At 38.6% G+C, this 144,179-nt stretch overlaps 10 protein-coding genes across 12 annotated transcripts; 6 read left to right on the top strand and 4 right to left on the bottom strand.

The window, feature by feature from the left end:
* Nucleotides 1–15,515: 15,515 nt before the first annotated feature.
* Nucleotides 15,516–18,080, top strand: LOC122658160 (jacalin-related lectin 3-like; the record flags this gene model as incomplete). The annotated part of the gene is made up of 7 exons (XM_043853066.1): nucleotides 15,516–15,740; nucleotides 15,836–16,106; nucleotides 16,143–16,258; nucleotides 16,486–16,716; nucleotides 16,906–17,190; nucleotides 17,315–17,527; nucleotides 17,768–18,080. Coding segments are annotated over 7 exons (1,638 nt in total), but the record flags the coding sequence as incomplete, so codon positions are not given.
* A 5,545-nt stretch (nucleotides 18,081–23,625) lies between these two features.
* On the bottom strand, nucleotides 23,626–27,331 carry LOC122657476 (cytokinin dehydrogenase 5-like). The gene is made up of 5 exons (XM_043852187.1): nucleotides 26,663–27,331; nucleotides 26,409–26,536; nucleotides 25,629–25,904; nucleotides 24,848–25,110; nucleotides 23,626–24,014 (listed from the first exon to the last, which is right to left on the bottom strand). Exons 1-5 carry the CDS (start codon nucleotides 27,327–27,329, stop codon nucleotides 23,654–23,656), a joined length of 1,695 nt encoding a protein of 564 aa, XP_043708122.1. The 5' UTR covers nucleotides 27,330–27,331; the 3' UTR covers nucleotides 23,626–23,653.
* Nucleotides 27,332–45,456: 18,125 nt separating this feature from the next.
* LOC122657505 (ribosomal RNA small subunit methyltransferase, mitochondrial) lies at nucleotides 45,457–46,815 on the top strand. The gene is made up of 2 exons (XM_043852221.1): nucleotides 45,457–45,931; nucleotides 46,028–46,815. Exons 1-2 carry the CDS (start codon nucleotides 45,521–45,523, stop codon nucleotides 46,784–46,786), a joined length of 1,170 nt encoding a protein of 389 aa, XP_043708156.1. The 5' UTR covers nucleotides 45,457–45,520; the 3' UTR covers nucleotides 46,787–46,815.
* An 845-nt stretch (nucleotides 46,816–47,660) lies between these two features.
* LOC122658440 (RNA-binding protein 28) lies at nucleotides 47,661–80,687 on the bottom strand. 2 transcript variants are annotated; one of them, XM_043853407.1, is made up of 19 exons: nucleotides 80,545–80,687; nucleotides 79,934–80,064; nucleotides 79,714–79,774; nucleotides 78,082–78,118; nucleotides 77,541–77,671; nucleotides 77,156–77,242; nucleotides 76,951–77,029; nucleotides 71,763–71,896; nucleotides 70,771–70,910; nucleotides 68,752–68,802; nucleotides 68,581–68,663; nucleotides 68,405–68,459; nucleotides 68,203–68,317; nucleotides 64,792–65,299; nucleotides 64,503–64,716; nucleotides 64,350–64,420; nucleotides 55,064–55,232; nucleotides 54,838–54,967; nucleotides 47,661–48,477 (listed from the first exon to the last, which is right to left on the bottom strand). In XM_043853407.1, exons 2-19 carry the CDS (start codon nucleotides 80,051–80,053, stop codon nucleotides 47,768–47,770), a joined length of 2,895 nt encoding a protein of 964 aa, XP_043709342.1. In that variant the 5' UTR covers nucleotides 80,054–80,064; nucleotides 80,545–80,687; the 3' UTR covers nucleotides 47,661–47,767. The 2 variants fall into 2 exon arrangements, with proteins under 2 accessions (XP_043709342.1, XP_043709341.1); XM_043853406.1 differs by having other exon boundaries at nucleotides 77,156–77,251; nucleotides 79,934–80,056; nucleotides 80,537–80,686.
* A 362-nt stretch (nucleotides 80,688–81,049) lies between these two features.
* LOC122660054 lies at nucleotides 81,050–85,356 on the top strand. The gene is made up of 3 exons (XM_043855226.1): nucleotides 81,050–81,323; nucleotides 81,695–81,816; nucleotides 85,097–85,356. Exons 1-3 carry the CDS (start codon nucleotides 81,053–81,055, stop codon nucleotides 85,259–85,261), a joined length of 558 nt encoding a protein of 185 aa, XP_043711161.1. The 5' UTR covers nucleotides 81,050–81,052; the 3' UTR covers nucleotides 85,262–85,356.
* Nucleotides 85,357–88,002: 2,646 nt separating this feature from the next.
* Nucleotides 88,003–92,960, bottom strand: LOC122658485 (CDK5RAP1-like protein). The gene is given in 4 exon segments (XM_043853465.1): nucleotides 88,003–88,740; nucleotides 89,289–90,158; nucleotides 90,161–90,351; nucleotides 92,609–92,960. Coding segments are annotated over 4 exon segments (1,872 nt in total). The 5' UTR covers nucleotides 92,911–92,960; the 3' UTR covers nucleotides 88,003–88,231.
* LOC122658486 (probable ubiquitin-conjugating enzyme E2 18) lies at nucleotides 90,700–104,843 on the top strand. Its single transcript, XM_043853466.1, has 7 exons — nucleotides 90,700–90,704; nucleotides 99,763–99,825; nucleotides 99,987–100,090; nucleotides 100,242–100,344; nucleotides 100,436–100,499; nucleotides 104,143–104,231; nucleotides 104,370–104,843. Exons 2-7 carry the CDS (start codon nucleotides 99,796–99,798, stop codon nucleotides 104,463–104,465), a joined length of 486 nt encoding a protein of 161 aa, XP_043709401.1. The 5' UTR covers nucleotides 90,700–90,704; nucleotides 99,763–99,795; the 3' UTR covers nucleotides 104,466–104,843.
* A 4,217-nt stretch (nucleotides 104,844–109,060) lies between these two features.
* On the top strand, nucleotides 109,061–117,077 carry LOC122658354 (BEL1-like homeodomain protein 6). 2 transcript variants are annotated; one of them, XR_006332429.1, is made up of 6 exons: nucleotides 109,061–109,685; nucleotides 110,427–111,662; nucleotides 115,174–115,553; nucleotides 115,665–115,725; nucleotides 116,041–116,855; nucleotides 116,933–117,077. XR_006332429.1 is itself a non-coding variant. In XM_043853275.1 (5 exons), exons 2-5 carry the CDS (start codon nucleotides 110,559–110,561, stop codon nucleotides 116,743–116,745), a joined length of 2,250 nt encoding a protein of 749 aa, XP_043709210.1. In that variant the 5' UTR covers nucleotides 109,061–109,685; nucleotides 110,427–110,558; the 3' UTR covers nucleotides 116,746–117,077. The 2 variants fall into 2 exon arrangements, 1 of the variants encoding a protein (XP_043709210.1); XM_043853275.1 differs by having other exon boundaries at nucleotides 116,041–117,077.
* Nucleotides 117,078–120,091: 3,014 nt separating this feature from the next.
* Nucleotides 120,092–121,744, top strand: LOC122659737 (BEL1-like homeodomain protein 11). The gene is made up of 4 exons (XM_043854850.1): nucleotides 120,092–120,876; nucleotides 120,966–121,312; nucleotides 121,413–121,473; nucleotides 121,612–121,744. The coding sequence occupies exons 1-4, from the start codon at nucleotides 120,142–120,144 to the stop codon at nucleotides 121,735–121,737; spliced, it is 1,269 nt and encodes a 422-aa protein (XP_043710785.1). The 5' UTR covers nucleotides 120,092–120,141; the 3' UTR covers nucleotides 121,738–121,744.
* Nucleotides 121,745–125,608: 3,864 nt separating this feature from the next.
* LOC122659729 (protein CHROMATIN REMODELING 35-like) lies at nucleotides 125,609–140,369 on the bottom strand. Its single transcript, XM_043854841.1, has 5 exons — nucleotides 140,123–140,369; nucleotides 138,978–139,933; nucleotides 137,588–137,857; nucleotides 132,217–132,378; nucleotides 125,609–127,393 (listed from the first exon to the last, which is right to left on the bottom strand). The coding sequence occupies exons 1-5, from the start codon at nucleotides 140,238–140,240 to the stop codon at nucleotides 125,609–125,611; spliced, it is 3,291 nt and encodes a 1,096-aa protein (XP_043710776.1). The 5' UTR covers nucleotides 140,241–140,369.
* Nucleotides 140,370–144,179: the final 3,810 nt, after the last annotated feature.

Genomic DNA, 144,179 nt, shown 5'->3' with positions numbered 1-144,179 from the left:
TGGATGGTAATCAATTTACTTCCCAAGAAAACATGTTAGTAATTAATAATTTCTAACGGTCAGGATCACTGTTTCAAAAATTGGAATCGGATTAGACAAATCAATGGATTTGGATCGGAATCGATTATGAATGTTCTGAAATGATCGATTCTAATCTAGTTTTTTGGGATCGGATTACTGAGCTTTCAGATTAGAGGAGGTGATTATAAGGTTTTTGGGACCTATTCCAACTAAGTCTAATTTGATCCTAATCAAAATTGGCAAGGAATGATTTGACCCTGGATTCCGAGTTTAAAATCTTTGATCAGATCCTTTTAGGCATTTCTCCAACTCTATCTTGACCATCCAAAATGAATCTTCTGCACTCTCTTTTTTTTTTTGTTGGGCGGGGGTGGGGGGTTCCTTTTGTTTATATGAATCTCGGTTATTGGTATCCATTATTGTATCGGTTGAAAAAATAATAAAAAATAAAAATGGGTCTATGTTTTCTCTACGGGTGATCATGCCCCTTATGCGCACGGGGGCTAATGAGAACCCATGCATTGGCATCATAGGGGTGAGATTTTCGCTTTTCATGAGGGATGGGGTGGTCATTCGCCCCCTCTATTTCTAGGTGTGGGTAGTACACTCCCACAAAGAAAGAGAACACCACCTGATCACGCAACGCACGTCATCGGCTCCTACATCCAAACATAAGGGGCACGCAAAATGACTGTTGCACCCCCTTGGAATTCCAAAAATGCTCAAAGGTGCAGCGATCATTTTGCACGTCCTTGTGTCAAGGCACAAGGGTGGCGTGTCTGGTGCAACCGCGTGGCATTCTTTCCTCTTATATAAAAATAATGGGCAGATGTTTTCTGTGCCATGACGTAACCTATGCCCAGACACATGGGTCTACCATTCAAGGGGCAAGATGATCATTTTGCCCAATCCCATGCTTTTGGGCAGAGCCTATGCACTGGCACAGAGAACATTTGACCAAAAATAATCGAAGTGTATAGCGTTCTTTCTCCCATTAATATATTAGTTTCTAAATAGGGTTTGTAAAAGTTAAAAGGGAAGAGTATCTGAAGGGCAATTTGTTATGTTGATGTAGTAATAGAGAATGGGGATAGGGATAGGGAAATGAATACTGGAATAGGAATAAGATGCGGCTGCATTTGCTGCTTTTGTCTCGGGCGATTGATTGCCGGTTATGCCCTTCCTTGCCACCAAGTGGTTGGGTTGGGTTGGGTTGGGTTGAGTTGAGTTGCTTCGGGTTTGTTTCTTTTCCTTATAATAAAAAAATAGAAACAAAAAAACGATGGACAAACCCCATGTGATTTATGAAGCTTTCCATTATTAGCTAAAACCTCCCATGTGAAGCTCCCATGACACACAACCTCCTCCACCTTTTTGGTCTCAAATCCTTGCTTGCCGGTTTCTTCTCAATTCTCAATTCTCTCTACTCTTTGTCGTATGGTTGTGTTGGGTCTGTCTTTCAGTCACCTCTTTTTCTTATTTTGCTACATGCTCAACCCCAATACCAAGAAACTTATGTTTGAACTCACCAACTAATGAAAATGATCTATTAACAATTAAAAGGATTTTTTTTTTTTTTAATATTATCATTTGACCCCTCCAAGGAGTCAAGGGTTGGGTTCAAGGTTTGAAAAATCATATCGAATCGATTCGGGTCATCATTATTCTAGTTAGTTCGGATCAAACTAATCTTGTACGGAAAATTGTATTTAAGCCAATTTTCATCTATTTTTACCCTCATGGAAAGATAAAAATTCATGAAGACAAGATGGTAATTTCACATGGTGTTACATCTGGGTACAGACACCACGCACCATACATGACCAAGTAACATTCTCTTTCTCATAAATCATATATTAAATTTGATAACATATCTCGAATTTTTTTTTATTCATAAGAAAAAATAAATTAAATAAAAGTGTGAGATAAATCTATATTGTTCCCTTGATTTATAAAATTGTCTCTCTATCATGGTACGAAGAGCCAACTTCCTTACCAGGTTAGCAAAATTGAAATCATCATTTAGAGGCCCCCAATAAATACGATCCATGAGAGCCTCTGAAATTCGCAAAAGAAAATGAAGTGAGCTCCTTAGTGCTGCACCAAATTCCTTTATCATATCTCATCAAAAAAAAAAAAAAATTCCTTTGATCTTACTTTTTTTTTTTTTTTTTTTGGGACTGAGAGGACACCTCTAACTTTACTGAATTTTTTTTTAGTCAGGTTCCTTGTCTCGTCTAATTGTCCAGTTCCTCTCATAGAGGGGAGGAAATGACAACTTAATCACACCCGGACAGTGTGTTCAAACAGGGGGTTAGGTAGTCATTTCTGTCCCCCTATGAGAGGAATCGGACAACTATGCCGGACAGGGAACCTGAAAGGATAATGATCCAACTTTACTCCCTCCCTCCCCTGGTCAACCCCTCCCCCCCCCCCCCCCACCACCCAAAAAATGAAAATAAGAACACCTATGACAAACTCATTACAGCAACAGAAAACACTAAACATGCACCCAACACCAAGACGTAACTTCTAATCCATATTGCCTATCAGTCTAAAACTCCTAAGTTCCAAGAGGCCATAGAATGGACTTTCAAATTATACTTCCTTCCTAGGCACATAAACAAATTGCATGTGTGTGGATCTCAAGTTCCTATGCTCACTTGTCAAATTTTAATCCAATCCAAGTATGTCAAGTGGCCAAAGTCATAGGTATCAGTGTTGGAGGCTATATCGGTTTCCAATGATACTGATACCAATATGTTCATATTCGGTCTGATATCAATCTAGTATTAGAAGAAATTTTTTTTTTTTTATAAAAAATTACTTTTTTGGCATATCGATATCGTATTGGTATCGATCTCTAATGATACTGTACCGTATAATTGGCCAGTACTTTCAATCTATGGAATTATATAATTGCAATGCATGGACATACACAAGAAAATATGGTTACATTAATTCCAGATCTAACATATTACAAATCCACATCATTTTTTAAAATCAGAATTTCCAGATCATCTTTTCATGTAGCTAAATAATATAAGTCATGCTGATCCACTTCAAGATGATGAAATGAAGCCACACAGGAATTTATTTATTTACTTTTTAAATAATAAACTTTGCTTTTTATTTCTCATATAAAGAAGAATAGCCTTCAAAGGCAAGAAGGGCGGGAAAGACGAAACCGGAGAAAATGGAATGGAATTGGAACTTTCTCTTTCTCTCTCTCTCTCTCTCTCTTGCTCGCTCTCCAATTTCCCGCCAACCAAAGTGGCCATCAAGTCCTTTTTATTAAAAATTGGAATTTTAGGAACAAAACCAGAAGGAACAGTGCCATTCCACTCCCGCTCCGCATTCCCGCAAATTCTGACAATGAGAATTGAGAAGGAAGAAGATATCCACAAAGCAACCTTTCCCGGATTTCTCGGCTGCCCTGTCCGGTGAGTCAGTGATTCAGTGAGTCAGTGAGTCAGTGACTCGGTGATCGTCTCCTTCTCCATCTTGCTCACTTTACTCACTCACAATCTCACTTTATCACTGCAACTACAACGCCCCACCACTAATCTCAATTTCTCACCTTCTTAGTAGTTAAGTAGTATACTTACTTTTTGAGGTTATTCTCTCTCTCTCTCTCGAAATTGAAGTTGGGTAGGAGTGTAGGACTACCTGTAGTTTAAGGGCACTGAAACCTTTAAAGGCCCAAAGCACTATTTAAGTGTGTGCATTAGTCTATTTAATCCCCCGATAGAAAAGGTGTGTTTTTAGTCTTTGGCCACAACTAATCAAAATCTGCGTTTTAATTAGTAAATTATAAAGGCATTGCCACCTACCACCGTGTATCAATCCTTTTTCATATCCGAATCCTGACTCGATCAACAGTTCAAGTTTGAAACATGGGTCCTACACGCTTGAGTCTTGTAGATGGTCGGTGATTATAATCACTACCCCTTTCCACATGCTCACAACCATTCAATCAAATGACCTTTGGCTCTCACTTGCCCTGTCTGCCCTGTAGTACTTTGACTACAGCTACTTAGAGGTTAATAACTCTGGTTCTCGTACAAGAATCATTTTGTACAGTCTGAGCCATACAGATGGAATCCAAGAGAGGTGGGTTCCATTGTTGGATTCTATCTATGTGCGATTCAAGCCTATTCAAGAACTTGAGCCAGCCTCTGCCCCAACATACAAAGTGAAGATAGGAAAATCAAACCTGTGACCGTCTAAGATTCCTGCACCCCATTGAGAGGTACCAACCATATTCCTCCTTTCTAGTTCAGTCTCAAGTAATTGTAGAATTAATATTGGTACTTTTACATAGCTAAGAATTTCAGTCTCACATACAAGTCTATAAAGTGGGATTTAGTTATGAATGCTTGAAAAGGCATAAGATTCCATTTTATGTTCTCTCTTTCTAATACACAAACCAACAAAAAAATCTTTCTATTAGAGTCATAATAATAAGGAAGAAAGAATGGTGAGTACTTGTGTAAGTAGCGTGGGAAGTGGGAACCCATAAGCTTTTGTTCTTTTGATTGATTGATCCTCCCTCCTCCCTCCTCCCTCCTCCCTCACCACTTAATGGCAGTTGGTGGGCCATCTCGTGGATAAAAACCCTTCTCTTAAATTAATTAGAAGAATCTTATAAGCATCCAATGCACTAATCTTACGTCATTCTTACCCAAAGGGTTCTATTTTTTGTGAGCGGCTAGATCAACATGGATGAGCCTTGGCCGTCCATATGTAGTAGAGTGTAAAACTCAAATCATATATACCAGGTATGTTGTGAGAGAGATGTATCACTACACCTTTTTCCTAATTGCATATTTAAATATAATTTGATTTGTAGACAATTTAAATCTAACGGTTAAATGGTTTAAAAGCAAATCCATCCATATATTAAATGATTGCGTTTTTTCAAAATACAATCAAATCATTTTATTAAATAATCTTACGGTTCTGATTTAAATGAATCGATTCAATTTCGGTAAACGATTTTGAATTACTATTGACACCCTTACCCACAACATTAATATAGATTTTTGGTAAATCACAATTAGTTTAGTGATAAAAGGGGTATTATAGGGATATAAATTTGGCTCTGTCGGCCCGAACAAAGCCTGGGTTTGAATTTTTTAACCATGAGGGTGGGTTAAGGTTGGAATTTTCAAGCCCAGGGTTAGGGTCAGGTTGGGCTAGGTTTGATGCCTCGAACTGAGCCCAGCCCAACCCTATGTTAAGTTATGTTTTACAATTTAGTGTTTACATATTACAATTTTAGTATAGTATCTAATTATCTATTGGTTTACCAAAAAGATTCTAATTATCTATTGAACAGCCAATTGAGTATGAAACAAACCAATACCCAATCCCATGTTTCTCATTTTTTTAATGCATAGGATGATGCAGATGGAGGGGGGGAAAAATGAAGAACAATTAGGATCGTAAAAATAGGGTCAATCAAGGCCAACACGGGCTAGCCCAACCCAATCAGGATCAATCAGGGCCGGGCTGGGTTAGGCCTGGACTAAGATACCTTAACTCGACCTAGGACCAGGTTGAACTTGAGCTGAGCTAAGAGGACTTAGGGTTGGACTGGGGTTTTAAAAAACCAACCCCAACCCAGCCCTGTTTCACCCTAAGGTATTATATTAGACCTAGGCTTTTTATTTAGTCCACACTCCACAGTATTAGTATTAGTATTAGTGAGAAAGACGTATTATTGGTACTACACATTATAAACAAACAAGAGTAGAAGACAGCAAGTGGTACGGAACGGAGGATCCTAAATCCGTGAACTCCAAAACCATAATAAAACGGTAAAACGGTGGCGGTGTTGTCACTTTACTAAAATTGTGGTCGTTGTTTTGGTGGTGGTGGTGGGGACCACCGGAGATGCCGTCGGCGCATACACACACTGTATGATTGAACCCTCTCTCACATTCTCATTTCTCACATAACCCCATGCCATGCCGTGCCATGCCACCCCTCTCGTTCACGCACAAACACAACACAGCACACATGCCGATACTCAAACGCATTAATGAGTCGACCGTTGCATTGCGACGCAGTAAACACGGAGCCAGCTGTGTCGTTCACAGTTCCGTTCACGTCGGTGGAAATCGGCAGCTTACGCACTACGCATCGAGACGGTAGTGATCCCAAAACTCGACTGACTGTTGGTGATTCTCTCGACCCTGCACCAGCACTTCCCCCCATTTGACACAGTCCCGGTACTTCCCTCCCCTCAGATCTTTGTATTGGTATCGTGTGGGTAGATGTGCCGATATGTATGAGAATGGATCATCTCCATGCACGTGCAAGTAAACGTACATCTGAGAGTTAACCAGCTGGTCGAATTGTTTAATAAATACCCCTATTCCTCTTGTAAATGATAAAATTCAGACAAGTGATTACCTCTCACATGGTGCCTTTTTGGTATCAAATGTTGACATCGCTGTATTTTATCCTTAAATTTCAATAAAAAGTGGTTTTATTTATATTTTTATTTTTGGTCAATACCCCTGGATCGGTATCGTATCCATCAATGATCAATATTGATAGAGAGCAATACTGATACGAATCGGCCGATATGACTGATCCGATACTGATTCATCAATCCATGTATAGACCAATCTGTATTGTATCAATATGGACATCAATGTTGAGTAATATTAATACCGATGATACCTAAGGGTGTCAATTTATAAGTGAAACCGACCGTTGAAAATTGAACCTAGCTGAATCAAGATAAATCGGTTCAGTTTTATTTCCAATATATGGAATATTTTCTTGGTTCGATTCGATTTTAAATTTAGGGTTGAAACCGTTGGTTTGAATCGAACCAAACAAGGAAGCAAATAAAATCGTTTTTTGATGTTTGATAATTCTATTTCCTTTTAAAGTCTCAAAAAAGTTTGGTGAATTATGACCTAACAATTAAGGGATTTTTTGTTGGTGAAGATGTTAAAATTTGTCCAAACACCTAAAATAGGGTCCAAAAGGAATCCAAAACTGAAAAGTGAACTGAAAATAAACAGAAATCAAATTGTGCCCGTTCAGGTATGGTTTGGAAAAGAAGCTCCACTACAAGAAAACTCATTTTTGGCAACGGTTTTTTCCCGTTGTTAAAAGCCAAAATCCGTTGCTAAAAATATGGGCGATGGTTTCTTAACCCGTTGGCATAAATGGCGCAGTCGAAAATAGACGACGGTTCTTATAAAACCGTTGACCAAAATAATATCACACAACGATTCACAAATATCCATTGTACTAAATAGATATATGGCTACGCTTAATAATAAACCGTAACCACAAAACACATAGACATTTTACACATTATTTTTTGCTACCGTTTATATTCTACCGTTGCAATAAAACCATTAAACATTTTTTGAAACTTATTATATTATGCGATGGTTTATATTAAACTGTTGCCTTTAATACCATAAGACAAGGGTGTATGTCTAACCGTTGTTATAATGATATTTATGGCAACGGTTTTACTTATACCGCTGTCCTAAATAATATTTAGCGACATTAATATAATTTTCATTGTCCATAATGAGGTTTGGTGATCCTATTTTATACTGTATAGTTATAAATGTATTGAGCTACGACTAATATTATACCGTTGTCCTAAATGATATTCAGCTACAGTTCTTTTTTAACCGTAGCCACAAGTGCTTTTTGTTGTGGTGCTCTGATCTGATTTCTGTTTTGGTTTTCACATAATATATATAATGTACCTAGAACCAAATCAAACCAAAAAGCCTAATCAAATCAATCAACAGTGATACTGGTACCGTGCTCCCCCACTACCACTCAGAAGCCCAAAGTCCTAAATCTTTTCACACAAAGCTCTTCTTGAATCTTGAATTCATTATTCTTTTAACAACGGAGACATATGCAAGATGCAAAACAAAATATGAAACTATTTTTTTTTTTTTAACAAAATTACATTCCCCTCCCCTGTACTTTGCTTGAGTGTCACTCTCCTCTCTTGCATATTGACTATTGACATTTTCCTATCTAAGTTTTAAAGATTCTATCATCCGTACCCATTATTTATAAATATCTATAATTCTATAAGACCTCATTTGTTTAGAGAAGAAGGTGGGGTGGGACTGTTGGGAATATGAGACCCACATGTTGATAGAGTTTTGTTGGGTGAAAATGTTAATGTAAAGTCACTTTTCTCATGAAAAGTAACCAATTAGTGGGATTTTGGATAGGTAAGGATGAGATTTTGAAGTGTCATATTAGCAAACAAAGCATTTTAATGATGTTCCGTGAGCTTTTATAAGTTCATCACCACAGGATAATCAAACAAGATTTGAATGAGATTTTAGAGTGTCACATTAGCATTTCCCAACCCCAATTCGAATCGTTATCACCTCCAATTCCTGCCTGCTCCAATTCCCTCCAATCCTTCACATAGGAGCGAAGATGACCACCTTACCCACTGCCCGAACATACTGTCCAAGGTGAGGTAGTGTGGTCATTTCTACTCCTATGTGAGGGATTGGAGGGAATTGGAGGTGATAAAAATTCCCCCAATTCTCTCACCTCGCCTAAGCCTCCTCTAAAGAAACAGGGCCTCAAGGAAATCAAGATTCAATCTCAAGACCTCTCTACAACCAGCTAAAGTCTTTATCGGCTGCAGACTTACAGTAACTAGTCCTAGACGTCAATGTCTGGCTCAAGCAAACTTTAATTATCAATAATTTGTCAGTAATGAAATTCGAGTATTAGAAAACCCTGAAATCCTTCCTACATAAAATAAGATGGAGAAAAAAATGCTTTCAGACTGTGTAGCGTATGCTAGTGCCTCCTATTTCTCTTCCTTATTATGAGATGATAGATCTGTCTCCTTATAAGGGGGCATTAATTAGAATACACTATGCAGCTATAGAGAACTCAATCCCCAATAAAAAAAATAAAATAAATAAGCCTGTCCAAGATGGGATGAAATGACCGCCCCACCCCTGAAAGACATAAATCCCACTCCTAGTGAATTTTCAGAGTAGATTTTCATTGGCTCCGCATTTATATATATAGGGGCCACACTCTCAGACAGAAAACGCATTGCTTAAATAATAAAAAAAGTTTCCATTATAAGAATAGAACAAGAACATACGAGCTGCTAATAATGGTGCCAATTTTCATGTCTCTTTTACTTTTAACGTCTTTTACCGTCTTATCATGAGATAACAATTGTAAGACCTACTTCCTCCAAATAAAATGACCGTTGCTAGTTAACTGCTCCAACGGTTTTCTTGTTAAGCATGCCTGTGGGGCGGTGATAACATATAATTACGATGAAATGAGCCGTTAAAGTGGCAAGACAAAATGATCTCAAATTTTATTTAATTTTATTTAAAACACACTTTTTTTTATATTTTTATTTAACATCAATATAATTAGCTCCCGACCCTTAGTGTCGAACTTGATTATGAGCAGATGGAGGAGGTAGGCGTGAAGGAGAAAAAGAAGACAACAAGGGCCACGACTCAATTGTGATTCCAAACAAGGTTTTAGGAATATCGGCATTAAATCGGCTTATTTGTATCAACATCGATTAAGATCGTAATGATACCTTATTGATATGGTACAATTTTGATCGAATCAAGCTAATACAATCCGATATGACAGATACAATCCCTCTCTATCTCTTATTCTTTCTCTCTTCAATACCCATGCTTTCTTCTTGGGGCTTTTTTACATAATCATACGGTTTTGCTTTGAAAAGAATTGATTTGATCCCATGAACATGAACAGACAAAGAGTAGAAGACATATAATGATGCTCAACATGCTCTTCATAACTCTATATCCTCATACCTATTTCTTTCTCTTTTTAGGTTTCATTCATCTCTTTTCTTACCATGGCATGTGTGTAGGGTGATTGTTGAGAGGGTGGGACTCATGGGAATCATAGAAGGACAGTTACTTAGGATCGATCTTTGATACAGGCCAAACTCAAAGGGTAAGAAATTATAATTCACTCACCAAAGGGTTTAAGTGATCCTCTCTAACCCAAAAATCAAGAATTGTGATAACAAAATTAGGATAAAAATGATATTCATTTTCTTTTGAACTACATTAGTTTGGGAGTTGTTGCGGATAAAAACTCTACAAAGATCTTAGTCGTTAGGAGATTGAATTTGTATGCACCAAGAAAGGCTCAAAGGCTCACAGTACTCTTAGAGGTGTCAATCTATCAGTGTAATTTATTTTTCGATCAAGGTGAAAGCAGTTTTGATCTGGCAGTTGATCAAATTGAAACCAAGCAGTTAAGACAAAGTTCAATTTTGGTCCAGTTTGATCTTATATTAGGTTGACTTAATAGGCTCTTATTATAGGTCTATTACTGGGTTGTTATAAATTCGGTCTTCAGTTCTTTTTTTTTAATATATTAAAAATAATTGGAAAACATGTTTTCTTTATAATGCGTTCTCAAGTTTTATCCGTTTGTATTGATTTTTTATCCTTTTTTTGTTTTGTTTCAGTTCTGTTTTTTATGTTGATCAGTCCCACTCGATCCGATTTTCTACTGATTTCTTGAAAGCTCAAATTTAAATCAAACCAATAAGAATTCAATTCAATTAAATCCAATTTTTTTTGTATCAGATTTGATCGATTCAAAACAACCAGTTTGAATTGAAAATTGATGATCTCCTCCAGTTCCTTGTCCGGCCCAATTTTTCAGTTCCTCTAATAAAGGGTGGTGGATCCCACCCGGACAGAGTGTCTGGGCAGGGATAGGGTGGTCATTCCAGTCCTCCCTTGTTAAAGGAACTAGGAAACTAAAGGCGATAAAGATCCGAAAATTGACACCCCTAACCTATTTCATAGTCCATGCATTTCCATACCCTTCTTATCCATCCTCTATAAGTCCAAAAAAAAGGAAAAGAATTCCAATCACACTAAATCACATTTAAAGTATAAATCACAACAAGAACCCGGGGAAAATGATGAAACGAGTAAGATATGATTTGTAGACGTAGGCACTGGCATTGATTCAAGCTTCTCAATTCCTCTTATACTCGACAAGACGACAACTCGAGATGCAAACCCCCCCCCCCCCCCCCCCCACCCCACACCACCCCACATACCTCCTCTGATCTCTCACCAACTTATAAGGTAAGGAAGGCCTAACCCACAACTTCAATTTATTATTCATATTTCCATAATCTTTGTAGCCCATGGTGAAACGAATTACTTGTAAACCTAATTTTGTCAGCAGAGCTGATGATAGGGATTCCTATTAAATCGAATTTGAATTTTTTTTTATTCTTAAAAACCTGTTGAATCTTCAAGAACCCTCAAAATCAATGGATATCTATTCGAATCAAATAAATTATGTTTCAAATTATTCAAATTTAGATCTAAATACCCTTTGAATGAATATGAATACCCCTAAAATGGATACAAATGTGAATCAAATCTGAATTTTCCACTATGTCTACGATGACCAATTTCTCTTCTTTCCTCTCTCTATATCTCTTTCTCCTCCTGGTTTCCTCATTCTACTTGATAAATATAGTACGGCACTATGACCTATGAAAAGGACATGAAAATTTTCATACTTTGACACGTGGGGACGACAAGGACCGATACACCAAACCCTTGTTTTGATTTATTTACTTTTTAGCTTTGGATAGTTGGATTAGATAATAAAGTTTTAGAAGTAAAGTTAGCTGGTCCACAGCTAAAAAGGGTATCGGTGATGGGCACAAAATAAACCACAAAATATGGAATAAATACTTGGGGTCCTCTATTTTTGAATTGATCCAAATGCCCTCAAATCATGGTTTTTATTCCATCCAACTACTCGATCAATTGTGTCCACCTCATCATGGTTGTGCCGATCAACGATCCCTTGTCCTAAGTTTGAAGGGCATACTTACTAGACCTCAGCTCAGAAAATCTTTTTACAAATTTAGGGAGAGGGTTCTTTGAGCAAGTGACATAGGGAAGTGCATCAACGAGGAACCACGAGACGATTTAGTTCATAAGAGAGATAGAGAGAAAGAGGATGCTAGTTTACCTAAAATATTCGGGTCGGGAAGCTTTTTCCCAAAAAGTTATTAGGAAGAAGAATGGTTCCCTTCCCTTACCTTCCCTTCCAAGTGGCTTTGTTACTTGGACAAGTTGTCTGTCCCCAAAAATGTAAATTTGAAAATGGAGTCCAAGTCCAAATACAGCCAGTGGGCCTTTTTCATGGGCCCATTGTTACTGAATTAAAGGCTTACGAATTGTATCTAATTATTCCAATAAGGGATCGGCCAAACTTAGATAAGTTTAAAGCTTTAAATAGTACGTTTTGGACTTTACTGCTCAATGGTTTTTCCCTGCTTGACAAGTCAGATGGTCTTTCTTCACTTGCACTTCTTTTACTTGTTCTAGACAACACTACAAAACAATCCCTCAAGCTTTACTTTGCTTTGATCTTGGCACTTTCTCTTTATGGTTTAATGTTCTTGTTTCTTTTTTTATTTTTCTATCTCTTTTTCCTTTTCTTGGGAGAAGTTTTCTGGTTTGACGGTCCACATAACCACCAAGTATGGTGAGGTGTTTATTTCTGTCACATGGTAAATTGGATTAGGCTGACAGTTTGTGGGCTAGGAAAATTATCTCCTCTAGTTTTCTGTCCGGTCCAGTTCCTCAGTTCCTCTTCCTCTAATAGGAGATGGTGGACCCCACTCGGACAGAGTGTTTGGGCAGGGATAGGGTGGTCATTCCAATCCCTCCTTATTAGAGGAACTGGGGAACTGGATCGAGTAGTGAACTGGAGGTGATAAAGATCCTTGTGGATTAAGTACACTCCAAAGTCGCTCATATATGAAGTTTCAGCTCAAACAATGTTGGCCTTGTGTCGAATTACATCATTGAAAAATCTAAGATTTTTTCTTTGGTACAAAAAAATAAAAAAATCTAAGAATTTGACATGTGGTCTATCAAGACCGTCTCCTAAGTATCAAATGATCAAATCTGCTAAATTGTTCTCCACTTGAGGGAATTTTCATATCTTTTATATGGAAGAGGGTTCTCTGAGCAAGCGGCATGCATGAAGGAGTGCACTAATAGAACATAGAACAATTTCGTACATAGGAGAGAGAGAGGTGCTAGCATATCCTCTCCTAACAGCTTAGAGAACATTTTCCCAACCTATAAATTATTCCCTAAGCACTGAGCACTAATGGTCGATGGTCCAACACTCCAACCCAAAATATTCAATGAGAAGGTTTGTGATTGAATTTGATACTAAAATTTTACGGACGAGTAGACGACCAATATTCTAGATCATTTCCACATGACACAGCTAGGTGTATAGTTAAAAGGTTGCCTCGTGAATACATAGTGCAGGAAACTCGTTCCAAGTAAATAATAGTAGGGCAAGGGATCGGTCATGTAGCACCTACATTAACTTGAGGGTTAATGAGAGCACACACTAGGGCATCAATATACATGGATGATTTTTTGTTTTTTTTCAGAAGGGTAGGGTAGTAATTTTGTACACTACTTTATTTGGGCGTAGGATCCACACGACCATGCAGCTTTCTTTTTCCCATAGAAGAAATAATCTTTGGATCAATCCATGGTTGGACCCGCCCAGTTTACATCCTTATGTCAGATTAGGAGCAATATCTAACAATTTTCCGGTTAGGGATATCAATTGGGTCAGGAAAGAAATTCTCTCTAGCGTGCCAGCCCCTCCAGCACACGTCTGTCGGCTGGAGGAACTCGAGGTGTGTGTGCCCAGGTGCCTCCAGCCATTGGATGTGCGTTGGATTCGATCCCGGGTCCATTGGGCCAGGCCAGCCATGGAATCGACCCAATAAGGCTAGCCTGGTGGACCCCAACAGCTTTTGCTTAAGTCAACTCAAGTGAGGGGCACTCCCAGCCTGGGCCGGGACTATTAACTTTTCCTCTCCATCTAGTTGGTCCAGCTTTTGCCTGGGCCGACTCCCAATATTGAGTAGCGAATTGGGGTTAGGGTGCCAAACGGGACGGTTCTAGGTAATCGAAATGATTTCTTATTGGTTCTAGTCCTAAGGAGGGCCAATCCCAGAGTCATACCATTTACTAAATGGTCACAAAAGAATAATCCGGTCACGCTTAATAATAGGATGGTTCGGTTATGGGACGAGTTGATAATGGGTTTGAGTCGGTCAGGAACGTTTCCCAGTTCCGGAGTCAAATTGACAACCTTAGATGGCGATTCAGATAGCCGGTCCGCCCAAACACATCTGTTCAAATGTGTCCAAACAAGGCCCATGACAAATAACAAAAAGGCAGGCAGTTATTGGGCTGAACCTAATTGTTAAATGGGTAGCTTAGGATGGCTTGTAGGCCCAATGGACTATCACACCCCTTAATCCCAGAATCCAAAACCTATTCAACCAATACCCTAGATGGCATCCAAGGCAGACCTTATCTTTTGCAAATTTCATACAAAAGGAGTATATAATATACCTAATAATCCTATCCCCCAAAAAAGAAAAATCCTAATGGTCTCATATCTGTTTCATTATTCTGCCAGATATTATTTTATTTGAGTAAAAGGGAGAAGTTGAGCATCTGTAGGTAAAGATTTTTCGTGGGTGCGGTCCAAATTCGATCATAGAAATCGATTCTTATGCGATTTTCACCTTTTATAACCATCACGTTAAGATCAAATAGATATGAACTTAGGTCGTTAAATGAGTTCAATTAATAGTCCAAAACCGGTCTAGTAAGCTATGGTTGTTCAAATTGAATCGGAACCATCTTTTTATAGCGAACCGAATCGATTCAATTTAAAAAAATGGTTAATTTCTAAATCAATGCCGGCCAATTTTAAGGTGGCAAGAAATGGACCTCCAATAGTTGGAATCTCGGATTCCCTCCTCCTCTATCTTTTGCTTTTTTATGTTTTAGTCTTAAAATGAAAAAAAAAAAATTAATAATAAAAGAAAGAAAGATAATGGGTGGTGGTGGGTCCAGTAATTGGAATTATGTGTTATAGCGTAATTCCTCCAATGGGTAGATGATGTTGTTTCATGCATGCATCCAATTCTCTCTCTTTTATTAGGGTTCTATATATGGAGTCAAGGTGGATCTGAGAATAAGCGTCACTTGCTAATTGCCACACGTATAGCTTAACTTAACTTAGCTTAGCTTTGGTTGGGTAATGGGTAGTATAGATTACTAACACTGTCCCTATAAGAACCTCCCATGAGTCTCACCTTCTCCTCATCAAGGCCTCAATAAATTTCTCTACCTACACAATCCATAACCTTACACCTCCATCTTCTCTCTCTCTCTCTCTCTCTCTCTCTCTGCAAATAACCTTCTTCTATCTTGGTGAAAAAATGGTACTTAATTACATCCTCAAACTTAAAAAAGCCTTTCTGTTTCAGAGAATTTTTTCTTCTTTTTGTGTGGAACTTAACTTGGATTAATAACCATTGGTTTGTGTAACTGTGAGTTTGTAAATCATTGTAACAGAACTTCGAAGGATACGAGAAGAGCCAGAACCAAAACGTATCGGTGGGTCCATGGGGAGGGCAAGAAGGAGCAAGGTGGGACGATGGTGTGTACAACAGTGTAAGACAGATGGTGATAACCCATGGTGCTGCAATTGACTCCATTCAGATTGAGTATGATGAGAAAGGTTGTTCCATCTGGTCAGACAGGCATGGTGGAACTGGTGGCTGGAGAACCGACAAGGTATCTCGATCTTCACCAATCTCTCTCTCTGTCTCTCTCTTTTATTGCTCTCATCTAAATCTAATCTAACTTCTTCAAACTCTCTAAACTTGCAGATCAAGCTTGATTTTCCACAAGAATACCTAGTTTCCATTACTGGTTACTATGGTTGTTTAACACAATGGGGTCCCATTATAATTCGATCACTTTCATTGGAAAGTAATAGGAAAAAATATGGTCCCTTTGGTACCCAAGAAGGAACACAATTCTCTTTCTCTATTACATCCGGTAAGATCATCGCCGGATTTTATGGCCGGTCCAGTTCGTATCTTGACTCAATCGGAGTTTACTTGAAGCCTCTCCACCAACAAAATCCATCCAAACCTCTGTGTCCATCATCCAACATTCTTCGGTGTCCATCACCATTACCATCACCCAACATTGTTGGCTATACAGTAACCCAAGAAAGTACTGTACAGGAAACCTACGACGTAGTGCTTACCAATCAGTTCTTCGGTGGTAACGATTGTAATCTCAAGGTAAGGGATCGATCATCTTCCTAAGGTTTCATTAATTGTGTATTACCCATATATCATGAGGTTTTAATTAGGGACTTAATTGGGTAGAATTGAACTCATCCTTAAAGGTTAGCCGCGTTACAAGTCCTTATAATCCATACCGATGTGGGATAATTGCTTTTGTATAAAACCCATATAGAGGCATCTGAAGAAGAAGAACACTCTAATTAATTATGTATTCTTTGCAGGTGCAAGTCCCTTACTATACTGAGAAAGAATCCTCTAGATGGCCTGTGAAGTGTGGACCTTGGGGAGGTGATGCTGGGATGACCTTCGACGATGGAGTCTATACAGGTGTTCGAGAAGTTCACATAGTGCGTAATGGTGGCATTGTTTACATTAAAGCTTGTTATGATAGAAATGGGCAAGCCATTTGGGGGAATAGAAATGGTGGAAAGACTGGGCTCAGACTTGATAAGGTAAATAATCTTTTAGGCCCACTTAAATCTTTACACTTTAAGACGATTAACTGAAGCTAACTCATTAACCAAATCCCCCAATCAACATTCATCCCTTAATTAATCTCACCCATACAAATATACAATGACTGGATGCTAACCCATATATGATAATGGTTTGTTATTTGGGTTCTTCTTTTTGTGTCTCAGGTAGTATTTGATTATCCTTCAGAAATCTTGACCCACATAAGTGGCTATTACGGGTCGACTATCTTCATGGGACCTACAGTGGTTAAGTCTCTCACATTTCACACAACAAAAAGGAAGTACGGACCATTTGGAGATGAACAAGGGATTTCCTTCTCTTCAGGCTCCAAACAAGGGAAGATCGTGGGGTTCCATGGGAGTAAAGGATGGTTTGTGGACAGCATTGGTGTTCATGTTCTTGAAGGGAATTTTTTGATTCCGCGACCTCTCAGCATTGGTATTCCTAAGGTGATCAACAACTAAAAGCTTGAACTGTTAAGGAAGGGTAGCATCGATATATATACATAAACACACTGTACGTAGCATCTTTAATTTATTGTAATCTTTTTTTATTTTATTTTTATGGGTTCAGGTAGCTGGACAAGGGCCATGCATTGGGGAAGGAAGTAAGCCATGGGGTGGTGATGGAGGTCAGCCATGGGATGATGGAGCTTTTTCTGGTGTAAAGCAGATTTATTTGATAAAAGGCGACGCCATTTGCTCGATACAGATCGAGTATGATTTGAATGGACAATCTATCTGGTCTTCTAGACATGGAGGTGGAGGTGGATACAACACCCACAAAGTAACTACAGTTTTCAATATTGCTAGCTAATTTTTATTAATATGCTTTTAGAAATTTATGTATACGTCAAAAACTCCAGAGCTGATGGAACACGTTAAATCAAGTCTTTTAATCTATCCCATACTTGGCTGGTCTAATCTAACTCCCATACACTAGAGTGGATCCCATTAAACACATAATAATTTATTATAGAAACAAATACTAATTTTCTTCCTAATATATGGTGATTATGTGGTGCAGATGAAATTTGAATACCCACATGAAGTCCTAACTCGCATCGGTGGTTACTATGGACCCAACCCAGTTGATGCGTATACAAAAGTAATAAGGTCACTCACTTTTTATACCACTAGAGCAAGGTATGGTCCCTTTGGGGAGGAGATTGGAACCTTTTTCAGTTCTTCAACAGAAGGAAAAGTGGTTGGATTTCATGGTAGAAGTGGCTGTTACCTAGAAGCAATTGGAGTCCATATGCAACACAGTTCAGTTGATCAACAAGGTCTGGTGAAGGCAGTGTTCAACAAAATCTTTAATTGATCTTCATGAACATGTGCACCTGATGCTCTATATGTTATATAATTATGGAAATGCTATATATATCTTGTGTGATCAATAATTTCCAACCATGTATGAGGTTCTCTTGTCAATCACTGTTGTAATAGTATAGTTCTAGAGCTTAATTAATAAGGATATTGGTTTCAGCTGGTATTTTCATAGTTCTATTGGGAGGTCAGATGGTTGTTATGGTTTACCATTGTTACTGCATCACATGCCACCCAAAAAAGAAGAAATATTATAGATTTGAACATGAAATCTATAATTTAGAAGCTTTGAACATGAAATCTAATTATAGATTTATTTGATGGGACTAGAATCTTCCCATTATATATAACAATGAAGTTCATATTATCTCTTGTTTTGTATTCGATCAGTTAATAAGTTGAAGCACCAACAGCCTAGCTAATAAATTAGGATTATTTTGAGGCATGTTATTTAAGTTAGCATTCCCTAATGAACCTTTAAATTGAGAGTCGAATCTTTAGTAAATAGTAGATGTGACAAGAGGTAACCAATCAAAATTGAAAACTAAAAAAATAAAAGGTTTGACCTTAGCTCTCATTACGTTATCTCTTAAGAATTATATGGGTTAGGATATGTAGATTTATTCCGGTTCTAGATTAATTATATACCCTATCTTTAATGTGGTCAGCTTAAGAATGGATCTCTAAGGACTTACTAATGCTCATCTTAAATTAGTATATGGTGTTTAAAAAATGGAAGATATTTTTAAGAAATCAAATTCCTAAAGGAAAACTTGGGCAGTCTTGGTAGAAAAACAATGCCTAGAATGGCGATTTTGCAGAAGAAAAATGAAGAGAAATAGAAGATAATAACACAAGACAAGAATTTATATGGTTCACCCCCAAGTAGGAAAGCTACATCCACGGTCGAGCAATAGAACGATTTCATTACTTCTTTGAAGGAAAAATTACAAATCCTAAAATCTCACACACTTCTCAACGAGATAAGAACACTTTACAAGAGAACCCTAACCCATAAAAATACAAAACTGCCCTTAGAAGCCCAAGAGACGTTGACCCACCCGATATGGTTCAGACCTAAACCCAACATATGTCGAAATACATATCAATTCGAAGATCTCAACGAGCTCTACAAGGGTTAACATCTACGTATACACTTTTAGGCCATTCGGATGCGTTTCTGAACTGAGATTAGGCTTCACCAATAACATGTGTTTCATATCCATTCTTGGAATAGATTCTAGGTCTAAAACGCATTCTTCTGAAACAAGAAAGAAAGGAATTGGATTGTAAAATGTGTAATAAATTCAGAATCTATTTTGAGAATTGCATATAAAAAAGCACATCAGCTTTTCTGGGTTTAATCATTCGGTGAATGTGTTGGCCAAACACAGCCTTCTTGATTAATTACTCATCTACAAACACAGCCTTCTTAATTGATTACTTCAATCCATGGATATGTACTAGCTATGACGCAGTACGTGTCAACGAATGGAGGGCCCATCTGGGTTTCGATGAGTGACATTGGAGAGGTAAGTGTAGGAGGAAGAGGAAGACATACGGTCCATTTGGTACTGAGCAAGGGGACCCGTACGTCATTTCTCATTTTCATCCCCAATTTTGTCATCAAATTTGTCGTGGGGGGCATTCATCCTTCATGGCATGCAAGAAGTGGTTGCTGTATTGACTTTCTATACCATCGTAGTAGTGGTATGTCTCTCTTTTTCTCTGTGAAGCCTCCTCAGCTCTTCTTCTTCTCTAAAAGATAATTAAAACCATCCAAATTCGAATACATCTTTTTGGTCTCTTCTTCCCAGATCAACTTTGATCGCCTCCAGGCTCCAGTCCATCACTGAAAAGATCTCTCCTCAGCAGCAGCAGCAGCAGCAGCAACTATACGTACCTTTGTCGATCGACCAATTTCCCTTCAATTCTATCAACTCAACTGGATCTCTCAAAGACAGACACCAACGTACAAAAGACCTTCAAATCAAATGCCCACTTGCCCCCATGCCCCATTTAGGGACTGACCTTAATGCCTTGCTGTGTCGTTTGGATATTAATTGGGTCGGTGCCACGGGGGTCAGTAACTCAGACGTCAGTAGTCACTTCTGATAAGCAGCAGAGTCTGTCCTCTTATATACATTATCCATATGGGGAAGCAAGAGTGGTGGACCCATTATATATATTTATAAGATTAGAGATCTGGTTTTCAATTCTATATTATAAATTATTTGGACCCTTATCCGTCTGTTGTAACTGGATCACTGCTGTGCACATCATGCGACGCAACAACAGCAGCGAGGATGTTAAACGTTTTAATCAATCTTTCTTTCTTTCTTTAGCAGACAATCTTAGATTACCTGTACAGAGATACGATTGGAGCTGCCATGATCATAGGACCTACTGTCATCAAATCACCAACGTTTTACACTTCGAAGTTAAGATTTAAGTATAAATATAACGGACTGTTTGGGGATGAACAAGCTAGCTAGGTAGGGACCTTTTTCTCCTCCCAACAAAAATCCTTTAATGTCATAGCTTGCCATGGAGTTGTATTAATTTATTTATTTATACCACCAATTTCTTCAGCTTTGACCCATTCTAGTAGCCACGTACATGACCGGTGCGTGCAGACAATATAATGTGGGCCAAATACCATTTTATGGAATCAAATTGGTCTTATATAGACATATATAGCCCTTATGAAATAGTTGCGGGATATTTTGGAGTCAGAGAGTTTATTGAAGCAAATTAATTGGGTCCTATTCTATATATATATATATATATATATATATATATTCTTGGTTGAGAATTTATTAGGATAGATAATAGTCTTTCAATTTCATGGGCTTTAAATATTAGTGTGACACTTGACCAATTACTCTATTTCTTTAATTAATTAATTAATTAATTTTTTATGGTGTGCAATAATTGTATGCCCATTTTCTTGAAAACTTTTTGACGAGCTTCAAGGTGATGGGCTTTTTTCAGGGTAATAAGTCCAACAACTGCACACCACCTCACCAATGTTTGACTAAACATGAGTGATTTGGCAATTAATGCAGGAGTCGACACCCCACGGATGGTGGGAGATTGACTCTGGTGGTTAAATATCATTGGAGAGGATCTGGATCGATTCTTAACGCGATGTATAATCCTCAATGGTCCATTAACAAACTAGTACAGACAAAACAAGTTCCAAGAGAGGAGGTTCATACATACATACATACATACATACATACATTCATACACGGGAGCATCTAAATGACACCTTTATTGGTGAATGTAGAATTTAAACACTTTCTTTTAATTGCCTCTTGTCTTAAGGTTCCGACTCCTCTACTTCTACTTGCCCAATACTGCCGTGCGCCCCCACACACAAACTCGACGGAAAGTACCGCCTTAGCCCTGCTCGGGCAAGGCACTCAGGCAGGGGTAAGGCGGTACATTTTGCTTTGCTTGTGTGTAGAGCGCACACGACAGTAGGGGCAGGCGAAAGTAGAGGAGTCCGATTACTTGTCTTAATTATTCACCAAAAGCTTTAAATCTAGGGGTATAAAAGGGTTTTCAAAATTAAGTTGAGACTTGAGAGTAACATATCAATTTAATTGGACCGGAGAACTATGGGCCCTATCAGAGAATCAGATTAATATTGGAACGAACCTATTTCACTCCAAACAAGACAGAAGGAAAGGTGGTAGGGTTCCAGGGAAGGACTGTGATGTATTTGGATGCCCTTGGTCATGTCCGTATGCATGCGGCACCAGTTAGGGAAGAGAAGATCCCTTAAAGTATACCCTTTACGCCAAAATCTTTACATCATGAGGATCACTCTTTTATGCTCAAGGCCCATGGGTCACTACCCTCCAAATAAGATTTTCAAACCAATAATGGCTTGAACCCCACCACCTTTCTAGTCTGTTCAATACTCTCTAAGGCTCAAGTTGGAGTTCGACTGGATGCCCAACTCCGGCAACCCCCAAAAGACTGTCCAGCATATCAGTATCAACAGAGATTGATATGGACACCGGCCCATTCAAACTTGGTTCTATAAGTATCAGTATTGTATCGATAATATTGTTGGAATCTGATACCGATATGGATCAGTTGTGTTAGAAAAATAACGCCCATAAATGGGATTTTGCAGAAGAAAATGAAGATAAAGAGAAGAACAAACACACACACACACACAACACCAAGGATTTTACATGGTTCACCCCCAACTAGGTAGGCTACATCCACGGCCGGCAATAGAAAATGGTTTCACTACTTCTCTGAAGCAAAAATTACAAACCCTCAAATCTCTCACATGCCCGCACAAAGAGATTAGAACACTTTGCAAGAGAACCCTAACCCAAAAAAATACAGAAATGCCCCTAGAAGCTCAAAAGACCCACCTGGTTTGGTTCGGACATATGTCGATATTACCCACCCGGCGAGTGCTGACGCATGCACTTTTAGACAATTCTGGTGCGTTTCGAAGGCGAAACAGCCAGCCAAAAATTCACCACAACACTTTCTGGACTGAGATCAAATTTCACCAATAACAATTTGATCATAATATACGTTTGGTCTTAGTCCGGCGACCATCGGGCTATTACCTTACAGTAGGAATGCTTGATTATTATTATTAATCGGCTAATACTTGAGCCCAATTTTTGAAATCAGAACGGGTTAGGGCAATGTCCAAATGCTAAGACTTTTAATATTTTGACTCTACCCACCCATAGATATAAGATATCTATCTATCTTATCAAGGATTGCTATAGCTTTCAACAAAAATTTGGTGCCCTTGCCGACATACTTTGGTTTAGAAATTCGAATGGGTCCAAAACAACCTCAAGTAAGTGGTGAGTTGGCTGGTCTATTTTATCATACAGTTAATATCTCTCTATTCACTCTCGAATATTATTATTATGTCTACATTCTAAGCCCATCTCTCACTGGCCCATTATCCATTGTCAAACAACGACTGAAACCAAGTAGTCTTAATCCAAGCTTGGGCCCTGTGGTGTGGGCCCAACTATCAGTAATTACTATCAGTACAGAATTTGATGTAGAAATATATTTTTAACTTCGGTAAATAATTATAATTTTACATTTCTAAAGTTAAAAATAGACAAATGGAGAGAGAGAGAGAGAGAGAGAGAGAGAAAGATTCTATTTGATTGGAGGAGAGTAAGAATAATATAGTGTGTGTAGTAGAAGAAGGGGGTGAAAAATGAAAATGGAACCAACTGTGGAAGATAATTGAGACAGGATTCGAGGGGTGTGGTCGCCGGTCGGGCGGTCGGGATCACGGGCGCGGCCATAACATGACATGTGCTTGAGTTTGACTCCTGTGGACCACCACACCCAATCATCAATAGTCCACCTCCGCCGTCAGATATCTTTTCCAACTTTTTAAAGGCCCCATCTCCCCAGCTTCCCTTCCCCTTCCTTTTTTTTTTGTTTTTTTGCTTCTTATTTTGTTTGGGAGGGAGGGAGGGAGAGGGAGTTGTCTTCTTCTCTCCAGTGATTAAATTCTTTATACAAGAAAAGATTATACAATTTTGTCGTCATTAATCTTTAACGACGATAACTAGGAAAAAGAAGAGGACGACGACGAGGAGGTTGCAGGAGAAGAAGAAGGGAGGGAAGCGGGGAATATACGCTGGCCAGGGGCTAAAATGCGCTTGGGGTCGAACTGAATCTTGCGGTGGAGGAAGAGATCCCATTTGTCTCCAAAGTGGTCCATCCATTCCTCTTGGGTGTTGTAGTTAGGTAAGTACTGTTTCACTCCGATCCCAGCATCCCTGCAGAAGTCAAGGATCCTACGGTTCTGATCTATCAGGTACTCCAACGTTTGTGTGTCATCCCCAGAATCCAATGCTGATCGAAGAAGGGCTACCAGGTAAAATACTTCCTCGTCTATTGTTACCACCGAGCTCCGATCGTCCCATCTGCATCACACATAAACACACTGAGTCACATCTTTCTTAATTATTGTTATTACTATTATTATTATTATTATTATTATTATTATTATTCACAACTCACCACTATTAATGCATGCAGTAGTAGTAGTAGTACTACTACTTCTCTTTCTCATTCTCTTTTAACGTTTATTGGTTTTTTGGAATTTTCTTCCATCTTAGTTGGAACCGAATTCCATAGCTCTCTCTCCTAAGGTCATGGACATGGAGGAGGAGGGCCCTGTTTTGGTGCATCACTCAATGACAGAGAGACAGAGAGACAGACAGAGAGATAGAGAGGCCCTGTTAGGTCCATTGTTGTTTGGTACGTTCCTAACTCCTCCTATACATTCATCAATAACTACACCAGTTCAGGCCAGGCCGGGCCGGGCCGGGTGGGATATCACTTATTAGTAAGAGCCAAGAGGTGCAGCTCAGATTCTCGTACTGTTTGAGCCACACAGATGGAATCCAATAGAGGTGGGTCCCACTCTTGGATTCCATCTTTATGCGGTTCAGTTCAGGGCCTGTACGAGAAAATGGTGTTCTTGTACTATGTAGAGAACCAGCTGAGAGCCACGCCAGATTATTGGATACCTTCCTCGAGTCCAACTATACATATGAACAGATAACCGATTTTGACCCATAGGAAACGTGTCCATGCATTGCATGGCCTTGGGAGGCCCAATTACCTAAATGATGGATGCATGGGCTATCCCCAAATTTAAATTGGTACGGACCAAAACTGACCGGGCGTCCGCGGCCCCCACGTTAAAGAATGCAGAAAGAAAGAGAGTAGCGAGGGGACGGATCGGACTTACTTGTTTTTATTCATTGGGTAGATGAGGATGGGCCCGCTTGTCTTGTTACCCAATATGCCCTTGAAAACACCCTGGTCAAATTCATCAATCTTTGATTTGGGGACAAAGAGGTTCAACCATGGGTGGGGTACGTCCCACAATCCCTTGGACCGGAGCTTCAATTCAGCCTTATGAACCCGGTCCAAGAAATACACGTAAGGAAGATCAGTTGTGAAGACTGATGCCGGTATGAAACTCAGCTTTTTCAACAAAGCTTCAACTTCCTGCAACAACCCAACCCAACCCAAATAAATTTTGATTTTCTAAATTTCGTAACAATCAAAAGCAATAAAGTAAGAGAGAGAGAGAGAGAGAGAGAGAGAGAGAGAGAGAGTGAGAGGGAGATCCGAGTTTATGGGTAAGAGAGAAAACCTATTCTCTTAAATGAAAGGGGGGATGGGGAACTATATGTGGTTTCCATTAATTAGTGGTAAATCAATTAAAAATAGATTTCCTACCAAACAAAAATAAAATAGAATTTATTCCATCATATAGTGAAGAGGGATAGATCACACAAGATCCTATATGGTGTCATGTGTATGTCGTATTAATATCATATAGTAGCTTAGGACGGTATATATAGAATAATAGGCACTTAGGCATGAAGGCAGTAATAATCTCAAACTTTATATTATCACTTCATGAGTAAAGATAAATATATGTATACCTGTGCATGCATGGTACCTTTCCCCTCCCCCCCCCCCCCCACCACGGCCCACATTATAGAATAATATAGATATACCTGATCAACGGTGTCAGCGGTATATTCATCGTAGTTCTTTGTGATCTCCAAGCAGTAGAGAACGCTTCCATTGGAAGAAAGAGAAGTGATCTTAACGGGGTTACGAGGGGAGAAGAAAGAGGATCTCCAGTTGTTGATGAGTCCTTCATCCACGATAACAAAACCCTCCAAGTAGTCGAACTTCTCGCTGGTGGGTCGTCCATGCAGAGAGATGAGATACTCCTGGTCGTTGGTGAAGGCTGAGAAGTTGGAGTAGAGTACTCGGATCCACCTCACCTATAAGACCCCAATGGCCCAGTTCCGGATACAACAAACCAGAAGGAAAAACGTTAGATTAGAAAGACCGAGAGACAGACACGTCCACAACATTGCCAGCTTTGTCACAGCCGTTTCGAAATTAGGTTTAAATAAATTACATAAAGGAAAAAAAAAAAAAAAAAAACCCTTATAAAACCCCAACCCAACTGGACCCCAACGCTTGAACTTGTTAGGTCATCCTATACGTTTGCTTTTTTAGGTCTGATCAGTATTACCCTTCTTCTAATGGGAAAACAAGAAAAAGAAAGAAAGAAGAGATTTCAACTTGCAATTTTTAACACTTTTATGGATTGGCTCTTCAAACCAGGAACCCAAATTAATAGCAAAAAATTAAAAGACCCGTTTCAAACAAGTAAAAAAATAAGCATTATTAATATGCAATATTATAATAAGATCGATCGAGGACTAGAACGGGGAGAGAGAGAGAGAGAGAGAGAGAGAGAGAGAGAGAGAGAGAGATACCCTTTGTGGAGCTGGTTCAAGGGCAATCCTAGCCCTGGTTATGATCCCAAATTGTCCTAAACCCCCAAGAACAGAATGGAAGAGTTCTGAATTCTGTTCCTCTGAACATGTCAAGAGCTCTCCCTTCCCTGTAAAAAAAAAAATGTAAAGTAAGCCCCACATTCATTATTAATAAAATAAAATTAAGGATGTAGAAATCACATGCAGAAGAAGTGATGTGGTGAAAAGAAGCAGCTAGAAATTAATTAATGAACCTGTAACGACGTCGAGTTCATAGACATTGCTAATCTGAGGGCCGTGATGGAAGGCTTGTCCACTAATGCCAGCGTTTGAAAGAGTTCCACCAACGGAGAGATATAAGTAATCAGTCCATGACTTTGGTGCAAGCCCATACTCAAGCGTCGACGTCAACAACTCAATCCACAGTTCCCCACCCCAAACGTCCACATACTTGCTGTCTTCCGAACCACCAACCCCCAACACCACCGACGATGGCGGACGGGAGGGTCTCATGGCCTTGTCGTCGTTGGCGGACTTTAAGAAGCCGTTGCTCATCTCTATAACTACGCCGTTGTCCGTCTGAGCTTGGCCGTTAATGGAATGGCCGTGTCCTTTAGCCGACACGGTCAAACCATGAGTCGATTCGTAAACCGCACGGACCATTCTGGCCACGTCGTCGGCGGAGGTGGGGTGCAAGACCGCAAAGGGCCTGGCACGGACCATTCCGCCAAAATCGAGAGAAGCCGCCTCCATGTCGGTGGGGTCGATGCTGAGTTTGAGCTGGCTTTCCAAACCCAGTCGAACAAGCTCAACCTTCTCAAGGGGGTCCACCATCTCCATGGTTGATCCGACGGTGGAGATCAATCGGCAGATGACGAAACACAGGAGGAGTAGCAGCTTAGTAGCCATCGACGACGACATCGTTGCTGTTGTTCGTGATGCTGGTGGATTCGTTTTTTTAATTTTTTTTTGTTGTTAGGAGAAGAAGGGAGGACCAAGGCAGCGTGTCTTGCGGTCGCTGTTGGGTATTTATAGGGAAACGAAACCTTGAGTATCGGTAGCAGTGGAGGAGGCAGAAGAAGCGGAGAAAGATTGAAAAAGGGTTAAACTACGCATCCAGGGTGAGGGCAGAGATCTTCTGAAGGTAGAAGAGCAGAGAAATGAAAGTGAAAAACAAAAACAAAAACAAAAAAAAGAAAGAAAGAAAGAAAGAAAGTTCTGGGAGGGAACAAAATCTTGTAGCAGCAGCTTCTGCTTCTGCTTCTCTGCGACTGCAACTGGCGTGGGGAGTCGTGGTGCTAACGTAAGCCTGGATTGCGCTTTAAAGATTTTATACGCAATATGAACAGATTCGCTTCGTCCCCTCGCGCCCCACCTTTCCTTTCCCAGTTCCCCTCACTCCCTCCCTTCGCTTTTTCACGTTACCCTATTACAGAGAAGGCTTATCTATCTTATCTATCCATCTATCTCGCTTTTCTCTATTCTCTGTGACTACTAACTACTAACTCTGTCTATCAATATTAATCTGTGATGACCTCTGCCTCTCTCTCTCTCTCTCGCTCTCTCTATTGTGCTGTCCAGGATAAATGATACAAGTTCTTGATTTATAGGGACCAAGGGAGGTTGGGGGAGGGGAGGGAGAGTGGGTGTGCCACACTGCCACGTCGATAGTTCACGTGTGAGGGATGAGGTGACACGTGTGAAGGAGCACAATAAGAAAAAAAAAAAAAGAAAAGGTGGGCCAGAAGTGAAATGTGTGAGGATACGGAGATTAGGGGCCACTCTTGGATACGGAGGATCCAAGTGGGGACCCGAGCAAGGCAACCTTCACGTGGGATGCAGTGAGAGAAGGCGACTCTGCTCTATCTATTATTAATAAAAACTTATGTAACAATAACCCTGAAACCAATAAAGATTCTCTCTCTCTCTCTCAAGTGAAACGTACAAAGCCTATTCTCATCAATTTACCACGACAAACTTACAATCTAACCGACGCAGAGGCTTGACTGAAATGAAATTTTTATTTTCTTTTTCTCATCTGTTAGCCTCATATGAATGATACCTCTTAGACGACATCTATTGTTTTGATGTACAAATTTTTCCCTACATTAGCAACATGAGAAACCTTTCCCTAAATAGTAGTTTATATATATATATATATATATATATATATATATATATATATATATATATATATATATATATATATATATATATATATATATATCTGTTTCATAGAAAATGGTTTCAACTTTCATTTTTTAAATTAGAATCAGAAGGAATTGGTAGAATTGATCTTGGAACTGGAATTTTCTTTAGTACTAAAGAAAAACAACTTTTTTTCGGTAAAAATAAAAGTGATCAACAACTTGGAACTGGAATTGATAGCGGATTGAGACCTATTTTGTTTAATTGCATCCTATGCTAATTGAGTCCGACCTTAAATAGGCCGGAGGAATCTGATTGATTCTGGGATGATTTGGATGCGATTTGATTGGGACTTCTCTTTTTTAGATAGGCCCAACCTCATGTAGGTTAGATTATATGAAAATTTTACGAGGGATTGATGCCAAGGTCTCTTATTTACATGTCAAGTTTCAATTCAAAATAAATTTAATATTAATAAAATTTAAAAAAAAAAAAAAAAACTTTAAATAGAGTAAATTTCTTTTCCTTAAAAAAAAAAGAAAAACAATTCCAATGGACGTTGCATCAGTTTTCAAATACGGTTGATAATTAATGTAATTTGAATCATATCCAAAACACGTGAGAAATTAATTTTCTATGTCAAAATTTATTGATTATTCTTCCACTTAGAGCCAAAACTGACCCTTCTGTTTTTTACATAGTCAAACATAACCAAATCTATAAACAAAGGGAAAAATTTTCCCATTACGTTATAGTGATATTTTTCTAGGATTTTTTTATTCTCTTTCTCGCTCTGCCCCCATCATTGGTATGATTTGTGAATTCCTCCCCACCACACCGGCATTGTGGAGATACTTTTTCTCTCTTTTTTTCTTTTTTCGGTTTAAGTAATGAGAACACTGGCTAAGTCTTATTTTGTTTGTAAGACTTAGAGGTCTTACTTTAACACATTTGCTAAAAAATATCTTATCATGGATTTTGCAATGTGTCAATGATGAAATTGTTGCTGATATTGTCATATATGTTTGCTTTTTATTATTAGGAGAAAGTTTTTCTCCATCGTGTGCGAAGGCTTCAACCACCATCCTAGGCTTTTAAAAACATCATCAATCTCCTATTAGACGAAGTCGATCTCCAAGTATGGCCCTCGAACCAATGATCATGAAAATCCCAAATTTGCCTACAAATAGCCTCCCCTTATTGTGTGATACTTTTTCCCGTCCATCCGAAAGCCACAGTCAAGGGACTCCCCTTCACCATGGCTTAAGAAAAACTCGATCCTTTTTACTTTTTTTTTTAACCTTTTGATGGTTTAGTGGGATGGGGGGGGGGGAGTTTATGGGGTTGGGCATCTCGGATTCACCAATTCATGACCCGAACTAATTTGTTTGAACCTCATTTTGTTTTTAAGGACAATATTAATTATCAAATTTGACCCAGTTAATATATGCTTTCTAATAGACCTAATATAATTTGAATCATTCATACCGCGTGGAAACTTAATTTTCCATTTCGAGCCAAAACAGGACCTTCTTTCTTTTTAGACTATATAGTCTTACAAACCCTTATAAACCAAGGAAATTTTTTTTCCATGACGTCAGAGTGCAATTTCCCTCGCATATAAGATATTTTTATTCTCTCTATCTCTATGTCTCTATATCTATCTAAATATATGGTTCCATATATATAGTACCTTTTTTAGGATAGCCATTGGTGTGACATGCAAATTCTTCCCCTTACCAATGGCTATCCTTGAGGGCAGTGTGTAGGGTTAAGCAGCTTGGATGCAATAATTCGTGGCCCGAATCGATCTAATCGAACCTCATTCTGCTTTTAGGGATAATATTAGCAATTTTTTTTTGGTAAACATAATATTAGCAAATTTGACCAAGTAAATATATGCTTTCCAATGGACCGCGAGTGGAGTTTAAAATATGGTTGACAATTAATGTAATTTGAATCATATTCAAAATACGTGGAAAATTATTTTTTCCATTTCGAGCCAAATCAGGACCTTCTTTCTTTTCGGATTATAAACTCAAACTGAGCCTTTATAAACAAATGGAAAATTTTTTCCATGATGTCAGAGTGCAATTTCTCTCTTACATAGGATTTTTTAAATTCTCTCTCCTACTTTAAATATACGGGCTCCATATGAATGGTATCTTTTTTTAGGATAGCCATTGGTGTGATGTTGCAAATCCCCCCCAACACCGACGTCGTGGAAAATCCCCTTCCATAAACAAAATAAGACTAAGCGGTCTTTTATTTTTTTTGAGAAAAAGATACAAATGACAGACATAGTGTAGATTCTATCATACACCCTTTCACATAATAAACTGTGGGGTCCACCCTGACATTCTTGGCCCCATCATCGTATGACTTGCCACATAGTGGCGTTGTGGGGATCCCTCTTTTTTTATTTTTTATTATTGAAGTTTTATTTTTTATATAAAGAGTGTTTACTCTAATTTTGTTTATAAGACTAAGCGGTCTCATTATAAACAACTTTGCTAAAATCATTAATCATGCATTTTGCAATGTGCAAATGGTGCAACTGTTGCTGACATTGTCATTTATGTTTGCCGTCTAGTTGTATTTATTTATTTTTCCTTTGATTGGGTTCGTACTTGAGAGGAAAAAAATTCGACTGTCGTTGACAACAATTCATGGCCCAAACCGATCCGCTCGAACCTTATTCTGTTTTATGGATTATATTAGCAATTTTGACTCGGTTAATATATGGGTAATGTTCAGGTTTGGGTCTATCAGTCGCGTCATCCTTGGAACCCAATCTTCCAATATGGGATTGAGTCCCACAGTGTAGTGGGTTGGGGAACAGGGATGAAATTTTTACTTTTCCCATAAACCCTAACCGTAGTTCTTTGTGTTTTGTGAGACTTTGGATAACATAGGGTAGGATATGATTTTCAAATGCCACATCAACGGACAAAACATTTAATGTTATTTTTTGAGCTTTTGCAAGTTCGCCACCCCAGGTTAAACAAACAAAGTTGGAGTAAGATTTTGAAGTGCTACAACAATGCTTTCCCACCCTAATTCTCCCACCCCACCTAGGTTCCCGTCAAACAAACGGGACCATAGTGAAAATTTTTGTTCTAGGAAAAATTTATCTCATCCGCCTTTTTGTGTCAAAATAAACAGAGCCAGGAATCTGCTCAACAAGCCTTCCAAGTTCCATATATCTCAGGCTTCAATGCTATTGTAAGCATGCTAAAGCAAAATAAGTGCACCCCTCATGGGTGATTCACCAAATAATGCCAATGGGGATAAAAGGTATCTAATGGCATTTTTGTAACTACCCCTAACCATTCTATGTATTGTGATTAATATCCTTAAAAGGGAAAATGTTCTTTGAGCCATTGGAGTTGGTATGTGTCCATCTCTTTCCTCTCCACATGAATGACCTCGCTGCCCTCCATTGTACGATACCATTCTACCATACTTCATTGGCGCATTCCTCTATGTTGCTTGCTTAGAGAACCCTCTGCTTATCCTTAGATACCTTTTTCCTTATTTGAATGTGGATCGACGGACCAATCACCATTACATATATAGTACGTACTAAATATTACAATAAAACTCTTAGAATAACTTATTAACTTTTGTTTGATCTTTTGTGAGATCTATCAAATATTTTAGATTCAATTAATAACATGTTTCTAATAAGACGCTTTCACAAATTATGTGTTTAATCCAACATAAAAAAAAAGAGGTTTTTCTCATGCACGTCATAGAGTTGATATGTTTTGTCCAAGCTGCAGTGAGCCCAAAGCAACAATGATTTGATTTCCCTTGTTTATTTGTTGGAAATGGATTCGGAAGCCTACCTAACCTGCCTTAATACATAAATTATCTTCATTATTTTTTGTATTTAAATCACTTCATCATCTAGAGTAACAGTGTAATTAAATTAACCTAGCTAATCAATCAATCTACACAATTTGGTTGAACCACTATATATATATATATATATATATAGTTGGGATACAAAGGAATCTGTATTAATGGTCCCTCCACTGCAGTAATTAGGGTCCATATATAATAAAAAATTAACTTAATTAATCAAATAAAAAATTATATATGGAGGAGGGTACCGTATGAATCATCAATATATTCCTAAAATGCTGTTTACCATATAAGTGGTGGTTGACGCAGTTCAAATTTGGGTCAAGATTATATTCCTTAATATTGGATTTGCCCACCAATATTCCTTTCTTTAATTTATTAGGGCACATCTATCTAAGCTAAAAATGGGTCTTTCTTTTGGATATATTCTAAGTCGTCTAAAAGATCACTAATATTAACTATGTTGGATGGCCAAGGAGGATGCACCTTATAATTATTAGGCACTCAAAACCCATTAAAGGTAATTAGATATATATGGATTTGAAAAGTGTATTTCTGATATATCGATGCCTACTACCTAGCTATTTATTTGATCTCAATCAATACCTTGCTTGCCAAAACAATCCAAAGCCCTTATTCCTGAGTTAAGTGGCTGCAGCTTCTTTACATTCACTGGTGTTTAACCAAATTTGGATAAGAGAGATGGGATGGTAAAGCTGGGATTCGATCCTAAGCCTTAATTGGTGATATACAGACCATGACCACAATCCTTACCTTTCTTTTCATTCTCTTTGGTTGTGTTTGGTATGTATTCCTAGTCGATTTGGCATTCTGAGTTTTGGGTTGAGTATATTAATTGCTTGTAGATGAGATTCTTTCTCTATCTCTCTCTAGTTGCTTGTAGATGAGGAGAACCTCTTCCCCTCTCTCTCTCTCTCTCTCTCTCTCTCTCTCTCTCTAAAAATAGCTACGATTACTAGTGGAGGAGATACATTTGGCAGACCTAATGGCACTAATTCTAATACATTCATGGGGTCTGAATAATGAAATTAAACAGTTTCTATTATGAAACTTTTAAGACATATATAGTTGCGTATTTTGAAAATTTCTCCAACTTGCATAATGAACCGTGTTCATTTAAGGGAGAATGTTCTCTATGCCACAGCGCAGCCTGTGCCAAGACACATGGACAGCTTGTGCAGGGAGCCAGAATGGTCATTGCGCCTACCCCCATGTGGCTGGGCGCAGGCTACGCTGCGGCACAGAGAACAACACCCCTTCTTTTAAATATAAACTTCATGACCATCTAACACAAAAGGATCAAAATTCCCATAACTTTCCATCTTAATTTGTTCTACAAAAATAATGGCAACTTCACTCTTGGAGAGAGAGAGAGAGAGAGAGGGATAAGGATTTGAGTTACTTGTGGGATATGTTTCTAATGATATATATATATATATATATTGTATAGTACAATAAATAGATTTATAATTTCTTAGTAATGGAAACAGAAATTCAAGATTCAATCTGATATCACTGTCGTTTATTATATTGTAATGGTTCAACTCAATTTGGGTTGAAGAGGACACTTTTTATTTGATTAGGTCTCCTTCCTCTTACTTTTCTCTTATCTTTTAATTAATTAAGGTATATAGTCACTATGTACATTTCTTTTCTTAATTAATAATCATATATCTAAAGAAGTCTAATTTAATTCTTCAGCATAGGTTTTAGCCTAACTTCCGCGCACTTTATGCGTCTATTTTTTTAATAAAACAAAGAAAAGGGTACTCTCCATTGACCATGGAGATGGCCTCTTTTGGTTTTTGTTTTTTTTTTTTACCACATTACATGGAGGATTCATTCACCCATTTTAACTCGGCTAGGTAAGTTGTCATCATGGAGGAATTCGATCAGTTTCTCTTCGCTAGTGGTTAAGAGAGAATCTATTCATCTAAGAGGTTTAACCGATTGGTTAACATGGTGAAAAGTATTTTTGATCTTGTACAATAAGGCCTCGTTTATTTGGGGGAAACTTAGGTGGGATGAGAAAATGCTGATGTGACATTTCAAAATCCAACATCAATCTTGTTTGGTTAATTTGGGATGGGGAATTTACAAAAGCTCATGAGATATCATTAATTGTTTTGTCTGTTGCTGATGTAACACTTTAAATTCTCATCCCTTTGTTATTCAAAGTCCCACCAAATTAGTGGGACTTTGGTTACTATTCATGAAAAAAATAACTTTACCTTAACTTTACCTCAATATTTACACCCCAACAAAACTCCACTAATCTATTGGTCTCATCTTCCCAACAATCCCACCCTATCTTAGGATTTTTATCACCTCCAGTTCCCCAGTTTCTCTAACAAAGAGGAAGGGGGTGGGGGTGGGGGGGGGGGCTAGAATAACCACCTTACGTTTGCCTGGGTGAGGTCCACCATCCCATATTGGAGGAACTGGGGAACTGAATCGGAAAGAGAACTAGAGGAGATAATTTTCCCCCTACCTTACCCTCTAAACAAACGAGGCCTAGAGATGAGAGTTACCTGTTATACATGAATCAAATCATAAAGTCACATCATAGATGATGAAAGGATTCTTCCTTCCATAGGGAAGGACAATTTAATCAATATTTGCGTTCTAATATTTTAGCAAATGGAGATAATTTGGAGAGGGGGGGGGGGGGGTTGAGGTCAATTTTCAGCCAATTGATTATAGTATATGCAAATCCCAATTGCGTTATAACCTGAATTACGCCAGAATATGTTGACATAGACAACATGTCTACAAAATGTAAGAGCCAATTGAAGTATCGATCTCCTCCACCTAAATAATCAAACCTTGTAATTGCTAACATGTTCTCTTACTTCCTTGGATAGATTTATCCTCAAAAAACAAAAAAAATTTAAATAAGGTCCTTTGTCTTATTTTTGTCAACCTGCTTCTTCCTCTTCTCCCATGGGTGAAACACTTATTCTATATCGGAGTTCTAGTTTTTTTAATAAATGAATATTTGGTAGGAAGGAAATTAATTTTTAATCAATTATAGAAAAATATTATAATATATGTGGCATTAAAACTTGAAATAAGCTAGTACATGTTGACGTAGATTTGTTTGGAAAATCTAAGAGGCAATTGAACTACCAAAGTGGCATAAAAAATCAAACCTTGTAATTGAAGACGCTATCTCATATGACCATGAATACAATAACGTTGCTTGGTCACATTTATCCAAACACATGAGTGTGCAAAATTACCACCCAATCCCTCTTCAAATCAAAAGTCTCATCCGTGTTGATGTTCCTGCACATGCTCTCATTGGTCCCCGCATTGGTGCGGGAGTTATACGACCAAACAGCGATCTCTTACTCATATTTAAATATGGTCTTCTATTTAACAATTCTTCTTATTATTTGTCAACCTTTTTCTTTCCCTTCTCCAAAGGCTATATCCAATTCAAAAGTCTAAACTATATATATGGTGGAGAGGTTCAACTGGTATATGAAGTCATGTAGATCCCAAATTTAATGGATATTGATTATTACTTAACATCTTCTGTGTTCACATTGGGTTTATTGAAGTAAACATCATTTCTTGTCTTAAATAATATTGTTATTGAGAGAGGCGCTTTCGTCAACATTCATTATTTTTTTTTTATGAATAATCTAAAAAGGATATTATGAAACGTAAGGTTGGTAAGTGGCTTTACTACTAATTGAGAAGATGCTATCTCATACCACCATGGATAGATTTCTCAACTCAACTCAGCCTTATTCCGATTAAATATGGTCAACTACATGAATCCTTACCCTCCAATCTAGTCTATATTCAAAGCCATGCTTGTTACATGCATGGATTTCTCTCCGACATAATAAATACTTAAATATGGTCTTCTATTTAACAATCGTTTTTATTATTTGTTAACCTTTTTCTTTCTCTTCTCCCAAGGAAATATCCAATTGAAAAGTTTAAGATATATGGTGGAGAGGTTCATATGAAGTCACCTGGATCCCAAAGTTAATGAATGTGGGATTATTCCTTAACATTTTCAATCTTCATATTGGGTTTATTGAAGTAAACATCATTTCTTGTCTTAAAAACTGTTTTTTTTTTTTTTTATGAAAAAAAGAAAATTTTATTAACTTAAGAAGGAGAGGGACATGAGTCTACAAATGCACAAGTATCAGTTATAAGAGTTAAGCTACTATAACATTTTAACCATTGACGAAAAGAAGAGTCAGGATTGTTTGAAATAGACAACCTTTTGATACGATCCACTATTTGCAAAAATAGGTTCAAAACTTCCAAAGGCCAAGGAGAACGGGATGGAGTTGGAAGAAATCTAGGTAACACCGGATCGGAACACTAAACTTCTTTCACCTTCACACCCCTCTTAGTGGTAAGGTCCAAACCATAGAGGATTCCAATTAATTCCGGTTCCAGAGGATGTCTAGATTTAATCTTCCCTGTAGCCAACAAAAAGGGTTTGTCATGTTGCAAAATGCAAAAAGCCCAGCCAGAGTAATCTATATCTCTTATGTCTCTGGGATCAAACCCTACGCATAACAAAACAGGAGAATCTAAAGTGGGTAAACAAATATTAGGACAAGAAGAGATAATATTATGACTACAAAGTACAGAATCCAAATTCAAATGAGGGGAGGGCCAGATGTAGCTCCATCAGCCATTGTTCAATCTTCCGCAACGTAGAGAGGGGATCAAGCTTCACAGCATTAAAAATAACATTGTTTCTAACAGACCAAACAACATAACAAGTTATTATAAAAACAGAGAAAAACCAAATAAGGGAGTTCTTATCAAGCCGACGGCTAAAAAAAGTCAAAATGCAGAAATGACCGATAGAGGGGAAAAAAATGAATTCCGTCCTCAAACCCAGTGGACCAGCTGCCCAGATATGTTTAACCCAATCACAGGAGAGGAAGAAGATATGTCAGAGGGTCTCATTACAAGTGCCACAGAGAGCACAAGTGGGATCGACCTGATTCTATTTTGATACAAAATCCTTAATCGGAAGCCCTGCATGTAATACACGCCAGAAGAAAATTTTAAATTTAGGATGAATATTAAGCTTCCAAAAAAATTTCCACCAAGTGGTACAAGAAAAATCAAGTATAGAAGAACAGGAAAGAAAATGTGCCACTTTTTTAGTGCACATTCTTTATTGAGAAACGCGTTTTCGTCAACATTCTTTATTTCTTTATGAATAATCTAAAAAGTATATTATGAAACATAAGGTTGGTAGGTGGCTTTACTACTAATTGATGAGATGCTTTCTTAGATACCTTCACGGCTTTAAAAATCAAACCTTATATTTGATGAGATGCGATCTCATACTGCCATGGATAGATTTCCTTCCAAAAAAATAGATATTTAAATGGATTGTCTAAATCACACCTCTATAAGATTATCTAGAATTTGTCGTCTTCTTTTAATTGCCCTTTGTCTTATTCTCAAAAGTCCTTTAAATTAGGGATATAAAAGAGTTTTCAAAAGTAATTTAAAAGTGACTTGTGATTATGTTATTATAAAAAATTATCATCTTGCACATTTTTCAAAAACACATGTGAAATAACAATATATAACCTCATTAGAAGGAAACAAAAAAGCATGTTATACTAAAGAGTTTAAAAAAAAATAAGATTACAAATTATTTGACACCTTAATGTGGAAGGTGTCAATAAGAAAAACCCATATTTAAATATGGTCCTTAACTTTCCTTCTAATTATTTGTCAACTTTTATCTTTCTTTTCTCCAATTCAAAATTTTAATCTATATGGTAGAGAAGTTCAACTGGTGTATAAAGTCATCTAGATCCCAAATTTAGTGGATATGGGATAATTCCTTAACACCTCATGTGTTCACATTGGGCTTATTGAAATAAACATTATCTCTTGTTTTAAACAATAAAGGATATGATAAACCATAAGGTTGGTAGGTGGCTTTACTACTAATTCTATAATTTGATGGGTTTATTAGGATACTTTGAACCTTTTATCAGGATCTCCTTTTTTTTTCTTTTTTTTTTTTGGGTACTTGGGTTTCAAGATTTTATTGCAATTAAATGAGACTCTAAGAATAGTGTCGGACTTTGTACAATAGGGAGAGAGAAATAATTATAACTCTTCATTTTCTTCACACCTAGTTTTTCAAATATTCTTATTTTTATTAAAAATATCAAAATAATATATATGGAAAATATTTTGTCACCAAAGTTGGTTACAACAAGATTTCCAAGTATATATGGGAAATACCATTGCATATTTGCATGTGCTCTTTACGCCTTATTCTTAAAAATTATTTTAATAAAGATAAATATGGGTTTTCAAAAAAAACGTTGCATCATTGTGATCAAGTGGTCACGGTTCGAATCTAGAAACAACCTTTTTGTGAAAGTAAGGATAAGACAACGTACAATATGCATGACCTTTCTCAGACCCCACAAGACGAGAGCCTCTTGAACATAAACATAAGTGGAAAGTTTTCCTTCATCCACAGTTTCTCGATCTTCACTCCTATGGTAAAATAAAGGAAGAAAAAAAAAGAGTAAAGAAGCGGATAAATGAGGTAAACCTGCATAGAATAGGAGAGATTTATATATAGTAATAATGATAAAGATATGTAAGTGAACCTTTGCCCTTTCCTTTCTCTAATAAGTGTGTAATTGCATAAATGAATGAATGAATGAATTAATGGAGAAGAGTGATTGCATGTGCCCCTTACATCTTATCTTTCTCATCTTGGAATTCTCCCCCCTCTTCCATTAAACTATACACCAGGAATTTGGCTTCCCTGTCGGTGTCTGATTTACCCAATAAAGTGCTTCCTTACTACTCCAATTCATCTCTCTCTCTCTCCAATCTCAATTGATCCCTAAAGATCATTTTGTTTCTCTTTTGCTTTATTCTTTTGTGTTGCCATCTTTTTGTTGTCTTTGTATAGTTAAAACCTTAAGCTTTTAAACCTAAACTCCTCTTTTACAAGTGCATTGTATGACCCTACACAAGTGCTACTTTGTGAACAAAGCTACCTAGAAAGAAAATGAGATCCTTTTGTGCCTGTGTCCAAGGGAGAATCCACCTCTTTTTTCTACTACTACTATTCCTTCCTAAGCTGTAAAAACAAACAAAAAAAAAAAAAAACAGAGCACTTGCTTCCATTGAAGAGAAAGAAAAGTCGCTGTTTTTAACTCATCTTTCTCTATGTAGGCTTGAAAGTGAGACACTGCTTCCGGCCTTGCATGGGCTAAAAGCCTAAAAGATTGCTTTAATATTTGCTTTTAGGCATAACGCAGCTGTGTGGTCTTTAATTGTATATAAGATCATTAGTGGTCATTCCATTCACTTTTCCCTCATTTTTATTATTGTTCTACTCCTTCCTTCACTCCTTCAACCTCATCCATCTCTAAACATATTTATATTCACATTTCATTCTTTTAAGTTAAGGGTCATAGCAATTAACCAATCACCTTCCCAACCTAAATTCACATTAAATCCGGCCCACTCTCATATTAGCTGTGAAGAAATATCTTTGATTAGTGCCTTATAGTGGTAGGAAAAGGGTTGTGGTTAAAATAGGGTTTTGTGTAAATCCATATTATCTGTGAAGAAATTAACATCTTTTGATTAATGTCTCTATAGTGGTAGGAAAAGGGTTTGTGTTTTAATACACTGTGAGATCATCAATTAATGCTTATTTGCATTATTATTGATATGGGTACTTGACCAACTAGCTAGCTAGCTAGAGAGAGAGAGAGAGAAAGACTACCTGTCCTATACACGTGTCACATTCTCCAAGTCATGGAAATGGTCCCATTGATAGTGGGCTAACTCTCTTAATCTGGCCAACACTAAACCCCAAAACTCTCACTGAATGATCCAATTTTGCATGAATGAGGCTACCTGGGCTGTACTTGATTAATTCAATTCATTAAAGACTCTGTTCACTCTAAGCAATTTTCTAACACTCAAAACTTACAACAACAATTTTCTAACCACTTTGACTATACTTGCAACAAGTTTTTTTTTTTTGGGTTTTCTTCGGGGTGCAGTTGTCAAGGGCTATTGGCCATCAGGCCCCACAAGAAGTCAAGAAAAGACCCATAAGGGATCAACATGGTATCCACATGGGCTTCGCTTCTTGGAAAACAAATAAATGTGGACTTGGTGTCACTCAGAAGACTTGACGCAATTCTCTTAAAGAAAGTAGCGAACCACCGGGGCAAGTCTTGGATCGACCACTTGCAACAAGTTGTGTCTACCTAACAGAGTTTTGTCATCTCCCACACGTTAAAAACAGGCTAATAATTAAGATGTGTAGCAATAAATGTAAAGTACGAAAGAAAAGTCTAAAGCCTCAAGAGTTTGGAAATTAAGGCAGTGTTTGGTATACATTCTAAGTTGATTTCACATTCTCAGATAATAGAAATAGTTATTTTTATTGTTCGAGAAGATAAAATTAACCTAGAATGCAAACCAAACACAGCCTAAGTGGAAATTACTATGAAATTATTCTTATATATATGGTAGTGATATATGCATGTGTGGCCCTAATTCATGGCCACAAAACAACAACTAGATACTTCTTGGTAGCTATTAGAAGACATAGACCAACCAAGAGAAGAGCATTAATTAATTTCACACCTCCACATATATACTATCAAAGCGATTGATCATTCTAGATGCACACTAAAATGTGGACTTAATTAATGTGCAGTTTAATTTTCTTTCCCTCATTCCACATTTTTATTTATTTCATTTCTATTTCTTTCATGCATTCAAATTGTATGAATAAAACTCGTTCATCAATTAAAAATATGTATGAGCAAGAGATCTCTACTTGGTCGCATAGTCTCTACATAAGTTTTTGGGCCAATGGGTGAGCATATCTGGGTATCTACCCAGGGGGCAGAAACATCATCTCACGGTATCTTGTGAGAGGGCATAGAAAACACCACCAAGTAAAGATCTTTTTCTCAATATTAAGTATAGCTTCTTCATCCATTATTAGGACTTGGGAGATAATGGTAATTAATTCATTAATTTCATGGTTTTGCACGTCACTATTTTGATTGTAGGGCCCATGCAATGCCCATAGATTGAGCTTCTATCACTACTTAATTGGCTCATGGAATCTGACATCTAATCTAATTTTTGACCTAGTAGTCTTCCTCGCTATAACTGTCCATCTGCCCCTGAACCCAGTTGGGATTCTTAAATGTCTTGATTTGTACTATATATTTGGACTTTTGGGGGGGAGAGAGAGAGAGAGAGAGTTCCAAGTTTATATATATTGAGATGTTAATTTGATTAAGAACCAAGCTTAGAAGCAATATGTTAGTTGACCAAGTGAGACCAGATTAGATAAGGCTTGTAGTACAAGAGTTGTCTTACCTCATATATCCTAATTAATTACAAATGGTTTGCTTTTGTTAATCCTGTTAATAATCGTGTCATCAATCTTCATTCTTCTCTACTTAATATAAACAATGCTTGATTAGGCTTCGGTCCAAATAGTGAACGCGATTCAGCGAAAATAAAAAACAGATTACAACTCTAATTAATGAACAAACCATAACAATGTATACCAAAATGTTCAAACATGATAATGAGACTAGTATTAATGCATAGACCAAATCCTTGTGATGAGTTGGATAAGGACTATGAGAAGACCCTTGAGTCTTTGACAGTCACTGATGAATCTCTAGCTTTTAATCCCCCAATTAATTGAATTTGTGCTTAATTAGCATATCTATTAGGTTGTTTAATTGAAAGAAAAGAGAAGATAATGTAGTAATACAATGAATGAGACATTAATACATATAGGTCCACAATCCAACATAATATGCAACATGGATAATGAGGGTTTAAGTCTTTCATTCAAATATAGAAACATTGGTCTAATCTCTTAATTGTGTGGCTTTAATTGAAATCTCTAGACTGCAAAGGTCATCTATTAGTGATAGCATGTGCTATGTTTTGTTTTTCATTATTTGATTGATCTTTAAGTTTTTGTCTATGTGGTATGCGAGTGGATGATTTGCGTCTCTAGAATTTGTTCCATCACTTGGGTTCACTAAGAACTGTTGCTTTTCACATCTAATTGATCATCAAAATCTTGGGTTACTACCAATATCCATGAAGATTCTCACAATAATGACTAAACAAAAATTCTTTCTAAGTTTTAAGGCTTGGTTTGGGAATAATTATCACCTTCAATTCCTCCAATTCCTCTAATAGGGGGGAGTGGACCCCACCTTGATCAGTGTTTTCGGGCAGGGGGTAGGGAGGTCATTTCCGCCTCCATGTGAGGAATTGGAGGGGGCAACGAGTTAGAGAGAATAACGATTCCTTGGTTTGGTATGCATTTTCAGAATAGATTCTAACTGTAGAACGCATTATGAAACGAGAAAAAAAGGAGAGATTTCAGAATGTGTTCTAGACCCAAAATCTATTCCGAGAATGCAAACCAAATACAACCTTAGTTTCAATTTGATATGTTTCAAAAGACAAAAGCTTTGTATTGGATAAAAAAAAAAAAATTTCATTGTAAAGGACATATTTGTCACTATTTATTATAGCATCAAGAAGTGATTCTCTCTCTCTCTCTCTCTCTCTCCCTCTCTCCAATGAATCTGTGGTTTACCACAAGTCAACATTTCTTTTGGTCAAAGTTTATCTTATCTACCACAAGTTGAGTTGGTTGCAAGTTGCAGGTCAGCTGGTCAGGCGTGAAAGATGGGCTCCAATGGGACCCATATGTTGGAAAAGAAAGCCCAAACAAAAAAAGTTTCATGGGCCCCCAAGGACCGAGGGCAAGGAACCTATCCTACAGCCCCATCATCCCTCGTAGACTAATAGGCTCATTAATGGTGTTTGCCTGTAATTCTATGTGTTGTTGTCAAAGCCAAAGCTCCCAATAATAAAACCATAAACTAACTAATGTTGTAATGTAATTATCAAATCCATCAAGACTTTGGGTAGCCTATACTATTACTTTCAAACTTGCATTCCATTTTGTTGTCTTTTAATGAGACAATTGATACAGTCATACACGGTTGTGGGGACACAATCTAGAACAAACTGAAAAATCCTTCATGGCCCATGGGCCCATGGCCCAGATCACTTTTTTCTCTTTCTTTTCAAAAAATTCGGTTAATCCATATGGGTATAAGGCATGGCACAGTAAGTTTGTAGCCTGTGTGGGTAGCACATAGTGCAGACTGGATTTCACTCAATCTTATCATTGTCATGAAAAAAGGATGAATTTCATTCATTCTTTAACAACTCAAGATTCCTGTTAGCCAACAACAAAAAAAGAAGTCTTCATATAAAGTTCCCCCTCCCCCTCCCCCTCCCCCTCCCCTTTTTGAATGTTCCAAAGGTGGATCGAGGGGAGGGAACAAGTGGGGTTACTAGCGTGTGGAACTGAGGCTTGAAACCGAGACTTTAGGGGCTAAGTCCCTACTGCACTAGCCCATTCCAGGTGTACTAGTAGCTGTCGGCGTATTCATATAGATTTGAAATAGGATTTTGGTTGTTATTGCGAGTTCTTGGGATCTAATCCTACCCACTGTTAGCAAAAACGTGTTTATCTCTGTTAGATTCTAACCTAAAAGCTTGAACTTTTGTGGAGAGGTCTAACTAGTATAAGAAGACACCCAAGGTCGGTCCCAAATTTGACCGATATGGGATTATTCTCAATACCCTCTCACGCATAGATTGAATGAGATGATATCGTACACGTGGAGTGACACACAAGGGATGTAGTGGTAGGCATTTGGAAAGACACACTCTGTTCTGATACTATGTTAGTTTCTCACCTAAAAGCTTGAAACCTCACAACCTTTTCGGTATTACAGGCAAACAACAATTTGCTCAGCAGGCTTGTGTGATTACACTTTCATCAAAAAAAAAAAAAAAAAAAAAAAAAAACATATTGCTCAGCATATATAGCCCATTTGAAATGCTTACCCAATGTAGGCTACCAGGTTGCTAATGGATATAGGCTTGAATTGGGGCCCCAGGTATAGAGTCCATCGTGTTGGGCTTGAATTGGTGTAAAAGAGCATTAAATGGGCTTTATAGCCCGTATATGATCGATCATGTTACAATATATGGCTCTGCGTAGCAAGAGACCCATGGTCAGGATAGACACTTGATAAAGATCCAATGAGACAACCCCATCCCTGTTCCCATATCTCAAATCCCCTGATCATCCACGTTTGCCACATGGCAAGTGGTGATAAGTCTACATGTCAGCAGCACCCACGTCCCATGTGGAAAGACCTATTTACTTTTCTATATCGTTTGCAACTATTGAGAAGAGCTTCTTAAAATCACTAATAGGATCTCAAAGCTCTGTAAAATAGGGGATGACAAATGGGTAAGCTTTTATCATTCATGTGAGGTGTGGCATAGGAGATTCCTCCAACCTTGGCATCATGGATAGTTTTAGGGAAAAGGAAGCATGTGCCACGGCCACCCTTCTAATATACTATATACCACTCTCACATAATAAATAGTAGGGCCCATATTAACATTCGCTCTCCTATTCTGACCACGTGGACCTTATATAAATGATATCACTCTTCATACCTTCATTGGTTTGTAGCGTGTATATACTTTCTTACATTGGCATAGTGGGAAACCCTTCCCCTAGTGTTCATAAGTTTCAAGAGAGATGTGAGGTTGAAGCGAAATTTGTAAAACCCAACTAGTCCGGAGTGGACACTATAGCACTGTTTCAAAAATTGGAATCAGATTAGACGAATAGGCCGATTCTGATTCAAATCTGCCGTGATCAATCCCGATTCTTGATGTTCCGATCCAACCGATCCTAAGGTTTTTTGGGTGAATCCGATCCTAAGGTTATTCTCACTGAATCAGAGTGTTTTCAGATTTGAGTGGCCAATTCTAAGGTATGTAGACTGATTCGGGCCGATTTCAATCCGAATCAGTAACCCTGCTCCAGAGTCTCAACAAAAATTCAAATTTTTTTAGTAAACGGTCAGTTGGCCAGTTGAAGCAAGAGAGAAGTGTTTTTCTCTTCGAGGGAGCAAAATTAGCAAATGCTTCGCCGAGCCAAATGTATGTCCATATTGCTCAACCTCAACCTGAGGCATCTGCGGTTAACTGGGACACCTTCCATTCGTCACTATGTTCGCAAGAGGGAAGACGACGACTACGTGAATAAACGACGAAGAAATTCCAAGGACGGACAGGAAGACCATCATCATCTACACTTGCATAAGAGCAGAGGCCAACATATCCTCACCAACCCTCGAGTTCTTGACTCTATCGTCCGCAAGGCCGACATCAGGCCCTCCGATACTATCCTTGAAATCGGCCCTGGCACTGGCAATCTCACCCTCAAGCTCCTTGAGGCTGCTCACAAAGTTGTTGCCATCGAAATCGATAAAAGGATGATTGATATCCTCTGCAATCGAGTCGCCCAGTGTGGGTTCCAAGACAAGCTCACTGTAAGTAGGTTAGTAGTATCGACTATATATCGTTCGATGAAATTCCTCACAGAAACGAAATCGTTTGTTTTTTTTTTTTCCTTTTCTTGCTGGCAGGTTATATATAAAGATGCGCTCAAGACTGACTTCCCACAATTCGATCTCATCGTTGCCAATATCCCATACGGGATATCTTCACCTCTCATCGCCAAATTTGTGTTCGAAGGCCAACCCTTCAGGAGCGCCACGCTTCTCCTTCAGAAAGAGTTCGCTCAACGGCTGTTAGCCAAGCCTGGTGACTCTGCTTTCAATCGCCTGGCCGTCAACGTCAAGCTGGTGGCCGACGTGGAATTCATCATGAACGTCAGCAAGAAGGACTTCATCCCCTGTCCCAAAGTCGACTCTTCTGTCGTCAAGATCCGCCCCAAGGCTACAGTCCCAGAGGTGGATATGGATGAATGGTTGGCTTTCACTCGAACGTGTTTTAGCAAGAAAAACAAGACGCTGGGAGCCACGTTAAAGCAGAAGAAGAAAGTGTTTGAACTGCTGAAGATATCTCAACTAATTGATACATTTGCAATCTCGCAGAGAGACAACGCTGTTGCCACCAAGTACGATTATGATGGCAATGGCGATTGCAATGAAGAAGAAGAAGACGAGGAAGAGGAGGAGGAGAACGGAGAGGGTTGTTCTTCATCATGCCTTTCTGAAACAGAGATGGGTTTATTCAGAGAGAAGATCGTTGGGGTTCTAAAGGCAGGTGGGTTTGAGGGGAAGAGACCTTCCAAACTGTCCCATGAGGAATTATTGGGTTTGCTTTCCCTACTAAACCAGGCAGGAATCCATTTCAACGGCCGACCGAAGGTGAATCTGTGAAGCCTATAAAATGTATAACAGATTTGGAAGCAGAGACGCAGGTAATTTAGATTCAACTCCGTGCCTATCGGACAGTCCAGTTGTTCCAACGGTGTGGTTCAGTTCAGTTCAGCCTAACCCACATCAGTTGTCCAATCTCATCAATCTTCTCAGCCCATTTCTACGAGGAATTAATTACAAATGAACATTGTCACACGCAGGCCAGTTACGCAACTACCTAGCAAGATTTGAGTTATTGACATTCTTTTTAATGTCCAATCCAACTGATGATGTATTCTGTATTGGGCATTTGCCTGTTTTTGTGAACTGTCAAGCTCTGTTTTGTAAACTTGATTATATTGTTCTGCATCAAACAAGTAAAATATGCAACACAGGTAGTTGAAAGAAAACGCTCAGTAAAATCTATTTAAGAGCTACTGGGAAGCTATGACTGGAACCAAACAGGTAAAATTTCACCTCCAGTAAAATTTCAATATCTTCAGGGCACCACTTTGACAAGATAAAGGGTGCATAATTCAAATTTGATTATAATTGTAACTAATGTAATTATTTGAGGGGAAAAAGCTCTAAACAAAGTTTCAAGCATATCCTTTGAATATTTGGAACAGAGCCAAAGAATAAGGCTAAGACTTCCCAGCTCACTTCCAAGTTGTGACCTGGATCAGAACGAACAAGAATGACTATAAATACAATCTTGTCTGACAGACTCAAAAGCATCCCCTCTGCAAAAGCCTATAAATACAATCTTGTATGATAGACTCAAAAACATCCCCTCTGCAAAAGCATCAATACATGGGAACTACAACCATATTCCTTCTAAAGAGCTACAGGGAAGCTATGACTGGAACCATCTTCTGACTTGTCTAGAACCTTGCTATAAATACAATCCTGTACGATATATAGATTCAAAACCATCCCCCTTGGCAGAAGTATCAATACATGGAAACTATAACCAGAATCTATTAAAGAGCTACTGGGAAGCTATGACTGGAACCATCTTCTGAGTTGTCTAGAACATTGCTTTTCACCATCACGCTTGTCAGAAGTGCGCTGTGAAAACTTGGATCGATACTGTTCTATCAGCATGTCAAGTTTATCCACGACCTCCTTCCCTGAGTCTTTCCCATCTTTACTCTTCCTTTTCTTGAGGTTCTTCTTATTGATAGGCTGTTGCTTCGAAAGAACACTATCCTCTAGCTTCCTCTTTCTCAGACTCACCTCCATGTTCCCTGTAGGTTTTAATTCTCGAGTATCAGCAGCCACATTTCCGGAATCAAATGATTTTCTACCCTCCAACTTTTTCAATTTTTGGTTCTTCTTTGGCTCCAAAGTAGTCTGAGATTGATCTTCAGAAGCAAAATCAACCTTTGTTACTCTCTCCACAGCTCCCTTTTGCTTCTTGGTCTGTGGGAGTTCTTCCTTGGTGACTTCCCCAGGGCCCATGTGTTCCCTTAAATTTCCTTTATTAGGTTCTGGTGTTTTGGCTGACCTGTTAACATCTCTACGTTTTCGTTTCTTGTCTATAGCATTTGGATTGGCATCTTCATTCCGAGATTCAGTGTTTTTCCATTCCACTTCTGGGAGTCCGCCCATGCTTTGTTGGGCCTGTAGCTTAAATTTTCGCAACTTCAGGGTCTGGACGTTGTCTAGAGCGAACTCGACAATGGGGCGATGCTCTGGACCAAAAGTTTCTGGTGCAAAAAATAAGAAAGAAATTAGGCTCATTGACTAGTTGGTGCATTGAAAGGAAGTAGGAATTAAAGATTCTGAGCTATGTTTAAAAAGCAAAATCTAATTTTAATTTTCAATCTGAAATGTTGCATCACCCTTCTGTGCCAACTAGAAAAAATTCTTCCAGTTAGTTATGCATTTCCCTAGATATTCAAGACACCCAGAGAACCATAGATTTTTGTAATCGTGGGATATTATAAACTTACCATGTGGACAATATAGTTGGTGTAACAGTGCTTTTATAATGCAAAGAAAAAATCCTAGTTAGATACCAATGTACCCAAAAATATTGAAATTGAGTGTTGTAGAAGCACTTCTGTTAAAGTGTCTTTCAAATGCATTTCTACTTCTTTTTATTCAGAAACACTTATTACATCCTGTTACCAAACAGGTTTCTACTCCTGCAGAAGTGCTCCCCGATAACAGAAACAGAAACAAAAAAAAAATAAAATCAATTCCACCTCAAAAACACTCCCGCGAAGAAGTCTTGTAGAACGGGGGCAGGGTGTCAATTGGTCTGGTTCTGGGCTACCTGTCCGGTTCTTTAACGGTTCCAGCCCTAAGGGGTCAGGACCAGAACCGGACCAATAAGCTAATCGGTTCCAAACTTGAGACCCAAGACCATTAACTAATGGGTGGCCCAACTCCGGTTCCTAAACGGTTCAAAGTAGTCCAAATTTTTTAAAAAAAATCCCTAACACATGTTACATATATTTAATAATATTATAAAAAGACACTAATTTCAACCACATGAGATATGCTTCATTTTTTTTTTCTCAAATCACAGAAATAGTCTGTATTGCCTACTATTTTTGTATTAATTAATAAGTAGGAACACCACCACCCTCATAAGTTACGATTATTTAAGGTATGTTCTTAAATTAGCATTCCCAAATGGACCTTTAAATTTACAGCCAAATCTTTGGTAAAATAGTATATGAGACAAGTGGTACCAGCCAAAATTGAAAGACAAAAAAAAAAGGGTTTGACCTTAGCTCTCATGACCTTGAGTCTTGAGAATTATATAATATATAGGGTTAGGATATGAATTTGTTCCGGTTCAACCAGTTCCTAATTGGTAGATCTGGTTCCGGTTCCTAACGGGGCAGTTTCTGGTTCCGGTCCAAAATTGACACCCTTGAACAGGGCCTTTGTTGCCCACAAAATTGTCAGCATTGGCCATCTATCCGAATCTCTTCCGTTTTCCTCATTCGATTCTAATGCAGGATTGGTTGATGCAGTATTCCGCCAGCAAACAGAAGATGAAAATAAGCCCCTGCGATTTTGTTTTGGTCTGGCTTGGTCCAGCTTTTGATTCAAACCCATGGCTTGCATTCTTAACCAAGTGCTTATGTCAGTTAAGGAAAATCCCAAGCAGCTGGTCAATTGGAATCACATTCCTTGTCAGTTTGGATTACATTTTCTTTTAGGGAAATTATCAATGCCACCCCCGGAGGTTTGCCAATATTTTAAGGCACCCACACGAAGTATTGAACTTATTAGCGGCTCCCCTGATTTAGAAAACAAATTACACACACACACCCTACCGTTATTCAAGAGCTGTTAAGTAGTGATGTCAGCAGGTTCATTTTTTTAAAAGACAACTCCACCCTTCTTAGTGCATGGAATACCTATTCTACCCATCCAATTTAAAGAACCAAATATCCTCCTTCCTCAATTGATTGAGGAGAATCACCTCTGAACGCCTCTACTACGTCGTGAGCACTACGAACACCATACATTCCGACGACCAAAGAAGCCACTGTCAACTGACGAACATCTAGGCAAGCCAGACGACCATCGTCCTCCCTCCGGCAGCAATCTACAAGACCCCACGACCTCTGTATACATTAGGAGGGCAGGTATGCTTGAAGGGGGCAATAACTGTCAACTTCCTCAAGATCAAAAGGAAACATTTATTCTGAAGCAATTTTAACGTATTAATCACATAATGCTGAGACAAACGCATCCTGTTCTGCTCAAGTTGTGTGATATAACATTGGGAAGAGAAATACTGGTACGAACTCTTTGGTCAAACCTGGAAGAAAGATCTCTGAAGGTGGGAAGACAAGTTCTATTAATTTATTTTCTCTAGGGTTTCTTCATAACTCCTTTGACTGAGATTACTGGTGGAAGCTTCAATTTCACTGTAGGTGGTGGAAAATGGGAGAAATTTATAGCTCAAGGTAGGCCTCTGCAATTTTCGCACTCTTTGGTCAAACCTGTGTGGTAGCAGGGGAAGGGGAGTGGTAGCAAGGGGCATGGGAAGGGGTGTGTGGAGGCAATCAGATTGGCACTTAGGTCTTTAAAGGAGGAGGCAAGAAGATGGTTTGATGAGGGACTTGAGCAAGGTTCATCTCCTGTGTGCTCAGGTAGCAGAGGTGTGTTGTGTGTGCAAGTAGACACTTACAGCAGTTCTGGCCGGACAATTGCAGGTTCTCCGGTGTGCAAGTCGCAAGGATGGAAGCCAACGGTAAGAAAGTGATTGTGGGCTGGGTTTTTTATGTTTTAGTGTAAAGGGTAATTTAGAAAATTGCATTTCATATGTTAACCCCGTCAAAATCTGGGTAATGGTTGACATTTCAATACTTCGTGTGGGCGCCTTAAAATATTGGCAAACCTCAGGGGGTGGCATTGATAATTTCCCTTTATTTTTATGTTGAGACAAATAAGGAGTTGGAGGAGATAAGGGTTAGTTTTGAGTCAGCTTAGGAATCTTTCAAACGCACCGACGGCTGGAAATAGTTGTCCTATTTAGTTTGATCTTTTATTTCCTTCGCTATGAAGTGTTATCTAATCGTTCACGCAAGAGGGAGATTTCTTTCTTTATTTTGGTTTCCTTTTGAAAGTTCAGGTCTCCAAAAAGTTTCCACATGGATCATTTCAGAAGAAAAGTTAGTTTCCTTAATTGAGTAGATTGTTTAGTCTGATTAAGAACCTTCCTTTAGTTTGTGTATGGAAGAAATCCTGAATTGTTTCTATTTTTTCTTTAGCAAGTTGTTTAAATACATGTAAGAGGTAAGAGGCAAGGGATGTAAATTAGATCGATTTGGATTCAAGTCTAAAGTTTTGATTATATGGATCATGGGCAAAGTATTTTTTGCCTTTTTGGTTTTCTGTTATTAAGGGCCAACTCTATGAGCCTACATGATGGGGTACTCGGTCCTATACGAGATTTTAGTTTTTCTGTTTTGTTGAGTTTATAGAAGTCCTAGAATAGTTTCTACTTCAGTCCAAATACTTTCTAGGAGTTCCTATTTCTGTTATAAGGTCCTAGAAGTGTGACTGCTGGTGTGTTGACTGTTGACTAGTTTCTAGTTCTGGTCCATGGGTAACTTTTTATAAAGTTTTGTACTAGTAACCCAAGCAATTGGGTTGATTCCTACACTAACAATAGGGATTGGAACCCCCACTATTGTAAATAACAAGTTTGATCAATAAAATTGCTGTTTTCTGCTGGCTTTGTTATGGATTCACAATGCTCTTAAGGAGTGGGTTCTCCTTGGCTGACTGGGTGGATTCTCTAGGCCAAAGGAGGGTCTCTATTTAGAGTGTTGCTGTGCTTTTAAGTTCCCTTTTAGTTTTCCAGTTAAAGAGATCAACCATCCCTAAACTCCCATTAATTAGGTTAGGTTTTCCAAAGTTTTTTCCTACCCTGTGGATGCACTGTTTTTGAGTTAGTTTCCTGTAACTTGCATGATGCAGATGCCAAACTGTTTGGCAAGAAATATGTCAAAGGCACCCATAGGAGAAGGGCTGGTTCACTTCACCAATCAGTGGATCAACCCATTGGGCCATAGGGCCAACCCAAATGGGGCTGGAAGTTGATGGGTCTCCCAAACCCAGAATCGTGGGGACAATTTTGTCATTCTTCTAAAGTTAATAAGTTGCACCGATGGACAGATGGAGACACCTTAAAGGGTGGGGACCAAAAGCAATAGAGTTAGGCTGCAACACTTAAGTCATCCAAGTGGGTCCCACAAGGAAATGTGAAGACTTTAGAAGATTCAATTAGTAGTTAGTAGTTTCTATTTTATGTGATTCCTAGTTACTAATTCCTTAGTTTCTATTTCAAGTCATGTTTCTATTTTTCATTGTATTTTGAGATTGAGAAGCAAGTATTGCTTCCTATTTAATGTAAAGGCTTTAAGGAGCCTCCCCACGATTTTTAGTAGATGAATGAAAGCTTGCATTATGCATGGAGATTCTCTTGTCCATTGTGAGTGACATGAAAGGCTGAAGGAGCTTGGATGAGAGAGCCTAATCCACCTATCCTCACTTTCTATTTTCTGCACTTCTCTTTCTTCTCTTCTTCTCTATCGATTCCTTTGTGGGCTGTTCTCTGCTGCTCAATACCTTTGCTGTGAAGATCAACTGAAGGCTGCTACCCATCTCTAAACACAACCAAAGTTGCTGCTGCTATTTCTCCCATTCGATTGAGGCTGCTGCTGCTCCAGCGACTCAGTCTTGCTGCTGCAACTTGTGAAGATCATAACTCAGCAACCACTGATCCCTGTCAAGGAGACCTACACTCGATCCCAACCTGAGGCCCTGTTGCTAGTTATTTTGGCCTGTAGGCCTTAACACCTTCTATTTTGGTGCAACTTCTATATCTCTCAACCTCACCATCACAATGTTTACCAAAAAAAAAAAAACCTCATCATCAGAATTGAATGAAACTTTCGGCATAGCTTCTCCTCTATACAAACATCATTCAACCTGAGTTTGGATCCATTCTATTGACTGGTCTGGTTTCTACACACTGATCCACACTTTCTAATTTTGTGACCTGTTGATATATTGTGATATTGTTATCTGGTCACCCTATTCTGTACCTGTTTGGAGGGTTTGCTGAAAACCCTAGGAACTACACTCAACCTTGCTATCAGCTCTATTGAGTGGGCTGGATTTTGGATTACAACCCAGGCCTTACCTCTGAGTTTCGGTCATTACTAAAACCCTGCTGTTGGGGTTATTTCAGTTGACTGCTGTGAATTATTGTGGGTTTATCGGGGACTAAATTAACCTAATTTAGTCTTACATTATTGCAAACTCTTTATTTTTTCCTCGAACTTGCTCTGTTTAGCCTGAAACTTTACCTGTCCTCTCTGTTCATCTATCCCTCATAAACCCTATCCATAAACTCTCATTTCATATCCAACTTGATGACACACCCTGTTTTGGCAGCAGGCAATCTCAGATCTCATCGCACTGAGTTAACCTTTGAGTTTTCCCTTCAATTTTTTACCACAGATAGACCCTACCAGGAACCCAACCTCGACCCTAGTTCAGCACCATCCAAGCCATAGTTTGTGAGTAATCAATTTTCTCCCATCAAGCACTAGTTCTGCCCTAATTCCTGAATTTTCAATTTCCCTGTGTTCTGTCCAGTTTCTGAGTTAACAGTTTGTTATAATTCTTCCACCTCAGTCCTTGTATTAAAAACCTAAACCTAAACCATAATCTGTCCTCTTTACCTGCAAGAACTTTGAGCCTAAGACTGTAGTTAAGGTTAGGGTTTTCATACTGCCACCATCATCTCTCTGTTTTTCCATACATCTTCAAGTCTGTCACAGGTAACAACTGGTTCAAGTTTCTGTTAGAAAAGTTTATACAACAGGTCAGATTTCTGCTCTTGTTTCAATATACATACTCTGTTTTGGTGTGATATTCCTGCTAGTCTTTTCATACTGAAACTACTCAATTCTGTCCACTGTTTCATCTTTAGCTCTGTTCCTGAGATTCAGAAGTCAACTCTTTCAGTTTTGGTCAATAAAACTGTAATGGAACTTCTCTATTCTCTCCTACTGGTACCATGTGCTGTTATTAATACATCTAGCTTCAGCCAAAATCGCATCTCAATAACCAACAGAGAAATCTGTGATTCTGGTCTCTGTTGATACTCTTAAACCCGACGGTATGCAAACAGAGTTATAGACCTATATGAATTGTATCTTAAGATATGGCATATTTCTCCCTCAAAAGCCAAAATCTGATTTACTGATATCTCATAATTTCTGATTATTTTTTGCTGCCTCTTCTTCCTACACTTTGAACCCTAGTTCTCTATAATTGTGCCCATGCAGGCTGTTTAGGTTTTCTTTATCCCTGCCAACATCAACGCTATATTTTCACCCTACGTCTTCTTCCATTCATGACATTAAGAACAATAAGATAAAAAACAAGTATGACAGCACTGGAATAGACGAATAGCTCAATGATATGCAATCAAAAAGCAGTAAAACCTAAACAATCTAATTTTCAATGGTCAGCATATTCTTAGGGGAAATTGAGTTCATTATACTACAGAAGTACATTACCAGGATTGTTGTTAAGAACTCTCAGAGCTACAAGTGCATGCTGATGTTCAGTGAACTCAACAAAAGCTACCCCACGTGAATGATTCTTTTGAATAACCTTCCCTTTCTTTGAATCCTTCAAGAACTTGATCTGGATATCCATTGTTAAAGTTACTTGTAACAGTTATCTTAAATGTACAACAAAATTATAGTACAACTATTCCAATTACTATCAGGAGTAGCTTACCTGTTGAACCATGGGTTTTTGTTTAGAAGCACGGGAAAGAACTGCATCTATACAAAGCTTCTTAAGATCCTTTTCAGTCAACGACTTGGGCAAATTGTATATTATGAGTCTGGTTCTGGAAACATGAAAGTTAGGAGATTGAAGCTTGACCTCCTTTTTCTTTTGCAACCTGTGACAGGTAGAAAACTCAAATTATAATTTCATCTCACCCAAGCTTTTGTACAGAAACTAGCAATAATACGTCACGGAGAAGGGCAATCTGTGTTAGTTCTCCAAGTACATAGATAGTACAGAATGTAACATCCCAAGGCTAAGACATGACATCAGCCAATATGATGCAGCCAGCCAATCCTAGATTCCAGTCAAAAAAGCAGAGATCAGATCAGCTGCTCCACAGGACCAGATGTCCAGATTTAAACTATTTCCTGATAAAACAAGGTTTGAAAATCTAGCTGAGTTGCTGGTTTCAGTAGCCTGTATAACAGATTAGAACAATAAAACCAGAGAACCGAGAGTGATGGAAGAGAGAAGATGGAGGGAAAGGGGGACTGCCTAGAGATGTTGGAAGGGACTAGCAGCATCTTCCCCCCCCCCCTCCCCAACAACAATGTCTTTATTTATATTAAACCAGAATACATAGGGAGGATTCCTAATCCTACTAAGAATCACAAAATAGAAACATAGTTTCAATAGGAAATTAAACTGGGACTAAACTAACCATACACAAACTAGGACTATCCCTAATTTCAAATAGAAAAGGGAACATAAGAGGTATCTCGATTAGAAGAGGGAATATTCTAATCGAGATACACAAACCCTAGATGCTCGATATACATTCTTAACAGCCTGCATTGGGAAAAGAAAGAATGAAGAGAGAGAAGAGACAGGGGCTGTTATGGGACTGTGAATAGTACCTGAAGAAAAGGAAGAGAGAGAAAAGCGGAAGCCTTCTTGGCTACACAATTCAAATCCAAATTCTGTACTTCATTCCATTAACCATCATTATGGGGGGTTACCTACTTATAAGAAAACAAACAAAAGTCTCCTACATCTAAAACTCTTAGATAGCTAGACTAACTTAACTAACAAGGGACTCTAAAATACTTAATTAATTAGAATTGTTTAATCATAAATCTTCTAGATAACTAGAGCCCCACACAACTAACCAAAATAGGACTCTTTAAGGACTAAACTGAAGCCAACTATACCACCTAATGGATCCCAGTACTAATTAAATATCTATTTTCATATCCCTTTAGACCCCGGCTTTTTGGCCTTATAATTCAACCCATTATAAATAAAACCCAAAGAATTAAAAGCTCGTACCCCATAGGTATTAAAATAGGACAAATTTGTATAGTGGGCCCAAGGTTTAAAGTATCGGTATCAGGTATCATATCAGTTGGGCAATTTTAAGTGACGTATCGTATCGTATCGGAGATACGTACCGATCGGTGCATGAAAATGATCAAAATACACATGTAAATACATTTTTGGATACAAAAAACAATATAAACAAGCAATATATGTCATATATCATGCATATACACTAAGAATTATGAATAATATATAACCAGACAAGTGCGGCACTTCTAAATTGTTATAAAAGATGAGATTTCTTACACGCAGAGTCACTCTATTGCCATGAAGAATGTCGGAGTAGATCAAACTCATGTCTGTAAGAGTCTTCAAGAATAAGAGCAACTAGGATGATGTTGTGTACTGACCGAACATAAGCACAATATTGACCCTTAAGGAAGCCATTTTCGGTTTTGGGTGGAAAATGATGGATTTGAGTTCAAATCTTTGCAAATGTTTACAAAGCATGCATCTAATAGTTAGTTGAACCTATTCTCCTTAAATCATAGCAAAAAAAAAAAGAACTAAAATGCAAGATTTGAAGCAAAAGATCAAGTTTTTTGAACAAACCCTACCTTTGCCCTTCAAGTGTTGAGTATGTCTTGTATTCCAAGGATTCGAGTGTGATGTGGATCCGACCCAACCCGACATATTTTGTGGCACGACGTGAAGGGAGAAAAAGTTGAGATTTAGTTCGTGACGCGGAGGGTTGGGCCGATAGACCCAACCCATAGCAAGCGAATAAATCTCTTTGGGGGGGTTTGGGGGCATAAATTTTTTTGGGGGTTTTGGTTCGTGTTTGGTGTAAAATATGAAAAAAAGCATGTGCATCGTCGATACATATTGATACGTATCGGTACATATCGATATATATCGATCGATACGTACCGATATATACCGATACATTTAAAAAAATAAAAAAAATTTGAAAATAGTACGTATCGACCATATCGTATCGTATCGTATCGTATTAACATGTATCAGTCGATACATTTTTTTTTTTTTTAAATTGTAGAAAACCAAGGATCTGTAACTAATAACCTTAGAGAGAGAAGAGAAGAGAGAAATGAGAGAATGAGAGAATAATTGCTTGTTGTATTCATTGATAGGTAAACCCCTCTATTTATAATAGAGGGGAAAGCTACAAGAGACTAAAATAGGCGATGTGGGACTAAAACCCACATAGCCAACTTACACCTAATAACATAAAAAATAAACTAACCCCAAAAGGACCAGAATACCCTCACGGTTTTCTGGATTACATATTCCAACACTCCCCCTCAAGCTGGATTATACAAATAAGTAAAGAAAGAAGATCCAACTTGAACTAAAGAAAAAAAAACCCCTAATAATGCTAACACTCCCCCTCAAGTTAGCGCATACAAGGTACTAATGCCCAACTTGAACAAAATGGGAAAAAAATAAGGTGCAGCAGAATCCAGCTTGACAGATGAATGCAGCTCCCAAATAAACCTTCAAGAACTTGAAAAAATAGATCTTCAAAACTTGGACAGACATGATTAGCAAACCGGGACTGGAATGTCTTCCAAAAAAGGCAACTTTCAACGATCTTCAATAGCTATCCAGTGATGAATCTCAAATTGTCATAATGACATAAAATCTTGAAGTTAAATAACGAGAGCAGCAAGCAGCGAAAACAAACTGAATTAGGCAGCGGAAAAAATACTGTATCAACCCAACTGAAAGTCCTCAAATAGGCAACAACCAAATATATTCAATACTCTTCAATACTTCAATCTCCCCCTTACGGCAAACTCAACCCAATAACAAAGGATACCCAATAGCAATGGTGGAAAACACTGATCTTCTATGTTTTGCACCAATGTTCCAGTAAGCGTTCTACAATGTCAGCAGGTGTACTGTACATAATCCCCCCCCCCTCACGTGTGGTACACGTGGACATAACAGAAATGATGTAAGGTGTAATGGCAAAAACATAACTTTCCAGAATTTTCCAAAGGTGTTATGGGTAAGTAAAAAGGAACGAATGACAAAATTGTAATTTACCAAAAGTTTCCAAACGTGTTATGGGTAAATATCAAAGGTATGGGATATGAAGGGAATTAGAATTATTGAAAGGGAACGGTGTTGGAAAAAAAAGGATGGCATGGCTGTAATTCGGTGGAAATCCATTTTTAAATACAAACCAAGCCCAAGGGCAAACTGGTAATAAACCAGAATTTTCAAGGATCAATTGGGTAGTCAAATAGGGGAATGTATTAAAAGGTAATGGCAGTTCTGTAAATAACCAGAATTTTGCAAGGGGTTTTGGTAAACAAAAAACAATGGGATGCAATTGGTAAAATAATGGCTATGGAGAGTGGCTATTTGGTAAATAACCAGAATTTTCAAGGGGTTATTGGAAAATAATGAAGCAAGGGGACAGATTTGGAAAAGAATTTAATTCCCTAGTAGAAAGGGTAAACTAGGAATGGAATGTAAAAAATGGATTAAAGATAATAAGAGATAAAGAGAAGGGTATTATTGGAACTCAAAATATAAGGTTTTAAGAAACCAACTTACGAAGGTTGTCTTCAACCTTATGACAAAGAAGCCAGGGAAAGCTCGGCAGCGGAAAATGGGGGAGAAGAGGAACCAGCAGAAGCGGCAACTCCTCATGGTTCATGATCTCCTAGAACTAGCAGCACCATCTCCAACCTCCAGCCAAAAAACCAGCCGAAAAAACGATGGCAGCACATCATAGAAACCCAATCTCACGATAGATCTGCAACTCCATTGACCAAATTCTTTGAATCAAGGAGGAACATCTTCACAAACCAGTAACAGGGTAATCGATTCAGCAAACCCTAGTAGCAACTCGATACCAACAAGTTGCTACTGAATAATCAACATCAGCAGCAAATCGATTCAACCAGCGAAGAGAACTTGTTGACAATCATGCTACCAGCAGGAACCCCTATAACCCCATTGACTTAAGAGAAAAGGGGAAACAGAGAGGCGGAAACCAAAGGACCCCATTGATGAAGGTTGTCTTCAAACTTCAAACCAGCAACCAACGGATCTGATTCAGATATGGTAGATCGAGATGGATCGAGATGCAGCAGGTCTTCAAGTAACCTGGAATTTCAGCAAAGAAGGCCGTAGGCAGAACAGATCTTCAAAAAAAGCCGTGTTAAGTCAAATAAATCTTCGGCAGTAGAACAGACACTGCTGCCAGAAAACCTCCGAACCTTAGGGCAGCAGCAGAAAATCGTTACAGCCAAGGATCCTCTTCAACCTTGCAATTCCAGCATACAATGACTGCGGAAAATTAAAAAAAATTCGATAAAGATTAATGAGCAGGAAACCCTAGTTCTTCTTTTCTTTCTATGAACTAGGAAACCCTAGTTCTTCTTTTCTTTCTATGAACTAGGTTTTCTCCATAAATTGGAGAACTTTGAAACGACTCTCAAAACTGCAAACCAGAAGAGAATCAATCACTAGTTACAACAGCTCTGATACCATGTAGAAACCACTTCCTCTAAAAGGCCGACCTTTTAGGAAAGGGAGGAAACAATATGTATATCATACAAGAGCTCTAACACGGCGGACTATCCAAAGTGGGACACAGGTGGATAAATAATTTAACACCTGCCCGCTCCCAGGGGGACTCAATACTGTGACCCCTACCTGCTCTGATACAATGTTGGAACCGCTTCCTCTAAAAAGGCCGACCTTTTAGAATGTATCGGTACATTGTTTTTTTTTTTTAAATAGATATGTATCGGTATTATATTATAGTATCGACACCAACTAATACCGAGACGTATAGGTCGATACGGTACGATACACACCGATACTTTAAACCATGAGTGCGTCTGCATCATTCAGTTAAGTGTGAATCACAAAAGAGCAAGAGAGGAGAAAGAAAGAGAGAGAAGAAAGGGTTTTCAAAAGACATCAGTGAGTTACAATCCCACATCAGCCATTTTACTTAAACAGTGTTTTAAACTCAATGCCTAAAATACCCTTACAGACTTAAGTATTCCCCATAAGACTGCATTACATATTCCCAAAAATATCCTCATTCTAATTGGTGTAGACACCGATTAGGAAAGAACAGAGAAGTCTGAGATAGGGTCTCAGAGTTGCAGGGGGAAGGAGGAAGCTCACTACCACACACTCACTCAGAGCAAAACTCAAATCTTGTCTCTCACTCTCTCCATTCTGTTTTCCAACGTTGCGTACATGCAAATATATAAAGGAAAATAACAAGACTCATAATTAGACTCTAGGACTGAAACTAACTTGTAAACCAATTCTAAAACTAACAAGAGTTCAAAATAAAATAATTAACCTACTTCCAACATTGTTTGATCATAAACCTGGGTTGGACCGGTTCCATCTGGGTTTGGGTTTCCAAAGTTGGTCATATCTGTCCAACCAATCAAGTGCTACTGCATCACTAACACTCCCCCTCAAGTTGAGGAGTAGATATTGTACATGCCTAGCTTGCTCAAGAGGTTATGAAACAATGAGGAGTTGAGTTCTTTTGTCATCACCTCAGCTAGTTGAGCTCCTGTCTTCACAAAGGTGTGTAGATACTCCCAAAGTCGATCTTCTCCTTTATGAATGTCGGTCAACTTCAATGTGCTTTGTGTGATCATGTTGCTGAGGATCATGAGCAGTATTGATGGTAGGCTTGTTACAACAATATAATCTCATGGAGCCATCAGTATCAACTCCTAATTCCTAAACCAACTTTTTCTACCATACGAGTTCACAGACTCCGTGTGTCATTGCTCATTCTGCCTCTGCACTAGACCTAGCAACATAGATTGTTTCTTGCTCCTCCAAGTAACTAGGTTACCACCTACAAATGTACAGTAACCTGATGTAGACCTCCTGTTTGTTACAAGACCCAGCCCAGTGTGCATCAGTGTAAGCCCCAATCTTCAAGTCATTATGTTTAGTATACAATGATCCTTTTCCTGGAGTTGCTTTCGGATACCTAAGAATGTGGTATACAAGTTCCAACTGACCAGTCCTTAGAGCATGCATGTACTGACTCACCCACTCCAACAGCATATGTAATCTCATGATGAGTGATGGAAAGATAGATTTGCTTTCTCACCAATCCTTGATACCTTCTTGCGTCAATTAACAAGTGACCATTGTCATCACCTATTTTGCAATTTGGATCAATGGGAGGTGCAGCCAGTTTACAACACAACATCCCTACCTCTTTCAATAGATCCAAGACATACTTCCTCAGACAAATATGAGCCCCCTTTCTTGACCTAGACACATCAATTCCCAAGAAATACTTTGAAGTACCAAGGTCTTTAATCACAAATAGTTGGACTAGGTAATTTTTTAGCCTCCCCACTTCTTGATCATTTCTAGTTACTACAATGTCATCAACATAGACAATTAACGTTGTGATTTTACCATTGCCTTGCTTGATGAACAAATTATGGTCAGCTTGGCTTTGAGTGTATCCATTTCTTAACACTGCTAGTCTGAATTTTTCAATCCAAGCCTTTGGAAGCTGTTTAAAATTATAGAGTGCCTTCTTCAACCTGTACACCTTCTCTTCTTCTGTAGGAAATATGAAATCCGAAGGGACTTGAATATACACTTCCTCTTGCAAAGAAAAGCATGTTTTACATCCCATTAGTACAATAGCCAATCCTAATTCACTGCCAAGGATACGAAAACTCTTACAGAGTTAAGTTTCGCAATAAGGACAAATGTTTCTTGATAATCAATTCCTTACACTTAATTGTATCATTTACCACCAGTCTAGCTTTGCACCTCTCAATGGTGCCATCCAAATGATGTTTAATAGACAAGACCCATCTACATCCCACAAGAACATGTCCTTCTAGAAGATCATTCCCAAGTATCATTCTTCTTCAATGCCTTGATCTCCTCCTCACACATAGCATCCTTCCATTTGGGATCAGTAATGGCTTGGTTACATTTTTGAGAATAGAGGTAGCAAATAGGACAACCGAATAAGAAATGTCTGCAGCAGAGATGGAATCATAGGAAACAAACTTGGCTATAGGATGGTAAGTACAAGATCTTTTTCCCTTTTGAACAGCAATAGGGAGATTTAACTCTAGAGGATCGGATGAAATGTTCCCTAGATGAGGAGGATGGGATCAGAGGAGGGCTTTTTGCAGGTCTTCTTCACTCTTCTTCTGTATACAATCAGCTCCTTCTCCTTCTCCTTCTCACTTCTATTTGTTTCCTCAGGAGTCCCCGATTGAGAACTCCCTACAACTGTGGGATCCTCTACACCTTCCATTTGCATAATCTTTTCCACATCAGACTTCCACACATCAAAGGATGAGGGTAGAATAGGGAAGGGTTGTGGAAGTTGCTGCATCACCACCTCTTCACACTCACTCTCCCCCTGACAAGGGACCACCTGAGATGAAAAGGGAAGACTCAAAGAAAGTAACACCCATGGATACAAGTTTTTTTCCTAGAAGGTGGGCGGTAACACTTGTAGCCCTTCTTAGTAGGAGAGTATCCAAGGAAGATAAACTTAAGAGCCTCAGGATCAAGTTTGGTATGGTTAGATTTACAAACATGGACATAACACACTTAACCAAACACTTTGGGAGAGACGGGGAAGATGGGGGTGTGGGGAGTAATGGTTTTTAAAGGAGATTCAGACCTAAGAATATTTGATAGCATGCGGTTCATCAGAAACATGGCAACAAGGAGAGCTTCAGACCAGAAGGTTTTGGTAACATGCATGCAACAAAGTACCCTGTGATTTCCAAGTGATAGTGATTCGTATGGACATACAAAGCCCCTAAATAGTTGATCAGCTACAGTAGTAACACTCTATGACTTGCACAAAATAAGAAAAAAAGAACAATTACTCTGCTGAGAGATGTCTGATTACTAAGTTAAATTTGTATAAACAACACAAAACTATACTTTTATGTAGTAGCTGTCTTCACCCGAAGAATGAGGGAAAGAAGAATTAGTTGATCAGCTAAAGTAGTAACACCCTATGAGGTACACAAAATAAGAAAAAAAAAGAAGAATTAGTCTGCTGAGAGATGTCAGATTACTAAGTTAAATTTGTGTAAACAACACTAAACTATACTTTTATGTAGTAGCTGTCTTCACCCCGAAGAATGAGGGAACTAGTTGAAACTAAAGTCACGTAAGATGTATTAAAAGCAACAAGCCAATAACCATGAATACCTTTACTAAGAATGCTCAAAACCAGGAAAGGTAGAGGGCTCAACTAGTTAAGAGCTTATCCTGAATTCATGGGTCGACTACAAAATCATATCATGCCACTCCAACCTATTTAAGGTGGAATCATCTTCAGAAAGTGTCTAAATGAAAACCCTGTAGGACTCGAACAAGAAGAATATGCTGCCTACAAGAAGACAGATAGCATAACATTCTGTGGCTGAATTCAAGCAACATATATGAAAGAAGCTCTGGAAAGAACAGATAGGAAAGGCTTCAAATACATATTTTATCCAGTTGGAAAGCACGAGGAATGGGAGGCATTCTTGAAGATTCTTCCAGCTTTCAAATATTATGTGCATGAAAATCACTCACCCAGTCAAAACCAGATAACTGATATACCTCAAACTGGGAAGGCTTGACGAAGAAACAAAGGAATTTAAACAAACAGATACTGTGAAAGAGTGGCATGGAAAACCTATAACCAATCAAAACAGAAGCTTGAGCTGAATACAATTTAGGTCAGCTTCAATACCGTATTGGGTACCAAAGAAAAGCTAGAAGTGGAAAAACCATAACTGAAAAGAGAAAATGTTGCTACAAGAGCCAACTATGGTCCTGTTAGAACCTACCCAAACCTAACCAAACAATTGATTGGCCTTGTATGTGTGCAATATGAACACCACAGAAGGGTTTCTTCAATTACGCATTGCCAATTGAGTACTTATCAGTTACTTACATTTGTCGCTTTGATATATCACTAGCTGAAACACCTTCGGCAGCAGGTGAGCCCTCAAGAATGAGACCCTCCTATAAAATATGGAGCATAAAGTGGATTATGCTAAGAGTTACCCATCACCATTAAAAAATGAGCAGAAAGAACATAAATGACCTTCGCAAGATAAAGGTTGCGGTGATCATGATCCTCCTTCTTTGCCTTCTGGAGTTCCTTCTGTTGGGCTGATTTCTTGTCCAAAGCCTTCAAAACTGTCAGTTGTCTACCTTTAAGAACAAGCCCTAGACCAGATGTATCATTTGATGCTGAAACTGCTGCATCTGCCGCAGATGGTGTACTGAACTCAAGAAATCCAGTTCCTCTAGGTCGTCTGCTCACAAGAACAAGAAGATTAGGATAAAATATAAGAACTGTTGAAAAAAAAATTTCTAGATTCCAATCATACTTGGTGATTTGATGAAGAACTGGAACAAAGGATTTCACTTCCCCAAATACAGAGAACCGTTGTTTCACATCTTCCTTATCAATATCGAACGGGAGGTTGCTAATGAAAATTGTTCTCTGCAAGTTATCCTGTCCCTCAATCAGCTGACAAGCTGCCTTTTCAATTTTGGGCGACTTTTCAGATTTAACTGTCACTGCATTTTTTCCAGGCTCAATAGCATTGTCAACATTTTCCTTCTCATATTCACGTATCATGGAATCTTCAGCCACTGAAGGCATTGTTCCTTTTGCAGAGAATGCAATCAAGTTCTTTAGTACTTTCCTCGTAATGACTGCCTCCTCATCAAAATTCAATTCTTCACTGGTAACTCTGTCGTCTATGGCATTAGAGTCTTTTGGAACATCATGTTCAACGAGGGGGTTTTCACATTTTTCTTCCCTAACACCAATATCATCCTCCAAATCATCACTACTGGAGTCACCTTCCTCGTGTCCATCATTCAGTTGCCCTGCAAACAGCAAATTAAGCCCAATGAAAATGATATAATCCAAGGAAATGGAAGAAAAAAGGAAGCAAAGCTTCAAGACGAACTACAATTCCATAGAAGACGGTGGAGCAGCAGTCAAAGTTTGAAAGGCACTGCTCATCCAACAGTAAGGCAGTAAGCAGGGAAGTCAGTATTTCCACTAACATATTTATGTCTACACCCAATATAAAGGGTTTTATAATATACAAAATAATGAATTTGTTTATAAAATACTACAGAGTAGGTGGTGTGAAACCTGAGAGCATCAGATTCTAAGTGCTAAGTTCAAGGGGGGAAACTGCAGGTAAATGGACCAGAAGAGGAGGCTTTTAGAGAATCCAGACAATGGGATTACTAGGAAAGCAAGATAAGCTTGTACCTCAAAGAACCCAAAAATTTAAGAGTATCAGAAACTTGCAATGCAATAAAATGACGATGTTACAGATAAGTGATAAGCAAGGTGCTCACAAGTGGCAGGCAACAATTGGTACTGCTAGCTATAAGAGTTGAAGACTCAGGTGTGCTTACAAATCAAGAAACCATAACTCAACTATTAAGCCAGACATGTGACCAATGCTGTTCCTTCTAATGAATCTTACATCATTAAATCCATCTATATACGAGCAAATGAAAACACTATGGCGCTTTGAGCAAGCACATAACGAATTACAGAAAGAACCTCACAAAGTACAGATTCAATCAGCACAAAGTGTTGCTTACTCCGACAGAGCCTTTTTTTTTTTTTTTTTTTTTGGGGTGCATAAGAATTTCATTACCAAAAGGAAAAGGGAAACAAGGGGCCAAGCCCAAGCTTAGCTAGCGGCCGGCTGAAGCAACAAAAGAAACATTTGAAAGGCCCCAGGAATCAACAATGAGCCTGTTCCTTGGGGTGTCAGAACAACTGGAAGGAGGAGCTAGCGATAACTTTGCTTTAATTTCAAAGGAAATGGAATCTCAAATCTTTTGGTAAGAACAAGAGTTGGAGGTCCATTTCCTAATATTGTGTTCCATCCAAATGTGGTTGAGAGTTGCACAAAACGCTAATCGGCCAACAGTGTCACAAATAGAGCTGCCCGCAAAGGTCATGTCAATCCAAATCCATTCCCTTGAGAAGGGAGGATTCTTCTTCGAGAAGGCCAGCACTTGGAGAGGATGCCTTTCCAGATGGCAGCAGCAGTAGGGCATTCAAAAAAGAGGTGATCCAAGTCTTCAGAATTGTTCCAGCAGAGGCAACAAGCAAGAGAGACTGAGATCTGCCTAGAGCAAAGAAAAGCCTGGGTTGGGAGGCATATGGTGAACATTCTCCAAGCTGTGAAGCAGTGGCAAGGGATGTGGTGCTTGAACCAAAGCAGCTTGCGCCAAGGAGCTAAAGGACCATGCAATCGGATGAGATTCCAGGCAGCCTTGGAAGAGAAGGAGCAAGAGATGCTGGTCTTCCAAATAACACAGTCACCTCTAAAAGCAAGCCTCCTAGAGATGGTGTGGAGCTCATTCCAGATGAGATTGAGGGAAGGAGAGGGAGGAGGGGACCAGCCAGCTTGATCAGTAATATCGGCCACTAGAGATAGCCTCTGTAGACCCGATGCGTAGATGGTTCTAGGGGAGACCAAATGTAGGAGGATTCCTAAAGGGTGCCAGTGATCCAACCACAGGTAGGTGGAGAGCCCATCACCGATACTAGAGCGAATAGCTTGAAGGACCAGAGGACGGCTAGCTAGGATCTTACGCCAGACCCAAGAGGCATCAGAGGAGGCTGAAGCAGTCCATATGGAGTCCTGTCTAAGAAGGCCTGAATATAACCAGTCAACCTAGATACTCCGACAAAGCTTGATATTAAAGAATATCAAAAGCATGCATAAACCAGCAGAACAAACAGAAAGTGTAAATGCGGCAGTTTAATTTGAACTCAAAAGACAATGCATCCATAGGATATCCAGAACAACAACATCCTAAGGTAAAATAATCAAGAGATTAGCTAAAATAAGTTTTGTAAGGTCCATGATAATTTCACATACAATTCCATTAACTTGACTAAGCTTATCCCAACAAGGTGCGAAAATAGGATTTCAGATATGTCAAAATATTCCATTCTGAACAGTAACTGAGTTCAGAAAATCTCTAACATTGACTAAAAGTGAGAGTAAGAGAAGAAGAGGAGTAGATAGGTGGGGATGGAACTTACCCTACTTAAAGCCATATATCTTAAATAGATTAAATAATTACCCCAATATCAGTATATAACATAAATACCAGAAACACCCCTACAATAAATACTTGAAGTCTTTAACATGAATCATTTGAGAGAAGGAGCAAGTGTTATCACCAGTCAACTATTTATCATCAGAGACACTTCTAGAGCATATAAGTGTCATTGTGACGTAATCTCAACGTTTTCTTTCTTTGAGGATAAATAGTGAGAAGCCAAGATCCAATCTAAAAGTATAAGTCAGAGTTGTCTTGAGAATGGCCCCAATGTAAATAAATATTATATAATGGACTTTGGTGAGGGCAGAATTCGGCGAAACAGTAAGGTTGCTCCATTGCGACCTAGTGGTCACGGGTTTGAGTCGGGAAACAGCCTCTTTGAGAAGCGGGGGTAAGGCTGCGTACATTATGACCCTCCCCAGACCCCGCAGTGGCCTCATGCAATGGGTATGCCCTTTTTTTTATAATGGACTTTAGTACTTTTTAGAGCTTGCAGGTGTTCTCATGGCATATTTTACAACTTACTTCTCCCTAAGAATAGAAGTTACAGAAGCCAACATTTCTATCTTCTTTCATAATTCAAAGTTTCCAAACATTTAAATAAAGAAAAGCACAGAAAGAGATTCATGCATTATTAAGTACTCCAACATCGAAGAAAAAAGGTAAGAGCCATAAATCACCATCCTCCTGTGCATCAGCTGAATTAACGCCAGCTGTATATATTTTCTTGGGAACAGCCCAATCAACAGCAATGGGTCGTTTACCAAATGTTTGCCCATTAACTTTCCGAATTGCCTGTAAAGAAAAAGTAAAGACTCTGAAACCTTTATATTACCCAAATTCTTATTATTCTCAACACAAGTCATGTATAGACAATCTTACATTTTCTGCATCCTGCTTGCACGTGAAGGTAACAAATGCGAATCCCTTAGATAATCTACATTGAGAAAACAAGGAGACGATAAACAAGAAAACAGAAAACAAGTTCTGACCCATTTAACTTTCGAAATGAATAAATAAATAAGAAAAAAGAGACAAGACAGATATAAAGCATATACCCAGTTTCAAATTTCTGTGGAACAAAGATGTCCCACACGAAACCAGCTGCTGAGAAGATTCCTTTCAACTCATTGACTTTAGCCTGCATAATATTTTAAAGAATAACTCAGTCACACAATTCCCCCAGCACCAAAAAAAAAACAGTTAAGTCACACCAGCAAACAGTTGACCTTGAAGGGAAGATTTCTAACTATAAGTCTCCATTTTCGAGTCTTGGAGCCCTGATTCACAAATAACAGAAAGCAAACATTTAGACTTGCTTTAAGCAAACATTATCGAGAGATTCGTATAAGAAAAGAAAACCCATTAGAGATCAGTATCACGATTGAAGAAACTACAAAAGAAAGCTGTGCTCCACACACTAAAAATAAACATCAGATTGGTGAGTATTTACATGTTTAGGATGAGTAAATGGTTTACCTGGCAACCTCATCAAATCAGGATTCTTTTTCACTTTTTTATTTTATTTTATTTTATTTTATTTTGGGGGGGGGGGGGGGGGAAGTGGAGGGGGAGGAAGGATTTCATCACTGACATGAAAGAATTTTTCACATTGCATGGAAGAATGCAACAACTACAAGCCTTTTGTTTTTCTGATTCCCATGAATCGGACACCGAAAAACACTGTAACATGATTACCTCATGTTTCCTCGTCCCTTTGAAAAGGAATAGAAAAATGAGAGCATGGGAAGGTGGCCAAGTCATTCAAAAAACCTCACCCCGGCATGGGCCATGTAACATCCTACTATAGATCCAAATTATATATTTTCAATGATGACCAGATTAGACCTAAAATTTGACTCAAAATGGTCACTCACCAAGTCAAGATTTGGTTCTCCTCCATCCTAGAAAGCACAAGAAACTCAGTTTTGTGACGTTTGACCTCCTGCCATAACTATCAGCAATTGTAATATACTGAAAAGACAAAAAGTAATTTTTTTCTCCCCTGTTTGGAAATTTGTCTAGGGTCAGAAGTGTGTTTCCTAGGTAATGCATTTTGAGCAAATTGATCCAGCTGTTCACCATTCTCAGGGAGACAAAATGATGTCAAAGTGTCACAGGAATCTTGAGGAATCTTACAGAAACAAATCCGATATGATCTCTACAGAAGACAAAAGGAGAAGGAGATGGTTCTAGGGTGCCATTTTCGGAGAAATCTTATTAAACTTTTCTACATGATGAAGAATCAGAGATCGACAAGAAAAAGCATATATCTGGAAAAATGCTCCTCCACCAATGGTAGGTATGTTTCGTTGGGTATTGCCTTCAAAAAAAGTTGTGAACACCTGAACAGTATAAGAGGAGAGGTTTTAAGTTGGCTAGAGATGTTATCTTTATCAAAGAGCTCAAGAGTAATCATGCCATTTGTTTCTGAATGTCTTAATGTGATACAAATGTAGCTATCAGGGGGTATAATTTTACTTTGTTTGATTTTGGTTGAGTTCATTCCCCTCATCTGCAAATCTTCACCCATTGACCTGAAATCCAGCTCACCTCTACAGCAGCTGTTTTGGAATTTGCTACTATTCAAATCTGCTGGGTCATACATTAATGAAAGATATTGGAGTGTTCATGAATAAAAGAAAGAAGCATTTCAAGGTTATGTCTGGATGTAGGGCACTCTTTGGCCGAAGGAACATCAGCAACAAAATAATTTGAAGGCATCAACATCAATAAACTACCAGCAAGTGGTCTTCATTTGGAACGTGATTAGGGGTTTTGCACAGAACATACATTTGTAACTTTCTAAAATGCTAAAATTTCTATAAACAAGAAAATATATCATTTCCTAAGTGCAGTTAAAAGTCAATAGGGGAGAATAAAATTTAGTTATTCACTTATTTGCATAAATTCCCTTAATATGTTTTAAAATTAAGACAAAAAAAAATTTTGAATGCCAGTGCCTGATCACAGATCACAAAACAGGATCATTAGTTATTTTTTTCATCCTCATCAAAGATGTATTTCATACTCTTAGTATGCCATCTAAAAGAAGAAAGAAAATTGATAAATTGAGGTAGCTCAGAAGAAAATCCATAGTTATCTAAGATTGTGGTTAACTTTTATACTTAAGTAATCAAAAGTACAAATGGATTGAGTAGCACATGCCATTTTCACACAAAAAAAATACAAAAACTGTAACTGTATCAACACTACAAAAGGCAAAAACTATCTAGTAGATCTCAAACCTCCCCACCCAACTGACGTGCCCAAATATATCCACCATTTATCTCTTGTTGATGTAGCGAGGCAACAGTGGCACGTGCTGATTTAACACTTGTATAAAGTACAGCTGCAGCATCCAGTTTGCATCCATCTCGAGCAAGCCCTGCAACAATATTCCAAGTTTCTTAAAGCATTAATACTCACCTCTACAGAAAAAACTGCAGTCCCACTAGGATGCAATATGTTCCTGTTCATTTGAGATAAAGAGACCAATAGAAACATCAAAAGACATACGCTACAACAGAAGCAAAGAAAGTAGAAAAACAGGTGATGCAAAAGTCTCCAAACAATTGTGTTTCTTCTTCAGGAAGTCCATATCCAACTCAAACCAAGATGTTACGGCAGGGGCCATCAGATAAATTTCTTCGAGGTCCTTGACATGGTGATAATCGTTTACCCATGTCTCTCTTGGCTTTATTATCAATATTCAAGGTTTGTCCCTTCAACTGGAGTTCAGCTACTTGAATGCCCCTTCCACCACCTCCACTATTTTGATTTTTGACCATATCTTAACCTAGTAAGAGCTTAGGAATCGAATCATGATTTATGTGTCAGAAATTAAGAATTCAGATAAAATATAATTTTCTGCTGGTGACTATTTTTACACTGCCCTCCCTCATGATTTCTGACCGGCAATGTAAAGGCCAAGAGATGAGCTTATTTCTATCACTTATTTCACTATTAAACTCCCCAGTTCACTACTTTTGCCTTTGTTTATTTGCACATACCCGATGGATGAAACATCCCACCACCCATTTTCGTCACGTATCGGATACTGAAAATTATTCCCTCCCAAACTTTCAGTGCAAAATACAATGAAGACAGTCCATCAGACCGTAGCTAAATTATCCAATAGTTATAGAAAAATACAAAATTGACTTAACATGCATACAACATTCATCCATGAATAAAATGCCAAGATGCACAGAAATAAAGGAAACTGAAAAATACTAACCATGAAGTTCAAGCATTTCCTTTGGAAGGGGATACGTTACAGAACATACAGAGCCCGACTCTTTGGCACGGCTGAGAACTTCCTCAGCCATCTCAGCACTATCAAATCCACCAAATATGACTGTTCTGGCAACCCTTCACAACATTAAAGTAAGAGATAAATATATAATGAACAAAATTATTGCATCAACCATTCATAATAGGATCAGACATCATCAGTCATATAGAGAAACAAAACAAAATAGATAATTTATGAAATATTGGATAAGGCAATAGTTAACAGTAACCAGGTCAAACAAATCAAATTTACGGCTTTCCAAAAGAAAATAGAGTTCACATACTTCCAAAATCTATCAGAAAGTTTTGAAACTATAAAATCGATACTATAAAGTAAATCAATTAAAAAACTTGGGCCCAGACTAGGGATCATAAATCAAGTCAGTTCCCCATGTCCAAGTTGACATAAAAGACCATGTTCTTATTTTCACTCCCTCACCTCCTTTAACTGCCTAATGTGAACAAATCTGTCACAATAAAAACCACATGGAATGGTATAAGAAGAATAAGACAAAGGGGGAAAAAAAACAGAAGGTGCCAATGTATTTTCAAAGAAATTGGTCTAAAGGATTCTCAAACACAACTAACCAAATATTATGACAACTCAAATCACAAATCGAGGCAATCCAATGAGTAATGCATATCGATCAGAGGATCTACTAGCGGTGGGTTTTCATTTAAGATATAAGGAAAAAAAAACTGCTAGCAATGGAGCAGCAAGGATAGGGAAGAAAGTGAATCGCAAGGATGAGGGGAAGAGAGAGAGGAAAGAGAAGGGACAAAGAGAGAAGCACCAACCTCAATATTAACTAAATCAAACTAATTTTCCATTCTGAATTTCCATAGATTCCTGTAGGATTACAACTCTATTTATAAAGACCAAATAAACTAACTTTAGGACTCCTAAACCAAAAAAACAACACTTTAAATTATCAAACACTTGGTATAGAAGACTCCAAGCAACATAAACTACTGACTTACCATAAAGAAATAAATTATTTAACTAAAAAGGCCTCTTTCTAGACAAAACTTACTAAACAACACATGGGACCCACACAATCTTATTTATATAATTAATTCAGTGTACAGCATTAAGACCCCAAATATGGGCTTATAAAAGAGGCACATTAAATCAATAAACACAAAAATAAGAAGCTCAAGGTCCAAACAACTCAACCATAGACCAAATAAAGTCTTTCGAGGCCTGATTGACCCAATTGGACTGATGGTATCTTAATCACCTATTGCTAGTGACTAGGATGACCAGAATAGCAGTGCTAGAGTTAAACCAGATATAAAGAATGCTTTATAACTCAGAGAAGACTAATCTGATGGGGACAGAACTCTGGTCGAATCTACCAATTGATTTGGTGAAAAAAATCTCAAAATCTGGCCTACATCCAACAACTGGAAAGGGAGTTATATAACTAATGTAGTCCTAGATAGGTAGGAGACCTACTAGGAGCCAAACAACAGGATCAAATAACAAAAGGGGCTACTGGTTTGAATGGACAGCACTAGGATTTAGGTCAATTCCTAGGGTTTGGATTGGATATTGGGAAAGGGGTTTATAGGGTATTAATGGGCAGGTCTAGGGTGCTTTTATGGCATATAAATAATAGGATTTGGGAAGGTTTTAGAATTCTGCAATTTGGACAGAATTGAGTTGCAGGTTTTAGGTTTAATGGAGTGGAGGAATGGAGTGGATAGAGTGGGAGTAATGAGCTGGATTTTAGATCTAGTGTGGGGAGAGGTGGGGGGTTATAGGCTAGAAGTTTGGTTTGGAATTGATGGACAGATCTGAAATTATGAAGGAGTCCTAGTTAAGGTAGGAGTTGCAGGTTTAATGGAAATTAGGGTTTGATGGATGGAGGGGGGTGTGGATTAGGTTAGAGGATGAAGAGGGGAAGGATATATGCAGGAAATTAAAATTACTTACTGGTTTGATCTCCTTCAAAGGCGGCAACAGCAGCTTGAAGAAGCTCGATTGAATAAGAAGAAGGACCTCCCGATCTACAAGATGCAAGGAGTCGATTGGAGTCCACCAATCCCTTCACCTTGATATTACCCACAAGGTAGCCTTGATATTACTCACAAGGTTCACTCAACAGAGCAGAGCAGCAGCTAATGGCAACAAACAAAAGCTTTTTCATTAATTAAATTCGTATCTAATGCTGGTCTCCCTTACAAACTTATATAGAAGACTCAAAAATAGACTTAGACACTAAAAAGGAATGGCCTAACCCTATCCCTAACCTATTAGGTAAACTGACTAGGAAACTAGAATACTAAAGGAAATAGACTCAAAACATGGTTGGACTTATAGAGTCCTAACCCAGCCCAACTTACATCACATGACCACTTAACCAAGTCACGTGATCACTTAAATTGAATCAATCGGATGCAACCAATTTGAACCGGTTCAATTAAAAAACATAAAAATAAACTAAGTATTAGGCTAATCCCGTATGCAACCTATTTACCTATATTTTAGGCCCATAAAAGTGGCCTATTACATTAGAAACCCATGGGATCAAAGGCCCAACATGTATGTAACTCAACCCTAGACTTATTCCCAATGAAACAAGCCCTATTTGGTGATGAATCTGCATCAATAACTGTCACAAAATTAGTAAGTAGACATCCAAATTAGCAACTTACAACTTACAGCCCAAATCAGCCACTAGATCAGGCTGAAACTATCATCGAAGGAGAAGACTGAGATGGGTATTGCTCTCTCAAAATTTGGAATACAAGGGCCTGTAGAAATCTGCAGAAAACACCAACACTTCAGTGTCGCAGGCTTGTATTGAGTCTTCAAACCAGGTTTCTAATGGGGGACTGAAAGAGCAGCCTTCTAATGATCAAACTGCAACAATGGAACCGCAGAAACAGTGCTTCGATTCCTCTCAAAATAGCTTTTGCAGGTTACGAAAACAGAAAATAAAGGAATTGATGGAGAGAAGAAGAAGAGGAAGAAGATGGAAAGAAAGGGATATGTTGGTCTCCCACACTCTCCCACATGCACAAAGCACACATAGGTTGGCTGTAAAAATTATAGGAGGCTAGGGACTGCCTCCTCCTTTATTTATAATCTGCCTTGCTACAAAATAGAAACTCTCCTTGGCTAATGGAGAGATTTTACAAAATAGCAACCAAGTAAAACTTACAAGGAAATATAAACTCAAAATATAGAAACCTAATATTCTCAATGACTAAGAAACAGAAAATAGAAAGTCCCGTATAGGACTTAAATCCCTAATATTTAGACTTATAGAATTGGCCCATTACAAAAGTAGGCACAAAAATATAAAGCCCATGGCCCTTACAACCCATTGTACACTCAAAATTACACATATTAGTCAATTCTTGGTCCAGTTTACTGGTCTGGTTTGTTGTTGGCTTTCTTGCTCAACTGAACTACATCATGGACAATCCTACCTGCATCAATAGGGCTCCCAGTCAATCAGCTAGTTTAAATAATTTCCTCATCATTTATACTACTGGGCAAATGGGAATATAGAAAGGATGCAAATTGCAAAGAGTTCTCAAGAAATCTCTAAGCCACAAGACCATGCTTGTTCTGCAAAAAATATGACACCAAGATAACACAAAACAAAGTTGTAAGAGGCGACACTTTTCACATCCAAAAGCAGCTCAGTCTAGAACCGAAGCCCACCAATTTTAAAAATAAAACAGAACAACACAATATGTTGAATAAGATAAGAGATGCATTGCATTTTAACAGACTCACTAATGTAGCACAAGAAAGAGAAAAATTATTTGCCATCTTCCTAACAGAGAAAAAGCAATAGACTGAAGCTACGAATTAAGCACCATCAGATGTGTTGGGATTTCTCTATAGTACACAATTGGTTGCAGGTGTCACTGTTATGTGTGAACTGTTCCTTGTACTCCATTTTTCCATCTAATCTATTTTAATTTGTTGCTTATCAGAAAATAATAATTTTTAATAAAGCACTACATAATCTGTCAACACTAGAATATGGTGATGAACTGATGATAGTAAATTCGCATATCATTCATGAATAATATATTATTTAAGAACACATGCCTGTATATAATTTTTTCAAAGAGATAAAATTACAATATTCTTTTTAAACCTTTGCCATATAACTCGCACACATTTCACGAAGATCAAAAAAAAATATTACATAATATATACCTAAATGATATATAAGAAATGGAGAAAAGTTCTCTGTGGGGTAGTGCACTGCCTATACCCAGACTGCCCCACCCCCCAAGATGCCTCTACGTCCCCTCTCATTGGTTCCTGCATGCGTGCAGGGGCCACGCTCCCCCACAGAGAATGGTATCCCATAAGAAATACACGTAAAAGTTTAATAAGATGATCAACTTTTCAAATTTCAAACCTAATCATACCACAAGATCCCCACAATGTACTTTTTCCTTATCACTGAATTCACCAACCATGGTGCTATGGTGTTCACAGGTACAAAGAATTTTTTGCCATATGTTTGTGACAATTTTTAATAAAGAAAACTAAGCAGAAGGCAAGCCCCTGGGGGAGGGGGAGGGGACGAAATATTAAATAAACAAATGCATACCACTACACACGTAAACTGTGACTATAATTGATCAAATACGAAGAAAATGCATCATAAGAAATATAAATCAAGAAAAAGACATTCATAGTAAGTTTGTATTAGTAAGAGAAACCAAGAAGAACAATATGTTTCTCAATCAATTTGCGAATCACTGCACAATCAACTTGAACCAACCAAAAAAAATGAACAAGAATATTGGTCCAACTTGGGACTGTTCTGCTAAATAAAACCTTAATTTGGTATATTCTTTGATGGATCTAATTATGAATCAATTATTATTTTAACTAATAAAAAATGGAAAATTACTTGGCAAATGGTGATTCAAAATGACAAGTATATATTGCTTGTAGAAACTATGTTCTCATTAAGTTCTTTCTACTTTACGTTTCTAGCAACAGTAATTGAGTGTCTATATACATGAGGCTAAGAAGCAATCCTTCAGCCAGGATGAAATAGGTTGGCATCCTAAAATCTACCATCTTGCAATCAAATACACAGTATCACTAAGTCAGCTAGAAAGGTCAAAAAGAATAGAGTCACTACCTCTGCTTTTTTGAAGAATCCTCTTTATCAGTTGGATCACTGGGAATTGTCTTCGCTTTCCTGGTTCCCTCAGACTCCCCTAAGTTTATATGCATTCATAATATTCACTTCTCAAGAAGCAAAAGAAACATGACTGTACAAAATAGCCAATAACCAGAGGAAAAAGTGGAAGACAAAATTAAACAGTATTTCACTTTATTACCACCTATTTTCTGCAAGTTGGGAGTTTGTTCATGTCGGACCACACCACCAGACAAATTCTCTTTGTCCTCTTTTATCTTAGTATCATCAGCTGGAAAAACTCTCTCTTTTGTCTTGGTATCATCAGCTGGAAAAACTTTCTCTCTTGTCTTGGTATCGTCAGCTGGAAAAACTTAGACAAATACCAGTAAAGATATTTATCATAAAAAATACAATTACCAATACATATGAGCAACTAAAAATTAAAATAGCCTTACTCATTTTTTGACAAAATCCAGATTTAGGGGGAGAAAGTCAAGGTAATACTTTTTTTTGGGTAGAAAAAGTAGGTAATAAAATTAACAAGAGCATTATGGAACACAAGCTGGAACCACAGCACAATAAATAACCTTGATTTGCCCTTGACCGGCGCTGCTCAAGGGAAAGACGATGCATGGCATGTTTAACTCCAATTTTCCTACCACCAATAGATACACCATTCTTCAGCTCAATAGCACGATCAGCATCCTCTGTAACAGCACTGCATATATATGTATGTATGAATATATGTCATCAATTTCAGCAACAGGCCCAAATACAAGACATATAAACAAATACAAGCTGAGATGTGAGGATCGAATGTCAGGTCGATTTTTTTTTCTTAAAGTTGTTCCGGATCATGCAGAGAAAGTTCTCTTTTTTTTCCTTGATCTCTTGCTCCCAGAACAGAAATTGGGGCTGGATTTGCCAAACGTAATTCCACTACCAAACTGATACCAGAGAATACAAAATCAGTGGAATCACTCCCACGGAGTGTTACCAAACAAAGCCTAAACCTAACAATACTTGGCTTACCTTTCTTCCACACACACCAGGAAAAAAGAGAGAGAGAGAGAAAACCTAACAGCACCACCCTAACACAAGAGCAACAAATATCTAAACAAAACTTACAATTGAACAAACGCAAAGCCCCGGTGTATGTTTGATCCTGCAAATATGAAATCATAGAACAAATTAGCAAAAACGCCATAGGTTATGTTAAGCATATAACTTCAACTCAATTGTTAGGGAAGAAGTATCAACCATGTCTATAAATGATATTTTCTGTGAGAAGACCAACAAGTATCATCTGATTGCAATATTGCATTGGGTAAAGCCAACCTTAATACAACTCAACTCAACTCAACTTATCCATCCAACAAACAGCATCCTCTTCTTTTTTTTTCCGTCTTCTCTTCTAGTCCTATGAATTTTCCAAACTAGTTGCTTTTACTCAGGACCGACAACCAAAACCTAAACCTAAACCTACTTTTGTACATAAACCTTTAACTATATAAACCCTAATCCTAAAGCATTGATCCTATAAACAAAAACCCTAGAGCCTCAATTTTTTTATCTCCCCCTTATAAAAGCACATATTAAGAGACAGAGAGAGAGAAAGAGAGAGAAACAATCCAACTACAGTCAAACAGGTGCACAATTGAACCCCAAAATCGGGGCAAGAAGTGAAGCAGAAAACTTGTCCCACATACCCCACCACTTCAAACCCCACGGAGACTCACATACTGGATAGAATGTCCAGGCAGGCCATCAGGATCCAATGGAGTGATGGTTGACCCAGTCCAGCCAGACCAAATATGGCTTTTTTTCCCCCCTCTTCAATAGGATAGAGGATGGAACTTTGAATTGGCAATTGTCAAGATCAAGAGGAACTCTTAGGCAGTATCCCCAGTCCTAGTTTATCACGGGCAATCTTTTTTATATGTGAAACTCATAGTTACTCGGATCATTAGGGACCCTCTTCCTGGTAGCACTCCAACGTTTTCAGTTGTAGTCGATTAATGGGGGGTATCCTAGGGCCAATGAATAATTTTGTTTTGCTTCCTTCCATATTATTGATAAACATACCGTCTTGCTTCTTTTTCATATTGATAACCAGTTAAATCAGTATTCAACTTTCTTTAGTTTTAGAGGTGAGGCTCCTCTTTCTCAGTGATAACCAAAGAAACACCATGATCAAGCTTGAACCAAGACCTATTTTGCATTTAGGTAGTGAAACTCTTTTGATTATTCTCCTTACAATCTCATTTTCTAATTAATCCTGATCAGTATATTTTTTCTCTCAGACAACTGCAATAAACATAGAATCTACTAATGCAAACTTCACTCATGGATCAACCAATATCGCTCAATCTTGATGCATTTCTATCTTCAATTCAATATAAACAATCGCTCAATCTTGATGCATTTTTATCTGCAATTCAATATAGATAGATATATACTATAGAATATCCATGCCTTTCTTCGTCCCACTTTTTCATGCGGTTTGGAATACTTGAACGATCGATTCTTTTTTCGTCTTTTTTTTTTTTTTTTTGGGGAGGGGTCCTATCCTCTACCTTTCTGAATGAAACCAAAGGAGGTCTCATTATGATCTCGATTGTTTTATATTTTGTCTTACGTGCTCTGTCATCATCGTGAAAACAAAGCAAGCTATAAGATAATAGACAATTCAACAGAAAAAAGATAAATATAAAATTTTGAAAATGCAAGTGAAGTACATGGTGGATGATTATTGCATACCCTTCTGTGTTACCATGAAGCAGCGCCTTATGGGACCGATCTCGCTAAATACCTCTTCCAACTAAAAGTCAGGACATTTTGACAATTACTACAATGCATCTCAACATGGTGATAGGAAACAACAAGAATGTGGAAAACTTTTTTTAGCCAATAAAGTTTTAAAAAAAAAATGAAAAAGAAAAAGGGGGGAGAGAGAGAGAGAGAGGAAGAATAAGTATACCTGTGAGTTAGTGAAGGAGTAGGGCAAGTTGCTAACGAATACCGTGCATGGGGAGTGGTCACTATCTCCTCTCTGCTTGAACCCTTCTCCTCCATCCTTCATCTTGTTCTTTTTCCCCATAATCTACAAAATGGGGATAAATTTTTACATTTATAGAAATCAAATTGGAGAAAATGAGAATTAACAGTTACTCATAACTAAGACAAACAGTGACAAATAACTTCAGAAAACTAGGGAGCCACCAGTGGGTGAGGTCCCTGCTGCTCTAACAGTATTTTCATACGTAACGAATACACGACGTTTAGAGGTTGTACAAACTCGGCATTCAGATTCAATGCATAACCAATGGAGTTGCAGAAATGTAAATACGGTACATGAATGTGAAGCTCTGGGAATGTTGGGTTGGCACCTTTGAAGAGCTAGAATTCGGAAGAACTAGGTCCACTTGTAGTGTTTATTCCTCAGTCCCTTCCCTTCCGTTAGAACAGTCTATGAACTGTGTAAAGAGAGAGATAACCGACAACAGATATTGAGAGGGAAAGGGTGACAAGAAAACTAAAAGAATCTCAGGAATAGGGAGGGAGAGAAAGAGAAAGAACTGACCTCAGGGACTGAGAAAGAGATATCGATTAGCCCGCAGGTGGAGACTTACAGTTAACCGCTGGTGGGTTGTCCAAGTCCGTTGGTCAAGGAATGCAAACTTTTCTGATGCATAAAGGAGAAAGGGCAAAGGGGGTGGTAGAAATTCGGCAGCGGGGGAGCCGGGATGTTGCAGAAGCCCCACAGTGCGGGCCGTGGGAGGTTGTAGATTGTAGAGGGTTCGGCGGCGGGGAAGCTATTTTAACCACAACCCTTTTAGCTAGATGACACTACCAGTTGTGCGATTTAATATTGACACCAGAAGGGGCAAACATGGGTAGACTCGTGGGTCAGCCACGGACCGTAGGGTTGCGATTGCAATAAACCCGGTTTGATTGCTCGGAAACGTTCCGGGTCGTAAAAACAAAACGGCTATTGTGTGTAACGTTCGTCGCCAGTCGCCAGTCGCCACGCAGAGATCGAGCGAGCAAGCGAGACTGAGAGAGAGAGTGGAGGGAGGAGAAGGAGAAGGAGAAGGAGATGGGATTAGGAGCATTGAGAAGCGTGATTCGTCCTTTGGCGAGAGCTGTTGCAACTCAGAGGGCGGTACATTTTCCCTCGACTTCGGGTCCGTCTCCATCGCCATCGTCGGCATTAACCGAGTTGTGTTGGTCTTTTGGTTCGCAGCAGCAGCGCAACATTCCATGGATTCCGTTGTCGAATGGTTTTTGCAGCTTAACAGAAACTCGATTCCCTAAGAGAAGGCCCACTGACAAACCTCGCAGGAAAAGGGCCAGTTTGAAACCACCAGGTTTGTTCCCAACCCCCCCCCCCCCACTCTGGAATTCTCATTCCTTATGTCTCTAATCATCTCTGTTGTTTGGACAGATCGCTGAGAAGTGCAGTAATTGATGAGGCAATGGTTTTTATGAAATTATGTATCGTTTATTTTGATTGCCCATATCCTTTTCCCTTTAAATTTAGGTTGTTGGTTTGCAGTGTTAGCTTACCGGTCTTCTTACTTGAAGCAACTTTTACTTAATTCATCATACATCTACATCTATTAATACTAATAAAAGGAACCATTTGATTTAAAATTTTAAATACATGATTTGTATTCAAAATGCTTTGCCAATGACATAATCTCTGCACTGTTAATCGTGGTTTATTGAAAGAATGCAGGTCCATATGCTTGGGTTCAGTACACACCTGGTGAACCAATACCTGCTAGCAGACCTAATGAAGGAAGTGTTAAGGGAAGGAAGGAGAAGAAGCGCATGAGGCAGCGGAGAGCATTTATACTGGTATATGCATCTCAATTTTTTTGCCGCTTATGTTTTGGTACCTAGGGGTTAGTGTTTTTGTTTTTTTAAATATATATACCACAGCTGAAGGAACTCTCTTATTTTTGGATTTAACTTTTTTTTTTTTTTTTTTTTTAACTTCATTTTCCCCATTTTCTCGGACTCTGTTTGCTCCCTGTTAAGTTGTTTATGACCATGTGTGTGCTACACTATACTTGTATGTTGGTTCATTTGTTATGTAAAGACGTTATATTCACTAAATTCAAGTTATATTGTTCATGCTAATCTTTTTAGCATTTATTCCTATTTAGACCATTTTCCCCCCTGCTGAAACCAAAATGTTTTGGTAATTTTGGCAAAATTTAGAGATTTGAACCATGCTTTGTTGTTTGAGTGGTTCAGAACAAGTAGAGTACTGATATAAAACATAAATAGGTTCAGTGTTCAATTAACCCTGCTATTTTATCTTTGAGTTTCTTGGTCATCTACTCCAAATCTTTGGTTGTTCCCAATGTAACCTTATCTCCCCAACCCCCCCCCCCCCCCCAATGAAAAAAGTTTCCACCAACTCTCTCTCTCAGGTGCAACTTCTGCCTTAGACATTTAGATAAGGATGCCCATGAAGTGGGCCTTGGCTATGATATGTTATTATCTCACATTTATATACGACTGTGTCTAGTTCAGTTTGGACAGGGGAAAATGCATTAAAAGATTCACATTGATCTATTTATAGATATCTTAAGTAGAGTAACATTTTTTCAATATAAATACTTGAAATGAATGAAGAATAAAGAATACTATGGACTAGGTACTTGAAAATACTACCATGGAATAAGAAGGCACAGTTGTTCTTTATAGGTCAGTCAAGTCCAAATATATGGCTGTTTTGGCCGCCAAATCATTTTCTGAATTATGACTAGTTGTCCAAGGACTAATTAGTAGTTGATCAAGCTCTCAACACCAAAGGAATTGTACAGCGTGTATATGAATCATGTAGTGGTCAACTTGGGAGTTGCCCCGATCAATGACAAGCTCCGAGAGAGTCGTTTAAGGTGGTATGGTCATATTCAACGGAGGCCTAGGGAGCCCCAGAAAAGAGGAGTGATATGATTCCAATTGAAAGAGCTAGGGGCAGACCTCAAATGACCATAGGAGAAGTAGTGAGGAAGGACATGTATAGTCTAGGTCTTGTACCAAGTATGACCTCGGATAGAGCCTATTGGAGAGCAAAGATCCATGTCACAAACCCCATTTAGCTCAGAATCTCCTGACTTGCTTTGTTGTGCCTCTTTCCTCTTACTATCTTTCATTTTTTTATTTATTTCCCATCTTTCATTTGTCTTTTTTTCTTTTTTTCATTTCCCATCTCTTTCCCCATCCCTCTTTTCCCATCTTTGTTTCCCTTTTTGGTTAGAACTCTGTTTTCCCTACATTGTTTTGTTTGGATTCATGTAGCCAACCCCATTAAGTTGGGATATGGCTGAGTTTGTTGTTGTTGTAGTGGTCAACTCGTCAACAAGTAGTCAACGTAATGGCTATTTTGTTTTCCCCTGTTTTGATGTTTTCTGCTCCTCCCTTTAGGCCTCCTCATTAATGGAGAAAACACCGTTCTTGTGTATGTTATAAACTATATTCCCACTTTACTAAAGTTAGGGTTTACTTGTTATGTTGAACATTTGATTGTTATTGTTCATGTTCTTCTTCTTAATTATCTTTCAGTACACAGCTTGAATATCAAAGTTATTGTTGTGGTTGTTTTTGAATGAAGAAACCATTAGTGTAGGGTAAACTAGATGATGTGAATGGTCCTAAGATATAAGACCATAAATTGAATGATTGGATTCAAACTGTGGTATATTAACAGTGATTCTAACCAGAAATAGACAAATAGTTGCGTTATCTGGATATGGCAGCATGATCAAGAGTTAAAGAATAATTGCATGAACAGTAGCTACTAACTCAGGATTTATTGGACAACTAAGACTTGATTTACTGTTCCACAGGTTTGGGTCTAATAAAGAAACGAAAATTCATAAACAATGTTACAGCAGTAAAATAGCATAAACCACAGGACAACAGTAGCTAAAGACCATGATTTTCCTACAAGAATAAGACAAACACATCTCTATTAAACTATGAAATCAAATAACTTTATCAACTGATTCTGTCCCATTGTGTCCCTTTACCTCTATTTTACTATTCATGAACCTCACCCCCACCCCTCCCCAAAAAAAAAGAAAAAGAAAATAGGTAAAAAAAACCACTCCAACTCATACTTTGATGACATAATACAAGCAAAAACTCTTTGTAATCCTAGAGTGGCTTGGACCTTAATCAAGTGACTGAAAAAGCAAATCTCAGGATATACACTTTTTTGCTACTTATAATAAGGTAAAAAATTGCAAAAGCAATCCAAATATTGAAGGAGACCATTGAACACGTTTGTAGGAGGATTTAGCTTCTAAAGGAGTTGATTTTTACTGCAAAAAGTACAATGTGGTGCAGTTTGTTTGGGACGCCAAGGCATAGCAGTGAATCAGACCATGGAACTTGGGTCTTTGGATTGTTGGAGCATGTGCTATTAGGATTGTTAGAACTTCCATGTCTCAGCTCTTTACTGTTTAGCAGCCAGTTTTGCATGGTGCGAATATGTCACACAGTTTGCTATACTGTGTTTTTTCGCAATTTATAATGCAGTCTCTAAAACGATAAGTTATTTATATTTATTTTTCTTCTTTCTTTTTTAAAGTAAAAATTTCTGCTAGGCTTACTTTATGAGGCTTGCAGAAAGAGTAAATTTTTTTAGTAAAAATTTTCCTAAATTCTTTTTCTTTTTTTGTCTAATAAATGTTTCACAACTCTGTGCTCATCCAAAATCCAGATTCCCTGCAATAAATTCTCAGTTTTCATAGGAGTCGCTTCATGAGTCTGGAAGTCCTGGAGTGTATCTTTACCTCTAAAATATGCTTTATGACGATATAGTGAGTGCATTTTCACTACCACAATTAATACTTGAGTAGTCCATCAGAACTTTCTACATGCTCTAACCCCCTGGGGAAGGGGAAAAAAGAGGGAAGGCATTCCATGATTTTTTTTTAATCCACCTCAACTCTCTATAAACCATGTATTGCCCGGTTTCTGATTGAAATTACATTTTTTTCCTTTCCTGTTGGGATCATTTATAAAATTAAATATTTTCCTATATGTTCACTTCCAATTCTTGCCTCATGATTCTCTTTTCCTTATTCCCACTCAAAACTTGGCTTTTGGGTATGAATAGTCAGAAAGAAAGAAACGAAAAGCTCAGGTGCAAGAAGCTAATAGGAAGAAAAGGGTCGCGAGAGTAGAGCGCAAGATGGCTGCGGTGGCAAGGGAAAGAGCATGGACTCAAAGACTAGCAGAGCTGCAGAAACTAGAGGAAGAGAAGAAGAAACCCATGGCTTGAAAGGAAGCAGTCCAGGATATACTATGCTTCCTTTGTGGATGGTAATGTAATTCATCTTTTTTTGAATTAATAAATATCAGATCAAGCTTCTTGAACTCATAAAACTGCAATTTTCTTTTCTGAAGCTTATGTTTGGGGTTTTTTTGTATCTATTCCCTTCCATTTGGTCTGAATTAGGATCATCTCGTTAAACCTTGGCCAATTATATGATGCACTATTGCTATGACACTTCCAGCAGAATGATTTAACTTCAATTATAGGAAAAAATGTTGACACATGGCATGAGTTTTTGTCTTCCCTAATTTATGGGGATACTACAGTGACTTGATAAGTATGAGATACAATTTCACTTTACACAAACGAGGGAGAGAAGTGGGTGAGGGTGTGGTTGGGGAGGGTGCAGAGATAGAAGTCTGTCTGCATCTTTAATGGGTGATTAAGGTCACTGAGAGGATGTCTTGGATTATCCCAATCCTTTTGATTGCAACTACTCCATGTTTGGTAACTGCTACCATGGTTCCTTTAGACAGTGATTTGATGGTTACCAAGAAAAGGGGGAGAAATCGGTGTTCTGAAATTTTGGAGACCTGACTTACTCGAAGCCCTACTGATTCAAGTGTGTCATTGTGGTGTTTTAAAGCTGAGTCAGGGAATGCTTGGTCAGTTAGCCATGTTTTTTGAGCCACAGGGTAGGGTCAATATTGTAGATTGGTGGAAAGATTCTTACTAACGGCAAATCTGTTCAAAAGAACAAAGTTTTTATTGAAATTGAAGGCAAAACAGTCTGATATGGCCCGATACAGCCAATACGTATTGGTATTGGCCAAGACTGATACAGATCTTGATACCGATGTTTATAACCATGCATGTATGCCCTAGTTTCGTGCCATATCTAGCACATGATGCTAATGGATGAGCAACACAAGACTGATTTTTATGCTTCATTTCCTTAAGAAATCCCATTTTTCAAGTTTTCACAAGATCTGGATCTGCATCAGACCCAAGATAGAGTAGACATTTCCGATCCAAACCAAGGATCCACATAAAACCCAAGATAGACTACATTTGTGACCCAAACTAAGAACAAAATATAAGATCTAAACCCATTTAAACTGGTGGATTGGAGTAGATCTCCAATATTGTACATTTTTTGGAGTAGATCTCCAATGTACATTTGAACCCACAGAAACAGGGCAAGCGAGAGGGTTGAGATTACATTTTCCATTTTTTTTAATCTACTATACAAAATGCAATTGCATTAGTTTGGATATTTATGAAAGGAGCTGTACGTCTGGTTTTATAGCAAATAAATACACATTAGTGAGATCTATCCTACTCGGTATGTGGAAAATAACCATTGAAGAAGCTATCGGTGTGATTCATCAGACTAGTACCAAGGGCTTTCGGTATCCTTCTTTCATTTCCGAATTAGGTTTTGACAAGTATGAGTTCGTTGATCGGTGTGGTTGATCATACGATTCAGACTAGTACCAGGGGCTTTTGGTAGCCTTCTTTCATTTCGGAGGGTTTTTTTTTTCCACCTGGTTGGACTTTGGGAAATGTCATCATTTATACCTATCCCCTATTGTTGAAGGTCTGAAATACCTTTCTTAGTCTGATCAGAGGATCGGATCCTGTGTATGAAGAGATTCTCTCTTCACCATGGATTAAGAGAAATTGGATTCATGCAGTTCGTTTGCTTCTCGTTTTGGTTAATGGCCTATTAGCCTCCTAATGTGGGGGCTGGGCCAAGTCTGCAATTTTGTCCAGAAAAATGCTAGCACTACGTACGAAGATTCCCTTAAACTCTTACCAATCTAGCCGTTCATACTCGTGAGCTCTGAAATTCAAATTTTACTTCTTAATTTCACAGTTCGCAAGGCCTAATGTGTTGGGGACTTGGGGTTACTCCATATTGCTAAAAGCATCATCATCTTCGGCCCAACCCATTGCTATATACCTCCCAACACAACATAAACGAGGGATTGCATTAATACTGGTAATGAGTGACAAGATGATGAAGGAAAATGGAGATTTAGGCTGCGATTGGTATGCATTCCAGGTCGATTTTGCATTCTCGGATGATAAAAACAACTATTTTTAACACCTAAGAATGCAAAATTGACCTGGAATGCATTCTCATTCTGAGAAACCAGGACACAGCCTCTACCACCACCGAACGGCTTGAACACAAATGATGAGTATAAAAAGACATATACCCTTGGTGTCTAGTCTTTGAGAGATTTTCTCCAAACCTCATTGATGATATTCGCCATCACGAGAGTTTCCTTCATCAGCTAATGGAATAATGGTACAGTATTATAGTAATGTTATTGGAAGTAAAACGAAATCACGGTACAGTGGAGTAAAATGAAATGGGAGAACCAAAAGGAAACTTTTCAATAGGTGTTCGGTCAGGAGTAAAATTGATTTTACTTCACCTCAATTTGCTGACTGAGGAGCAGCAAGCAGACCCCAAAAAAAAAAAACCAAAAAAAAAAACCAGAAACAATAATGTGGTAATTTTATCACTCAATCGTAGTTGAATAAGTAGCAAATATTGGTTGTGATGGAATCAGAGCTGGTTAACAATCCGCTTCATCACCATGGATCACTAAGCAAATGCCCAGCTGCAGTTCTTTCAATCGCTCAAATTCCCAGTTGAATTTTATGCTCAAAGCCCCTAACCCACTTTGAAGTATATGTTTCCCTGGGCCAGAAATAATTACTGATGAATCTTGTAACAAGTTTGACAGATCTGAGGCCATCAAACACTTCAGGTAGTCTTCCTTCATTTACATTGGGAGAATAAAAAACTAACAATACCCATTAGAGAACAAGTTTTTAGGTTCTGTTTGCACAGGCAACATCTACATCATCCATTATGCAGTAAAATGAGCTCAACATTGTTCGTTTGTTACAGCCAATGTTTGCCCGAACAAAGACGCTCTTGTTGATTTCAATAAGTTTCTAAATTCTATTTGCACAGGCAACATTTACATCATCCATTTTGTTGTAAAATGAGCTCAAGGTTGTTACAGCCAGTGCTTCCCCGAACAAAGATGCCCTAGTTGATTTCGATATGCGGACTTCTACATAATCACCAACTTTAGGCATCATTTGCTCATAATTTTTATCTGAATGCGGAACTGGAACATTAACAAATGAAACTCTATGTCCCCTGTCACTCTTGCCAATAAGCTCCGTCTCAGGAGCTCTCCTGTTTGGTCCTTCAACCAACACAAGTTGAATGGTTCCAATTTGTGAATCGTAACACTGACCTGTTGTCCCGCGGAATGCCTCAATGAGCTCAGTCAGCCGTCTCTGCTTGATGTCATTTGGGACATCATCAACATAATTTCTATGGGCATGCGTTTTCTCCCTCATGCTATATGCAAACATATATGCCATGTCGTAACTAACTTCCTGTATGAGGCTTAATGTCTCAGCATGTTCCTCCTCTGTTTCTCCGCAAAATCCTGCAAAATAGTAGTTCAGATGTGTTAGACAACAAAAGTGGGACATGGTATTCCAACTTCCTGCAAATTGAAAAATAAAGGAAATATGGAGGACCATTAATGTCCAGTAAACTTTGAGGACTCAGTACAGACGAGAAAACAAGTACGATAGTAATCCTCTTATTTATTATCCTACCTCCACGTCTGTCTGCTTTGAGTGTCAGAATCCGGCTAGGGAGCATTTCCCTCCCAATATTTTCGAAAGGAAATTTTTTATGTGTTGACCAAAAAAAATAAGATAATAAACATCTGATTAATTTTGCTTCTTCGGGAAGGTTAAAAAATATATTGCTTTTATGAATGACACGACTGATATGATAGGATTCATATCCTCACTGGTTATATAGAACGGTCCGTCTCAGCCCCAACAGTCCTAAACGCTGATGAGTGCCTAGGGTTTGTAGTTAATTCATCATAAAACCTCAAAGCCTTGGATATCTTTAGTTAGACAATTGACTAGAAATAAATGTTCAATAAATTCAGGAAAAGAGAGTTCTATAATCTCTTACCACATATGAAATCACTGCTTATCCCAACATCAGGAACAATGCTTCTTATCTTTTGCACAAGATCCAAATATGCTTCACGGGTGTATCCTCGACGCATTCTTTCGAGGACAGTTGTACTCCCTGTTTGTGCAGGTAAATGGATACTTTTGCAGATGTTATATCTATCTCGCATTAGATACAGGAACTCATCTGGGAAATCTTTAGGATGTGGGGATGTATATCTGAAACGCATCTCAGGAAATTCTGTAGATAGTCGGTCCAGGAGATCAGAAAAGCGCAGACCCGTCGATTTCACCTTGCACATGCTGGAAAATCCTTCACTATACTTCCAATTGGCTCCTGGTCCAATATCTTTGTCACTCCCACTCCCAGAAGCATCATTGTAGCTATTCACATTCTGACCTAGAAGCATTACCTCTTTCACACCGTCCTCCCACAGCTCACCAACTTCTCTCGCAATTGATTCCACAGGACGTGATCGCTCCCGTCCTCTAGTGAAAGGAACAATACAAAATGAACACATGTTGTTGCATCCCCTCATTACAGAGACAAATGCAGTGACTGAATTCTTTGAAATCCTAACTGGACTGATATCAGCGTAAGTTTCTTCGAGGGAAAGAAGAGTGTTGATCCCCTTTTGACCATAGTCAACCTCTTCCAATAACCGTGGTAAGTCCCTGTACGCATCAGGCCCACAGACAACGTCAACCATCTTATCTGTATCAAGTATCTTATCCTTTAACCGTTCAGCCATGCACCCCAAGACGACGACTTTTGGAGGATGCAAAGACTGTGACCTTCCAATGGAGACATTGCTCTTCCACTGTCTTTTAAGAAACCAGAAATAGTTAAGTCTCTGCCAGACCTTTGTTCTGCATTATCCCTAATGGCACAAGTGTTAATAAAAATTATCTCTGCACTCTCTGGAACATCTACCACTTCATCGTATCCAGCTTTCTTCATGACAGACAGGACAATCTCCATGTCATTAACATTCATTTGGCATCCATAAGTTTCATGGTAAATACGACCTCTTGGAAGAACTTCCGAAGCCGATCCAGCGCTACAGAGATAAACAGGAGGAAAAAAATGAGAGGGAGGACGCAGTACAAGTTTTAATTAGCACCAGCTATCACATAAAATATAGGAGCATTTGAAAATGCTTATTTGAGGACTTCACACAAACAAATTCTAAGCATTATTAAAATATGCCATCAATTTAAAGAATGATACCTCTATAAACATCCATAAATTCATAAGGACCAAAAATATAGGAAAAAAAAAAAAAAAGGATCAACATTTAATGTAGCATATTTTTATATTCTATCAATTTCCAATATATGTTAATGGTTTGAAAAGAATGCTTGAAATCATGCTCAATTTCCACCAAGTTTATATGTTGTTTACCTCCAATCTGTTTGTTAATATAGATCAGTCATCCGGAGATTCATTCAGCTCAATTGCACCTCAGTGACAAGAAATCATGAATTCCTTGCAGGCATTCCAAAGACCAATTTTTTGGCTAACCAATTGAATTTCCCACTGTCATAATTACATTGCTTCAGTAAGGCCATAAGTCTGGCTGCCAGTAAAAGATGGAGTGACTCCATACCGTGCCATGTCAACCTTGAAGTCCTCTGGAACCACTCACTTGCATCCAAATATTCAATGGCATCAGTCTTTTCTAGACAGACCTGAGAAGGGGTTGAGTACAGAAGCGAGAATGCTGGGAAAAACCAGAACCACAATTGTAGGATAAAAGCCCACATTAAAGAAGCCCATAACTTCTATCATAACCAAATTATTCTCCAAAAAACCGCAGAAATTCTTAACCGCTACCTCTCTTCCCCGCTCCCCAAGAGCCAAGATTGAGGTGCCATGCGACCACGTCTTAACAATTGGCAATTACCCAGCATTGTGTGCTAACAAATCCCCTAACTGGAAACCCAATGAGCTCACAAATGTCCTGGCATGTGGTTCACTTCAGCTCCAGTATCAACCCCACAGTAAAACTTTTCATTTATTGTGCCTCAACAACAAAAATGCTACCTAGAAAAATCATAACTTGCTGCCAGCCCCTGGCAACTACATGTATTAATAAAAATAGGAATCACTTGCAAGGAATCTCCAGCCACTTCTTCTAGCTAGATGGAAATGAAAAGGCATCAAGTACGATTTCATTATCGTCAGCTGTTCTCTTAAATCAGATATTCAATGCCAAATACGAAGTGCTTTACTTCATCAGAGTACAGTGTGACACCATGTGTCAATTCTCTTCACAATTTCTGAACACATGCCATCAGATTTCCACTTCCAACTTCTTCTCTTCCACTAAAACTGGCTTGCTTGGCTTGAACCAGCTATTCTTTCTGAACTCTGTAAGTGGATTTGATCTTCTATCCAACAGACTCAGGTGTTTCAGATTTTGTTTGGACTTCTTTTCCATAAATTGCAGCTCAGCCAACCAATTTGGCCTGAGAAGTTCACATCAAATTCTAAAAAGCAAAAGACAACCCATTTACATCTAAAACAAGCAATTTTTCTTTAGAAAGCTAGATCCTTAGGAGAGTACAACACAGTACAATAAAGGGAAATTGGTGGAAAGCTTCCTCTTCGAGGATCACATCAAAACCAAGACAGGTTGAATGACATACATCTTAGCTTGATGTGGTCATCCATCCAACCAATTAGCAACCTGAACCATGGTTTGGGGATTCTCTTTGTGAATTGTCAAGCTAGGTTGTAGTTTCCACTTTGTCGCTATGTTTTTTTAGTTTCCGATTTTAGATAAGGGTTTTAGTTCAGAATCGTTATTCTATTGTGTGGAATAGAAATGATGCCATATGAATTATGAAGGCAACTTAAGGGAGAAACCCAACTGCTACTGTTCAGGGCCCGTTCTTTAAAATGGCACCGCATCCAACATCATAAGCACGCAATGGGAAAATGATTTCAAAGAACATTGATTTAGGGAAGTAGCATCACCGGAGTGGATCTTTCTTAGTAACTTAAAACGAAAACCTATGTTACAATGAGAGCTACAAATGATTTCAGGCGATGAGAAATTCAAGTATAAGCCCAAAATTCTTTTTTTTTTTTTAAAAAAAAGAACAAAGGCCACAAAATCCATAACCATAGCTTGATTGAATGGGGGTCACAAATCATAAGAGCTAAAACAATAGCTAATAAGCACTTCTAGAGATCTCCCGAACATGCAACAGATAGTATTATAATGCATGAATGCAAATGCAATAATCGGCACGGTTGGCGAGTAAAGTCAGCAATAAAGAAGGAGAGGGGGGGGTGGAAATTGAGCTTACCCCGGTTGAATTTCAGAAGCGGTGAGCGCAGACCGAGCCATAAAGTCTCGAAGACTAGGGGCATCAGATTTCTTGTAGAGGGGAGGGTGAGAATGGCAGAATGTCCTGGCATGATTTAGGTAAAAACTCCGCCTGAGTGGCCGTGGAATTGGAGGAGAATAAGATGAAAATCGATATGAATTTGGGGTAAGAGGGATGAGATTAAGTTTAAAACAACGGCAGCTTTGGATTCTGACGCGAAACGCACTTTGTGGTTGATTAAAAAGGGATGACAACGACGATACAGAAGAGGTCGCCGCCATCACAGAGCTCTGAAACGATGAGACGCAGTGTTCTTCCTCGCCAATTCGTCCTGGGATCTATCTGGTCAGGGTTTATGAAAATCGGAATCGGGATTGAATCGGTCCAGTGCCGATTTCTATCAGAATCAACTGGAATCAGCCGATTCTGGATTTTAAAACTATGGAACTGATTTACGGGTGTTGATTGGATTAAAATCCTCTCTAATTTCTGGGATCCGGCTCCTCTCTTTGTGGGGCATTGCCCAATGAGTGCCCAATGAGGGCATCTAATGGCTGGACTATGCTGCACATATCCCAATGGCTGATTGGGTGTGCATCGAGATGTGTGTGGCAGCCCAACCGTCGGATGCCTCATTGGGCTCTCCACTCGGTGGAGAGGAGCCCAATCCTAATTCTTGATATGTGCAGTGTGGTGCAGTTTGGGGGTGGATGTCACCCCTTGGCAGGCACGACATTCAATGGTCCAAACTCAATTCAGCTAGTTTATTTTCTTTCTTCTCGAGCTCAGACCGTTGGATGTCGCTTCTACCATGCAGGGACGTCCTAATCCCAAACTGCACTGCACTACATGTATAGGGAATTGAAGAGGATTTTTTTCTCTATTGATTTACTAAATTGTTCTTGGAATAAAAAATGTCACTCAATCGCACAACGCACGCCACCCCTACACCCAAATGTAGGGATGTGCGAAATGACTGTGGCACTCTTGGTCATAATCGGTCGCTTCAGAATGTGTTTTGGAATAGTTTATGGGTTTAATTAGAACGCATTGTAAACCCCAATAATTTTTAAAGCTCCAAAAACCTTCACCAATATATGTGGTTAACTTGTAAAATCCTTGGATTGAAGCTTTGATTTGTCACATTATTTAGATAAAGATGGTTCCAACAATCAAGCATCTGATCCGAGGCAAGTTTTTAAGCAATCCAACCGATTAACTCTTGGAATCCATAAATGCTTTGGGTAATTGGGTCCTTCTTATGAAGAAATCCACTATGTCAAGGAAGAACAAGTCATAACAACTTCATAATTGGTGCTTTCTTAAATTGTAATCACAGTATTGGGGAAGAGAGGTGTTATAAGGAGATAATTCCAAAGGCAGGATTGAGAAAGAGGATCCGTTGCAGAAGGACATGAGGAACATGAGGAGGAAAATAAAATTAATACTAATAGTAAAACAAAAGTAACAATGAATTTATGTTTTTTATTTTCTAAGAAAAAAATTTATTTTATTTACTTGTCAACCAAACATACCCACATGAAGAGGCATCCGGGGAGTCTCATCCATTGATAATGAAACTATGGAACCTATTCGCCATGGGTGAAGAGAAACTTGATACTAACCTTAGTCATGAAAATTTTATAGGTGTGACTGTCAACTTATGTATGAAATTTCTCTTCACTTACAGGTAAGAGAATCTTTGACCATCAAATGGAATTCTAGAGACAAGCCGGAATATGTACAATAGGGAAGGGTGGGGGGAGAGAGATGAGAGCCTTCAATATAATTGAAGAGAAACTTTCCCATTGCAAGTTTGCTCGGTAAAAAGGGCCACAAAAGGATGTCGAATCTTTTTGACTTCCATGGCCCCTCCCCTTCTTTACGTTGAGGAATTTATTTTTTATTATTTTTTATTTAAATGGAAGTACTTATTAATTAGAAGTAAGCATGTAAGCACTTAGCATTGACAATTGTAACAAAGTTTAGGGATTCCAATCTTGCTTTACACACCAAAGTATGCTTAAGAAATATTAGATCCCTATGAATATAGAAAACAATAGTGTCTATTGAGTTGGGGTTCTAATGCTAGTGTAGGGTGGTGACTGACTCACTTTCTACACAGGGGATTCGTCATTTGGCATTTTTAACCATTGGATAAATGGACATCAAGTACATCTCTTTTATTCTTATTTTTTCGATCTTTAAACAGAAGTTTAATTTTATAGCAAAAGTTTTTGTGCATGGTCGTGTATGATGCACGATCGTGCCTTCAACCGTTGGATGCGGATGAGGAATCGTATATTATACACAATCATGTCCATCCAACGGTTGAAAGCATGATCGTGTATATGCACGGCCGTGTATGAAAACTCTCTCCTAATTTTATTAAACAAGTTAGTAAACATTCTCCTCGCGCAGTTGGCTTGGAGGGGACATGAGACTCCGCCTCAGGAAGCGAGGTCTCCTGATCAAACCTTCGTCGCTGCATAATTTCTTGGGGCCACCCACCTGAGACTCACTAGGGTCCAGAAGCTCCCGATTCATGCGTGGCACGGGGATCATGTACGAGCCCAGGGGGGATTTAGTCTGCCTAAAGTCGGATACCCCTCCTGTCTCCAAAAAAATAAAGATCTGAAAAGTGAACTATCCCACATGACAAAATAAAATGGACAAGGGAAAACCTTTAGGTGCATGAGCCAAAGGGAATACCTTCATTAGGATCACTCTATTTGTGTTTTCCTTCACTTAGGGGAAGAATTTATCCATACATCCATGTTCATCTTTACTCGACTATTAGTTGAAGGTCCACAATACCCCTCAAGTCATTTTGACACTTATTCTACGTCCATTAATGCTACCGGTGAAGGAAGTCCCTCTTTCATTTTAGCTTAAGAATAATCGAATCTTTATTTTATTTTATTTTATTGGACAATCTTTTTATGGAGAATATGAAAAAAAAAAAAAAAAAAGAACTCTTTTCCTTTTGACATCATTTGTAAGATCATAAGAATCTAACTTATCTTTAAAGATCTTTAGCTGATTAGACTAATTGAATGTGCAATTAAAAACAAAAAGCTTTTGAGGGGAACAAGTACATTGAATCTAAGGCCTATTGACTCATGCTCAAATTTTCCTATTGCACTACACTGTTCCACCCCCCGCCTCCTCCTTTTCCCTGATCCAGCTGGGTTTGGTTGGTCCAATATTTTTCGATTGCAATTTTATCTTATCTTCCAAGATATTGATTTTTAGGAACTTTTATTAAGGATTATATTCACGAGTTGAGCTTGTCTCTAGGGAGGTATGCGTCCAGGGTGCTGTTAGGGAGCATCCAGTGGTTGAGCTGTGTCACACACATCTCTGTGCACACCTAGGGATGTGTGCAGCACAGCGCAACGACTGATAGCGCCCTGGCAATTCCCTGCTCCCTGGAGACGATCTTGATCTTATATTCACAACATCAACATCAATGTCAGTTGTCACCGATATCGATACTGGTATAAATCGGATAATATTGGGCCGATAAAGCATCAAAACATTATTTTTTTTAGGGAAATGGAACTAACTAGTCATTGGGTGTGGAGTGTGCCTTTGCCCAGACACAACGGCACTCAAAATTACCAACCCACCCGTGGTGGTTTCCACCTTTCCAGGGGTGGGTTGGTCATTTCTTACACGACTGTGACTAAGCACAAGTACATGCCATGTCCAGTGACCAGTTAGCGTTCTTTATCCTTTTTAAAAATAAAAAATAAAAAGTAGATGTTCGTACCATATCAATCGATCAAGTCTAAGTTGATACCTAAAACCATAACTTCAATTCATGTGGAAAATTTGGGTTTATAATATGCTTAGTCCTAACTACTAATAATTGGGGTGACTACTTTATCTGAAAATTCAAATAACTCTAAGTGGGAACAGCATAGATTCGTCTTTTCTTCCATATGACAAAATATTATTAGATAAGACGGAATTGAAACATGGCAAACACCACACAAAAAAGTTCGCTAGGGATAATTTAAGGCAAAGTTCCTTCCCTTCATTTATTATTATATATTTGTTATCCATGCAAATTTCTCCTAAATAAATTATATATTTGATAAGGGTAAAAAGTTCTTCTCACTGCATAACCCACCTAGTCATACCATGGTGGAAAATATAATATTTATAGTTTGTTTTTTTTTTTTTGGTGCAAAAAACTATTTATTAGGCCGAATCAAGAAAGATGTTACAATGTCCACGAGGTCCCTTGAAAAAGAGGGTTCCCAAAAGTAGCTCAGTGGGCTAGAGATGACCCATTTAGCAATATTACGAGCCAAGCCATTTCCATCCCTACTGATATGAACAAAATCACAAAAAGAGAAAGAAGTTTTTAGGATATAAATATCCTGAATAATACAAGAGAAGCTAGGGGGAGAAGGAAAGGGGGAGGGGGACAAGCGTTTGATGAGGGAAAGATAATCCGACTAAACCAAAATGGAGAGCACTCCCAACTTCTTAGCTGCTGAGAGAACCAATCGGATTGCCAATACCTCATCAACCACCACTGATGCCAAAGCAAAATGCTCAGAGGCAATCAAGCACAACTCATCACTTTATAGTTAAGCTATGGTAGTTATGAATTTTCAATGATTTTTTTGATATGTGACCAACTCAATAACTTTGGACTAGATTTTGATTTTGTGGGTTTCTTTTTTGAATTATAGAAACTGATGGGATAACATCTAATAATTTGTGGTGTATGAAAATACTAATTTATAGTTTTGATATAAAAAAAAACAATAATGTATTGCTTTTGGTAGTAATTTATAAATAGAAAGCACAAATGATATAGGTTTTCGAGGAAGGGTTCCTTTCAACGTTCATGTGCGGTTTTGAGCATTGGAGGAGGGTATTGTGAGAAACATGTTAAATGGGGGGTTATTTAGGATACTTTGACAAAGAATGTGCTACAATAATATGGACAGCAGGACAGGGGCATGCAGTTGTAAGAAACTTAAACCCTAAGTTTTTCTTCATCGTGGAAACGGAAGAATTCTTTTGTTATAAGTGATGTGACATTGTGATAAAACTCTTGTATCCTCGTCTTCCACCTTTAATTGTACAAAATCAAAAATATCTCTCCCTATACAAATTAATGTATGAGATCCAGGATATTCTCTCCTCATAATGCTAAAGAAAAACTTTATTTCTATGGCTTCTTGGTTGATTTTCCTCATTACTAAGAAGCAAAAAAGAATGATCATTAATTTGGAACAAGTTTCCATTCAAGCACAGTGGAAAAAATGTTTGTTAAGAATGAATGAACAAACATGAGGAATAAATCAAATAAATAATAACATTAAAACACAAAGATTTAACGTGATTCAACACAAATGCATACATCAATTTGAAAGAATTGTCATTTTTGTTTAGGTGAGACTTTGTGTGTGGGAGAATTGGGGTGAGAAAATGTTAACGTGGTACTTTAAAATCCCAATCTAACCTTGTTTGATTAATCAGGATGGTGAACTTACAAAAGCTCAAAGAATATCATTAAATGTTTTGTCTACTAATATGACACTTCAAAACCCTAATCCTATCTTATCTCAAACATTTTCACTTTCAATAAAACCCCATTGACATGTGGATCCCATTTTCCCCTCTAAACAGATAGGGTAAAAGAATTTTCACTGATTAAGAAAACTTAAATTATTTACATTGGAAACTTTCTCCATCAATTGTCACTTTTTGAGGTCTCTTGACATTGGGTGGGGTGGGCTGGGGTAGGGGGGAAATTATCCTCTTAAATTGAGTTCGGATCGTTAGATGCCTGAACTGTCATATGTTGGCATCTTCACCTAACACTGCCACACTACCGAACTTTAAGAAGTGAAGAAGATAATAATCCGGGGTGGGGTGAGGAGGATGACGGTCTCACTCATTAAATTGAATTCCCATCAATTATGTTTAGTCATGAGTTTAACCTTCCACCAACTGGAATCCACCACGAAGAATCCAATTTGATTTCTATAAAATATAACATTTAAAGTAAAGGCAAAAATGGTGGACCAATCATCCCCCGCGGGCGATTCGGTCACGTATGTTCTAGACACTAATAAACGGGAAAAGTAAGTTTCTATCACAATTGGGTGACGTGACAGTGACTCGGAAGGACATAGCAGTCTTTGTTTGATTTATAGGGGGGTAATATCGGCATACAAGGCAAAGGAAAACAATAGTATGAGTCCGTGACCTAGGGCTGTCAATTTCTCAGCCCAAATCGGTTGGACCAATCAACCAAAATATCTGTTTGAATCGAACCTTTGCTGGTTGGTTTTGGTTTGGGGTTTATGCAATCGGTAGCTAAAGCGGTCCGGCTGAATGGATCAATCAAAACCAAAATCGATAAAATATGACTGAGTCAATAAAAATTCGTAAAACATCATAAAAAAGATATATTATATTTTTCATTAATTTTTAATATAAAAAAGAGAATGCCATTTGATCGCACTAGACACACCACTCCTACGCCTTAACATAGAAACGTGTGAAATGATTGTCGCACCCCTTGAAACCCAAAAAATGAATAGAGGTGCGGCAGTCATTTTGTGCGCCCCTGTATTAGGCATGGGGGCAGCTTATCTAGCGCGATCAGGTGCCGTTCTTTCCCCCTTTTAATATATATGAAAACCGATAACATAATAGATCGATAAGAACCCATTGAGTCGTCTGATAAACTATCAAACTCGATTGTATTGAAACCAAAACCAATCAAAATGAGTTTTATCTTAATAGGTTGGTTTTGGTTTGGCCTAATACCTGACCAAAATATAAACGAACCGACCAATTGGCACCCCTCACGTGAGTCACGTGAACCGTAAGGGTTGAGCGAATAATCTTTTAATTTCCTTCAAAAGTAATTACTATTAATTAATCTCAGGATTAAATTAAATAATGAATTGAAGGGGAAATAAAATAAACGCAGAACAACATAGATAGGGACAAGAGCCGAGGGAAGAGGACGGTCCCCTTCCCAAGTTGAAAACTATAAAAAGCGTTTCTGTCTCTCTTTTCCGTCGTTTGCTCAGAATTTCTCTCAAGAATCTAGTTATCGCTCTATCGGTTAGCTCTTCAAACCCCTACCCCAGCAAATTCTCTCACTGCTGCCTTGTCGAAGAAGCATGACCAGCTCCTCCGCTCCTTCTCGCAAGGTTCTCTCTCAATCTCGGTCTCCTTCTTTGTTTTTATTGATTTCATACCCTAATTTTACCCTGATTTCTACTTCGATGTATATTTATCTGTTTCTAAATTTTTTCATGTCTGTTCGTCTTCCACTTCCAACGTTCGTTCCTGCTTAACTATCGCTTCTCAGGCTCTGAGCAAGATCGCATGCAACCGACTGCAGAAGGAACTTGTCGAGTGGCAGGTTAATCCTCCTGCAGGTTTCAAACACAAGGTCACCGATAATCTCCAAAGGTTAGGGTTGTTAGGTCTTATTTTCCACTCGAGTTCACTATTCTTCTGTTTTTTATAAACGTAAAATTTTCAAGAACTGATGTCTCTTTTATTATTTAATTTGCGTTTTAAGTTGCGTTTGTGTGTTTTTCTTTATTCTTCTTTTTTGAAGGTGGATTATCGAAGTTACTGGAGCTTCCGGAACTCTCTATGCTAATGAAATGTATCAGCTTCAAGTAGATTTTCCTGAGCATTACCCTATGGAATCGCCACAGGTAGGGAAAAGGTCTGATCTTTTGTTTTTTTATTGGTATTATTCCACACAGAATTTTTTGAATTCTAATATTTTTCTTTTGGCTTGGACAGGTTATTTTTCTCCCTCCTGCTCCGCTGCATCCGCATATTTACAGCAACGGTCATATATGTTTAGGTAATGCTTTGTATCTGATAATTCATATTGATTCTCTGTTGTCACAATGCTACGGACGCTTTCCTTACACATGTTTGTGGTGGCAATGCCCTGCATTGAGAATCAGGGTGATCCTGTGCTATACATAGTTATCAAGGCGGGAAAGCAACCATGGCGTTTTAGAGGGGCAAAATTCAAGTTGACACCGCCATGGCGGCAAGGCGCCTGCCATGGCGCCCAAGGCGTCCAAGGAGCCTGGACGCCATGGCGATGCCTTGATAACTATGGTGCTATAGTTGCCCATTTCTAAGTGTAGGCTTATACTGCCCATGAAGTGGAAGGGATAGTCGCTGACAAATATTTAAATGCTGATGTGATCTGTTTTGTCGGTTTTTCATCTAAATAGAAAGGTTGTATATTTATTGTGTTGATGTGTGGAATTATCCTCTAGTTTGATGCTTGTATATATATTCTGTATTGTTTTTATTTCTGGGGACAGGGGGTTGGGGGATGATTGTTTTCACGGATAATGTTTGTTGCAAGGCAAGTGTCCCTTTCATTAGGATTCTATCTGATGGTATTTTATGTTGAGCATTGGATGATGATGGTGGAGTTCTTTGATTGGCTAGTTTCTTTTCCCATCGGGGTCAATGTCATTTTTCATTGCCTCAAATCTCTAAGCTAGCCAGAGGCTGCTTGTTCCCATGCTGTTAATTCACCCTGTGCTTTACATGCACTGAAACTTGTTCTGTTCACCTAGTAGGCTGTGAAATGAATATTATTTGCATCGAGTGAATTCGTCTCCTTTTTTACTTGTTCTCTCTTTCTTCTTCTTAAAAAAAAATCAGCAACAACAGAACAATTTTGTTAATAAGAGAAAGATGATACAAGTGAGTAGCAAAAGCAATGGGAAATGAAGAACTACACACCAAGTTATCCTGCGACCACATACTAAAGGCCAAAACCTGTTCTAAACCTTCAGTTTTACATTCCCATCTATGCTTCCTCCACACTCTCCAGACTCCCACACCCCTGAAACACAGAACTCACAGGATGCCCTAATGAGATCATGTCCTCTTAATTTGTTGTTAAGAGGGTACCTTATAAGGCTGATCATCCCCTCTACTGCTTGCCCTCTTAATTTTCTTCTTCAATTGTTGAGAAGGATCTTGTGTGGAAGGGTTATTTGGAGGTCGATAAGTTTGTTTTTGTGTTTGAGCGGACAGATGAGTCCCAACAATGTTTTTTATCGGTTTTTTTTTTTTTTTGTCAATTGTTGTTTGAGAAGTGAGGTACATGTAATCCTCAAAAAGCTGCTACTTTGATGATAAGGAAATGATACCATGCCCACTTTGATGATTCATGTGAAAAACGTGATATGCTAACATTCTCTGTGCCCTCCTTGTGGTCTACAGAAAGCCTTTGCTCATTATTCTAGTTGGGTAATTGGATATAAACAGAACTTGCCTCCATTTTTTGTCTATCATGTTATCCAGTTAACTCAGTTCATATGCCTACCCATGTGCAAAAATTAGTTCAGTTATGCAATTATTCTATTGCTTTGAGCATCTGAGTGATTGGTGGTTAGTAAAAAGATAGTATGGTCTGTCCAAAATTATCCAATTGCTTTGATCATTCGAATTGGACAATTGGATCAAGAGCAGTCAAGTTTTATGATGTACTTCATATTTGTTTGTGTGAGGATTTGAAGTCAAGTTGTGCTCAACACTGCAAAGCCTTGACCACCTGGCCAGCTAAAGTTTCTAACATTTATTTTGGTGAAACCAGGTTTCGAACTGGACTGTGTGATGAGCATCGAAGTTTAATCTAACCTGAAGGCCAAAAAAAAAGTTGAAGTAATTTAGGGGGTGGGGTGGGGGGGGTGGGGGAGGGAACGTGCAATACTAGTCATTTTTCCTGAAAGAACTCTAAGATCAGCTAATCAACTGGTTGGCTTCCTTTCTGTGGAAAAGTACTATAGATGCGCTTATATTTTGGACGTCCATGGTTTATAGGGCTGTTGTCAAGGTAATTCCCTTCCTCTTGTTAGCTCTGCAGTTGGCTGTTCTGTAGGTTAAGTACTTGTGGTAATTTTGGTGGGATGCTTTTAGAAAACCAGTAGAAAAAGACAATGTTGGTGAATGCTATTAATACTTTCAAGTTTGTGTATTTTCTGTTCCTTAGTTCATGATATCTCTCCTTGTTTTACTTCAGGCTTCTCCTATTTTCTCTTATGTGGCATTGAAAATATGCCGCAGTTTTCTATGAGATCCTATCTTAAGTTCTCCCATTTTGACTTCTAATGAATCATCTCATCTCTTGATCATAGGATCCAAGGGGTCCCAGCTAGATACAGAGTACTATAAATTGATCACGTGTCCAAGTGGACAATCATACCAATCTTTTCCTCCTTTCCTTGAACCAAAATTGATTATGTGGATCTCTTCATTGGTTTTGGGGTTCAGACATGCTAGTGCTTGTGAAAGTGCAGTTAATAATCTTCAATACATGGAGGCGTGATGAAGGTGATGTATTAGATTGTTACATGTGTTTGTAAAACCTACGAACTATATGTTCGGTTCCAGAGTATTGTTTTTGTTACTATCTGTCCTTAAGAATGTTTGACAGCGTTTGTGAATGCAAGGCATATGTGATCAAACAGTCCCGAATGGACTAGGTAACACAAACCTAGGTGAGGTTCAACTTGGTTCTAAGCACCTAGGCCACCATTTGGCTAGACAACCGCGCTTTCATGAATATTCAATATGCTTTCTTTTTTCCTTCTGTTAGCTGAGCTATATTACCTACTATACATATTGGTTAACTTGTGTCATTATTATTTGCAACATGCAATGTGAAAAGAGAGTTAATATATGATTAATTCTCCCTATTTTTAGTTTTCTATTATAGGTATCTACTCTCTACTCTGTTTTTTCACATGCTTTGTTTATGAATGGGTTCATTTTACCGCTTTTTGCTGTTCCTCAAATACAATTTGTTACAAAGAGGACTGGGAGTACTAGATTAAAATTTGACCTGTTGAAGTGTGGGGGTGATGCCTAGTTGGCCTTTTAGGCTACGGGCCTCCCTATTTCTAAGGTTGGCTCAGGCATGTTGAAAACATTGATATGGAACCTATCCAGTTAAACAGAAATTTGATGACATGCGGCTGAGATCTATGTTGTGTGAATAAATTCTTGATATCCGCTCGTCAGTGGGGAAAAGAAAATAATCCTTGATTATCTGCTATTCAAGTTGGGAGCAATATGCTATGAACCATATCTGTCATCGGATTTTTCTTTCTGGAAGAATTGGCAGATTAGGTGTCAGATGGCACCTGACTTGCCGAGATGGTCCAGGCTTTATAACCTAACCATATGCCCTTGTTTTAGGCAATGACAAGTCAATGTTTTTTTTTATTTTTGGTTGGGGGTGGGGGGGGGGTGTTACCAGTGATTTTGGTTATTTGAAACTTCAAAATGGACCTACTTGGTAGTTTATTTTGCTTGGATTTATCTCTGTTAGCCACTAATTGTCACTTCTATATGACTGGAGTGCATATATTTTTTCAGTTGTCATGCCTTGATTACTGCAATTAAGAAAATATAAGCCATGTAAATACGAACCATCAGACTGATATTTGTTTGCTTGTTCTACGAGGCAGATATTTTGTATGAGTCTTGGTCCCCAGCCATGACTGTTAGTTCCATCTGTATTAGCATTCTCTCCATGCTATCAAGCTCCACTGTGAAGGTTTAGATCCAATCCCACTCAAGTTAATTGCTCCTTATTTATTAAAGAAGGGAAAAGGAAAAAATTTCTCCACTGCTTCTTACTTATTCCAGTTGAAATTACATATCTGATGGAATCATGGAATTTGGCTATGTGCAGCAACGACCTGCGGACAATGATCGCTATGTGAAGAACTGTAGGAATGGGAGATCTCCCAAGGAGACGAGATGGTGGTTCCATGATGACAAAGTGTAATCATAAAATGATTACTGACTAAAAAACCTGCCCCTATGGTTGGTGGGTCAAGAAAGTAGACAGGTTGCATTCCCTTCTGAAAGAAAAGGTGGACGAGAAAAAGAGTTTATTAACACCCCTTCTCCCTTCCCCACAATAAAAAAACAAAAAAAGAATTTTCCAAAGCCCTTCTGCAAAGGTGGGTTTTGAACAAATGTTGATGAGCTGCTGTATATTTGCAAAGCCCTGGTATGTATAAAAGAAGGTAGTTTTCGTTTTAGCAAGATGGTTGTCAAGACCCTAATAGAAAGATTGTTTGTGGTATTTGGAGAATGTACTTACTGCATCTTGTCAGTCTTATACTTTCTGCACCCTAATCCTAACCTTTGGTATATTTTATATAGAGCTGATGAGATCACTTTATTGGGGGGGGGGGGGGGGAAGGGTAGTTGTGTGGGTTCTTAATATTATAGGTATCTATCTAAATATATGGTTCTTATTAGTCAGGACTAATAAAAACTATCAAGTAGAGATCTTTTTCTCATATTTTATTTTGGCACATTACCAACTCTGTTTTGACTGAAACTTGACATTTTAGCAGGGGATGTTGGGGATTACTTGTTCACCAAATTTCAGTGTAATCCCACGCATCATGTGACTGAATTCATTTCCTCCCATGTGTTTCATGAATTCTCTTGTAACCCATGTTCCCTCTTGGTAGTCTAGAAGTGTTTTGTACTTTATTATTGGGAGAGGGTTTTCCGAGAGAGAGGGTTTTCCGAGCAAGTGGCATAAAGATCACACAATGGGGTGAAACAAAACATTATCAAACATGGGAAGGTGCTAGTGTATCCTGCCCCAGGGCTTTGCATATATTTGCTTCAAGGTCACATTGCTATCCGTATAGATATATCTTCAAAAATTTCACCTCCTTTTTCATCAACACCACCATTTTCTCTTTGATGTGGTTGTCATCGATGGATCGAATGGGTTGTGGGCAAAAAAATAGTGAGACTTAGGTATGAGCAGAGGGTTTGGTTAAACGTTGGCCAAAGACCACCACCAATCCTTGCTGGCCTCTGTTAACCCTGTGTTCCAAACATGCTTAGTATGACCTTCCATGAGCACAAAATCAGGTTGTGTTGAAGAAATGGGAGGGAACTGAAGCTTTCTAGGTTGAGGGCGGATAGCAAGCAAATAGCGTCTAACAACAACTGGGTGAGGCTCACATGTGGGGATCTTCAAATCGATTTATAAATGTTTTGGGTTCAGGGGTGGCTCAAAATTCAGCTTGGTTGATAATCTGGCTGTGTTCAAGACGAGTTCCTTGATGCTTTACCACAATACTCAAGACGAGAGAGCCTTAGCTGATCCCATTTACTTGGGATCTGACTTTGTTGAGTCCTCTAGATGAGACCTTTGTATGAATCCTGAAGCGGCATAATCAAGATGCTCCATTTATGTAACCATGAAGCTAATTTTTTTCGAGACAAATATGATAATCTGCTCTCTCTCTCTCTCTCTATCCCAAGGAAGGGGAGAATGTCCACCTTTGGGAATGTGTTTTCCAATGCTAATAGTAGCTCGGTTTCTTTCAGGGAATATAAGGCATCAATAGGGATTGTATGATTGATCCTTTGGAGCATTGTTGCCTTACTAGTGAAGGTGTTTTTGCGCAAAATCATGAGCATGTTCAGCCCCTGTTGTGGTAAGTTAAGTGAGGCCTTATCTGGGGGATTTCCCATTGTGGCTCCGCCATGGTTGCTGTTAAGCTCTCTCACAACCCAACTCTAACCCATTTAATTTCTCTGCAATCCTAGCCAGAGTCCATGTTCAGAGCTCGTCAATGATGGGTAATGAAGGTGATGATCAGCTTCACGGGTTGAACCGGGCTCAAGGCTCTTTCTCTTAGCTGGTGGGTCATATGGTTGAACCACTTTCATCAGCTAAAGGGTTTGATTCTCATGGAATTTCCCAGCCTTTAGGGGCTGGTTGTTATATTTATTCCTCTTCTTCGGTGGTGATACATAATTATTTTTACGCTCTACCATACCCTAAGGGCTAAGGGTCCTTCAGGGTTGCTGTTCTCGGAATTCCCTCCTGTTTCTTCTATTTCTCCAAGTAAAGCCCCTTGCATTGTGATACCTATCGTATCTGCTTGCTCCTTTCATAAGCTCAGACAGAATAAAACGTCCATAATAAAGACAATTCTCTGCTCTTGATCAAGACACTTCGACTCTAGTCTACAAGTAGAGGTAGGGCATGTTTGCATGCCCTTCATATACCGGAATTCTAACCCAGTTTTTTCGATATGAAAATTCTTTGAATTTTTTGGGGAGTTTCTGGAAGTCCTTTTTGGTGGATTTCTGGTTCAAACCTTGAAGATCTTTTCAGGCCATTATTACAGAGGAGACAATTAGAATCCCAACATTCACATCTGATTAAACAAAGATATGGATGTAGTGTTTGGGGTGCATTTATCTAGAAAATATGTAGGAAACCATTCCCTCTTTCAGCTGACCCGGCACAGAATATTATACCAATCCTTCATCATATATATTTTTTTTCTCTACTTAAAAATAGACAAAGGTAAGAATAAAAGGGACTATTCATCATAATCAATTTTCTATAAATCCCTGTACTTGTTTTATAATTACTCAAATTCTTTTACTCATAACTCTTTTTTTTTATTCTCCCAAAAGCTAACTATTACATCTCGTTTTCATTTGAAACTTTGAAATCCCTAGATTACCTCTTTATTGATTAGTTCAATTTGATTCAAGTGAATTAAGGCCCTCCCTTTTTTTGATCCATAGCCATTTGAACCAGCACCACCATCCCTAGCTTCTCATCTTTCTCTTCTCTTCATATGGGTTATTCTTCATAAAATTAATTTAAATTTGTCAAGTGGAAAAATAAGTTACCAAAAGAAATAAAGAATCAAGAACTATTGGTCGGGAGCATGGATATTTATGGGAGGATATGTCTATATATGAAAGAATACATTAAATCTCAATATGAAATTTAACATGAATAAAATAATGTCATTTCTGTTTTTCCTTTTTTGGGTAATAAAATCATGTCATTTTGATTCCCTATACTTTCCTTGAAATTACTCAAATTCTTTTACTCTGGATTTTTTATTTATTTTAAAAATACCCCCGTAAAGTAAACTTCCTTTACTCTTTCTCCCTTGGAACGTTAAAATCCTTAGATTAGCCTCCCTATTGATTAATTAAATATTAGATGGACAAAGAGAAATATTAAATTAATGAAAGATTAATGATTATAATTTGGACCTTGGAAGTATGAATACGAATCCGGAAAATCGCCGTCTTTGTCAGAATAACAGACATTTTTCGTATTCCACGTGGCAATCACTCTTGGGTTTTCTCGCCCTAATCTATGCTGCCCCTTACCAATCAATTGACGCCGTTGATTAACAGTAGATCTCGCGTATATCGAGGCCCTGCGTCAGGTTTCCCTGACCCGAATATCCACCCAATCAATTCTTAATCTCTTTCTGTCTCTGTCTCTGCCCTGCTTGTCAGTTATTACTACGCCTGCACGCAGGCGCCAGGCGTGTTGGATAAGCTCCTACATCAGAGTATCCATTCTTTCTGCGTTGACATCTATAAAATTACGATATTACCCAACCAAGATTGCCACTAGAAAGAATAATTATTACGATAAATGCCACTTGGTTGGTACCAAAGCTGTAACTTACAAACTGGTACCGGTTTTAGTTCAAGTTGCAATTATTATAGCTTTGTTTTAGCTTGCAAGCAAAAGGATACCGGTAGAGTTAGTTAATCCTTACCAGTTTTAAAATGAAATTATTTTTATTTTTACTCATTTATTGGTATTGGGTTGGTTGGATGATTTGATCAGAAGAATGGCGACATTAATAAGACAAATGGACAATTGGAGGCAATGTTACATAACACGGTATCGGTATGGGTCATTGCCCATATCGATATCGATACAGACAGGCCGTATGGGCCGATTTGATATAAAAATTATCGATTACTACTGATACCAATATGTATCGATCATGGACCCGATACAAAAAATATGCTCTGATTGGAGGAGTGACCCTAAATCACTATCCAATAACAATTTGATGATGGTGATGTCCGATTAGGTCATTTTCATAGTATCAGGTGATGCAACTTATCATTAACATGCTCTCGGAAACCCCAACAATAGAACAACAACACATGAACTCTCATAGGCCCCACAAAGAATATTATTTATTTAATTAATAAAGACCAAAATTCTCATCAGTGATCAGACGGTAGATATAGACTTGATATCTTTTTTACAAATGTCGAGGGTTGGTTTGTAATTCTAAGGACGTCAGGACCCATAATAAAAAGAAGAAAGGGAAATAAAGTAAATAGAGCCATAGAGTAGAAGACAAATGATTCAGAGAGAGAAGACAGAGGGAGCTGACTCATTAGGGGAACATCTTAATTAATTATATGCTAATCAGGGATTTATATAATTAAGATGATGATAATCACAATTATTTCCAATATTATAAGATTTAAAGTTAAAATATTTATTTTATATGGTGTGTGTTGTGGCATTTCAGATCTTCCTTCTTCCCCCTAAGTTCTAGGGAAGAGACAGAGACAGAGACAGAGAGAGAGAGAGGTTGAAGCAGGGAGAAGCAACAATGGAGATGGGTTTAAGAGAGGTTTAGGTCTACCTACTGGTGGTTAGGGATTGAACACCCTAACAACAGCAACGCCACCGTCACCAACAACAACAACCACAGCAGCTGGAGGAGGCAGAGGAGGAGCAAAGAAAAAGCAACAGAGAAAGTTCTGATTTTGGGATGTGTTGTTGTGTTGTGTTCTTGGAGGAGAACAATTTAAGAGGTTTTCATGGAGAAAGCGAGAAAGGGGATTGTCTCTCACGTGGGGTGATGGAATAATGGAGATAGAGAATATATATAAGAATAATTAAAAAGGAAAGAAAAGGATGAACGTATAATTGTTGCTGTTGCTGTTGCTGTTGCTGCTGTGTTGTTTGTAGATTATTTTAAAAAGAAAGAAAAACCCTTTTTTAAAAAGTGTTTATTTTTTATTGTTGTATTTGTTCAATGAAAAAGGATTGTTGTTTTGAATCTCGGGATTGGGTTGTCTCCATTTCGGGAGAATTGTTTCAGAGGATTGGGTGTGCTTTCGAGCTTTTCTGCTCCCCACGAAAGACACAGCAGCCTCGGATTTTCAGGTAATTTTCATTCTTACAATTTTGCTTTTTGTGCTTATCTTCCATGGTTAGCGTTCGATGAGAGCAGAGAAGCTATCATTCTTCTCTAATCTATTTTTCCTTTGTCTCTTGTACTTCGTGTTTCTGATGTGGGGTTTGAAGTAAAGGCACATCATATGATGGCTTTGATGATGATCCAGAGATGAGAAAACAAATTTTCTCTTTTTTGAACTTGTCTCTTGTGTTTCTAATTTCTATGAAATTATTTGTTTCGGCAATTTGTAGATTCTGGGTATTTGGTCTCTGGATTTCTCTTTGGGTTATTATTGCTCATTTGTTAAATTCCAATTTTGTTTGACTTGTTGGAGCAATGGGTTCATGGAGGATGCTGTAGGCTCTCAAACTTCTCCATCCCGCTTCCCTTTTCATTCGACGTTTGTATTAGGTAATAGCAAGCCGGGATCTCTCTCTCTCTCTCTCTGGTGGATAGAAACGGGGATTTCTTTCTGTTTACGTTTTTCTGGTACTCTCCCGAACAGGGATTAAAAAATGGCAGAGAAAGGCCTTTGCTTTCAAAGTCATTTCTCTGTTCTTGTCAATGTATTTTCTGGGACCTCTCCGTGGTTAGGTTGGCCAATTGTCTACTTCAATATTCTTTATGGAGAATCCGAGCTGTTTGAGCTTATATAATTCCAAGTATATTGTTGTAAATTAGGTGAAAACAAGAAGATAATCTAAGAAATTGTGATATTGTATTTTCAGAAGCTAAGAGGAATTTTTTTGGGTTACTCTGGGGCTGCTAATAGCCAAATACCTGATCCCTGTTCTTCTCGGATTCACATAATTCCTCGCCAAGGAGGCTGGTGATGCTTTATCTTTCGAGGAGGAATAAACATGGCAACTTATTTCCCTGGTTCCAGCAACCAAAGAGAAGTCACACCAACCCTATATTCGAGGGATCCCGTGCCTACTTCATATGCTGAGACGCCAGTTCCTCATGGCAACATCATGATGTATTTGAACTACTCGTCTTCTGCTGGGTCTTACTCAGATTCCCTGGCTGGAAATTCTCAGCCTCAGCAGAACTGCGAGCTCCCATCCGTGGGAACCTCAGAGTCCACTCCTGCACAGCAAGGAGTCCTCTCAAACCTCGTGGGTTCTCACCTTGGTGAACAACAACAGTTTGGTGTGTGGAGGGACGGCAGAAATGAGATGATGTTTATGCGGCCAGCTGGTGGCTCTGCTGGTCTGCAGTCGCTTGGTGGGCAGTTAAACAGCACAACGGATGATATGGTCCAGGGATCTGTTGCTGAGGATCCCCATATAGGTTTGCAGACACTTGGGATTCTACATGGCGGACAGAATTTACAGGGACAGGGGTTATCCCTCAGCCTTAGTACACAGATCCCGTCCACCATTTCTGTACCTCCATTCCAGTACCGGAATTCTAACCCAGGTTTCTCTTCGCTCTTGAGTTCCCATCTTTCGGTGTCCAGAGATGGTGGCAGCGGGACCAGCTCATGTAGGGATGGCGAAAGCTCTCAAAGTAAACAGCCAAGGGATGTTGAATACTTGCAATCTAGTTTTCTCGGAGGAAATCGTGATTCTATCAGAGGGGAGGCATTGATTAACTTCCAATGTTCAGTGGGACCCAAACTGATGCATTCTGATCCATCTCCCTATGGCCTGACGGGTCTTGCAAGCACCATTCCTAGCTCCAAATACCTCAAAGCAGCGCAACAACTGCTTGAAGAAGTTGTCAATGTTCGCAAGGCTTTGAAACAATCGGAATTTGATAAACACCAAACTTTCCATGGGTTTGGTTTAAAGGGTCCCAAAGAGACTGAAGTAGAATCAAATGATGCCTCTCAATTGCCATCTACATCTGGGATCTCCTCAAAACCTCAAGAGTCAGGTACCAACAGTGTCGAGCACTCACCTGCTGAAAGACAGGATATGCAGAACAAGGTGACGAAGCTTTTGTCCATGTTGGATGAGGTATGCCATCATTCATTGTTCCGAACTGATTTAATAGGTCTCCCAATTTGCTTTATTTTGCATCAATGCTATTATCTATTGCTTGTGGTGTTTAATCTGATTGACATCTGCTACGAACTATGTTAAAACTTTGGCATAATTTCTTTGGTTTCTTCTGTTGTTTTGGCCCAATGAACCCCTTTAAGCAGTAGTTTTCTAATGCATGCAAATGATTTATGCCGTGTGCTATTGAAGACCTCAAAGCTAATTTTGCTGGATCATTGAAGTCTATGTAGGAAGGGTTGTCTCTTCAAACTTGCAGAAGTAGTGTGTTATAGAACAAATGGTTTGCACACGAGAACCCTTTGATAATTTTCCTAAAGATCGATGGATTCATACGAGAAAGAATAAATGTCTTAATGACTAATGTAGAAGGGTTTTCGTTTCTGATTTCTTTCCCTGGAGATTGTGTACACAGTTGCACCAAAGTAGGAACAGGTCCATAGTCTTTTTGAGAGGGGTAGGGGTCTCACCTCTAGAGATTAAGGGCTGTTACAGTGGTGCCTTTTGGGCCTGATCAAGTGTAGTATCTGTTCTTATGTCTAGAGATTAAAGACTGGTGAAACGATTTAATCTTTAACGACTAACATCCCATTTCTAGATACTTCACACCCCCTAGTCACTTGAAAGGTTCACCATTCAAAAACTGAAAGAGGAGGCTGGGATGCTTTCTCTGGTTCTCTCTCATTTAAAGTTGTTCTAATTACAGGACCCCAAACCATTCACATGATTTCTCCAAGAGAAGTTCCATTTTATTTCCATGGAATTAGCTCCAGGCTAATTAGAAACATGGTGTTGGTTTCTGGGAGTGGTGAACTGGTGACGAGCTGTCAACACATTTTCCCGGCGTCAACAATTTTTTATTTCTTAAATAGAAGAAGAGATTTATCAAAAAGGAGGAAAAAAAGAAGCTGGAGAGAGTAATTTGCATTGAAAGAGTGGCAGTGGTATTATCAAATTTACAGAGGGAATAGAAGGATTTTTGAGGGATTATGGCTGAGCTTTAACCTATCTTGTTTTAGAAGTGCAAGTTACTCATTCTTTCTACCTATGTATGAAAAGTACATGTCTCATGCAATTTCCATTAGGTGACTTCTGCCTGCAGTATTTTGAGTTGAGAAGTATTTCTACTCCGACCGTGTGCAGTTGCATATTTGATTTATCTAGATTTGATTATCTGTGAGACTATAAATTCTCTTGTTTCTCATAGGAAGATCAAAGATGCCAATCACTTTGTGGCTTTGAGAATATCAACCAAACCTAAAGGCACCAGATTTTAGCTCCATTCGCACAATGGAGCTGTTTTCTTTTCTTTTTTTGCTTTGCAACTGGCTATTTATCTTTCAACACCCTTTCTCCCGGGTCAATCCTTCAAATATCCTGCTTCTTTGTTTTCCAGAGTAGTCTACAATGATAGTTGTGAGAGGACACTAGGTTTTCTAGCATTTTACATCTCCATGTGACATGGTCAAGAGATTAGTAATGTGTTGGATGAAGTAAACTGGATACAATTTTACCTTGACACTTCAACTCAGGTGCCTTAATCTTTAAGAAGCAGGATATTTGAAGGTACAAAATGTGATCATAAATTGCATGCTTGGTGTATCCAGGTAACAAAAGCAATGATAAAGCTGGGATCTTCTGGAAGATGAGAATTTAAAAAAAAGGAAAACAGTAGGAGTAGAAATTTATTGGACAAATTTATTCAGGTTAGATTCAGGGTCATTGCACCAACAGAAGGAATTATTCTATTGATATGTATATGATTGAATCTGAAGGTTGTTTGACTCCAGTAGGGAAGGACATGTTACCATGGTTGCTGATGCATCTCGACTTTCATTTATCATTCTTGATGCTTAAAGCGTCCTGTAAAATCTCTACTAAATGACATGTTTATCTGTTGTGCATGATATACACATTGTTTAACTTGTCTCTTTTTATTTTTTGGTTGGGGTGGGTGTGGGATCGTGTAAAGTTAATCCGATGGAGGAAAGGCACTAGTTTGGTATTTTATCTTTTAATTGTTAATTGAAAAGATTGCTGAAATTATTTTCATGAGGGCTTTTCCGGGTTAGTGTACTCTTATGTTGTCTGTCATTGTGATGTATATGGGTCAGTGTTGACATGCACATAGATCATTGGAGATGTTTATATATCATAACAAAACCACTTTGTCTATTGTTTTGTTCATGATGGCAATGCCAGTCTTATTGACAGCCTAATGTTTCATATATCATATTTATCTTTCCTCTTTCTCTATAAATTGACTAAGCATCCAGATTACACACTGCTTTATGGAAATTGTGATTAAATAATTCCTTGGAAAGGGTAGAAAATTACTTTCTTCTTTGCTAGTATAAAAGCTCCTAACAAGTTTAATTGTGAGAAGTGCCCTCTTTTAACTTTATTATATATACTACTAATCCATTTGAACCATCTTAATCCTGTTGTCTTTCATGTAACCAAGGTGTCAACTAAGTAAAAATGCTACCTGGTCAAGACTCATTGCCTTCATCAGAATCTGGGAGGGGGTGGCTAAGAAGTGGACAACTAGGCCCCACCAGCTGCCAAGGCTTGGGTGATCTGGCAATTACCAGATGGTCCATTTTAAGATCGGTGGAAAATGTAATAGTTTCAGGCTTTCTTCTGTTTGACAGGCTTCAACTCTTTGGGCTTCAGGTCCTCTTTTCTGAAGTTGAAAAGACTGAAATTCTCTCTCTTGCTTGCTCGCTCTTGTTATTTCTAGCTACAAAATTTTCCAATCCCCACCGCACCCTTTGTCTGTTTCTTCTCAAAGGAATGATTGGGAAAAAATACAGTCCTGTTAATTTTGTTCTCAACCAATTAAGTTAAGCAATGTCTTTAGTTTCATCACATCGGTCCTGTTCAGACTTACACCCCAAGTTACAAAAGTCATTTGTTACTCCTAATATTTTAAATAAATACCTCAAATGAACTTAAATGTTGGAGAGACCATATGGTCAATCCTTAATAGTCACAATTTGGAACTCTTTTCTATCCATTTCTCAATACCATGGACAGACTATCCACAAACAATTGAAATTTAGAATATGAAACTTTGGAATCTAATGCCATATCTTCTGATCTTATAGCTCGAACATTTAATTGTCATATTCTATCATACTTACTATTTTGATCTAAAATGGTGTGCCTTCTGGCTTTTGGCATAATTTTGTAGTCAACCCTCATACAAGTATGATGGGTTTGATGAGCTTATGACTAGCTCTGTGCAATTATGGCTAAATCAGGAAATCTGCTACTAGTCCTTCATTTGCGTCCAGTCAGAAAAGATTTATCGCAGGAAAAGAGTTCTCTCAATGTCAACATAAATATTTCAGATACCTCTTTTTTCTTTTTTGGAGAGATGTAACCATTGCAGCAAATGTTATTCTGAGATTACTTTTGGTTTGTCTTTGGACATACGATTTTCATTTTGATTTCCTTGTTGCAGGTTGATAGAAGATACAAGCAATATTATCATCAGATGCAGATTGTGGTGTCATCTTTTGACGTGATAGCAGGATGTGGTGCAGCTAAACCTTATACGGCACTGGCTCTACATACTATCTCCCATCACTTTCGCTGTTTGCGTGATGCAATCAGTGGCCAGATTCGAGTGACACAGAGGAGCCTTGGGGAGCAAGATACTTCAGGAAACAGCAAGGGGGTTGCAATATCACGCCTACGTTACGTGGACCAGCAGCTCAGGCAGCAGAGGGCTCTTCAGCAGCTTGGTATGATGCAGCAACATGCTTGGAGGCCACAGAGGGGGCTCCCTGAAAGCTCTGTTTCTATTCTTCGTGCTTGGCTGTTTGAGCACTTCCTTCATCCGTAAATTCCTCAAACTGCTGCTCTTTTTCTTTTTCCCCTCACACTTACCCATACTAGATTTTCCAATGCACTTGATGGTCTAATTTCTTGGCTGATTTTAATGTTCACCAGTTACCCGAAGGATTCTGATAAAATCATGCTAGCTCGGCAGACAGGCTTAACCAGAAGTCAGGTAAATGAGTAAAATAGAATAAATTTAATTTATTTACTAGTTGATTACAGAACAACCTTCTAATGATGGTAACACCATAAATATGCAACAAATTTGAGGATCCTCCATTCAGTGGAAAATGTCTCTCCTGTGTGTGAGATTTCCTCTGATATATCAAGTGGTGGGTCTCTTTTATCTGTGCACATGTTCCCCTCTTCCTTCGGGGGGTAGCTGGTAGGATGTCCTTACCACTGAGTTGATGGGTGGCTAAAATCTCATTAGAAACAATATCAAATCCGGGTTAATGCCTTTATGTTTTATTTTTTGGGGACTCAGGTCTCAAATTGGTTTATAAATGCACGGGTTCGGCTCTGGAAGCCCATGGTTGAGGAGATGTACAAAGAAGAGATTGTAGACACTGAGATGGATTCAAATTCTTCATCTGAAAATGCACCAAAAGCAGCAAGGGATGATAACAAGGCACCCGAGGATAAGGGAGAAGATATTCAGCAAAATGTGAAGTCTGCGGTGACTGATAGATGCCAGTCAGAACCATTTCATAACTCCAAATCCAATCTTGTCCCTGATGTAGAAATGGCTGGACCGGCAGTGGAAGCTCCCTTTCAGGATGATACCCAAAAAGGAGATGATATTGATTTCAATGGGATGAAACTAAGGGAGGATCAAAGACCTAGTTTGGATGATTGTAGCCTTTTCCAGGATGCTTTTGTTCAGTCTGACAGGAATGGTGGTGGGAGGTTCATGGCAGCTGCTGCTGCTGCATACGAGATGGCAGAGTTGGGAAGGTTTGGTAGAAGCAGTGGTGTGTCGCTCACTTTGGGGTTGCAGCACTGCGATGGTAGTGGCTTACCCATGTCTGGTGGCACCCCTCATAATTTCGTCACATTGAGAAGTGATGAAATATACAATGCAGTAGCTACCTCCGGAGGCCCCGACACGGCTGATTACGACTGTGTGGATCCAGAGAACCAACGACAAAGATTTGGTTCCTCACATCTATTCCATGATTTTGTAGCCTGAGGTGATGCTAGATTTGTAGATCCATGGTAGAAACATGACCTCTTCTCAAGCAGGTGGAAGAAACAATAAAATTAGTAATAATAATGTCAGGACGTAGGCTATCTCTTTGGGTATCATTCATCCTGCTTGCAAACTGTTAAAGAATGAAACTTAGTACGAATAGAAATATGGATATGACAAAACACAGGTGTGTAGTATAGTGAGAGATTGGTGGGGAGATAGCATATTTGTAAAGATAAGATGCATTTTTTTCCCTTTTTTGTGTAATATGTTGAAGAAAGAACTTTGTACAATTATTTTCATATGGAATTGTAGAGAATGGCTTCATCTCATTCAGGGTGTGAGAGATTGATAAAACTTTTGTTTATTTTGATGCCATAACTATTTTGAAGTGGTGGGAAAAAGTTTCTCACAACCCCAGGGTACTATTACCCTTACACATAAGGTTCTTTATTATTTTTCTCTCTCGACCATGTAGGCCCTACATGGATGATGCTGTTCTTCACCACCACCATTAATGTGGCATGTATATTCTTCCCACACTTGCATCATCAGGATCTCTCTCCCTAAAGCAGTTCTCTTTTTTGTTGTTTTCCCCTTTGAAACTCTTTTTTTTTTTTTTTTTTTTGGGGGGGGGGGGTGTGGTAGGGGGTGTCAGGATCTTTATCTGCTTCATTTCCCCAAGTCCCTCTATTAAGGAGTGAAATTGACCACCCTACCCCTGCCTGAAAATACTGCCCAGGTGGGTTCTACAACCCCCCCTATAGAGGGACTTGGGAAACTGGAGTAGATAATTTTCCGGGGGTTCATGCACGGAGGGATTACGATGCGTCAAGTAGGGGATTTTGGTCATTTTGAACCCCTATCATGAGAGTTGGGGGGGGGGGGGGGATTTTTATTAGGGAAAATTGCCTTCACATGCTTGCTTCTGCACTCTCTTAAATCAAAATCAATTTTAGAGATTAGAACCGGTGGTTTAAGAAATTCGGAAGTCTAATTTTATGCAATACAGCTCTGCTGCAGACAGTCAATCTCTCTCTCTCTTTTTCTGTCTCTGCATGTTTTTGATATCAAATACAACAGAGGAAACAGGGAAGCATTAGATACGTATCTTGTGAGTTGGAAGACTGCCAAGAAGACTAAAGAGGGAGGGACCACTGCATTAGTGCGTGGTCGTCTGGCTATGAAGGGTGAAGACTCTGAAGACCCAATAGTATTCACAAGATTCTACCCACTCCACCCATTTTAAACAACTTCTTCCATTCCAAGCTCCAACTAACCTTAGCTACGTAGAACTATTTCCATTTTCCTCCTCACTCATGACCCATGCCGCAATTTACTTGGCCCTCCCAAACTTTTCGAAGTTTAATTTACAGACAAACAGCCAAGGGTGGGTGGCTTGTTTATATCCTTTCCCTGTTGTGTTTTTTGGGGGGTAAAGATCCTTTCCGGCTTTCCTTGTTCATAATTTCATAGAGATGTGGTAAACAGAGGCCATCAGTCATTACTCTTGGAATGCTGACATGGAGGGCACAGCTGAGAATGCGCATGATAGATGTAGGTCTCTCTCTCTCTTTCTCTCTCATAGTGGAGAAGAGAAGGTTTCCCTACATCTCTTACCTAGTTACTTGATGCACTCTGGGACTTGGATCTTACCCCTGCTTTTGCTTGTCGATTAGCGGTGCTGCACAGGTGCAGTTCCCCGCCACGGCTGTATAAGATCCTTTTCCTGCACTTGTCTATCCAGTGGAGGTGGAGTACTGGAATATCATCAAGTATGGACTTTGGAACTAATGAACTATGGAAGAGTAAAGGGTGAGAACTAACAAAAAAAACAATGAAAATCTCATATTTTTTTGCAGTGTTGCGCAGACCAAAAAGCCCAAAAAACAACAAAATCAAACTGAGCGGAGAAACCCCGCAGAGAGAATCAGAATCAGAATCACAAGACTTTTTAATTTTGTAATAAAAAATTGAAAATCTCCCCACCCCCCAACCCCAATAAACCAAAAGACCAAAAGAGTACGGAAATCAGAGAAGGACAACTGCGGGAGAAGAGGACAACTGTGGAATCCCGAGGAAAAATGGAAAAAAAAATCGGTAATCATCACCAACCAAATAAGACCCGGACTCTCTTACATTACAGGGGTCACACCCAGAATCACTCCCTCCCTCTGGTTCTCATGGTTAGTAAAACAATCAAACACCCAAGAGCCAAGACCATAGCCCATTGCCCAAGGACAGTGCACAACAACTACAACCTCCCTCTGGTTCTCATGGTTAGTAAAACAATCAAACACCCAAGAGCCAAGACCATAGCCCATTGCCCAAGGACAGTGCACAACAACTACAACTACAACAATCCTTGATCATCTCTCTGGAAGTTCGAATCTGTTGATAATAACTGGACTATTGAGCTTGTCGTCCTCCTTTCAAAATCTCTATAAAACTAGAGAAAGATAAAAATCCCAATTTGGGTTATTGTCTTTTTTCAGAGGGTTCACCTAAAAAATAGAATCTAATACTAAAAACTATTGCGACTCTCTGTGGGTGCGAGAAGCATTGCCCCACTTTTTCTTTTCTTTTACAGAGAGTCAGAGACACAGTAAACAACGATACTTCTTCATATTTAGCTGAAACCTGAAAGAGTCGCTTCTCCCAAAGTAGATTAACCCAAAGATTTTAAAAGCTGATTTTAGCTCTTCTGCTTTCACTCTTTTTGTTTAATTGGTTTCCGCCTCTCTGCTGTCAGGGACTCGTGTTCGATCATAGATGGGGGGGACCATGTTTTCGCACTCTGGCACCAGGTCGCTCCTCCCAAGTAGCCAAACCCAAAAAATGGGTCAGTGAAACCACTACAATAATGATTGGAATATCTCACCCTCATAAATCGATCTACAAGAGAGGTAACCCAATATCATATATTCCCACATCCAATCCCTTATGGGACCGATGTGGGACTATTGCACATAACACCTTGCCTCTTCTCTTGTAAATGCAACAGATGGGTATTTCCTTTCCTTCCCAGCTTGAACATGAACATGGGTAGTTTTCATTCCACTATCCTCCTGTGTTGGAGTTACCTTCTTGTGGGTTTTTGACGAATGGGTTCTTCTTTGCAGGTCTCCTGCTCTGGTTCCTTGTAGGTGAGTTTTGTTCTCAGTTTTGCACTTGCACACATTCACTCTGCTTTATTGATTATTTTGGTCTTTCTAGCATATGGGCTCTGCCTTTCTTTCAAGATTTTTTTCTCTAATCTTACCTTTCAGATTGATCTTACAAGTTTCATGGTTATCCATTTCCTTGGCTAATAAGCTGAAAGAGTTTTCAATCTTCTTGGCCAGATTGATTGATAGTGTGAGCGACCTACCATTGTTGGCTTGCAACCCGGCTGATATGGTTTCACAAGACTCATCAGTGGATCCACCAAGTGTTCACCCTTTCACCATCTCAGATTTAGATGTACTGCCCAGCATCCAATTACTTGGAGAACGAATATCTAGATCAATAGACCTGGTTCAAGATCCGACTTTAACTGAGGATTCTGAGACCTGCGACAGGAGACATTTGATGATGAATCTTCTGGGAGTAGCAAAGGACACCGATCATCACCAATCCCGGAGACTGTCACTAACTCTTGGTTCTCATCTCCAGTCTACTACACGGGTTCCTTCGCTCCATAGCAGGATTGGTTCCGTGAGGTCCTGGCTTCCAAATGTCTCCAGAGAAGAAGTGAAAGAAACTTGTCTTCCTGGAGGGGAATGCATGATTGAGAATTATTCCTTTGTAGATAACTTCTCTGCCTTGACTTCAACTTCAGCCTCACGGTACCGATCCTGCTCCACTTCTTATGAACTTGAATCCTTCGCCACCATTGTGGGGTGTTCAAGATATCTGAAGCCGGCTCAATCCCTGCTTGAAGAAGTTGTTAATGTTGGGGCGAAGGATGTGGATTTTAGTTCAGATCAACCGTTTAGATTGTTAACCCGTAATGGCAGGCGAGGAGGAGCTCTTGGTATCTCCACTGAGCTTCAAGGAGAGCGGTACTGTAATGGTGGGTCCTCCTCGACCACCGCAGAGGAACACGAGCTTCAGATTAGAATTGTTAAGCTCATTGCCTTGTTGGATGAGGTAAGGTCTTCATCAATTCTTGTCTAATGTCTACCTAACACAAATGGGAAAAACTCGTCTCATTGGATTTCTGGTTTTCTTATTTCCAGGTTGATGGAAGATATGAGCATTACTATCATCAATTGGAAGAAGTGGTTTCATCATTTGAAGTGATAACAGGTCAAGGGGCAGCCAGGTCTTACACTTGTCTCGCACTCCAAGCCATGTCCAGGCACTTCAGTAGCTTAAGAGACGCCATTATTGTTCAAATAAATGTGGCAAAAAGAGAACTTGACCAAAATGTAGCTGAAATCCATAGCAGTCTCTCACGAGTTGTGGCAATCCAGAACCAGAACCAGAACCAGAACCAGAATCAAGCATGGAGATCAATGAGAGGGTTGCCAGAAAATTCTGTGGCAATCCTCAGATCTTGGCTTTTTGAACATTTCCTCCATCCGTAAGTGCTTGAACCAGTTTTCAGTGTTAGTGATTGTTTCTTCTTTTGTACATTTTGAATCATATTTTCAAATTCTTCTGTCTGATTGGTTCTCACACAGCTATCCCAAGGACTCTGAGAAGTTATCGTTGGCATCACAGACGGGCCTAACAAAAAACCAAGTAATTAATTCTCACACTCAGCTTCTTCTTCTTTCAATCTTTTCCATTCCACAGGTTTTCTCTATAATTCTTTTGGATTTCATTCATAGAATGGTATAGAAATATGGTGTTCTTCATTCATGGTGGTGGTGGTTTCAGGTTTCAAATTGGTTTATAAATGCCCGAGTTCGGCTCTGGAAGCCTATGATAGAAGAGATGTACACACAGGAGTTTACGGAGTCATCATCAACAGGTGATCAGTTATGCGACACAGAAGCTTGTTAGAAAGAAACCCATTCCATTCCAGGAGGGAGGATACCTGAACCTGACCCGCCGACCGTTCTTATCATATTGGAGGTACCAGAACAGGGAGGGCAAAATGGTCTTAAAAACCCTGTAACGATATTTTGAGGGGGGTAAAACGGTCTAATCCAGCTTGATATGTATCGGAATCAGTAGATAATTGAACCAGAAAAGAAATTATTGTTGGTTAAACTTGGATAAGTTGGTTTATCTGTTCGATTTTGATTTTTTTTTTTTAAAAAAAACCCGCTAAACAGACTGAATTGGACCCAAATTGGAAAGAAAGAAAAAACAACAAATAACTAAATAAAACTGATGAAAGTTAAATTTGTTTTGGGGAAGGGATAAAACATATGTTAAGAATCCAATCATAAAAACATGGTTAGTGGTATCTTTTTATCCTCTCAAATGTAGGGTGGACGGTTGGTCCTCTTAAGTGTGGTGCATCGGGTAGTGCACTGCACTTGAGAGGCTCAAGAGCCATTTAGGATAAGATGATGTGTTGTGTTATTTTTGGCCCCCCAAACAAAGTAGAGGTGTTATTTGGGAAAATGTTCTTTGCACTGGGGGTGCGGATACGCCCAAACACATGGGGGTTGGGCAAAATGACCGCCCAACCCCCTGAATGACTGAAATGTCAGCTGCCCCGCCCTATGTGTCTGGGCGTAGCCTACGCTCCCAGGCAGAGAACATCACCCCTGTACCAAAAAATAATGTTAAAAATTATTTGACACCTTACAAGGTGTCAATAAGAAAATGAGAGTTTTCCTCCATCCACCTTGACCAGTCCCTTCAGATGGTGTTGAGAGTTGGAGAGGGTCTCGCACAAGGGACGATGGTATTATCGACTTCATCCAATAGAGGAAGAGGGGGGGGGGGGATATTAATGTCCCCAGGATGGTGGCTGAACCATATTCTACCGGTGAGGAAAATTTCACCATAAGAAAATCCCATAAAAGGACTATATTTTCCTTCATCTGCACAGAACAAAGAACCCCTTATCATACCTGGAAGACCCAATAATATAATATTTGTAAAGAACAGAAAGCCTATAGTTTTACACCTTATTAAAGCATTTTGACCGTTGATCTACACCTAAAACCAGAATATCATGTGTCAAAAGAATCTGTAGAAAAATAGCCCTCTCATGCCCTAGCATTTCCTCTTGTTTGCATGTTAGTTCAGTTGCAGAATTCTCTCAAAACTATTACATTTTAGAGTTATTTATCAGTATTTTGGCTCTAAGCACAATTTCATGGCCCATTTTAACAACGATTTAAACAAATTTTATCTTTGAAGGGTTTAAATTTAACATACAACTAAAAAAGAAAAGGTAACTGTTTTCCTGCACAGCTCAAATATTTGATGTGCCAGGTTGTATAGGATCAAGATTAAGTGGAGAACAGGGTTTGAAAAATCGTATTGGATCGATTGACTGATTAGGGTTTAGGGCAATTTCCACCGATTCTGGATTGATTCTGACTGATCCTGATCCCAATCCTTGGTTGGGAGGTAGATCCCTCCAGCTCCGGCTTTCAGCTTATAGGAAATCAACTACATGGCAAAGCAATGCTGTGAAAATCCACAACCACCAAAAGGATACATAAACTGCTAAACGAATATATACCCAAACAGGGGCAAATGATTAAATTAGGTTCCAGAAAATTGAAAAGGACAATGCAGAACCTGTCTTGTTCTTATTTATCCAACTGCAGAATAACAAATTAGGACCATGAAGATGCCATTGTAAACTTGCCCCACATGTAAACAAAAAAGATGACACTAAAAACAAATTTTTTTTTTAAGGCACAAAGATGCAGTCCTTTATTTCTTAACATTCACATAAGCTTCTAAGCAGACCCAACAAAAGCAGATATCATCATATCCAATCCAATGCAAGAAGCCATGAAGTTGGTGTTTTTCATCTATAGATTAAAATCACCTTGTTGGCTTTATTCCCCCTGAACACTGCTTTCAAAGTCTTCTTCCACCTTTCATGGAAATTGAAAACTGAAACCTATAAAATTGAATTGTATCCTTTCTTCACTTAAAATTATTAATCAAAATTTAAGAATGAGGACCCAAAAAACAATGAATAAACAAGGGCTTTCTTTCTAGAAGACAGATCCTTGGAGACAACGCTGCAGTGAGAACGCTCCAATTCAGGTCCCCAGTGATAACCTGGATGGTTATAGACAATCATTTGGAGGAGATGGAGTGGTCAGTATCAACTATCAACCAATCATCTGCTTCATCGCAGGATCAATCATACATGTTAAGATATACGGCTGGTGTGTTATTGTCCAATCCTTTAAGTACTATAATTGTTGGTCATTAACCATAATAGGGGGAGCGTCCCTATCATGGTGTTAGTCATAGAGTTTGGTCTTATGTTTAATTGTTAGTTAGTTGTCAGTCTTAGTTTCCTTGTTAGGATATATTTAATTTCCTTGTTAAAGTCTACTTTTGGTCTTAGGTCTTGTGCAAGGTTTATTTGCTGATATAAATACATCATAGTCAGTCCACGATAGATAGACTGATCATATCGTGTTCAGCACATCCTCTCTCCTCTCTCTTTTACTTTGCAGGTCTGGTTTCAGATCCTGGTTTTGTTACAATACATAAAGAGAGTTTAATAGCTACTCAGAATAAATTTTCAAGGCCAAAAGATACCATAATAGGCCTAAAGATAAAATCAGCCCACCAAACAGGCTGAAACCTTAAGAATGCAGAAGGCCAAAATGGTTATAACTTTTTCTCTAATTTCACCTTGGAAGTTCAGACAATCACTTCAGAAACCAATCCCACGTTAAAAGAAACAAAAATGAAAAATTCAGGATCTGGCCATAGTTTTATCAGACGAACTACATAGCCATATATGCTCTGTTTGGAGATCCAAAATTCATTCTCACTGGTTTATGAGAACTAAATACTGAAATTAAATGTTGAAATTCATGAAAAGAAAAAAAAAAGTAGAGCATATCATTCTGGGTTTAGCACTACAATCCAATAAGATGTAAAGGGCCAAGTAAGATATAAAAGTCAAAGCACCAGTACATTAAAGATTGAGATTTGCCACAGTGAACTTGGTCCCCGACTCCCATGTTGCTCTGCTGTAATGAATGCACAGTACTTGGCTGGGGCAACAGCAACCCATATTCAACTTCTTTAAACAAAGTTATCGTCCTTCATAGATTGCATAGGACCGAGAAAATTAACCAAATTACAAGCACTTCCAGGATTAATAAAGAAAAAAAGAAGTTCCCTGACTGAATTTTCAATTAAGTTGAACTAAATTCTGAGAGATACATTTGTTTCATGACACATGGGACTGTTATCTACCATTTCTACAAACCACAGTCATTGCAAAAACAAACATTGATTATCAGGAAGTATTATACGCATAAAAGTGATTTTCTACTATTCTGGCTTGGGTGGAACAAAATACCTCAACCAGTTATGTACAGTAAAGCCTCCATAGAGTGAGTTATGGAAACAGGAAACCCAGAACTAGCAGGCCAAGTCAGAGGGAGCAAAGTCCAGTCATCATCTATATAGTATATACTTGAAAGAAAGAAGAAAAGAAACTTACTCCAATTAAGGAGGAAAAAGTGCAAACTTGTCAACTTCTGCAGCAGCTAGGCCCAGGCATAAAACAAAATAGTTTTCACCTGAGCAAGACAATGTTGTATTGATTAGACTAAGATGATAAAGCATTTATTTACTCATGAAAAAATATATATATAAATATAACAACCTTCTTAATAGGACAGATACGACAAAGCATTTATATGATCATGCAAAGAACTACTCTAAGTAACCTCTTTTCCCTATTAATGAATACAAGTATTTACTACCTTTTGTATAGGGCCTTTACATCTCTCCCCAACAAAGGGCTTTCAAGGAACAAATCCCCACATTCCCTTACATCAACTGATTCCATTTCAAAGTCTTGATGACCACAGCATTCACTCCATTCAAACCACATCTTTGCAATTAATTCTTTCCTGAAGCATGTGAGATGGTCTTGCTCCTCAGGAGAGTCAGCAGCAACCAATCTGTATGTATAGACCTTCCTCTCTTGGCCTGGTCGGAATGCACGGCCAATGGCTTGCCGGGTGACTGATGGGTTTAAATGAACATCCAGAATCAGAACACGAGATGCCCCAACAAGGGAAATCCCCTCACCGCATGCCTTGATTGAACCAAAAAAAACCTTGGCATCAGGGGATTTGTTAAAACGGTCCATGTTCCACTCCCTTTGTTCAGGGGTAGAGTCACCAGAGATCATAAAAATTTCCTTCCCAGGGCTCCAACCCTTTGTGGTCACTATCAATCTCTCCAAGAATTTCAGTGGAAGGAGATACTGACTGAAAACAAGCAGCTTTTCATTGGCAGATTCACACAAGCCCAAAAGATTAAGAAAAAACCTCATTTTGACCCCATCTTTCACATCCATTTTCCCTACCAAGTCATCAATCTTTTCATCATTGAAGTTGCCACCTCTGTCTCCAGCTGATGCCGTCTCTGAAAACTCTTTCAACCGTGGGTGCATATAAATGGCACTCCCCAAAGAACATCTCTTGAATTTTTCCAAATTCTTCAATTTTTCTACTGCATTCTTCTGTTTGCTTGTCAGATTTAAAATCACAGTGAAGTTAACAAGACCTGGCAGTTCCTCCAAGAAATCTCCCTTGTAGTAATGAAGAACATTATTTGTCATCTCACGGAGGTCTTGTATGACTGTCACCTTCCTTTTGAAATCTTCATCATTTTGTAGAGTGGCTTCAACTAACTCATAGAATGCGGATTCCAAACCATTTTTAAAGAACTTCTTTCCACTTGATATGTGAACCCTACTAAGAACACGCTTTACGATGAGACGAGAAGATTCCAACTTTAAGAACTTGGGGCGAACAAGGTTCAAAATATTGAAGACCTCCTTCACATGATTTTGAAATAAGGTGCCAGAAAGAACCACTTTTCTTGGCGTTTGCACCTTGGCAAGTGAGTGTAACACATCAGTGTCTTCATTCCTTGGTGTATGACCTTCGTCCAATATAAGAATTGAAGGAACTTTCAGCAACATGTCATGACAAGCAGCTGCAGTTTTGCTTGTTGCACTGCCACATACAATGTTCGCAAACTGCTTGTAACCCAGAAATAAGATACCACTCTGATCCACCCATGTTTTCAAAACTTCCAACTGCTGATGCCTATTTTCTGCTTTTGAGGAATAAAAATCATATAAAGGTATATCCTCCACTTGCCATCTTTGAAACTCTTTCCTCCATGTAGCCAGGATACCTTTTGGTAGTACAACCAGTGGTCTGGCTTTAGGATACCTGGCCAGGAAACTTTGCATAAAGCTTATTATCATGAAAGTCTTTCCAGATCCAGGAGCATGTGCAAGGATGCAACCTCCTGGTTTGTCTGTCATTAAGTTCCTCTGCAAGAAATTGAAACCCTCAATTTGATGGGGTTTCATTTGCTGCCTATGCCTTGGATGCACAGATAGTTCTGCCACAGTTGGATCTTCCTGAGACACTTCAATTCCAGAAAATGGGGAAACCTCAGTTTGTTGTCTACCTTTGGAATTCTGAGATTCATAGAAGTAAGTCCTTGTGGTCTTTGTGCCCTGGATCATTCAAAATTTAAGAACAATTTATACATACTCAAGCACTTAGACTTAATCACAATACAAAACAAATCAATGTGAAGTAGAAACAAACCAAGAAGCAAGAATGAAATATAAAAAGCTCAAGCCCAAGATTGCAAGTGAAACAAAATGGCAATGATGTGAAATAGAGTCACCTAACAAGAAAGCATTAAAGGTTACAAAGATGACCACTAATCAACAACTTCTACAACCATGCTTTAGAAAAGCTCCCAAAAAACCATCTTTCTGATTTACACAGAAAAAGTAAAAGCAGAACTCTGTACCACAACCATAGTTAATAAGTTTGCGTATTAATTGTCATATCCGACCGTATAATTCAATAACCCGACTCTTACCGTATTCTATGAGGTAGCTTAATTTTGTATGCGACTTTTAAGAACATCTGTATTAATTGTCGTATTAATACATATTTATGCGTTTTAATTTAATTAAACAAAATAAATAAATAAAAACTAAAACCCAAAAACCAGTGAGAAAACCGTCAACACCCGAAGACTCTCATTCTATTGCACCCAAAAAAAAAAAGAAGACTCTCGTTCTAGGCTACTAGTAAACCATCTACTCTCAAGCTCTGGTTCTAGTTCATATCCATCAATTCCAGGATCTCCCAGCAAAAGAGGGTTACAAGGGCAGAATTATACAAGTGTATTGAGCTTCCTGGGAATATTTGCCCCTGTAATTTACAATGTTTATTTCTCTCTTCTGTACTTCTTACTCATTGTTTTGCATTGTTTATGGGTGATGACAAATTTTGTTCAAGAAGAAGAAGAGGAAAGAAAGGAAATGAGAGGATAAATTACCAAATCTTATCTGACAAACTAGCAATAATTACAATTGCAGGGATCCAATAAGTATCTATCAGGTGCTTTTGTAAATATATGAAGTTGTGTTACCAATTTACCACTAATCTACCATCAACACCATGTCATAAAGAAACTCCAAAGATTGCTTTTCACATTTATCACCAGCAACACTTGCATGTTTGTACATAAGATTTATATTTCCCTCAAAGGAAAACAACTTGACACATCCAATGCCAGCCACATGCATCAGAAGAAAGTGAAAACAACTTCACACAGCCAATTCCAGCCACATGCATCTGAAGAAAGTGGCAAGCAGTTTAAAACCAGACATGTGGGTATTTGTACCACAGTTGCCTCTGTGGATGCAACACATTGCATTTCCATGGCAAATGGAGTTACAATTCACACCTGAACTCATCATCAACCCTCCCCCCCCCCCCCCCAAAGGAAAATAAAAAGACCTATGAACTTGTTGGAATATGTAATCCAGAATACCGTGGGGGGTATTCTGGTCCTTTTGGGGTTAGTTTATTTATTATGTTATTAGGTACAGTCGGCAATGTGGGTTTTAGTCCTACATCGCCTAGTTTAGTCTATTTGTAATTTCCCCTCTATTATAAATAGAGGGACTTACCTATCAATTAATTAATTCAAGTATTTTACAATTTCCATCTTCTCTTCTCTTCTCTCTTTTCTTCTCTCTAGAGTTACTGGTTACAGGTCCTAGGTTTTCTACATGGTATCAGAGCTAGACAACCAGTGACTGATTCTCTCCAAGATTGCCGGTTTGAGAGTCGTTTCAAGGTTCTCCGATTTATGGAGAAACCCTAGTTCATAAAAAAAGGAGAACTAGGGTTTCGTATTGGTTTCTTCTTCTGGTTGTTTCAGCACCGCATACCATCATTCTTGGTCTGCATCTGCTGCTACTCTGGGGTTTTTTGGAGCTTCGAATCTGCTATCATTTTCTACTGCTGCTATGTTTGGATTTTCCATGGTTATCATAAACTGTTGCTCTAGTTTACTTCTGAGTCGAAGATTACTGATTTTATTCACTAGTTCCGATCAAATTTGCAGTCGTTAGTTGAGGAATATAAATTTGCTGCTGAAATTCCAGGTTACTTGTTATTTCCTTCGATTTTACTGATAGGGCTCTGGTTCTGCTGAATCCAAGATTGCTACCTCAAGTCGATGCTTTTGCCGCTGCTGATTCTTCGAATCCACCTCTTTTCCGCCTCTGGCTGTCGCTGCTATGGTTATAGTATTTACTGGATCGAAGGATTGGTCGATGGCTGCATCGATTCTGCCCAATTTTTTGAATCAGTTCTGTCCAACAACTGGGAGATTGTAGATTGGAGTTTTTTTGCACATTGGTTCTTCTTTTTTGAAGATCGATCAAGTCTCCCCTTCTAGAAATCCCTGCTTGGTTCTTTTGAATGCCATGAAATTGATGCTTTGTTCTTGGTTCATCGATATATTGCGTTGATCTGCTGGAGAAACTAGATCTGACCTTGATTTTATTCTCTACTGAATGCGACTTTGATTTGGAGTAGCGAAGAAATCTCCCTGTTTGCTATCAAATTGAACTACCAGAGCCTTTAGAAGAGATATTGGTATGGTCGATTCTCAAGTTTCCGCCTCTGGTTCACGGTGGAGATGGGAGACCGCTGCTATTCTTCAAATCTCAGGTTTCCTTTTCCGCTGGATTTGCTGGTTCTGTTGAGTCGTAAGGAAGGAGATAACATCATTCTCTATGATTTTTTTATTTTATTTTAACCTAATTTTCCCATATTACCCCCATCTTATGTCACTATACTCATATCACGTTAGCTCTTGTTGACTCCCCCTTCCTCACGTTTCCTTTTTCTTTTCCTTTTAAGTTTTAACTTATTAGGTATTTAATGCTACTAGCCTACTACCTAGTACCCTACCATTTATTATTGTCCATCCTTTTTATGATTATTTACATCTTGCCATTAAGAGTTTGCTCCTTCCAAGTAAATCCCCCATCTATAAATCTAATTCCCTACATGACCCATTACTTTCTTAGTTACCAAGGGCCCCTTGCAAAATTCTGGTTATTTACAGAACTGCCATCCCTTATTCCACTTTATGTTATTTGCAATTTTGCCATTCCCCTATTTGACTACCCAATTGACCCTTGAAAATTCTGATTTATTATCAGTTTGCCCTTTGGCTTGGATTGTATTTAAAAGTGGATTTCCACCAAATTACAGCCATGCCATCCTTTTTACCAACACCGTTCCTTTTCAATAATTCTAATTCCCTTCATATCCCATACATTTGGTATTTACCCATAACCTTTGGAAACTTCGGGTAAATTACAATTTTTCCATTTCCTTTTTACTTACCCATAGCACTTTTGGAAAATTCTGGAATATTCTGTTTTGCCCTATCTCTTACATCATCTCTATTATGTCCACGTGTACTACACGTGAGGGGGGGATTATGTACAATACACCTACAGACATTGCAGAACGTGCAGGAAAATTGGTGCAAAACATAGAAGATCAGTTTTCTCCACCATTGCCATTGGGTTTCCTTCATTATTGGGTTGAGTCTGCCGTAAGGGGGAGATTGAAGTATTGAAGAGTATTGAAGATATTTGGTTGTTGCCTATTTGAGGACTTTCAGTTGGGTTGATACAGTATTTTTTCCGCTGCTTGATTCAGTTTGTTTTCGCTGCTTGCTGCTCTAGTTATTTCACTTCAAGATTCTATGTCACTATGACAATCTGAGATTCATCACTGGATAACTATTGAAGATCGTTGAAAGCTGCCTTTTTTGGAAGACATTCCAATCCCAGTTTGCTGATCATGTCTGTCCAAGTTTTGAAAATCTATTTTTTCAAGTTCTTGAAGGTTTATTTGGGAGCTGCATTCATATGTCAAACTGGATTCTGTTGCAACTTAGTTTTTTTTTCCCATTTTGTTCAAGTTGGGCATTAGTACCTTGTATGCGCCAACTTGAGGGGGAGTGTTAGCATTATTTGGAGTTCTTTTTTCTTTAGTTCAAGCTGGATCTTCTTTCTTTACTTATTTGTATAATCCAGCTTGAAGGGGAGTGTTGGAATATGTAATCCAGAATACCGTGGGGGGTATTCTGGTCCTTTTGGGGTTAGTTTATTTATTATGTTATTAGGTACAATCGGCAACATGGGTTTTAGTCCCACATCGCCTAGTTTAGTCTATTTGTAATTTCCCCTCTATTATAAATAGAGGGGCTTACCTATCAATTAATTAATTCAAGTATTTTACAATTTCCATCTTCTCTTCTCTCTTTTCTTCTCTCTAGAGTTACTGGTTACAGGTCCTAGGTTTTCTACAGAACTTCTGCAACTGCAAACTGAGATAGGCAAACAGGTCTAATATGTTTCAACTAGGCTGCCAGTGAATTTGCATCTCTATATTAAATATAGTAAGCTGTCCTATACATGCTTTACGTTGTATAGTGTAATTAGAATTCTGTTAATTTATGCATGTAACTGTGCAATATGTGCAGAAAAATACTAGCACTGAGCAGGCACATAAAATGAAACTCCAGACTTTCAAACAAATAAATGGTTCTCACATTGGACAGCAACAGGGTAAGTTTTAATGTGGTGGTTATGACGCCAAAACCTGGCATCAGGCAGCAGTACAAATGCTAGAATGTATAATAGTGCTATATGTCCAAACTGCTAAAGGATATAAGTTGTTCCATGATATGGAAAGCAAGTCAAAATGATGAGTATTCATTCACCTTTTGCCTTCGCTTGAAACCAAATTCCAAACAGTAGTAGACTAGTAGTATTAACTATTCAATCAAAACCATAAAATAGAAAGACAAGGAAAAAATCCTCTGCACCATATCAAATAAGCGAGGGAATAATAGAACAATTAATGATGGATAGCAGATCCTTACACATAATGTATCCAATTCAACAGAACAGGATATGTCTCATCAGCTTATACACCATACCTTTATCCACTGGAAGTCGAATATCGTTTCAATTCCCCTTTCTATAATGCCACATACCCGGCAGACATATCCTAGATCATCCTTGAGAACAAAAGAATGATCGCATTCTTCACCTCCTCTCCCTTCAGTGTTTTCAAAATCTGACCTCTCAGGAGCAGCATCCTAACAAAATATACATCATGAATTTTTAGTGTATAACAGGAACTTGTACAAAAATGAAAGAATCGCAAGTGTATCCATCATCCATAGAAAATACAAAATCAAGAAGAGACAAATATTGATACACTGAAACAACATCCATGTGCAGCATATTCATTATATACTTCGCATGCAGCGAAATCGCATTAGTGGTGGCAAAAGTTCTTAAGTTTTATCTCCATAGACTGAAACAAGAAATAAAGATCTTACACTCGCAACTCAAACCTTTGAAACAAAAAAATGTCTATTTTGTTTAAACAAACAAAATTATCAATATGATTGGCTATAACCATAATTTTTCAATCTGGACAAAGCATCAAACTGAAAAGGGCCGAATTCTGGGTTTGACCAATCAAACTGTGGTTTTAAAAAAGAAAAAGTAATTAAAATCGGTAAAAAGAATTTGAAATGAACTCAACCAAAAAAAAAAAAAAAAAGTGTACAGCTATCAGAAGCACTTCCCAGCATGGTGGTTTGGTCAGTTAGAGCATTACCAAGTGGATATCAGTTTGAATCACCTTAAACACACCTATGCATCTGATTTTTAGGTAAACCGGCAGTTTGATTCTGGTTTTTGAAGAGGATGGTCCTACCTATGTTCAGACTGAACCGAAAGCAAGGGTGGTTTGGGTTTTTGGTTTGACTGCCGGTGCAGTCCGATTTTAAATACTATGTTTAATTGGTTATAACTGACTGAACTGATCTCAATAATTGCTTTTAGACCCTCGTATCTACTGGCTAATTGTGTGACAAAGTATTTGAGCAGTGGAAATATAGAGCATTTTCCCTTCATGATAAATGATGCACCATCATACTAGGCTCAGCAGCCTAGAACAACAAGGTGAAAAAGGAAAAATAGAAAAATACAGAAACAGGACCAAACTAGTCTCTCAAGGGAAAGAATTCCCAGAACAACACCAGCTTAATTTCTCAAACCTTTGCTTGGGTAACAGATCTGTGTGTCATTTGCTGTCCTTGACTTCCAATGGAATGAGCAGTTCACCTGTGAAACATCTCTGAGAGGGCTTGTCTTCCAAGATCAACCAAAAATGACCTTTCGCTTCGAAGAATTAGTAGAAAAAGGAATAAATTTAATGACAGTTTGATTCTTCATCAGCGTACTAAATAGGAGAGAAAATAGAATAGCTTTCTTCATCTTTCCCAAAAGAAAAAACACAGAGCAATAGGAGAAATTAGCTGTCACACATTGCCTAAAAGAAAATTCCTTTTGTGGCTAATCATTTATTAGCAGAAATAATAAAATATGAATACCCATCCTCCACTCTTTGAAACAAGGAGCACTTCCGGTTCTATCGGTGCTTCAAACAATTTTGTCTTCTCCATATTACCATATCTCTTGAGTCAATAATTTTATATAAAGAAATACTGAACTCAATCACTTGCTGCCATTACTCTTTTAGTAAGGAAATAGAATCTTATCTGAATACCTGCTATTAACCAATTTTATGGAAATTATAACAACAACAACAAACTCAACCTTATCCCAACTTAATGGGGTTAGCTACATGGATTCAAACAAAACAAAGTAGGGAAACTGAGGCCTAAACAAAAAAGAGGAATGAAGAGATGGGAAATGAAAAATGAAAGATGTAAAGTGAAAAGGAAAAAAAGAAAGATGAAAGATGAAAATAAGAGGAAAGAGGCACAGCCCAGCAAGTCAAGAGAATCTCAGCTAGATGGGGTCTGCTACATGAATCCTTGTCCTCCAATAGGTTCTATCCGAGGTCATACTTGATACAAAACCTAGACTATGCATGAATTTCTTCTGCTTCTTAATCTTAAATACTATTTCCCCGCTTAATAGATAACCATTTGCTACGGCCATCCTAGACTTGAATCAGTGACCTCGCCTGTGAAGTAAATCATTGCACCTATGATCCAACCAATTGGGAGAGAATCAATAGATTCTTTTTAAGGAGTGATTCATCCTTCCCGAACGCAGCATACAATTCTATGTTGTACTGCACTCTCGAAGTGTGCTTGTTCCACCCCTTCTTCCCTACCATGGCAAGTCTTTGCGAAATAACTCCGATGAGAAGCAAAAAGAAGGCGTTGAGAGACCCTCCAGACAAAACAGGTCGCTTGACCTATTAACCACTGAATTTGGCTAATCTAGATGGTTAGACCAATGGAAAATACCACCCAAATAGAATTGAAATTTACAAAACAGCTTAAAGACCAGTGATGAACCGACACATGGAAGATAATGTGAGGAATTAAGAAGAAAAAAGAAGTCAGTGGATGAACATAGCCCAGATAGGGAAATTTAGATGGATTTGCACCAAGAGTAGAAAGGATAAACTTTAAAAAATGACTCCTAGAAACTAAGGGGTAGCATCAGTGATTGGCAAGGTGAGTGTAAGTAAGATGACATATTTCTGTTTTGTTTAACGAAGATTAATAACCTCACAAGTGAGAGAGAATAAAACCCAAGTTGAAGACCCGAAAAAACAATTGGAAAACCAAAAGCCTAAAAAGAAGACCAGTCAACGACATAATTTTAAAACTGGACCGGAAGGTGAACAAAAAACTGCCTAAATTTGGATCAGACCAGTTCAGAGCGAATATGACCGAATGGACTGTTGAAAAAAGGGAGAAAGTAATTAAATAACCGACAAAATTTTAAAATTTTAATAAATGAAAACCAACGAACCAGACTGGGCGGCTCATAAAAATTGGACGGGTTTTTTTTTCTGGTTTTTGAAGATGGCAATCCTAAGTGGGGACCAAACAGTTCAATTGCCCATTCATTCTGGTTTTTGAAAATATGGAAGTGACTGACGCCCTAAAATATTTATATTATAAATGTGGATATGGTACTAGATAGAGTTGAATAACAGAACTGGAAGCATGTTGTAGCCCAAACGAGCATTTCATTAAGGGGTTTGGGGAGTGAATTTCCACCCCAGACAGAAGCATCTAGGTTACAGTTATCCTTCCAAAATTAATTAAATCAAGTGGTACCAACTCTCCAAACAAAGAAAAAGAATGAACAGTCCTAGAGTTTATGCATTAGAAAAATAATGAATGAATCAAAATAAACCACTTAAAATGAACTGTCTTAACCATAGCGCAAATTTGATATATCCTGTCATTGAGTCGAGAGTTAGAAACCAAAAATAGTTGGCAAATGAATGGATCAGAAGACACAGTTAAAGTCATCAGTCACTGTCTTGTTGTCCATGTAATAGTGGGGCGGGGAACCAATAGAGATGGGAAAAAATCTGTGTTTTGAAAAGTGGCCCAGCCAGTTGAATCTGTTAACCGGTCACCCAGTCTTAAACCGGTGGATTAGCTGTCAACCCCATTACTGAAGGAACCCAATTGACTTGCCAATTATTTGTCCAACCAGGACAGTCAAACCAGTGAGTTGGGACAGTTGAACCATCATTTACCCATTGGTCAGTCGTCTTCTTACCACTGCATGGTGACCCCACAGTTCGACCTGGTAACCCACCATCCAGCACTCAGAACAGGTTAAGGAACGAGCCAAGTTGCAGACAATTAGAAGAAAAACACATGACATATTTTTGCCTTTTTTTATTACTTAGGTAGCTTTACCTATTGTCGGCAGAGAGAATCCCCAACAAGACTAGATTAAGGATGACAGCAGATTGTCAAAGGCATACATGAGCGGAGTTTCCTTTGTTTATGAGGTCAGATATGTCTTGCACTGATCCAGATAAATCATATAAATGGGCTTATTTTATTAGCAATGCTTTGGGTTGGCTTATGTATGTTTTGGGGCTTTGAACCAATGGGTTTTCATTGTAATGGGCCTATAATATGGGTAGAGGCTACTCATACTGGATTAGTTAAGTAAATGTCTTTTTTCTTTCTTTTAATTGTTATTAAGTGTTTTAGTTAAGCTGTATTAAGATTCTACAAGTCCACTCCTATTTTGAGTTAGTTTCCTAGTCAGTTTATGTTACCTTAATAGTTGAAGGTTGGGGGTTAGCCCTTTCCTCTTTATTTTAATTGTTATTAAGTGTTTCAGTTAAGCTGTATTAGGATTCTACAAGACCGGTCCTATTTTGAGTTAGTTTCCTAGTCAAATTATATTACCTTAATAGTTCAGGGTTGGGGGTTAGCCCTTTCCTTTTAGTGTTTAAGTCTGTTTTTGAGTCTTCTATATAAGTTTGCAAGGGGGACCAGCATTGTACATGAATTTTAATTGATGAAAAAGCTTTGTCTTTGTTGCCTATCGTGGTATGCTCTTCCCTTGTATTTGATCAAGGCTAGTTGGTGTTTGATCCATCCAAACACCTTGCAGCGGGAAGCCCGTGTACCCTCCTCCTCTCCCCTTACTCTCCTCCTTCTTCCTTCTTCCTCCATTAATAAAGTAAGTTTTTCTTTTGGTTTTTTGGCAATTCAAATTTTGATCTGGAATTCATATGCAAGTCTTTTTTGACATGAATTACAGTTGAGGAAATCTGGCCATCAGATTATCCTCATCTTTTGATAAGTTGTTCTTCAAACAGAAGTTGTTTCAGATCGGATCTGCTGATCTGGACTTATATTGAATTTCCTATTCTACTATCTCTTTAATTGAAGTTCTATCCTCTGATTGCTGAATCGACCTGCTGGTTCTACTGGTTTATTGTTGCTGATATTTATGTCATGTGCTGAACATCGATTGCTCATTACAACAACAACAACATGCACTAAATGGGGTTGGCTACATGCATTCTTGCTATCCAATCAGCTCCATTCAAAGTCAACCGATTGCTCACTTGCTGAAATTCTTAACTTGATCCAAGGGCTGGATCAGAAGCTATGAGTCAATCCTAGAGTTTAGAGACCATCTGAATTCTTGATTTTGATTTATGTGATTTCTCCCTAAACAGGTTTTATATTCTCTGGGATTTGATTCTGTTTGGTACTGTTTTGATTATTCAATTACAATATTACATTATGCACATTCCAGTGAGGTGATCAAACAACACTTTTAGAATGTACCAGAAGAGGTCAGTCATGTTGTGATATCACAAAGCAAATACAAACTTTTTATCCCTGATGCCATTTTTTAGTTCATTTGTTTTTTCATGAAAAAGGCGTACAAAATTCAAACTTAAAAGGGCATCCATCATTGGGCAAAAGAGAGTCCCTTCACTTTTTTAATACAAAGATTAACAATATTCAAAGAAAGTACCTTGGAACATTCCAATGCAAGTGTCATTTCTCTCCAGACATCCCCAAGACCATCGTCTTCATCACTTTGATGATTGCTTTTCTCACTTATTGTATCACCCTGAACACCAATATATACACCTTGTTCTTTTCTGGAAACTTGTTCACCATTCTCAGTTACTGTATCACCCTGAACACCAACATATCCACCTTGTTCTTTTCTGGGAACTTGTTCACCACCAGACCTTTTCTCTTCTCCTTTTGAACTGTTTTCCTCTCCATATTCTCTCACCTGGAAATGATGATAGACATCCAAATCAACTTGAACTGCCCTTTTTTTTCTATAACTTAGCCGAAAAACATAATATAATGCAATATTGTTTAGGTTTAACAATTTGTCTCTGGCTTATAGCGCAAATGGTGAAAATCACATTAAGAAATTGTTCCTAAGTAAAGTGGTATGGCTATGCATGCGTTTCGCAATACAGTGACAAATTATCATGAATTTACAGGAATTAAACAGAAATGGAGCTGAACAGAGATGAACCAAAATAATAATGACTACAATTCAAAAGGACGACAACAAAGTGATCATATTAATCTCTTCAGGTTAGAAGAATAAGTTGAAGAAAAACTGATACAGAGAGAACTTCTTAGAGAAGCAACAAACTTTGGAGTTATCAGTAAAATTGTACAGGATCTTCATAGGATATCTTGGCCATTTCAAACATTTACTTTGGATCCATACACACACAGATGCAGACTTGGGCTTGAGGCGAAATCTTCACCTAACAGTTAATTTTGAACCTGTCAGGTGAAAAATTATTTCTTTTTGTAGCATCCCTTGGCTATGTCAACTATTAGTTTGAGTACACTACAAGGAAAAACAAGGATAGGAGTTAAGCTTTAGGGAAATTTTTCAAAGATTAGAAAAAATGGGGGAAAAAACCCTAATGATCAGTGTCCCATTTGAAGAATTCTCTCTTCTGCTTTCATATATGTTGGGATAAGCAAACCGTGGTGGGAGATATTAAATTCCATCCAAATGAAAGAAACCGAAGAAATTACACAATGGAAAGAGAAATGGAAGATTAGGAGGTAAACACCCAATTTCTCTTCACTCCGAAGAGAGCAATGGTTTTAAACTCATTTTAACTTGGCATCATTTTAATAATCTATCCAGAGAAATAAGTTACTCTTTGACAAATCAATCCGTTAAGATACAAACAATCTGCATCCTTTTCTCTTCAGGTGTAAGTGCGTGAGAGGATTGGCTAACCAGATTCTGAGCATGCAGTAACTGCATTTATAATTCCTCATCCAACTGCACTTGATTTGAATCCTTAACCACCTAACTCAATGAGTTATACATAGACATGAAACACCAGAATAACAAATGCAGAAAAACTTACACAGAGATTCCTGATTGGTTTTTCTTCAACTGGCTTCCTCAAGACAACCTTTGCTTCAACATTTGCTTGTTGACACTGAACATCAGGCAACAATGATCTGGTATCAGCCATCATAGCTACTCCATTTTTCACATCATCAAGATCATTCTTTTGAGATTCTAATGGAATTTCAAAATTAGAAGTGACAAATTTTGAACTGGTAGCATGTCTGGCCCTGATACTGTCTCCATCTTCTTCATCTGAATCAACAATTACAATTGGCAGATCAGAATGACTCTGGAGGTACTCAAGCAGATCGGTTTGCTCGTGCTCTATAGAGCCGCCATGTGCATGTACCTTACTTTCACCACCATTTTCATAAAATGGTATTGAATCTTCACACACAGGAACATCGTTTTCTGTGCAGTCTTCCAAATCAATAATATTACACAAGGCTGAGGCCGAGTGAATGGATTGCTGATTCAACGACTTGCAAACCTCTCCAGGTTGGCCCTTACAAAAACCACCAGCATCTAAACCAGATCTTTGTAGAAGAGGATATCTTGCAAGTAGAGGATTTAACAATTGCATCTTTCGAGCAACAAGTTCCTCGATATCTTTGGAAACACTTCCATATTTGCCACTGTCCAAACCTTCCGACCAATTGTGCAGAGAAAATGGATCAGAAACACCAACAACTTCTGAAGTCTTTGTCTTTCCATCCTTACATTTGGTTTCAGAAAATTGAGGTTTTGACAATTGCATCTTTCGAGCAAGAAGACCATTAATATCTTTGGAAACACTTCCATATTTGCCACTGTCCAAACCTTCCAACCAATTGGGCAAAACAAATGGATCAGAAACATCAACAGAAGTCTTTCCATCCTTGGATTTGGTTTCAGAATGCAACTTTGCAGTCCAAGACATGCTGCTGGTATCGAATATTTTCGTTCTTTTATGGCCTCTGGAGTACGATTCTGTTTTTAAAATAAGAAAGCAATCGTGAGAGCATGCCCAAATGAATTGCAAAACACTGATAAAGGTCACTAAAGTATGCTATAGAAACTGGAAAAATGAACTCGCTATTTTTGTTAACCATTAATATAAAAATTAAGAAACATAGAAAAGATGGATTATTTCTTCAAGTACAGGAGCACAATTTTTACCAGCAGGACTGCATTGCTCTAACGTTTCAGAAAAAGGGTAGGGAGTCTTGGAAGTTTGATCGAGTACCGGTGCCTCCCTAACTGCCCTGCTAGTCGACCAAGTCTTTTTTTCACCCATTTATCACTGAAGAAGTCATCAATAATCGAAAATTAAACAGAGGAAGTCTAATATTCAGCCTTTAGATAACTTGATAAAACAAATCTAAATACCACCACTTCACTCCAAGTTAACATTCGCAAACCTGCGTCAAAAGAAACACTGGGGGGGTTGGGGGGGGGGGAAGTACAGAACCATAATAAACACACACACACACAACCAAAAAAATTAAAAACTACTCAATAATGTAACCGGAGCATCCATGAATGAACTAGCATTGCTTTTTAGAAATACATGAGTACCATGTCTGAATTAACTTCTCGATTCTGTACGGAAAAAGAAAAAAAAAAAAGAGATGTGGTGTAGGGAGTCGAAAGAGGCTAAAGAAAGCAAGTAAAGCCCTATAAAAGTTGCAGAGGAACTCTTCAACTCAAGATGAGAGGGGGAAGGGAAGGCAGAATTAGAGCGTTTACAGGAGAACGGAGGACTGTGTTGTGGAGTACAGAAATTAAGCGTGATCCAGATGCAATACTTCAAGCTATAAATAGAAGGTTCTAAACATTCCGTAACTCATAATTTTGTTTAGCAATTATACAGAAATAAGGGGAAAAACTGAAACACCGAAAATAATAAGAGAATAATAAGAGGACAAGAGGCGTAGGCCTTTACAGTACAGAAAGCGAAAGAGAACTTGTACGTAGCGACAGCTCTCTCTCTCTCTCTCTCTCTCTAGCTCCGTATATAATTGAGCCTCTTACAGCCTTATTCCATGAAGGCTGAACCTATAACTCTGTATCTCCATAGAGTGTGTGACGCAACGAGCACACACACGCACTTGGACATTCTTGATTCTTCCCTGAGAGACTGAGAGTACGATTAGGGTGTGCCAACTGCCACTGCAACTTTGGGAAACTGCGACTGATGAGTGGAAGAAGAAGAAGAAAAGAAGAGAAACCGAAACGTTGTGTAAGCGCCGGCCTGTAACGTGGGCCCTGCAGGGAAGACCGTTCCCACCGGATCCGACTCCTCTACTTCCGAACCTTGTACTCACAGTGTGCCACCTGGCTTGACCAACATCCAACGGTTGATATTGAATAAATTCAAAATATTTTGAAAAACACATGACACATGTTTGAACCACCTATGAACCCAAAACAAACCCACCCGACCGGTTCGACTCATCAACCCAAATCCATTTCACTCAAACTAAACCCAAACCTCTCATCTGCCTAGGGTTTCAGGTTTCAGATCGTTCCTCTTCTTCCCAAATCTGCTCCATTGCTCCCTTCTTCCTTGTTCTCTGAAACCCTAAGCAGATGAGAGGTTTATGTATCACGAGAGAAATGGCACAGATCATCAATACTTCCTCCATGGCTAGCGTGCTTCTCTGCATCTTCGCCATCTTCTCTGCTGCTGCGATTGTTTCTGCTGAGGAGTCTCCAACGCCGTCGCCTTTGAGTGAGACAAGAGCTGTGTTTGCATTGCCAATATACGCTGCTATTCTAAGCTCGTCTCACGCCTTGTCTTTCTTCGCTCTCTTCAAGCATTAGATCATGAAATGCTGCGTTCCCTTTTGGCTTCTGTGATCGTATTTCGTTTCTTGGTTTTTGGATGGAGTAGATCTCTGGAAGCAGTAGAGAATAACTAATTTTTCCCCCAATTTTGTTTTGGGGAGATGTATTTATTTATTTTTTCATGTATATATCACTATATTGTAGCCGATGCATACATACATAAACACTTTCATGGATTATTTGTGATGTCTGATCTCAGATTCATCAGTTAATTCAATTTATTACACCATTATTTGGATCTAAAATGTTTGGTTTTGGTTTCGCATGATGAATACGTTTTCGTTTTGGTATCCTACATAATCTGTTTGCACAACTTTGATTAGAAATATAATAGAATTAGAGTAGAACGGAGTAGTGGTGGTCCCTAACCTTATGAGGACTGATATTAAGACCACCAAATTAAGAGAACCCTTCTTCATCATCGTCAATTCATCATTTCAAGAAGTGGGTATACCGGCCAAGTTAACAATTGAAAAACGAGTAGATTATATCAAAATAATGAATTATCTTGAGTTGTTTGTGTTTTTTATGATCAAAGAAAGCAGACTATGGGAAACAAAGAGATTTCTTGGAATATAGCTTCAGTAACCTTTGAGAGTTAGGTAAGCAATTGGATACCGGGTTTGAACTTTGAATCCTCCCTCATCACCGGCCTTGGTTAAAGTTCTTTGTTCTGTTTTGACTGGTTCATCTTCACCAAGATCTGGTTTGACAAAAATGGCGGTGCCCAGTTCCTATTCCAACAAACTCTTTAATATCGGCTGTATATTTTACATTTTAAACCATTGAAGAGAAGAACTCTACGATCTCACCGGAATCGTTTTGAACAGCAACGGTGGTTTGATGTTCATTTGGGAAGAAGGGTTTGAACAAAACGATGTAGAGTATGTTAAGTTAGGGTTGTGATAAAGGTTGGGTTGGGTTGGGTTGGGTTTGATACAAACCGGTTGGGTTGGTTTGAGTGGGGTTTATGGTGTCTCAGACAGGGTGCAGGTGAAATTCAAAAAAATTTGAATTCATACATTCACAGCCGTTGGATGCTCAAAAAGACAGGTGGCGTGCTGACAAGTCATGGAAGTAAGATGGAAGTACAAATAATGGAAGTAGAGGAGTCGGATTCCGTTCCCACCACTACCACAATGCAACACGCGTCACATGCTAAATGGATAAGGACCCACCTCCGTGGTCCGTACTCCGTACATAGTTCTAACATGCTCCGCTCGCTCCCAAATCCCAACTCTCAACGCCAAAATGAGGAAGAAGAAGGAAAGGATATCGGATCCGGATCAGGATTGGGTATCTTACTTTATCCACTTAGGAGTTAGGACCCTCTCTTGCTCCACCGTGTCCCTAGTGCCTCTCACAAGAGGGGGAGTGGGACCCACCTAGGGCACCTGATCGAACATTCTGCCTAAGTGGGGTCCACCCTCCTCTTGTGAGAGGCACTATGGAACTGCACCGGTCAGGGAATCGCATACGATAAAAATTCACCACTGATGGTTGCTCAATTAGAATCGATGCATGAGAGAGAACCCTAACGACAGAAAATAAACCACTAGGTTATCAAGTGTGCACGTAGTGCTTACAAACTTGAAAGATCAACTCAGTGCGAGTTGGCCTAGTGGGCTCGTAGATTTAATACGGAATGTATAATTCAAGACCGAGTTGTCCTTCAGCACTTGAGAGGGTGTTGGGCAACAGGAGGAGAGTATAATATATTGATTCCATCCAATAAGATGAATGTTTTAAAACCCTAGAATGGTGGCTGAACCTTCCGAGTTTTTCTTGTGCACTTGAGAGGGTGTTCTCCAGAATACCTTCTTGACACCTAGTCATGCGCATCTGAATCCCCACTGTGAATGGATTCTCATTTACCATGGTTGAAGGAAAACTCGATTAAAAAAAACAAGTGTTTCATCTATGTATATAATAATAGAGAGATGGGTCCTTATGCTAGAGCATAGTTATCAATGGTGTCAAATTGGCCATGCCAACCTGAGTCTGCCCTATGCTTGAACATGGCCAAGATTGAGCTTCTCAATTCATAAGGCGGGCTTGGGCTGAGACTTTGAGGCCCGAGATAGGGCCGAGCCTGGGCTTAGGTCTCGGGCTGAGATCAGCTCTACCCAATTCAATCCTATGTAATATGTATACAAGTAAAGAGCAAGAAATCGCAGTTTGGTTGTGTAGCCCCCACTCCAGTGTAAGGGCTAGTGAGAGCATTTGCAAGGGCATCACACATGGCTGAGATTTTTTTTTTTTAATTTTAGGCCAGGCTCGGTGGTAATTTTGCAACACCTGTGTCTAGACGTAGGAGCTATGCCACTAAGCAACGTTTTTTTTTTTTCTTCCATGAGTAAATAATAAATATATATTATATACTTCA

The sequence above is a fragment of the Telopea speciosissima genome, chromosome 4 (genome assembly GCF_018873765.1).
Source record: "Telopea speciosissima isolate NSW1024214 ecotype Mountain lineage chromosome 4, Tspe_v1, whole genome shotgun sequence".
In the NCBI taxonomy this organism is placed as follows: Eukaryota; Viridiplantae; Streptophyta; class Magnoliopsida; order Proteales; family Proteaceae; genus Telopea; species Telopea speciosissima.
The sequence above is the reverse complement of the archived record's forward strand: the minus strand, read 5'-3'. Positions and strand labels throughout refer to the sequence as shown.

Coding starts and splice junctions, on each gene's coding strand:
- LOC122659729 (XM_043854841.1), bottom strand. CDS start 140,240: ATGGGTGAAAAAAAGACTTGGTCGACTAGCAGGGCAGTTAGGGAGGCA. Junction 139,934..140,122: donor AGAGCAATGCAGTCCTGCTG/GTAAAAATTGTG, acceptor TTTTAAAAACAG/AATCGTACTCCAGAGGCCAT. Junction 127,394..132,216: donor TCGACTTCCAGTGGATAAAG/GTATGGTGTATA, acceptor TGAATGATCCAG/GGCACAAAGACCACAAGGAC.
- LOC122659737 (XM_043854850.1), top strand. CDS start 120,142: ATGGTTTCACAAGACTCATCAGTGGATCCACCAAGTGTTCACCCTTTC. Junction 121,313..121,412: donor TTTGAACATTTCCTCCATCC/GTAAGTGCTTGA, acceptor GTTCTCACACAG/CTATCCCAAGGACTCTGAGA. Junction 121,474..121,611: donor CGGGCCTAACAAAAAACCAA/GTAATTAATTCT, acceptor TGGTGGTTTCAG/GTTTCAAATTGGTTTATAAA.
- LOC122660054 (XM_043855226.1), top strand. CDS start 81,053: ATGGGATTAGGAGCATTGAGAAGCGTGATTCGTCCTTTGGCGAGAGCT. Junction 81,324..81,694: donor GGCCAGTTTGAAACCACCAG/GTTTGTTCCCAA, acceptor GAAAGAATGCAG/GTCCATATGCTTGGGTTCAG. Junction 81,817..85,096: donor AGCGGAGAGCATTTATACTG/GTATATGCATCT, acceptor GGGTATGAATAG/TCAGAAAGAAAGAAACGAAA.
- LOC122657476 (XM_043852187.1), bottom strand. CDS start 27,329: ATGTCGTCGTCGATGGCTACTAAGCTGCTACTCCTCCTGTGTTTCGTC. Junction 26,537..26,662: donor TGAACTCGACGTCGTTACAG/GTTCATTAATTA, acceptor TTTTTTTTACAG/GGAAGGGAGAGCTCTTGACA. Junction 24,015..24,847: donor TACCCAATGAATAAAAACAA/GTAAGTCCGATC, acceptor TGTGTGATGCAG/ATGGGACGATCGGAGCTCGG.
- LOC122658354 (XM_043853275.1), top strand. CDS start 110,559: ATGGCAACTTATTTCCCTGGTTCCAGCAACCAAAGAGAAGTCACACCA. Junction 115,554..115,664: donor TTTGAGCACTTCCTTCATCC/GTAAATTCCTCA, acceptor AATGTTCACCAG/TTACCCGAAGGATTCTGATA. Junction 115,726..116,040: donor CAGGCTTAACCAGAAGTCAG/GTAAATGAGTAA, acceptor TTGGGGACTCAG/GTCTCAAATTGGTTTATAAA.
- LOC122658486 (XM_043853466.1), top strand. CDS start 99,796: ATGACCAGCTCCTCCGCTCCTTCTCGCAAG. Junction 100,345..100,435: donor ACCCTATGGAATCGCCACAG/GTAGGGAAAAGG, acceptor TGGCTTGGACAG/GTTATTTTTCTCCCTCCTGC. Junction 100,500..104,142: donor CAACGGTCATATATGTTTAG/GTAATGCTTTGT, acceptor TCTACGAGGCAG/ATATTTTGTATGAGTCTTGG.
- LOC122657505 (XM_043852221.1), top strand. CDS start 45,521: ATGCTTCGCCGAGCCAAATGTATGTCCATATTGCTCAACCTCAACCTG. Junction 45,932..46,027: donor GGTTCCAAGACAAGCTCACT/GTAAGTAGGTTA, acceptor TCTTGCTGGCAG/GTTATATATAAAGATGCGCT.
- LOC122658440 (XM_043853406.1), bottom strand. CDS start 80,053: ATGGGGAAAAAGAACAAGATGAAGGATGGAGGAGAAGGGTTCAAGCAG. Junction 71,897..76,950: donor GATTCTTCAAAAAAGCAGAG/GTAGTGACTCTA, acceptor AATGTTGTGAAG/GGTTGCCAGAACAGTCATAT. Junction 54,968..55,063: donor AAAAACCCATGGTTCAACAG/GTAAGCTACTCC, acceptor ATGGATATCCAG/ATCAAGTTCTTGAAGGATTC.